At 34.5% G+C, this 144,179-nt stretch overlaps 11 protein-coding genes and 1 pseudogene across 15 annotated transcripts in view; 7 read left to right on the forward strand and 5 right to left on the reverse strand.

The window, feature by feature from the left end:
* LOC131647513 (nucleobase-ascorbate transporter 1-like) overlaps positions 1-2,368 on the reverse strand; it is a 2,753-nt gene extending 385 nt beyond the window's left edge. The window contains exons 1-7 of one of the 3 annotated variants that reach the window (XR_009297849.1): positions 2,077-2,368; positions 1,620-1,751; positions 1,395-1,497; positions 1,170-1,299; positions 946-1,046; positions 123-854; positions 1-32 (exon numbers count right to left, since the gene is read on the reverse strand). The exon at positions 1-32 is cut by the window's left edge and continues 27 nt beyond it. Coding sequence is in view for 1 of the 3 variants with exons in the window: in XM_058917406.1 (XP_058773389.1) it covers positions 1-32; positions 123-269 (179 nt within the window). In the remaining 2 variants the exon portion in view is untranslated. The other 2 variants (XR_009297848.1, XM_058917406.1) reach the window with 2 other exon arrangements.
* Positions 2,369-2,632: 264 nt separating this feature from the next.
* LOC131647515 (co-chaperone protein p23-1-like) lies at positions 2,633-4,860 on the forward strand. The gene is made up of 6 exons (XM_058917407.1): positions 2,633-2,728; positions 3,575-3,761; positions 3,862-4,030; positions 4,111-4,148; positions 4,232-4,292; positions 4,411-4,860. Exons 1-6 carry the CDS (start codon positions 2,724-2,726, stop codon positions 4,533-4,535), a joined length of 585 nt encoding a protein of 194 aa, XP_058773390.1. The 5' UTR covers positions 2,633-2,723; the 3' UTR covers positions 4,536-4,860.
* A 2,254-nt stretch (positions 4,861-7,114) lies between these two features.
* On the forward strand, positions 7,115-10,647 carry LOC131653075 (MA3 DOMAIN-CONTAINING TRANSLATION REGULATORY FACTOR 2-like). The gene is made up of 4 exons (XM_058923116.1): positions 7,115-7,375; positions 7,669-8,073; positions 8,144-8,238; positions 8,453-10,647. Exons 2-4 carry the CDS (start codon positions 7,857-7,859, stop codon positions 10,274-10,276), a joined length of 2,136 nt encoding a protein of 711 aa, XP_058779099.1. The 5' UTR covers positions 7,115-7,375; positions 7,669-7,856; the 3' UTR covers positions 10,277-10,647.
* Positions 10,648-14,001: 3,354 nt separating this feature from the next.
* On the reverse strand, positions 14,002-15,422 carry LOC131653076 (uncharacterized). The gene is made up of 2 exons (XM_058923117.1): positions 14,670-15,422; positions 14,002-14,359 (listed from the first exon to the last, which is right to left on the reverse strand). Exons 1-2 carry the CDS (start codon positions 14,978-14,980, stop codon positions 14,095-14,097), a joined length of 576 nt encoding a protein of 191 aa, XP_058779100.1. The 5' UTR covers positions 14,981-15,422; the 3' UTR covers positions 14,002-14,094.
* An 844-nt stretch (positions 15,423-16,266) lies between these two features.
* LOC131653077 (uncharacterized) lies at positions 16,267-18,866 on the reverse strand. The gene is made up of 2 exons (XM_058923118.1): positions 18,404-18,866; positions 16,267-16,823 (listed from the first exon to the last, which is right to left on the reverse strand). The coding sequence occupies exons 1-2, from the start codon at positions 18,749-18,751 to the stop codon at positions 16,611-16,613; spliced, it is 561 nt and encodes a 186-aa protein (XP_058779101.1). The 5' UTR covers positions 18,752-18,866; the 3' UTR covers positions 16,267-16,610.
* A 12,212-nt stretch (positions 18,867-31,078) lies between these two features.
* Positions 31,079-40,383, forward strand: LOC131653078 (ras-related protein Rab7). The gene is made up of 7 exons (XM_058923119.1): positions 31,079-31,372; positions 31,456-31,482; positions 32,456-32,555; positions 32,663-32,809; positions 38,631-38,711; positions 38,782-38,927; positions 40,037-40,383. Exons 1-7 carry the CDS (start codon positions 31,320-31,322, stop codon positions 40,104-40,106), a joined length of 624 nt encoding a protein of 207 aa, XP_058779102.1. The 5' UTR covers positions 31,079-31,319; the 3' UTR covers positions 40,107-40,383.
* A 1,309-nt stretch (positions 40,384-41,692) lies between these two features.
* Positions 41,693-43,921, forward strand: LOC131647516 (2-methylene-furan-3-one reductase-like; annotated as a pseudogene).
* A 2,005-nt stretch (positions 43,922-45,926) lies between these two features.
* On the forward strand, positions 45,927-50,360 carry LOC131647517 (phosphoribosylaminoimidazole-succinocarboxamide synthase, chloroplastic-like). 2 transcript variants are annotated; one of them, XM_058917408.1, is made up of 13 exons: positions 45,927-46,055; positions 46,260-46,621; positions 46,703-46,804; positions 47,261-47,390; positions 47,482-47,574; positions 47,648-47,736; positions 47,831-47,911; positions 47,991-48,080; positions 48,177-48,266; positions 48,706-48,756; positions 48,838-48,884; positions 49,632-49,689; positions 49,768-50,360. In XM_058917408.1, exons 2-13 carry the CDS (start codon positions 46,316-46,318, stop codon positions 49,825-49,827), a joined length of 1,197 nt encoding a protein of 398 aa, XP_058773391.1. In that variant the 5' UTR covers positions 45,927-46,055; positions 46,260-46,315; the 3' UTR covers positions 49,828-50,360. The 2 variants fall into 2 exon arrangements, with proteins under 2 accessions (XP_058773391.1, XP_058773392.1); XM_058917409.1 differs by lacking the exon at positions 45,927-46,055 and adding an exon at positions 46,080-46,148.
* A 17,403-nt stretch (positions 50,361-67,763) lies between these two features.
* LOC131647518 (polyadenylate-binding protein 3-like) lies at positions 67,764-74,667 on the forward strand. 2 transcript variants are annotated; one of them, XR_009297850.1, is made up of 10 exons: positions 67,764-67,918; positions 68,001-68,262; positions 70,503-71,278; positions 71,497-71,574; positions 71,670-71,759; positions 72,165-72,461; positions 72,554-72,760; positions 72,977-73,195; positions 73,808-73,902; positions 74,262-74,667. XR_009297850.1 is itself a non-coding variant. In XM_058917411.1 (8 exons), the coding sequence occupies exons 2-8, from the start codon at positions 68,019-68,021 to the stop codon at positions 73,187-73,189; spliced, it is 1,905 nt and encodes a 634-aa protein (XP_058773394.1). In that variant the 5' UTR covers positions 67,764-67,918; positions 68,001-68,018; the 3' UTR covers positions 73,190-73,386. The 2 variants fall into 2 exon arrangements, 1 of the variants encoding a protein (XP_058773394.1); XM_058917411.1 differs by lacking the exons at positions 73,808-73,902; positions 74,262-74,667 and having other exon boundaries at positions 72,977-73,386.
* Positions 74,668-77,153: 2,486 nt separating this feature from the next.
* Positions 77,154-80,415, reverse strand: LOC131647519 (uncharacterized). The gene is made up of 4 exons (XM_058917412.1): positions 80,305-80,415; positions 79,916-80,234; positions 78,220-78,348; positions 77,154-77,664 (listed from the first exon to the last, which is right to left on the reverse strand). The coding sequence occupies exons 1-4, from the start codon at positions 80,365-80,367 to the stop codon at positions 77,366-77,368; spliced, it is 810 nt and encodes a 269-aa protein (XP_058773395.1). The 5' UTR covers positions 80,368-80,415; the 3' UTR covers positions 77,154-77,365.
* Positions 80,416-97,646: 17,231 nt separating this feature from the next.
* Positions 97,647-100,243, forward strand: LOC131647520 (DEAD-box ATP-dependent RNA helicase 39-like). The gene is made up of 5 exons (XM_058917413.1): positions 97,647-98,258; positions 98,825-98,914; positions 99,001-99,177; positions 99,267-99,407; positions 99,716-100,243. Exons 1-5 carry the CDS (start codon positions 97,755-97,757, stop codon positions 99,875-99,877), a joined length of 1,074 nt encoding a protein of 357 aa, XP_058773396.1. The 5' UTR covers positions 97,647-97,754; the 3' UTR covers positions 99,878-100,243.
* Positions 100,244-136,122: 35,879 nt separating this feature from the next.
* LOC131650731 (uncharacterized) overlaps positions 136,123-144,179 on the reverse strand; it is a 20,821-nt gene continuing 12,764 nt past the window's right edge. Inside the window, exon 3 of the mRNA XM_058920431.1 lies at positions 136,123-136,556. Coding sequence (XP_058776414.1) covers positions 136,123-136,556 — 434 coding nt within the window. The remainder of the gene's footprint in view (positions 136,557-144,179) is intronic.

Genomic DNA, 144,179 nt, shown 5'->3' on the forward strand with positions numbered 1-144,179 from the left:
CCATAAAATCCATCAAGCAAGATATTGATCCCCTATGAAAAATTAATAAGATAGGCTCTTAGATACGCAAATAAATATCATTAGTATTAATATCAATGTTATTAGCAATTCGAGTAATTTACCTGCCAACCAATGCCTCGACTCAACACATAAGCAGGAGGTGGAGTGGCAATCGCCAACCGAGATGCTGCCTTATATGCACCAGTCTTCTTTTTGTTAGCTGGATCAAGTTTACCGGCAGTATTATCATCCTTAATGGTGTTCCTCATTGTATAAACTAACTATTCAGACAGATCCGTTTTGGACCGTAAATTTACATATTGTATGAACGTACAATAGCAAGATTAGTTACATATGACAGAATCAATAACAAACTTTCCAAATATAAATAATATGCACAAACTATTAATAGATCAAGCAGAGAGTAAAATAACTAATTGAAGACAGTCTTGATAAGGTTCAAGGCGACCTGATTCTTAGCAGCATCACTGATGAGACGCTCGGAGTCAGTGAAAGCGACGTAAGATGGCGTGGTTCTTTTAGCGACAGTACAAGCACTATGAAAATGTATGCGAGACTTAAGACAGTTGAAAATCCGAGCCAAATTGCAAAAGCCAAAAGATGAGGAATACAAATGGCAAACATTACACACACAAGTCCAGCTATGGCAATAAAATGTGGAAGCTAATCCACTCACTTCTTCTTCCCTGTCAGTAATATGAATAAGACCTTATCCACCCACTTCTTTTACTGCATCAATTTTCTTATAGGTTGAAAGATGATCAGTTATACCATCGCAGAGGAAAATATTTATCTTGATTTTATTTTTATCTAATGAATTAAAGTGACACTGCCTGCATTTCACAATTAATAGTAATTTTTAGTCTTTTGCTTATGATGAATACATTCAAAAAATTTACTGTCAAATAAATTTCGCTTACGTACCTTGCTTCTGCTAAGTCCGCGGTAGTTGCCTTTGCAGCTTCTCTAGTTATCAATGGATATTTGGCGGATTTTGAAAGAGGAGAGAAATTTATAGCTCGACCCTATAAAATAACAATTGCTAAACATGAGCTGTACATCATCAAACATCAAGATAATAACAATTAGCAACAATTTATGGCTCATGTTTAGTAATTATAGATAAGAAATTAAATTGTAGAGATCACCTAACATAGAAAGGAATTCATGTAGAAAGGAATTTATGGCCATGTCACCAATAATGTAGAAAGGAATTGACATTCTCGCGAAGATTTGAGTTTGGCTGAGATCACCTAATGTAGAAAGGAACTCATGTGCCTGCATTTTAAACACATCAGGTCTGTTAGTAGAAAGCCTGAAACAACAATAGAATAAAAAATTAATGACAAGTTCTAAACTCTAGATGTTACAACACAAAGGATGTGGAACACAAATAACCAGACAAACATCTTCAGCATGCCTAGTATATGACAATGATAAATCAATTTTGTTTTTTACTCCCCAAGTGCTTATAACCTGCAACAGAAAAAAATTATACTTCAGAACTTCAAAGAAACTTATAATCCAGGCACAGGCAAGCTGTGCATGTTTGACAATAGTTATCTCACTAAAATATGCAAGTGAAAAGTAGAAATTACCTCCTTGTCTTTCTCAGTGAGGGTAGGCAAATCAATATGAATTTGAGATGCATGCAAGGTAAAGAATGCCCCAGCTAATGTTGCTGAATTTTTAATGGTACAAACAACATCCTGCCCTGTAACTTCAGCTACCTGCATAGTAGTTTCAAGTAGAACTTGTAAGGCATGAAGAACTTGTCAGAGAGTAAAAACTTAATTTCAAATCAGTATTATTCAGATCTACAGAGTAAAAACTTAATTTCTTAGCAAACCCTAAATTGTTTGTTCAAAAACTCAAAAACAAATCACTCCATGGATATGTGAAGAAGACAACAAATCCTAAAACCAAAACATCAAAAGATACAAACAATCAGCGAAGAAAATAAATTCTAAAACCGAAACATCAAAAGATACAAGAACTCCTCAAATTTCTAATAAAAGAGAAAGATAAAAACTTAAGGGGGAAAAAGAGAGCTACCATCGATTGCCACCGCCAGAGGAGATTGGAAGAGTGAAAACGGTGACGGAAGAATGAAGAAGATGGATGGAGATCCACAGTCTCTCTCTTTCTACAACGTGAATGTGATGAAGGAAGAAGGAAGAAGAGTGTGGAGCTTACCGGATCTGATGAGAGTGGGAAAGTATTGGATTTGCTAGGGTTGGGGGAGGGAAAGGGAAACGGGAAGAGAGAGACAAGTACGGTGCTTTCAAAATTCAAAATGAATGGAGGAAATTGTTTGCCCGGTTAAAAGCCCAAAATGTGAAACCCAAAGGATATTAAGAAACAACCAATATGAATATGAAAAGGGGTGCCACTTGGAGGAATGGATAAATGTGATTGGTGGGAATAAAACTTTGATTTAGCAAATTACAATAAAGGGTTTTTGTAAGAGTAATTAATTTTTTCATTAAGGGTAATTTAAGATATTTGGTGGTATGTTTTATTCTTAGTTAGGTAGTTGACTTTTCATTGCTATTTACCAAACACATGCCAAGGGACAAAATTGGAATTACAAACTCTTGCTTGACCTATAAAACGATAAATTTCGGAGAAAGCCCGTTATTCAACTTAACTCTTGCTTGACTCTAGAAACACTCTGAAGATTTTCTGATAAAATCTTCAATATGAGGTTCGCATTTTTATCACTTCCATTTTCTTTGATAATTTTCCATTGATTGTCGTTTCAGAAAATGCTTGAACAAACAATTTAGAACTACATGCACATAGTTTTGTTTTGTTCATAATTATTTTTTAGTCATAAAACCTAATTAGGGTTTTTAGCATTTTGCTGGATTTTCTATGGAGAAATGCTTTCATGTTGATTTTGATAGCTAATTATTGATCTTAATATTGTTTTTCGTTGCATAGCTATGATTCCATGGTTTCTCTGTGGTTAATTTCATTTGAAAACTAGGTTTACTTTGAATTAGGGTTTGTAATCTGTGACTTATTTTGTTCATATTTGGATAAGATGTAGTGTGGAATTTGGTTTGTCGGTTTGTCCTGATCTAGTTACATTTTAAATTTGATCTCAGAAGTGTGGAATTGGAACTATTCATTGTTCTATGATACACTATTTAGCACAAAGTGTTGTTAAACAGTGTGATGACACGCCGGATCGTAGTAGAATTAGAGAAAATATCTACTTTCCCTCATTGGCAACACTGCTTACCATTCATATCATTAAGATTAGATTTGCGAGCACTTATGAAATCATGTCATACTTTGTTCTTTTGTCATTATGGTATGGAAAATGCTGTTTCTTAAGAAGCACAAACAAACGAAACACAAGAATTACACTTACCACGCCTATGATTCCGTCAAAAGCCACTGTTATATTTTTTTTTCTAAATAGTTACTTTGTCTATCGTACAATTCGTTTCGTACCATATAGCATAACTCTTATGGTATTATATGAAGTGGAAAATTCTGCAATATGTTCGATCTCTGAATTTGTTCGCATCTGGTACTACAGCCGCCATCCAACTGTCAAATGGGCCCAGAGGTCTGATGAAGTGCTCATAACAGTTGAGTTGCCTGATGCTCAGAATGTGAAGCTCAAACTTGAGCCAGAGGGAAAATTTTACTTCTTTGCAACTGCTGGTGCCGACAAGATTCCATATGAAGTCGACATTGATCTGTTCGACAAGATTGATGTAGATGTAAGGGTCACTAGTTTATGATTTTCTGTATATATGCAAATGTTAGTATTATTACTCTCTACGTCTCTAATTATAAGCCTCTTTCTTGAAAAAAAATCAGAATAGCGAATCCAGTGCTAGTTCAAGACAGATCTGCTACTTGGTGAAAAAGGCCGAGAACAAATGGTGGGACAGATTATTGAAGCAGGGAGGGAAATCTCCTTCCTTTTTGAAAGTTGATTGGGATAAATGGATTGATGAAGATGAAGTGAATGAGCAAGATGCCAATCGTTAGTGATTTCAATAGTATCTCTGAATTTTTGGTTTTATTTTTCATTGGCTTGTCTCATTCCTGAATATTGTTTTTCAGCTGTATCTGATATGGACTTCGGCGACGTCGACTTTTCTGTAAGTAGCCTTGCTCAGTCGATAATCTAATAATACATTTCTTTTCTGTTAATTTTTGATACATAAGTTCACTTTCTATGCAGAAGTTGAACATGGGCGGGGGTGACAACAGTTTGGATTTTGATGCTGCAGGCGATGACGATGGTAAGCGCGATGCATCTGATTTTTTTAAACTTTTTTATGGCTTGAATTTCCGTTTTCTTAATTTACTCTGCCATGGCTGTATTTGACTTCGGTGTACTTGATCTGTTTTCTTTACCAGATGACGAGAGTGATTCAGAAGAGGAGGATACAGAGGAAGCAGAGGAAGCATCTTCTGGCATTGAGCTAGATGCAAAAGCCACTGTAAACGGCAACGCAAACGAAGCACCTGACACCAAAGCATAATAAACTTTTTAGATAGCTCTGACTGTAACTTTCAGAATACCCTGCTTACCAAATAACCTTTGAGGGGTTAACTGGTTATGTGGTGTCTGACAAGGTGGTCCTGACATGTGTTTGCTTCCTTTTTGGTGTTTGCCCCTGGATTTTCGTAACACGATTAACATACGAGATGGTTCAGAGCATGTTTTTGTTGGAGTCGATTATGCATTGGTGAAAATTATTTTTGTGTGTATGGATTGCATTGACGTGAGATTAACTATTGTTCTCAATTAGTTTGTGTTTTTGACTAATGAGATTAAATGCAGTGGACAAAGGATTGAAATGCATACTCACAGGTTGTTGTTTTGTGTCAAATCATATAAATCCCAAAATCATTGATCTGATTGTGTAAAGTATATAATGCGGAGAGTTATATTTATCAACACTGATATAGGAATAGAGCAAAATACACAGGATTCTGCGGCGGAAAAAACCTATTCAAGTAACATTTTCAATATAAGTCAAACAGGGTAAGTCATCAACAGAGAGATAATAATTCTCATAAGATTCTAAGTTATTTATTACTATGGATGATGAGTCTTTGATTAATCAAAGACCATTACTTGACCTGAATTTAAGAATTGGTTAGAGCCTATGAAATTTAAATGAATTTAACATCTGTATATTGATCAAATGTGGACTTTGGGAGAGCTGTGTAAAGGGGTTAATCCTTGAGTGTAAGTAAGTCTTAAACTACGAAGAAACTCTATTTACCGGTTGTAATACTTTAATTTGTAAGAAATTTACTTATTGGTGGATATCATGAATATGAAATATGGGACATTAATATTATTGGTGGATATCATGAATATGAAATATGGGACATTAATATATGAATGTCTACATAACACAATTTGAATGGAAGCTTTGAAATTCTAGAGTATACCAAAAAGATACGCAAAGCAATACATGATTGCTTTTCTTAATAGAAATTTATTTGATTATGTGTACATGATACAATTTGAATGGAAGCTTTGACGTTCTAGAGCATACCAAAAAAAGATGAAGCTTGTGTTTACAAGAAGTTTAGTGAGGGAATAATTGAATTTTGTATTATATGTGGATGTCATGTTATTATGTGGATGGCATGTTATTCATAAATGACATCTCTACCTTGCAACAAGTCAACATTTGAATAGGAAATTGCCTTAAGTTAGAGACATATATAGACAATGCACTAAGATGCATGATTTTAAGAAAAATATTCATGTTCATTTTTGTCCAAATTACCATCTCTTCCAAATTAGTATAAGTCACTTTTAAAAAAAAATTGTTCCATATTCTAACTATTAATGATATACTTTTAATATATTTTTTTAATATTCTTTTAATAAAATACTTTTAAAAGAGAATATTCTTTTAATAATTTTGTTCCATAAAAAATATTTTATTCAACATTAATATATTTGTTTCAATATATTCTCTATTATTTATTATTATTTCTTCCTCTAATTCTTTAAATTTCTCTTTCATATGTTATAAATGAACAGTGTTGTAAATTCATACCTATTTCTCTTTCCCACATAAAATTTATTACCTTTCTTAATTTTTATAAAATATCTAAAACGTCTTATAATTAGGATGGAGGAAATAATGTTTATTAATAATCTATAAGATTTTTTTATTTTAAAATAATAAAATCCTTAAAATAGTTAATCTATTTAGTATCCTTTTAAGTGTCATTTTAGTGTCATTTTAGTATAAATCTCTTCAACCAATATAGTGTATTATTAGAATTGTTTTTTCTATTATACCCTCGTTTATTTTCTCTTTCCAAATAAATTCAATAATCACTCTCTTTTTTCAATGACTAATTAAGGAATTTATTGAGAAAGTAAAGGTATAATTCACAAATCATAACATTAAAATATAAAAACGACACTTAAATAAAATAAAAAAATTCATTTAAAACGACACTTAAAAAGAAACGGAGGTAGTATTACATAAGTGAGATTTTGTTAAATATAAGGACAATATTATTAAAATTCATAATCAAAATTTATTGTGAATTAATATAAAATTAATTTGTATAGATTAATAATTATATCTCACAGAACATAAATATGAGATATAAATTTTCTTATATGTGTAAATATAATTATATAACAAAGAATATTTATATTGAATTGACATTATATAATAATACTAATGCAAGTGTTATAAATTATTCTTGTGATATTTATGTATGTTACAATTGGACATAAAACTACTATGATGTTTAAATGAAGAATTGAATATTTAGTTATCACTTAAATATTATTTGTTATTAGATGATTATAAAATCGACTTTATTAAATATTTCACGAATTATATTGATTATATATACATTGAACTTATTTATTATTAAGTGTATTAAAAAAATTTAATATTTAAGTATACAAAAGTACAAAACGTGACACATATTATTTCTTTAAATCCAAAACAATTTTAGATACGTGATAAACTCAAATATAAAAAAGTGGCATAAGATTGCATAAATAATACGCCACATGCACTTGGTCTTTGATGGTTTTTTCCTCTAGCGTCTCTATAGGCAAATGTGTAGGTAGCATTTTAAACGTCACAAACTTGTTCAACATTATTTCCTACCACACATTACAATACAAACTCCTTATACTTTGCAACCACCTTTCAAACACTCTTCATTCTCTCTCTTTGTTTCACTTCCAAACAAAAGAGGGAAAAACAAAAAACAAAATAACTGTTACTCATAACTGCAATAACTTCCATGTAGAATCAATATCATATGTTCATAGTTTCATTCCAAAATCATTGGCCTCTGCATATTTGATGATGTTTTGAAGGTATGTTAGGTTTTGCTTTATTTCTATCTCAATTTATGTCATCAAAATCATTGATGATTTTAGGCCTTTCATCCCTTTGTGTTTTTAAAAAAAAAGCTATGTAGTACCGACATCTCTGAATAAATTGTGTATGGTGTCTGACATGTCTTGTCTGACACCGACAAGATACCGATACTAATGATTACGATAATAATGATTACGTTCAATTTATAAGTGTCTGGGTTTGGTTAGTTTCATTTCATTTGTGTATATGCAAACTCATGCCTATGTTTGTTATGATCATTGTATGACAGAAGAAAAATGGATCAAATTCAATGGAACAATGAAAATCGAAAAGATAAGATAAAAAAGCTGATTAGAGGTTGATGTTTCCTCAGACATGTCATTGAATGATTGTCCTATTTATTATGAATTGATGCTCTTTTTCGAGTATATATTATGGCTTGTGTGAATATACATTAGAAGTTTTGAGACAAGTGTAATGGATTTCAAGGACGGCCATGTGTCGAACGAGCATCGCGAGCTTCATCGATCTGCAGCAGAAAGTGTTGATCCAATATCTGTTTCTCCTTTACAACTTTCTTCTCCTAAGTCACCAAAATCTCCAGGGTCTTCAAATGCGCAAGTTAAGGGAAACACTTTAAGTCCAAAAAATAATCGGCAATCGCATTCTCCAAAAGACGGACGTCCAAAGAAAGGTGAAGGTTTCTTGAATTCCTTCGTTATGCTGAATGCCGATTCGTTCTAACTAATCATTGTGAATTGCAGGTGGTTCAGGTGGGAAAGGCACCTGGGGTGGATTGCTCGAAACCGAAGACATGAATGTTCTTGATCCGAACGATCCAAACTACGACAGCACTGAGGTAGGTTGTTAAGATTTCATCGTTTTCTTAATATTATAGAAACTTATATTATATCGATCAAATCAGTGTTGTCAAATAGAGGCTAATACGTAACGAAGTTTGAACAAACTGATATTTTCTGCGATCTGCTATTGACAACACTGATTCAAATCTTTGGTTACTTATACGGTTTTGTAATATATCGACAACTATGCAAGTATATACGGTTTTGTAGGAAATTGATGATTCAAATGAAAAGAAAAAGAACACGGCGTTGGAAGATTACAAGAAAAAAGCTACAATAATAGTGGAAGAATACTTTACAACCGATGATGTTGTTGCGACAATGAGTGAACTTAGAGAAATCGGTAAACCAGAATACAGTTACTATTTCGTCAAAAAGCTTGTCTCGATGTCGATGGACAGACACGACAAAGAAAAAGAAATGGCTGCCATTCTCTTATCTGCGCTTTATGCGGATATAATTCATCCATCGCAAGTTTACAAAGGATTCACCAAGTTAGTCGAGTCAGCTGATGATTTGATTGTGGATATTCCAGACACGGTGGATATTCTAGCGCTTTTCATAGCTAGAGCTGTTGTTGATGATATCCTTCCACCGGCATTTTTGAAGAAGCAGATAGCGAATTTACCAAATGATTCTAAAGGTGCTGAGGTTTTAATGAAAGCCGAGAAAAGCTATCTGACAGCGCCTTTACACGCTGAAATCATCGAGCGGCGTTGGGGAGGAAGCAAGAATACAACAGTCGATGATGTGAAGGCGAGGATAAACAATTTCTTGAAAGAGTATGTAGTAAGTGGTGACAAGAAAGAAGCTTTTCGATGCATCAAAGATTTGAAAGTTCCGTTTTTCCATCACGAAATAGTGAAAAGAGCTCTTATAATGGCAATGGAAAGGCGACAGGCGGAAACACCGTTGCTAGACCTATTGAAAGAAGCGGCCGAAGAAGGCTTCATCAACACAAGCCAAATGTCAAAAGGATTCAGCAGGCTGATTGAAACTGTCGACGATTTATCGCTTGACATACCGAATGCACGCGGAATACTTCAACAACTGATAGCGAAAGCTGCTTCCGAAGGTTGGTTATGTGTCTCGTCACTAAAATCACTTACAGCCGAGGATGAAAAGAGCACGATACAAGAAAATGTTGCAAGATGTTTCAAGATGAAAACACAATCCATCATTCAAGAGTACTTTTTATCAGGTGATATATTCGAAGTGAATAGTTGTTTAGAACAAGAGAACAAAAAAAACTGCGGCGAACTAAATGCAATCTTTGTTAAGAAACTAATAACTCTAGCAATGGACAGAAAGAATCGTGAGAAAGAAATGGCTTCTGTATTACTCTCATCGCTTTGTTTTCCACCCGATGATGTTGTGAGCGGTTTTGTGATGCTAATTGAATCAGCAGACGATACCGCTTTAGACAATCCTGTCGTTGTTGAAGATCTCGCTATGTTTCTAGCAAGATCAGTAGTTGATGAAGTTTTAGCACCGCAACAGCTCGAAGAAGTTGGAACACAATGTATAAGCCAAGATTCAATTGGAAGCAAAGTACTTTTGATGGCGAAATCATTGCTAAAAGCTAGACTCGCAGGCGAGAGAATCTTGAGGTGTTGGGGAGGGGGTGGAAGTAGCAAACCTGGATGGGAGATCGAAGACGTTAAAGACATGATCGGGAAATTGTTGGAGGAATATGAATCGGGTGGCGATATAAAAGAGGCTTGTAGGTGCATGAAAGAGTTAGGCATGCCATTTTTTCATCATGAAGTTGTTAAGAAAGCTATGGTGAAAACTATTGAAAAGAAGAATGAGAGGTTATGGGGTTTGCTTAAAGAGTGTTCTGAATCAGGGTTAATAACTATGAATCAAATGGTTAAAGGTTTTGGAAGAGTTGAAGAAGCTCTTGATGATTTGGCTTTGGATGTTCCTGATGCTAAAAATCAGTTTGGATTTTATGTTGAAAAAGCTAAGAATGAAGGATGGTTGGACAGTTCATTTTGCTACAACAATGCAATAGAGAATGGCACAAGTTAAGTTTTTCGATTACCACGATATAGGTACGAAACGATGTATCTATTGTCCACATCGTTCATGAGTGATCAGTCTTTGTTAGAAAATTTAGTGGTCTCTTTTTCTTACCGAGTTTTTCCATACACAGAAGTCAGAAATCGAATCTCTGACTACTTGTTTCAGGTGTCTGAGTCTCTTACCGCTTGGACCAACAGGATGTTGCTACATATGATAAAGTTATCTTGCAAAACTTATTTTTGTTTATCTTTGTTTCTAAATTTACACTCACATTAGATGCAAGCATAAAGGCATGCTTTATTGATTCATAACTACTTAACTAGCTTTGTAACAAACTTGAAATTTATTTACACAATATTTTTGTTTCATTTTGTCTATTGATTTGGCCCTTTATCATTGATTACACAATTTCAGTTTTGTTTGATTATAAAACTAATTAATCAAGTGTCAATTAAAATTATAAGAATTTTTACTTGTTATGAAACAAGTGTTACAAAAACTCAGAATTCGATTGAAAGTAATTATGGAACAAGTGCTACAAAATCACAATCAATCTAATTTCAGTTTTGTTGGATTCTAATTTAAATGTAGTCTCTTAATTTCAAAGGTCTTCTACTAAAGAGAATGTTCTTTTTGTTTGATCCAAGAATTTGAATAAAATGAAATAGTTGAGTAATATATGTGAAGTATTTTTGTTCTTTCCATTAAACATCCAAATAAAGAACACAAACTTGTTTTCTTAAATTTGCAACAAATACCTTTTTAAATGATTGACATTGTAAATGTGATATTTATTTTACGATTCCTTCATAAAGCTTACTAATGACCCTCAAAATAATTAAAACCATGCAATCATCATTGTTGGCATACACATTATACTTTATGGTATAAATAAAGAAAAAATGAACTCATTAACAAAGTATATGTACTATTCAAATACAAATGTGTGTTTTTCTTTTGTAAGGATAGAGAAACTCAGAAATTCTAGTAGGTATATTATATACTTCGGTTGAAGGTTAGTTCACGGCGGCGAGTAGTCCTGTACGGTGATTTTTTAGGCTGTTTGGGACCAGCTCACGTGAGGTGAGAGATATGTTGATGGGAGTATGTTGCTCATGTATTTCTTTGAAAGGCGACAACGATTTTTCTTTGGAAATCCAGCTATGAGATTTTCTCGAGGGACGACAAGGATTTTTCTGTAGAAATTTAGCCATGTGATTGCCTCGAGGGGCGACAAGAAATTTCCTAGAGAAATATAGCATATTCATATTGCCTTGATAGGCGACAAGGATCTTTGTTATGAAGTCTAACATATTCATATTTCCTTGATAAGTAGAAATGATATTCGTTTTGAAGTCCAACATATTCATATTGCCTTGATAGGCGGCAAGGATCTTCGTTATAAAGTCCAGCAAGCGATATGTTTCAAAGAGAGGGTCCCCAATTAAACAAAACATTTGAAAGACCGTCAATAATTACACAGGCACAATGTTTACATGAACATTACAATAACTTTAATTATAATAATATCGAAGATGGAGCACGTTTCAAGTCTTGGGTAGAAGAAGTTCTTCGAGTTCTTGATGCTTGTACGCCCCGTGAGGGGGCTTTTGGTATTTGTGATTTAGTCATTCTCAATTGGGATGTAGTTTCCCCTACTGTGCAGGCATGACGACTTCCTTTAAGACTAGGTCTCCTTATTGCATCTCTCTCGGCTTTACCTCAGAGTTGTACCTCCTTGCGACTCTATGCTTGGAGGCAAATTTTTAGACGTATGCGACTTTTCGCAGCTCGTCGATCAGATCCACTGCACAATTCAATCCTATCTCGTTTGCTTCTCCGTTGAAATGGGCTATGCGCCATGATGGTGTCTCGATTTCTACGGGCAGCATCGCGTCCGTCCCATAAACCATGGAAAATGGAGTTTCCTTGGTGTTGGACTGAGGATTGGTGTGGTACAACCATAGCATCTTGTGCAACAGTTTTACCCATAGACATTTGGCTTCGTCTAGCTTCTTTTTAAGTCCTATGAGGATTACTTTGTTTGTAGACTCGACTTGTCCCTTTGTTTGAGGATGCACCACAGACACGAACTTTATTTACAAGCCCAAATCTTTACAGAAGTCAATGACCATGGTGCTTGCAAATTGGGTTCCATTGTCTGGGACAATGGCGTACGGGAAGTTGTATCAGCACGTGATTCTTTGCTACTTGAAGAATTTGATCATTTGTGTCGTGATTTTCGCCACTGCATCCGCCTCTACCCATTTAGTAAAATAGTTCAATCCTACTATCAGGAATTTCAACAGACCTGGCGCCAGAGGGAATGGCCCCAGAATGTTCATGCCTCACTGATAGCATGCTCAAGGAGAGGTCATCGATCTGAGGAACTCTATCGAGGCATGGTGAAGGTCAGCATGTCTCTGGCATTGGTCATATTTTTTGACGAAGGCAATTTTGTCCTTCATTAAGCTGGGCTAGTTCTCTGGATTCCCCCTTAATTAACTTTAAAAAAGGGGTTTCCGGAGAACTGGTATGAGAACTTCAGTCAAATTTTGATAAAATTTGGGCGCGTATGATCAAGAATGCTGGAAAGACTATCACCTTATTTTGCTAATAGGATGCATATCCAAAGTGTTATCAAAAGTTTTGCCATATAGATTAAAGCATGTGATTGATGGGATGATATCATGAAATCAATTTCCGTTCATAGTTGGTTGCCAAATTCTTGATGAAATGGTGGATGAGACTATAAGAAATAATAAAGAATTTTAACTAGTGGATTTTGAAAAATCGTATGATTATGTTATTGGGGTTTTTTGAACTTTGTTACGGAGAAAAGAGAATTTCTTCACCCACCTCCCAACCTTCTTGGCCACCTCCGGTGAATTTACCACAATACCCCTTGTTTCGGAAGTTCATTTCCGAAACTGTACTTTTTTTCTTGAAAAAGGTGTTTTCGGAAATGAACTTCCGAAAACGTGTTCTTTTTAATATAAAATATTGATTTCGGAGATGCATCTCCGAAATAAAGTGACTTTTTCAGAAAATGTGGTGTTTCGGAAGTTCATCTCCGAACGCACCCCCCCTGGGGAATTCGGAAATGAACTTCCGAAAATATGTCTGGACAGAATAAAATGAAAAACAACAACAATTCGCTTTATTTAATCGGGTGAAGATTACAACGATAATATTACATAAAATTAAAGTTACATATTGTTCAACACGGGTAAGTGGGGATGAGAGAGTGGTGGGGAGAAAAAAAGACTTCCAACGAAAATTAAAGTTACAATTCGCTTTATTTAATCGGGTGAAGATTACAACGATAATATTATCATCTTAGTTTTTGGAAGTGGTAACCCGGGCCGGAACATATGACGGAGGAGTTGGATGTCCGGAGGAAGAAGAACCGGAGGTACGTCCACCGCGACACAAAGGAGCCAATCAATGTAAGCTATAGTTTATCATTATCATCAGGGGACGTCATTACAAAAAATTGGGAAAAAAATCTTATTATTTTTAATCTTGATTTTTTAGAAATGACGTCCCCAGATGATAATGATAAACTATAGCTTACATTGATTGGCTCATTTGTCTCGCGGTGGACGTACCTCCGGTTCTTCTTCCTCTGGACATCCACCTCCTCCGTCATATGTTCCAGCCCCGGTTACCACTTCCAAAAACTAAGATGATAAATCCAATACAAAAACATTATTCGATATAATCCGAAATCAGAACAAAACAAGACACGTCAAACAAGACAAAAGCATGTTATTCTGCCCGACGAGCGTTACAAAATACACATCAAACAAAATAAAAACACGTTATTCTTCCCGACGAGCGAACTCCTCCGAATGAAGATAATTATACCAATCCTCATCCCACTCAGTATCAGAACCATCAGCGTTGATCACGCCTGAAGGCTGCGAAGCAGAACCAGTCAAAAGCTTCTTCTTCTCCTTCTTCTCCTTCACCTCCTTCACCTCCTTCACCTCTTTCACCTCTTTCACCTCTTTCACCTCCTTCTTTGAAGAACCCTTTCTTCCCTTAGCGTCAGTCCTGCGTGCTGGTTGGTTGCCTGACATGTTCCTGTAAACAATTGAAATTGATTAATATGAGAGACAAAATAAAAAACAAAAAAATTTGAACTTCTGATACATTTCGGAAGTTCATTTCCGAAAACTGGGATGGAGGTGTTTTCGGAAATGAACTTCCGAAACACCCCTGCGATGGAATTTTCTGCAACTTCCATGGCAGACCCTAAACCAAACTTCAAAACAAATCAAAATGCTTCTAAACAACCTAAATACTACTAACAACCTAACCATGTATCATTTATACAATTAAAACCCTAAATAACATGCATTTGAATAATAGATCTAAAAATTTCAAAACTTACAAAGTGTTAGGATTGAGGGCTTTTGAATGTTGTTTAGCAGTGTGATTGGAGCCTTGATGGAGCTTTGGAATTCTGTTTGCACAAATTTTCGCCTTTGCCACTTTTTGTTTTGATTTAGGGTAAATGATTGGGGGAGGGGGAGTGTTTTGATAAATCTGCAGAAATCGCAGTATTTCGGAAGTGCACTTCCGAAATAATTGTTTCGGAAATGAACTTCCGAAGTAAGTCAATTTTTTTAAAAAAACACGCTTTCGGAAATGAACTTCCGAAGCAGGGGTAGTTTTGATTTTTCGCAGGAGGTGACCACCCATAGGGAGGTGGGTAAAGAAATTTTCCGGAGAAAATGGGATTACACGACAAATAGAAAGAGAGAAAATGGATTAACACTTGCCTTAGCCATGTCCATGTTTCACCTCTGGTGAATGGAAACCTAATACTGAAATTTAAGATGGAAATGGATCTTAGGCTAGGAGACTCCCACTCACCATTTTTATTCTTATTAGTATAAGAGAGTTTTAACATTATTATGTAAAAAGTGGTGAAGATTGGAAGATTCAAATGTTTTAGTTTTTAAAATTGGTGTTGAAATTGTTTGAATTAGTCTTTAGTCTAAAAGTGAGTTTCGACAAGCGCATTCTTGTTGGAATAGATGTTACCAAAGATTGGTTAAGATTGGCGGTTGATTGCTTAAATTACAAAGTTGGTAGCACACCATTTAATTACCTAGGATTACCATTGGTGTAAATCCTTGATGGTTTTCCACTTGGGAACCGATGTTGGATGCAGCCAAAAGGATAATTTTTTAGTGGTCTAGTAAAAACTTATCAACAGGAGATAACCTATGGAGAATCAAAAATGAATCAAATGGATTATATAGTGTAAAGTTTTAATATACAAACATTTGAAAAAAAATTGATGATGAATGAGCTATTAGAAATAAGGGGTGGTCATTGTAATGGAGAAAAACCAATTCTTTGGAGAAACACAAACCAAACACAAGCTTTGGTCCGGAGACTAAAGAAAGTGAACTTGTGCTCGGATTGGAGGTGTTAGTTTTCGGTCATTTTAGCATTGTATCATGCTGCGTAACTTCTTGTGGGGAGTGGATGATATCAGTGTGGAGTTGCGGTCAAGAGCAGATGTCTTTTGTTTTCCATGTTAGTGGTTTAATATAGTAGATTAGTTTGTGAAAGCATCTTGATGCTAGCCGTGAGTCTTGAAGTAAGCAGTTTATCATTTCTGGCTGTCTAGCAGGGAATACAGCTTCAACTCTGCAGTTTATCTTGGTTCATTTAGCTAACAACATGATTATCACTTCAACCACATTTTAAGGTAACTTCACAAGGTCACATGAATTTTAGGTTATATTTGGATGTCTTAAAACAAAAGGAGTAAAAAAGAATGGAACGGTGTGGAATGAAGTAGAACGGATTAAAGAAAATACATATATAACCACAACTAATTCAACTAGCCATATCATTGGAGAGGAGAAAAGTGAATGAAAATCTCCATTTGTTAGAATTATATAAATTATAGCAACATGAATAATACTATAGTTACAATGTAATTGTTGCCTAACAACATGTACATGCTCATCTATGGAGAGAACAAATTGTAATAAAAACCACTCCATTCATAAACAAAATGAAGTCAAAAACATTCCCAATGCAAGCCGGTGACAGTATATGAAATTCTTTTTTCCACTTCAATCCTATGTGCTTCATAGAAGCGACAACAAAATGAAGGAGAAATAATATGCAGAATGAAAGAAACCCTTACTCTTTGAACAACAAGAGCGTGTAGAAGACATGATTATCAAATGTAACATCAACTATTATTAATCTATAAAACTAATTGTCAAAAATATATCAATTTAGACAACCTTAAAGCGCGGAGAGAAAAACATAAAAGCCTACCATAAAAGCAGCAACACGGGTCCATTCACCAACCGCGTTTTGTTAGAAAATCTTTAGTTCTCTTTCTCATGCGGGTGAAGACAATAACTACACAAGCCAAGATCCATGGAGAAAAGTTCCCGGAAGAAAAGTTTAATTTCTTCATCCATTCGGGAGTATCCCTCGAAACTATTACTATCATGAGGGTTATTAGTGCTACCCCGATCAAGATCCTTGTAATTGGTTTAAGTAGCGAGTCCTGCAAAAATATAATGTTTCGGTAAATTAGATGCTTACATCCCACAACAGTTTTAATGACTAGATATTATTATTAATTGAAAATTTGAGAGAAAAAAAAAAGACGATCAAATTACACTTGTTACTGTACAATGATTTTAAACTGGAAATGTAATCCCTCCCAAATCCTGAAAAATGAAAAAGGATAGCTCCGGGCTTTTGAGAAAGCTGATAATTTTTCTTTTATTTAAATTATAACTGTTTATTGAACAATTGTTCATTCCTATACTCCTAATAAGGAATAACATTTGAGACAACTATTGCTTGATAGTTTCCAGAGATAATGTGTTAAGCGTATTAATTTTCTAGAGAATTAAAGAAATGCTCAGTTCATATGAAGCAAACATAAATGTGTCTTCAATTCTTCAATAAACTGACAACAAGCAGAGTTTACAAGAAACTTTTGGTCAACAATGCCTCGAAGAAATTAAAATCTTCAGTTCTTCTCATACTATATAAAGGCATCATAGGCTAACTAGTATTGCAGTGTTGCGCAAATAAATGAACCGGAATAGAAATTAGAAGAAAGGGGAAGAGAGCTAGTGGAGAAGATTCACATCTTGATTAATCAATTACTACACCACGAGAAAGAAGAAAGAAAGTGAAGGCTATGGCTTGAATCACAATTGGGGGGAAAAAAAGAGAGTAAGAAGCTCAAAAAAGATTCATTTTGATTTATCATGTACATTATGTTCCAAACAGTGGGATTCTGGACAGATTTAAATAATCCCCTGAAACTAGATGTGTTAATCCGGGAGGAGACGGCAATCCAGAATGGATCTATCAAATGCTCAAGATGTTGATCGATTCTCACACCGCTCTGCAGTTAGAGGCTAGCCAATTGACTTCCAATGTTTCAGAAGCAATGAAAGAGCTTGCTATTATCAAGAATATGGTTGAGTTGCACTCTAAGAACAAGTTCATTGAAAAAAAGAACGAGGAACAGGAGAAGAGGAATGACGGTAATTGAATATCTTTTTTATCTGTTATACAAAATATAAGCTGATGCTAGGTGTATGTAATTACAATTGTGAGACCGGTAAATAAACCACTACGAACATATCATCTGATTCTAGGCTTATTTCAGCCATTATATATCAACTGAAAACTGAAAGGATAATTATAGACTATGTAGCAATGACACAGTGACACTTGGTATTTACGGTGAGTTTGGTGTACAACATGAGTCGATTTCCAACACCGACTTAGTTAATAATAACATTCAATCATATCGAATTTCTCAAATCATTAACAGTATCTACTTGTCAGTGTCCTATCTTGTGTTCGGGTTAGTGTTTCTTAGCTTACTAAATAAACACAGCAACAACAACAACAACATCAATCAGGTCTTATCCTACTAAGTAGAGTTTGTTACATAGATCAATCCAGAGCCTAATGTTTGCCATATCTTACCAAACACATTTTGTGCAAATGACATTTTGTACACAAACATCATTATACCTAGAAACAAACAAACAAACACAAAGCAACCAAAAAACAACACCAATTAACAACAAAACATGAGCAATTTCAAAAACAAACCTTAGGTTCTCCATCAAGGTAAACAACAGCCCCATCCCTATAAGTCAAAATCGACCTTCCATTCCTAGGGTTAAACCGAACAGGAACACCACGAACGCGACTCTGATGATTAAACGCAAACAAACACTTGAATCCGTGTTTTTCCAGAATATCCCCAACCTCGAGCTGATCCTGTTCCCAACCTCCCAACGGCGATTTGAACACAACGACCGGTCCTTTCCCCTGCCGGAATAAATGGATCTCAACCTCCGGTACCTTTGTACGGACGTGCCTTGCGGTGTCGTTTTGGGGGTCTTGGGTGATTTCCTCCTCGATTTCAGTGAGTAAGGGTGAATTTACATCGACCATGTTTTGATTCGTTTCTTGTTGTTGTTACACTCTGTCACTGTTTGTTATGTTGTGTGGATCGATGAAAACGTCCTTCACTTGTTTCGGTAACTTCAAGTTGCACTCGTATCATATTCTTTTTTAATGACAACATGATAATTTTTTTATTTTACTCGCGAGTGATCTATCTTATCCAACTATATATTAATGCATTAAGTATATTTTTATCGCTATAAATATCTCAAATAAAATTTTTAGTTTCTATTTAAAAAATGAAATATTTTAATTTATATGAAATTTTGATATATGCAATTTTAGTCTTTGTTAATTTTTAAAATTTTAAAAACCGTTTAATTATTTTTAAATTTTTAAATTTTTTAATAATTTTTTCATACGTGTTTAGAATATTATAAAATGTTTTTTTATTTAGAATTTTTTTAAAATGAGAAAAATTAAATATAATTTTTAAAATTTTCAAAAGATAATGATAAAAGTAATGCAAATTTCGACTTAGAAATCAAATTTTAAAAATATGTCATTTTTTTAATAGAGACTAAAAATAAAATTTGAGATATTTATAGGAACCAAAAACATACTTAACCCTATATTAATTTAGATAATTTATATCATCACTAATATAAAATATTCAACTTGAAGAAAAAAAATAAATGTCAATTGTGACATTCATAACTAACCGTGGAGAAAAAAAAATTATGAATGTTATATTATTATAGAAGATTATTTTATGTAAATTAGAAATTTTTTAAAATATTTTTGCACATTTATTTCTAATGGATTCAATCAATCCAACCTAAATCAATCTGTTATTTTTGATTTGGTTCAATTTGGGCTTTATCAAAAGGGTCATGCTAACAAGTACTTTGGGACACTCTTTAAGGTTTCCAAATAAAAAAACATTCTCTACAATAATTAATTATTTTAATTTTCAATGCATATTGTCAATGAAACGAATGTTTTAGTTTCTTAAAAAAAACAAATTATTTCAATTCTTAATTGATTGAATACAAGTATTTTTAAACGAACATAGCTTTTTAAACTCTTAACTAGTGCTCCTAAGACACTCCTTTACATTTTCCTTATAAAAAAAATGCAAATCCAATTCAAACCAATTCATATATTTTTAATTAGTTGGACATCAGATTCTCTCTAATCCAAACCAAAGCGTTCGCAAACACCCATATGTAATGTGGTAAATTAATGATTTTCCAGTATTGTGAAACATGTGTTAAGTCATAAGTTTAGTTTCACCTTTTTTTAAAGGAAATCCAATCATATCGGTTGAAAATAATCATGAAAGTCTCATACACGTTGACGTTGCCTTAGCTACTATGAGAATAATAGGGTTATCGATGGCGCATTGGGCCAACAAATGGGCTTTGCTATTATGGTCTTTACCTATGTGCTTAATGGTGCTACTAGCAAACCAATTTAGAGTTTTCTTAGGAGAATTTCTCATTCCACCTCGTGCCTTTCTAGCGCACCACGTAAAATTCCTTAAATGCCCCATAAAATCGGAAGTATATTTTCGGTGCGCACCAAAAACAGATAAATTATTCTTTGGAACCGCAAATGTATTTTTCAGTTTTGAACCAGAGATATAACTCTGGTTTTGTGCTATACAGAGAAAAAAACATCAATAAATAACATCAATGTCACAAACTCATAACATAAAAACAGGAAATACATTAAGGATTTTAACACAAAGCAAACATTACAAATCAACGTCCACGTGGACATTGCAACATCATGATAATATCATCGATCGATCTTGAAATAGTCGCATATATCTCAATCGGAACTTTCAAATAAAATATAGTATCAGTATTCTAATAAGTGCAAATTGTATCTCTTTTTGTGTATAAGTTTTGTTGCACTTATCTATTCTTTTGACAATATCGTTTGAATAAACGTCGATTTGTTTGTAAATACGTTTACTTTACGAATAATTGAATTTTTGTGTAATTGTGTACCGTTTGATAGTTTTAATGTATTTTTGTAGGTATTCTTGCATATTTGGAGTCTCGAGTAATAAAGTGTCGAAGGCACAACTCCGGATGCGTGTTTTGAAGAAATAAAGAGCCAGAGTTATGTCAAACTCGCTAAGCGCAAATTCTAGCGCGCTATGGCCTGGTTTTTGTTCCTCTGGCAATAACTAAAGCTTCGCAAGCTCGCTTAGCCAGATATATCTCGCGTAGCCAGATATATCTCGCGTAGCCAGATATAGCTCGCTTAGCCAGATCATTTTTTTCGTTTAGTGTAAAATATCTGTGAATAGTGTACGGATTAGTGAAAGCTCATTTAGCGAGATCTGTCTAGCTTAGCGAGGTCTGTGAGTTCAAAATTTTATATATGTTGTAAAATTAGATTTTCTTAGGTTTTATCATCTCTTCTTTGATAAAGTTGAGCTCTGATCCATTTTTGATAGTTTAGAGGCTTAGGCAACAGCATTGGGTGCTACATCATGTGGTTTGCTATGAATTTGTCTCGGTTACCTTGACACGATGAGAGTTTCCGGTTCATCTTCTTTCTTCCCTATGTTTCATTCCAATGGTGGGTTTTGTATGTATATTTCTACTCTTATTGTATGTACATTTGTTGATCTTGGGATCGTTTATATATTTATTTTACAAATCATCATTGGTGTTTCTTGATCTTTTTGCTTAAATGCTTCGGGTTTGTGTTGTTTCAGACATGGACATCATAGATCTTGATTAGGAATGATATCTGTTAGTTTCTAGATTTCAGACATGGATTTAGGGCTAATAATCGTAGTGAATATCGAGTTTAATGCCTCAGTGTTGCTTGTGTCGGTTGGGAAATCGCTGATGTAAATAGCACGGTTGAGCTTTCGTCGGTGTTTCAGACATGGACACTGATATGGCATCTTGAATGATGCCTGGTGATTCTGATGCGTATTGTGAGTGTGTTGCGATAAGATCTTTAGCTTTAAGTATTCGACGGGTAGAATGAAATGCAATTCCATAACTATTTCTCTTAGACTATTAAGATTGTTTAATTGTTTTTATTTACTTTTCCCGCATTTTACTTTCCGCACCCAATCATGAAACCTAGAATGTGAGATAGTCGAATGGCAGTTTTTCTCTACCAATCTCTATGGACTATGATATGATATAACTTATATCACCCAGTAATAAATAATACCTATTACTTTTTGCTTGCCGCTTTACCGCTTCAGCAAAATGGCGCCGTTGCTGGGGATTGGTTTTGAGATTAATCGCATTATGATGGTTTCGCGTTTTAAGTTTCGTAAATATGTTCATATCATATATTTTGTGCATATTCTCATACTTGTGTATTTTTATATATTTATACATTTTTATATTTCCATACTGGTACATGTTCGTGTGTTTGATTTTGTTCCTCTTTACTTTTGCTATTTAGCAAGGTGAAGTTGGCTAAACAAATTGAACTCAGATAGTTCATAAATTTTAAATCTTCACTTTTCAATTTGTTTAGCCAATGAAGGATTTTGTAAATATTGTGTTTAATGAATATTTGTATTTATACGTATACGTGTATATATACTTTTTCTTTTGATTCGTTTGTTAAGTGTTTGGTCAGGGCGCTTTCTTTAGGTTGTGTTAAGGCGAAAGCATTGGCGTTTCGCGAGGAAGTTACTTGCCATTCACGAAACAATAAAAGGCGTCGAGCTAACGACGTAAAATAAGCACTTGAGGGAGGCACCCCTACGTTTTTACTTTGTGTTTTGCTGTTTTATAGGTCAACAAGTGGCGAGGGAGGCTTGGATTGCTTCTGTTTCCTGCTAGAAGAATTTCTGTTGCAGTTAGCTCGCTAAGCGGTAGCAGAGCTCGCTTAGCGTGGTTGCCTGCACCATAATTCTTCCCTCTCTCTCCAAGCCATTATTGCCCAATTCTTTTGTTCCTATTCTTTTATACTTATTCTTTTGTATATGTGTGATACTTTTGTTTATACTTTGTGTTCATTTTTATTGTTTGTTTCTCTACCAATCTCTATGGACTAAGATACGATATAACTTATATCACCCGGTAATAAATAATACTTATTAATTTTTGCTTGCCGCTTTACCGCTTCAGCATATTCCACATAGCCCGCATATATGTGTCGTTCTTCAGCTTAAGATTGATTAACACAAGCTTCTCATCTTTGTCAACAGGTGGCGAGCGGTACTCGATCTTCCCAACTTTGCGATTGTCGTTATAAGGTACAAGTTCCTGCAATATTACACATACTTCTTCAATTGGGGTGTACATGGTGACCTTAAATTCGCGTGATTGTGTGGCGCCGGTAAAGTGGACAACTCCAACATGTTATTCGATGTTCATTTTCATGTTCATTTATTGTTTTAGGTGTTATGTTAAGAAAAAATATAACAAATGAGGTTATTTATAGTAGGTGAATGCAAACATGAACAATACAAATCCTATCCTTCTGTCAGAATGGAAACCGGAAGTGCAACTGCGATTTTAAAAGATTGAAAACCGGAAATATATTTTCGGTTAGTACCCTGAAGCTGATAAAACAGAAATATAACAGAAACAACAACATTAGGAAATACACCTCATGTATTAAAATATTGTATTTTGGCCAAACTACAAAAATGACTATATTTCCATAGCATAATACATGAACAAAATGACATTTACAATAAAATGAGACCTAACTACGTAAATGAGCCAAAAAAAATTATCGTCGGCCAAATCCACCAGATATACCCCCTTTTGACTTTTCTCTATTTTTTTCTATTTCAATTTTGTTCAACTTGTTGTAGTCTTGCATCCTTTCAATGAAATATTGGTCTGGCCAGGTCTCAGACGGGATTGTGAAATGAATCGCCCACTCCGGTGATATAAGTGGTATAGGGCATCCCGATTTCAAATACATTTTAACAAAATGCCGCGGATTTAAAACCCACCCAACACATATGATAAGATCATTGGGATTTGGTGTCAGAGTAGTGCGCAAAGGGAAAAAAGACTCTGAGAAACTGTATCTCGTAAGATTAATACACACCCTCTCATACGCATTTGCTTTTAGATTATCCATATCAGAGAAATGCTTCCGCTTATCCTCCGACGCGATTCCACTTACGCTTGATACAAAAGCGTTGTATATTTCTTCAACTTTCTCTTTACTCCCGAACACACGTGTTTATAAATCTTTATTGCCCCTCAACTCTTTTACCAGGGTGTGTCGAACAATAATGTAATCCTCTTCCCCTTTACCGAGCGAACCATAAATAGCTCGAAAACCACAGTTACAGTCACCCCCCACATTGACCATCTGTTCAATATACTTGTGCATAAAAACTGGTATGTGATCGATTAATGGTATTTTTGGTGGAGTCGGTGTTGTAGGTGGTTTGCTAATACGAACACCTTTGAAAGCACTTTTCTGATATTTCGGAGTAGGTGAATCGGAAAAAACTTTGTCAACATGTTCAAAATATGATGGACTCCTCGTAGTTGAACTGTCGCCCGGTGTCGGTTTCACGTCCTTAGGTGCTCCTTTAGTTTTTATCGATTGAGATGGTGGTTTCAAGTATGTGGTCTCCGGGAACGCAATCTTCCTCAATTTCTATTTGATGTGGAGTTTGGCGGCGCCATCGGCTTTCAAAAATCTTTCTTGTATCGCTTCCCATTCAGTCAAGATGGAAATAATTGATTTTTCGTCATTTTTTTTACTATCATCTTCAAAACTGAGTCTCTTCCAATGACTAGAGACCTCGTCCACACGTATCAGGCAAACAACTTTCATCTTCTCAGATATGACAAAAGCACAAGGGAGACCATTTGTCTTCACAATTGTACAACCACCCTTTGAGCTACCGGAATCGACATTAGAAGCACGTTTCGCTTCATGAAAAATATAATTCAGAGTTACCAGAGACAAATTACCGACCAACTAAGAATATAAGGTGGTGTCTTTGAACCTGTGTTCCAACACTGTGATACTACGATAAAATGATGTCTATATCTCTCTATGATGGTTTAGTATCATCTGGTTCACGTTATCCCAACCCGTAAGTAAATCACCTTTGTTATTTCCCAGCCAATTTTTCAGACAAGCATGAGCAGGCTCAACTCGGTTTGTTGATGTATTTCCGAGACGCATAACCTTATTAGTCCAAGCACAAGTATTGTGTTTTCGACATATTTCACTAGATCGGGATATTTCACGCAAACATTCCCGAATTGTAAAACAACATCAGCGTATAGCTCTTTTGTAGATGCATTTACTATAACATTCCATGCATCCAAAATTTTCTCCACAATAACGTCCGACTTGACCAGTTTTCCATCTTCACCTGCAATCTGTTTTGTCCTTACCGCGGGTTTAACGCGACTTCTCACATTTTTAGTAATATGGTACCTACAAAGTAAGGTGTAAGAAGTAGGAAATACAGTTGCAACCGAATTCATTAATGATATATCTCGGTCGACGGTCGGTAACAATGACTTTTGGCACATCTTCTTGATCCTTCAACATTGACCTAAAAACCTACAAAGCCCATGCAAAGTTGTCATCTTTTTGGCACTCTAGAAATACAAAACCAACATAATATGTCTTCTCAATCGACGTAACATCAACTATTTCCAACAATGGAAGCTTGTACTTATTGGTCTTATACATTGAATTAATTATGAGCACGGTAGGAAATGTATTGAACAATTTAATTGAGTCGAGATGAGTACAATAAATATCTTTTACTATAATCCCATCATGACTTCGTCAGTGCCTACAAATATAATTGTTTTCATCTAGAAGTTTCGTGAGCCGTTGCATCTCAATTTGATCCCCCAAGCACTAATTTGGATTGATAGCGCCTATTGTAAACTTGATTGATATTTGATGTATTCCTAGGTCTTTTGCGCTTCAAGGTTGCAAGTATGTTTTTGGGTGGTAATATGCTCAAAGTCATGTCAGAAACACATGTCTTTTCATCAGGAAGAAGCCGACATGCAATTGAAGGACCGACCAACTTTTGACTTAAATCATGGTTGTGTAAACTACATATCACATTAAATCTCCATTTGTTATTTGCCAAAAGATAACCACGCAACTTAAATAGGCATTCACATTTTCTTGAACCGGTGTCGCCGTGTTTCAATTTTTGGATACGAAGAATATATTTCCCACTTCTTTCGTATGTCAAAGTCACAAATGCATTTTTTATAGCCGTACCATTATCGTACCTTCCAATCACAACACCAAATCCTAGTTTCGTAGCCTCTGTACAAATCCACTGCAACATGTCGTCACGTAATTCAAACTCTTCTCCATTTTCAAAATGCTCGCGAATATCTACCACCTTTGTTATGATAGGAGATACGAGTGGTGAAACAACTTGAGATACATTAGGTTTAGAAATATTATCGGGATGTGCCATACCTAATGTAATAGACAACATAAAGTTTATTAACACTTACTTATTATCAATTCTGCTGCAAAAATAAACACAGATAGAAATCGGAAATGTGCCTCTGGTTTTGTTCAACTACAAATCGGAAATATACATCTGATTCTCGCGTGACTTGTTTCCAAATTCAAAAACAACATAATGTATGGAATAGGGATTGAATAGAATAAACTTTACCTTAAATTCCACTTCCTTGAGCTCCTTTTGATATGATGAACCACAAAAATGAAGATTTAGAGTGAAAAATGGATTGAGTATGGAAGGGTTTTTGAGAGGTTTCATGCAAAGATGAAGAAATGGTGTGATCAAAAGGTGACCATGTTGGTTACTGTTTTAACCTATATGTAGCTGCCATAATACCGGAAGTATACTTCTAGTTCTATATGAAATGACAATGTGGTAGAAAATGTCAATCTTCCCGCTCTACTAACCAGAGTTATATTTCCAGTTCTAAACCGTGGATATATCTCTGGTATGGTTTTTAACATTTTGAGGGCCTAGACCATATTTCGCCTATTTGTGACAGATGTGGTGCAGACCGAAAATATATTTCGGGTCTTTAGAGGGGCAAAAAAGGAATTAAAAAGGGTCTTTTTGGACCATGGGATGGAATAAGAATTTCCAATGGACATTTGATACTCCATATGAGTCCTACTATTCTCTTCCTCGCTGCTAGTCTTGTTGTCTACAACCTTATGAACAACTAGTGGAATACTCGTATATCCGCATGAGTACTGGTGTTGGTTGGGCCAGGTATTCCAGATAGATGGCTCATTTCATCTAAAAAGTTTTAAAAAAAATTATTGTTGAAAAAATGAAGTAAATTAAAAATCTAAAATAATGATATTATAAAAAAAAAGTACACATGGGTAACATTTTATAATTAGTTTAGAGGATTAATTTAAGATAAATATGAGCATTTAATTGCTTCGTCATAGTTGCAGACCAGAACCCCAGGTCGGTACCAATGGAACGCCACTCCTTCAGGAATAACTTTTTGACCATCGAGCTGAATCCTTCACGTTAAGTGTCATATGGTTGTTGTGGTTAACAAAAGTTTGTTGTTTTCTCCTGATTTCATTCATCATATAAAATTGTGTTGCATGCTTTGTTTAACGCCATTTATTGAAGTAAGAAAAAGTTAGGGGTAAATTTATTGGTGAAAAATATGATGTTTAACCTGATATTTTTTGTGTGCATGTTTTTATGAGTTAGGGTTTGTTGGTGTTGCATGAATGTGTCACATTTAGGCTCATTTACAACCGTATGTACCTTTTGTTTTGCAGTCATAATGTTGTAAAGGACGATATGAATGTTGCTGACAAAAGCATGCGTATTAACAAAGGCAAAATAAAGATAACTGGCGGTGAAAAGGTATTCAGGGAAAAACTAAGGTAGGGAGCACTAGTGAATATGAAGGCGGTAGGGGTAACAAACGCAGGGTAAGGTTGTGGAAGCATCATATGTGGGTTTTATGGAAAACGATGATGATAAACATAGCATAATGTTATCATCAACTGATAGCGAAAGGTAGTATTGATTTGATTCAAATGTTACTTATTAGAAAGTTAGGAATGTATAACATGTTGGAAACGAAAGCATTTTGTTTGAGTAATATCATTGGTTTTGGTTTTACATTGCAGGGAATTCACTCTCATACATGAGGAAGTTGATGAAGAAAATTGGAGTAGGACCGTTACTGATCTTAAGAAGATGCGTTCAAAAGTGCTTTATATTGCTAAGAATAGAAATATTTATCAATCCTATTAATGCTAATACTGTATTTTTACATCTGCAGCAAATTCCCAGAGGTGTAATCCTGAAATGCTTTCGACGATGAATAACAACAATCTGCCTTTTTGACTCCGACAAAGAAGTTCCATATTTTTTCAAGGTGAAAAGAGAAAAGAGAGTGTGGAGAGGTATCTTTAGGTATTTGGTATGACTTTGCATGAGACATGCATTTGAAGGAAGGTGACAAATTTCACTTTTGCATCCGTGGAGCGTGGCAATGCAAGACGAGTTTGGCGTTGATTGTATGTCTATGTGGTTGTTGATGGAACAAAGTTTGAAGATTGTAGGTTGATTTTGTGGCTAGATGTTTTGGAAGTGGCACTTTGGAAGTAACATGTTTTGCAATTAGAACGACGGTAATATCACACTAATCCCTATGGAAACGATAAAGAAAATACTCACCCTTTTAACACACACGTTTTGCAAGTCAAACCAACTCAGTATCATGGACAAAATTAGATTCAGATTGGATGTAAAATATTAAAGGCGCGATAAAATTTGGATATTTAGTTAGTTTAGTAAGATAATATATTATGAAGTAACAACTGTATTACAATATGTATATTACAAGTACATATTTAGTTAGTTTAGTAATATATTACAATATGTATATTACATATTGTGGATTGCTGAACACACTCAAATACCAAGTCAGAAGGAAAAATAGATTACAGACTATTATATAGGATGAATTGCATCTTTTTTAATGGTGATGTGACCTGTTTGAGTTTGACTTGTTTAAAGGAAGCAAAGTGGAAGTATATTGACATAATGTAATTTTTTATCATTAATAATATAAATGACAGGTTCAGATAAAGTATAGGAGTTGTGAGGGTTTTATCCAAAGGGTAAACATTGATTTTGAATATATCACTAATGGTATGTTTGGTTTAGAAAAGAAGTTGAGAAGAGAGAATAAGGTGAGAAAGAGTATGAGAAGAGAGAAATAAGTGAGAAATATAGTAGATTTATGATATTGTTTGATTGAAGAGAAAGAGAAGAGAAATAGAAGAGAGAGAAATGTATTTTATTTTGGAAAAGACAAAAGTATCCTTATATTAAATATTAAATTAATGTTATTTAAATATAATATAATTATTATTATTTTTTATTATTCTAGTTATTAATTAAATTAATTTTTTACATTTTATTGATTTGTTAATTAAATATAGTAATAAATTTGTTATTTAAAATAATCAAACACACTTGAATATACTTTTTTATTTTATTTGAATGAATAATTATAAAAGAATTTATATCATTATTTAAATTGAATGAAGAGGACAAAACAGTAAATTATGCAGTATTTAGACACTTCCTTGCCTTTCTTTGCTACAATGGAGAGAACAATAAAAATGTGGGCCCCATGCTATTTTTGTCTCTCTACTTAACTTCTCTCCTCTGCCAAGCAAAAGAAATGCCTTCTTTCTTTTTAAAATCTCTCTTTTCTTTTTCTCTCGCCGCTATTTCTATTGTTCCAAGCACACCCTAAATGACAGTAAATAACGTTTGGTTTTATTATCACAATGGATCCTCTCCTTTCCTCCACCCCTCTCCTTCAACCAAAACACATATAATTGCATAGAAAGAATTAAGAAAAAATGATAAATAAAATAAGAGAGAGAAAATAATAGAGAGAGAAAGAGACATAAATGTGAAGGAGATAGTTGGAGAGAAAATTGTGAAGGAGAGGATCCAAACCCTTTTATTATGTATTGTACTATGTATACTTTTAACTTCTAAGAATTGATATTTCTATATTACACATGCATTTTATATTTTGTTCATTATGTTTTCAAGGTCAGTTTAAGAGTTGATCAGTTTGTATGTAGTAGTTTATATACAAATAGAGTGTGCCATTATGTTTAAGTAGAACATAAAGTGTAGTTTCACAGAAAATAAAGACAAAAGTTTGTAGATTTAAGTTATAAATTTCATGTTTATGGGAAAAGAACCCCCTTTACAATAAAACCTTACATATACTGCATGTAAATGCAAAAACAAAATGACAAATAGTTATAAGATAGTTCATACAAAGACCCAACCACGATGGTTCTGTTGAAATGATTGAGTTAGCAAAAACATTAAGCATTTGCGATGCATTGAAGTGTTGTTGTTCACATCATTGGAATCAATATACAAAATTTTTGTTGTGTAGATGCACATCAAAAGGTCTAAACTGTTGATTTCCCCCCCGTTTTGTAACCTTCTTCACTTTAGTAGATGACAGCCCCCCTTCCATGAAAGTTTTCAATGAAGATTCAATTGAGTCGTCGGGAGACATCCTCTTAACACTTCTCGTTGGTGTGATAAGGTCAGGAACGTGTGCCAAAGAGATTTCACCTTCCTGTTAGACGGTTAACACATAGGATTAGAAGTGCGGCTACTTTAGCGTGAAACCAAATGTTACACTTAACATTAGATGCAATTGCCATATACAGTTATAGATGTTAGTTTCTCTAAGGGGACGTCCTCGCCGACACTTTTCATTTTCTGGAGCAAATTATATATAAGATGACTTATATTGTTTTAAGAGTAAGTTTAAAGATTTGCTCCAAATCTTAACCATATATTTTCTTTTGATCTAACAATTTTAATTGATAATTTATATTTTCAAGTGAACAAAGTATTTCTAAAAGATAATTATACAAATATAATCAACGTCGTATAAATTTCAACTTTTAATTTTTATTTTATTTTATATTTTTATTTAAAAAATATTTATAAATTTAAAATGTCAAATATATAAAAAGAATAGACTTTAAATAATGACTTTTAAGTCCGTGTAGCAAACGAGTTGAATATAATGAGATGAATCTAACGAGTGGAACCGAATTGTCTGTGAACTTCTAACGAGTGGAACCAAATTATCTGTGAACTTCTAATGAGTGAAATTTGAATTAAGAAAATTTGTGACGAACTCAAACCAATATTTAAACTGAACCAATTCTTAACGAGTCGAGACAAATTCGACTCGACTTGACTCATTTCCAACCCTACCTAACGCATAACTTAGCATTCCCAAATTTTATTATAAATTATTTTAATGAATTAATTAATTAATCAGGTCGGCAATTTAATGAATCATTTTGCAAAACCTAAAAAAAAGAAAAAGAATGATAGGACGTTGAAAGCGATGCAAGTGTGTAACAGCGAAACAGAAACAGTGCACAGCATTTGCAGGGGACAAAAAAACGAATCGATCTAAATTGGCGCCCCTTTTCCCTTTTCTCTCTCCCATCTCTCTCAATACTCAAACCTCGATCCAAATTCAATTCAATTCAATTCCACAACTATAAATACATATTCAAATCCCTTAATCCTCACTTATCCCTAATAATCCACAATCAATCAATGGCATTACGCAGACGGACTTTGCTCAAAGTCATTGTTCTTGGAGACAGTGGGTAAGTCTACCCTAACCGCAACCCTTTTTAGGGTTTCTATTCCCTTTCCCTTTTTGATTTTCTAACTTCTTTCTTTTTGTTAGGGTTGGAAAAACTTCATTGATGAATCAGTATCCTGTGCCGTTACTTTATTGCTTTATTTGATTCTCAACTGATTTCTTTCTTTTAATTTAAATTTGGGATTTTTTTTATAAGAGAGTGGGGGTGTTGAATTATAACTGTGGGGGTTGAAGTTAAGTACTTTATATGATTTGTTAACCACGTTTAATTTCTCAATCAATTAATTACCACAATACTCCAATATTTTAATTTATCATGTTAGGATGCAACTATCGTTCGCGTTTTAAATCATAGTTATGGTTGTGTAGTTTGTTACGATTTTTGATATTATGGAGAATTGAGGTTTAATGCAGTCTCAATTGCGGTTGTGGAAAATATTGTGAAAAATAGGGTTAGGTGGTTTGGTTTGGGCATGTAGAGAGAATACTCGTAGATTCTGTGGTAATGAGAGTAGATCAGGAGTCAAACAGCTGGAGGTGAAGGAAGACCTAGAAAAACTATAGGAGAAATTATTGAGAAAGATTTCGAGATTAATGATTTGGATAAAAGTATGGTCCTGGATAAAACATTATGATGGAAGTTGATCTATATAGCCGACCCCGCATGGTGGGATAAGGCTTTTATTAAAAACTGTGTCTCACTTCAGAGCAGCTGAATCTATCATGAGCCATTAATATTAGAGATAATATATGGAAAATACTTTTGATATAATCAATGAATTGACATGCTTAGTGACTATTGGAGGTAGGTAGGAATGTTCCTTACTATTTTCTGTTATTCCAACTATCATCCTTAATCATTGGTAAATTATGGCTTTTTAACACTACCCTAAAATGTGTTGTTATTAGCATTGAATGTGATTTAACACATAATTAGGCTGATACCTATATAATGCTGCTGAGTTTCTTTAAATATAATGCTTCTGTAAAATATATCATTGTTTGGCTTAGATCAATTTAAGGTTATTGGAAGACTTTATCCTTTTGTGAAATTTGTTTTTGTGGGCCTTTACTACTTGTTTAGATACGTGCACAAGAAGTTTAGTCAGCAATATAAAGCTACAATTGGTGCTGATTTTGTCACTAAAGAACTGCAGATTGATGACAGACTTGTTACTCTACAAGTGGGTTTTCTAGTTCATTGGTATTTTATTATTCTTTCTTTTTTGTGTTTAGGTTTAGCATTATCTAGGTTGTGTATATTTAAATGCTTTTTGTGTCTGGGCTGTAGATATGGGACACTGCAGGGCAAGAGAGATTTCAAAGTCTTGGTGTTGCATTTTATAGAGGAGCAGATTGCTGTGTTCTAGTCTATGATGTTAATGTCATGAAGTCATTTGATACACTTGAGAACTGGCACGAAGAGTTTCTCAAACAGGTTTTGCTATATCTTCTCTACTTTTCTGATTTTATTACTTTGGGTGATTTGCATGATAGCCTTGGTCATCTTACACTCTTTCAAATGTTAAGTTGAAATAAATTATAGGCTATAACTCTTAATAAAAAGATTCCTTTATGGTTTGGAGAACCTCTTTCCTTCATGTGTAGGGTTCCTAATTAGATCTGAATATGGGTTTTAAACTTCATATTTTTAATTGCAGCAGTGCCAGTGATTGATTTAAATTATTTCATACAGCTTTGTTATTATTTTTATTATTTCATATATTCTTGTGAGGTTAAACAACAGTGAAAATGTAGCTTATTTATTATTATTAATTTTTTTATGTCTGGGACCAGTATAAGTATTACCATCCTAGGAGACTGATTATACCTTTCCTACCTTAATTAGTCTTCCTTTACAAGAGCATATGGCATAATGTAATTCATGCATAGCTTGTTTGTCTTCTTTTGATTTTCAAACATGTTCCATGATAGGAGATAGTTTTTGCATGCTCATATTTGTTTGGTGTTGGATAGGAACTAACTAAGAAATAAGGGAAGAACACTAAAAATTGATTTTTTTTATTAAAATAAACAGAGGATGTGTCCTCTTACAATGTTTAGGAATGAAATAGTAAAGAAAACAACAAAGGAAACTGAAATGGATGAATAACCGAACAAACGAAAATGGAAAACAGAGGTGAACCAGAGAGAAGGGTCAGCTTCTTACTCTCTAGACAGCCCAAGAAACCTACTTGCCTACCTCCCCAAATTGTTGCCCTTCTCTAAACAAGGGATTATGTTATTTCCTCCCCTCACATTAATAACGAGCCTATCAACACTCCCCCTAACAAGTTTCACATTGTCCTCAAGGTGAAGGATGAATAAACCCAATATGCTAGCATGGTCCCACTGTTTGAGATGGACTTGGCCTACTATTGTTTCACCAAAGAATGCCTTTTTCTTTTGGGCTGAACCAAAAACTCCCCTCCTGCAGCACAATACAGAACAATCTCCCTTTCCAGCATTCCGAATATCTGTGCTAAACTGGACCTGGCCCATTAGTACTATAGTGTCACTTCGCGGACTGCTTTTACTTCCTCCACACACAATTTTATTGAACTAGTTATCAGTCTCATTCCGCATTTCTCAGAGCATTAAATCTTCTCATTATTGGTGGTTTTGGCCCATTTCCTTTGGAAGAGGGTCCTGTTGGTACACATCACATTTTACCATTGCAACTATTTTCCATCCTTCACTTGTTGTCTTAGTCAGTTTCCCTTTCTTTGTTCTCCAAACTAGACCTCTATGATACCTTATTAATGATAAGAAAAAAAGGAAGAAAAATGATAGAATTAGAATTTTCATGTATTTATTGATTCTCAAAATTGGACTTGATTGTTCAGATTACAGGCATCTGTACATTAGCTTATCCTTAACCTTTACTTACTCTAACTAACTCTGAGACAGTTAATAACTGTCAGAAACTAACCTATGTCACACAACATGTTACATGCTTTTAAGGCTTAACTGCCTGGTGCCAATGCGACACTGAACAGGCTGTCACTGCTTTAAGACAGCAGAACCTTAGATGACTTTCTTCTTTACTTGCACATACTTGGTTCACTATATTAAGATACATGTTATTACATTCATGGATTCCAATAATCAGAGTTTGATGCTAGTTTGATAGAGACCCAAATATGAGGGATAAGGAAGGAAAGGATTATTATGTAATAAAAAAGTATTTGTGAGGTTATATATGGTAAAGAGAGTGAGTTAGGTACCTTATATGGATTTATAGGCCCAAACTGTCTGGAGGCCCACTTGGAGGGGAAAGTTAGTTACGAGAGAGAGAGAGAGAGAGTGAGTTGTAATATAGGGTGGAGGATAGAATAGTGAGGGATCTTTTGATCATGGTTCAGTTAGAACCTTAGGGTTGGGCAAATGGGGAATTCCTTCTTCATTTGAGGAGCTTTGCTCTGGGATTATAGGGATTCAATCTCTGTAATAGTTTCTTTTAATCATTAATAATACTTTTGTTTTATCTCTTAATTTTGGGTTCCTATCAATGGTCCGACCTACCGGATTATCGACGGAGAGCCAGTGTTGGAGGGAGACGGAGGAGTCATACGATTTCGTCAATGAAGGGCTGCCAGAATTTGTGGGTGAAGACCCCATGGGGTGGATCGTTACAGCAGAAAGATTCTTTTATGAGCAGGAAATTTATCCCGCCGACAAGGTGCAGTGGGCATTCATGAGAATGGAAGGGGTATCTATGTTGTGGTTCCAGTCATGGTGTTTGGAGAACCTAGATGCAGATTGGGAAACATTTGCCATAGCTTTGGTGAGCAGATTCGGAAAGAGGAACTATGGTGGCGGTGCTATTGAGGAACAACTAACAGAAGAAGGTGAGGTCATCGCACCTGAGAAGAAGAGAAACGGAGTAGATCCAGAGGGAGAGGGTAATGGGTTTGAAGATCAAACTCTCTATTCTGATTTGAAGTGTGCGATAGAGATTTCGGAGAAGCAATCGCATAACCTTCCACTTTCGCCAAAGCCACTGCTGGTCACTTCACCGAGAACTATTTCCCCCGAGCCGGAACCACCAGTCAAGAATTCGTTCCTCCGTTTACCGCTTCCGAGACCGCCAGACACTGGACCACTCACATCAACACGTTCACGGCCGGTCCCACCATCAAAACCGCCAGATGCGTCACCATTGATTGGAGATCCGCAGGCGACTGTCCCTCCTCAACCAGAACCGTCGTGGACCACCTTAGGTGTGGTTGTCGGAGAGCCACATATAGCACATAAGCCGGTTGCAGCTACACCTCCGTCGGACGTTAAGGTTGAGCCTCCAGACTTTGGGCAACCTGTTAAAGGACTTCCACGGCGAGCTATGGTTTTTCCACCGCCACCAAAACCACAGGACACGATGGGGAACAATCGAATCTCAACGGCGTCGTATGATACTAAACAGGGACGTCTCGTTGTTGTTGTTGGGAAGATGCTAGAGAAAATAGGGGCAAAATGGACAATCTCTAATATGGGTGTGATTTTAGACCAAATGGGTCAAGGTCAAATTAATGTTAGTTTATTGGGTAAGGCTTCTAGAAGTTGGAGTGGATTTAATGAGGTGGGCCTGTTGTTAATTTTGGGTATAATGGGTCAGACCCAAATCACTAAAGTGAGTGCAGTATGGGTAAACTATGTGGCGGATTTATTAACTCTGCAACCAATTGGCAAAGCCCAAAATGACTATAGTTTGTTGAGGGAAGTTTTTAACACTTGGGCTAGAATATATGATCTACAAGAAGTAGCCCCAAAAGAGAGAGGTAAAGGGACGCAAAGCTTGATTACTATGTGGGTCAAACAGATTCACCACGTGACTATTAAAGTAAATTGCTCTATTACTACTTTTGGGGGAGTCACGTGTGATGTGCGAAGATTGCAACATAAGCAGCGGCGTCATATTTGTTGCTCGACCAGGTTCCCACCGCCACCGGCAAAGCCGCCAGATACGGGGCCACCAACCCTTCCAAACTCTGGGGAGTCCCATTTAAATTTTCATCAACAAGAGAGGTATGTGGAAGCTTTTGACTACTTAGTAAAAATGCAATATGATGACTCACCTGTGTTACTAAATGAAAATGTGACACATGGATGTGTTGTGAAGATTTGTGTTGATGTTTTTAAATGCTTTAAGAGTATGAGGTTGCTGGTGCCACTGTGTTTAAGATATTTTGTTGATAGAAATGATATGTGTGCAACTGCTTTGGTTGGGCCGTTTATGCACATCGAGCATGTTTCTTGGACACACTGTTTCTTTGCTCAAATTTTTGCAAAACTAGATGATCTTGCATTTTGGAAGGCACTGATGGAGACCGAGTCTGCTTTTGGAATGATTTTTTGGCATTCATTAATTGTGATTAAGCATTGGGACCCAGGGGAATCCATTCCTATTGAGGTTAGTGTTCATGAATGTTGTGGGATTCATTTCCCCACATTATACAGTCAGCTGAATTTGGTTTTTGATAGAGGAAAGACTTGGATAATTCGAATTGATGCTAGATACCACAAGTTGGACACTACAACAGGACCATCACAAGTAAGCAAGCAAATGTTAATTCTTGAGCTAATAATCCACATCTGTACCTTTCAACAAAAGAACTGCAATTGGAGTATAGAAAATGATATTTGGTCTTCAAGCATGTTGGTGCAGCTGCTGCTCAGTTTCAGCATCCGAGACATGTCAGCTCCTATTTGGTTCCAAATCAAATTTATGTTTCTTATTTACAGGGGGAGTTTTCCTACAGTGGTTGTGATTGATGACATGTTAAATCCTCTACATTGGGAAGAAAATGACTACAAATGTAAAATTGTTTATCTGGCTTGGTTGTTTGGAAGTAGCTTCTCTAGCTTCAAGCAATGGGATCCTGGGGACAAGGATTTAATTCTTAACTACTATTGCACCAAGAGGGTTCTTATGCAAATTGTTGCAAGGGCTGTTTTACTTGTGATCACATTTCTTGGGATGGAAAAGGGCCATGCTACCTCTAACGCTATGATGTTTGCAACTACAACATTAAATTCATCAACAATGGGAAGACTATGGGACACAGAGAAATTCAATGCTTTTAGGACTAGAGTTGATTATCAATACTGCTTGAGAAATCCTCTTTCAATCTATGATTTGCTTAATTTTGTATATGACAGAGGGAAGATTTGGCTCAAAAGCATTTGGGTGCTGCTTATGTTGGTATATGATAGAGGGAAGTTTTGGTCCTCAAGCATTTGGATCCAATTGATGTATGGCCTCAGCGTCTTCAATGGCTTGATTCCTATGTGTTCCTCAAGAGAACTGAAGGGTCTCCTAGCAGCAAGAAGAGTAATTGACACTCCCAACCTTGAGGACAAGGTTGTTTTGAAGGGGGGAGTATTGATAGAGACCCAAATATGAGGGATAAGGAAGGAAAGGATTATTATGTAATAAAAAAGTATTTGTGAGGTTATATATGGTAAAGAGAGTGAGTTAGGTACCTTATATGGATTTATAGGCCCAAACTGTCTGGAGGCCCACTTGGAGGGGAAAGTTAGTTACGAGAGAGAGAGAGAGAGAGTGAGTTGTAATATAGGGTGGAGGATAGAATAGTGAGGGATCTTTTGATCATGGTTCAGTTAGAACCTTAGGGTTGGGCAAATGGGGAATTCCTTCTTCATTTGAGGAGCTTTGCTCTGGGATTATAGGGATTCAATCTCTGTAATAGTTTCTTTTAATCATTAATAATACTTTTGTTTTATCTCTTAATTTTGGGTTCCTATCATAGTTTTTGCCTTTTTGTTTTATTAATTTGATATTGTCTTTTTGCTGTTATTTAGCAAGTCTGGATGTCCTTTTCTCGTCTTTGAATTTCTGTGAAGTAGTTTGTAAAACTTGGAGCATGATTTTTTCTGGATGAACGAAACATTCAAATTCTTATTGAATCAAATATACCACACACATCATGATTTGCTATGTAATTGTACTGCTCTGGGTAGAATTTTTTGCTTGAAAAGATTTGAGCCCTCTGGATGTTGAAGTTCGTTGAGCTGACAAACTTATTATAATTTTTCCAGCGAGGATGCATCATTTTCTGGGTCATTAATTATCGTTTTATTTTGGTTTAGATGGCTAGCTCGAGTCTCTACATTCTTTGATTTCCCTATGAACATTCATATTCCTTTTCAAAATATTACACAGCCTTTACTTTTGGATTTTCCGTTTTCTTTTATCGTTGCAGATAGGCTTTGGTTATGACTAATGTTTTCTGACACAGGCAAATCCTTCTGATCCAAGGACTTTTCCATTTATATTGCTTGGAAACAAAATTGATATTGATGGCGGGAATAGTCGAGTGGTAAGAAAATGCTATTGCACTTATAAATTTCTTCGTCTCCTGCTCAGGGGTCTAATTATTTTCTATACAGGTTTCTGAAAAGAAAGCTAAAGACTGGTGTGCTTCAAAAGGTAATATACCTTACTTTGAGACATCAGCAAAAGAGGACTACAATGTTGATGCCGCATTCCTATGTATTGCCAAGACTGCTTTAGCCAATGAGCGTGACCAGGACATGTAAGATTTGCTTTTGATTTGCATGCTGATACACAATGTCACATATCACACACACAAACACATGATTTTAATTGTTTTTAATTTAGATTTTTTCCCAATTATGTTTACTTCCTAGACATTTTCCTTTGAGTTTAATTACAACCTAGTTACTATAATATTAAGGAATCCTTAGCTAGTAAGCAACACAGTTAAGTCTTCCAATCCTCCTGCAAATTAGAAAAAGTGTTAAGAAATGTACAAAATCGGCATTTAGGGTGAGGATTGCCCCCACTTATAAACACTTGCTCAGGTCATATATTGTCCGGTGTGGAACTCTTAACAAAAAGCAAACCCTCACATCTCAAAATCCATTTTCTGAGATTGGGTAACTTTGGAATAAGAGAACCAACCCAAACAAAATGAATGATACATATATTCATCCTAAAAATTATGCTTCTCTCAAACGTGTGACGCAAACTTGCTGCTCTTATGAGTATGAAATTGAATGCCAAGATATGTTTTCCTATCCTTGCTTTTCTTGTATAATAGCAATAATAGTTAGAGCTGGCCTTAGTGTAGTGTATAAAGTATAAACCAGAAAACTGTACTTCAGTTTGTAGTTATCTTACCATACTTATAGCATTTATAAGCAAATTACAATAGGTTGACAGCATGTTGATAACTAGACATATTAAAACTAATCAACTTGATAATATAGGGATAAAGTCAATGTGGCTAAACTTTTCCAGGTATTCATTGAAAATTGAAATGGTCTTGCAATAACCATGTGTATTTTAAGTTTTCTCGTTTAGCTTCTCCATAAACATTTACAAACTTATAAGCAGTATTGTCAAATAACAGCGATAGCAACGGTGTAATGCTAAGCATAACAGATTTTGATAAATCTGCTACGAATACTGCGAGGCTATCCTAGTTTCTTTATTAAGGCAATAGCAGCCACTATTCCAGTTTCTATTAGCGGATGTAATGACAATAGGAGAAAAGAGAGTCTTAGGACTTCTGAAAATAATAAAACTGATGAGTCTGCATATGTTGCAATCAAGATAAGAGAGTTGAACAGATGGTTGCTTAACTGATTTCTGAATTCAATATTTCATTATCCTTTGCAGATATTTTCAACCTATTCCAGAGGCTGCTGCTACTCCCGAGAATGAGCAGAGGGGTGGATGTGCATGTTGATAAGAACTTTTCAACGATCTTGCGAATTTGTCTCTAAATTTGTTGAAACAAATTCTTCATATTCTTTTTTAGTCTCATTAGGTCCCTCCTTTTGTAGTACACTCCAGATGAGATGCTCGAGTAATTTGTGTTTTGCCGCTGTAATTCTCTTGACTTGTGGTTGGTTCAGCTTTAGAATGTTGCACTTGTAGGAAAACAAATGTTAAATTGGTTTTGTTGTTAGACAAATATTATAATTTTTGAAATTTACATCAGGACACTGTTCCATTTGATGGCATTTTTCTCCTATATTATAAAATTGAATTATACGGTTCAGCTGTACTCAGGTAATTGAACCAAACTAAATTGACCCATAACAAAAATTAAAAAAAATCAAAACAAACTATTACCTAAATTTTTAATTTTAAATTAATCTTTATTATTATATCTAATTTCTTAAATAATCTGATAGTCTAAATTAGTTGGTAGGAAAGATACAAATCTTTGACATCTAAATTTATTTTGCTATCAATATTATTGAGTTGCCAGCATAGTCTTCTACTGGATGTATCTTGCACAAAAAACAAATACTAGAGTGGACAAAGAACGGTCAACACTCCACAATTATAAAAAAGCATTAAAATATTTATAATAATAATAAAAAAAATAATATTATTAAAATGCAGTGGGTTAATAATACAGCATTGAAAATTGGGTAGAGGAGGAGTACTTTAGAAAAGTATTTTTTTCTCTCTTGGCTGATGTATGTTTAATCTTAATTTTAATTATTTCTACTACTTTTTCTTAAAAGACTTCTGATATTAATTTTTTTAAATAGCAAATTATCAATTTTCGACCAGGACTCTAATATTTACGTAATAATCTTTCTAAATTATAAAAAATAAAATAATAAGTTAAGTAGTAATAATTTTCTATAATTCAATAAAATAAATTAATCATTAAATAAAAATACATATAAAATAAATCAATAGTTTTATATGACAATAAATAATACTCATCCGTCTCAAAATAATTATCAAAAAACTATTTGTCCTAAAATACTTGAGACTTTATATCATCAATACAATTTTATTTTTTAATTCTTCAATTGTACTTTATGATAAATACTTTTACTTGTTTTCTCATTTAACATTAATACTAATTTAATTTAAATTAATAGTTGATAAAAATAATTTAATAAAATTACAATTCTATCTCTTTCATTTATTATAAATTTTTATTCAGTGTAAAAGTGTTTTATTATAACAATTAGTTTAGGACAAAGGGAGTATACTATACCAATTTATTTTACTGTCTATTTGCATATATTTGTTTCCGATGGCTTGCAAGATCCATGAAAAAAATTTAGTAGGTGAAACCTCACCCCAATCGATAACACATAATTCCAGTCACTAACCCATACTATTCTTAAATTTAATGGAATGACAAATTATTTGAGACGCCAAATCTCATAATGACGATTTTATTTGTTCACATTATATAAAATTCAACAAACACTATTTCAAATATTTTCTCATCCACACATTCAAATTATTTTCCTATTCATTTACCGACTTAACTTAAATGCACATTCACCCTTCTTATCGAAACATGTAATCCAATAATGCCTATATTAATAACCTTGAAATGAGAGTCTATAAAATTGTCAATAATCATACTCCATCTCCATCACTCATACCTACTAAGCCACTCTATTTCCTCTTTCACTCTTCCAAATATGGCAACAGAGGCTTCAAGCACTGATCCTACTAATATCACTGATCCTACTAATATTACTATCCCAACTCATACAAAAGCTTGGTTCTACTCAGAACATGGAAAACCATCACATATTCTAAAATTACATCCTAATTGGTCTATACCTCAACTCAAACATGATCAACTTCTCATTAAGGTTGTTGCTGCTTCCCTTAATCCTGTTGATTACAAGAGAATGCATGCCTTGTTCAAGGACAATGACCCTCATCTTCCTGTATGTTCATTTTCTCTTTTATTCAAATTATTCAAGAATTTGTATTACTTCTTTAACACCGATATCTCTTAAAAATGGCATGACCATGTTACTGTCAGTATCGTGTCTATTATCTGTGTCTGCGTCCATGTTTCATAGTTACTTTTTTATGTTTTGTTTTTTATGAATTATTTTGTTCTTGTGTGAGAAGATTGTACCAGGCTATGATGTTGCTGGCGTAGTGATTAAAGTGGGAAGTGAAGTGGTAAATTTAAGGTTGGAGATGAAGTATATGGTGACATCAATGAAGAAGGACTTTCAAACCTAAAGATTCTTGGAACTTTGTCTGAGTATACAATAGCTGAAGAGAGATTATTGGCTCATAAGCCAAAGAATCTAAGCTTCATTGAAGCTGCTAGTGTTCCTTTAGCTATGGAGACTGCTTATGAAGGACTAGAGAGAGCTGAGTTTTCTGCTGGCAAATCTATTCTTGTTCTGGGAGGTGCTGGTGGAGTTGGAAGTTTTGCTATTCAGGTATGTGAAGATTGAGTCAAAGTCTAACTATAAAAAATTGATACAGACACGGAAACTGAACACAGAAACCATATTGACACATCAACATCGATAATAATCACGCGTGAGTTAGAGTCAAACACTGACACGTATCAAGCACTGACACGTATCAGTATCAGATATTGACATGTACACGTATCAGATACTCACATATACTCACATGTATCAGATATCAAACATTGTGTGTTTGTGTTAGACTCTAACATGTATCAGACATCAGAGACTAACATGTGTGTTGGTGTCAGACACCGACACGTATCAGACATTAGAGACTAATATGTGTTGGTGTCAGACACTGACACGTATCAGACACCGGACACATTTTTTGTTCAAAGATGATAGATTTTAGCGAGAGTCTAATATAAAGTGTGGAATATATAATGTTTTTTTTAAAGGATTAAAATCTAACATGACCATAAATTAAGAGACTAATAGTAATTATATGTTTGGGTGCAGCTTGCCAAGCATGTTTATGGTGCATCTAAGATAGCAGCAACTTCTAGCACAGGAAAACTCCAACTTTTGAGGTGTTTGGGTGTTGATTTGCCTATTGATTATACAAAGGAGAACTTTGAAGATCTTCCAGAAAAGTTTGATGTAATTTATGATTTAGTAGGTAAGTCCTTTTAATCAAATTGTTTTCTATATACATATTTCTACAAACACATATCCGTGAGATTCACGGTTAGAACTCGTTATTCAGAGTTAGAACTCTGATGTTGATTTTTAAAACCATTGATACTTTGTAACTGTGATGCAGGGCAAGTTGATAGAGCTTTGAAGGCAATTAAGGAAGGTGGAAAAATTGTGTCAATAGTACCTCCTGGATTTCCACCAGCTATTTTCTTTGTGCTTACTTCTAAAGGATCTATCTTAGAGAAGTTAAGACCTTACTTTGAAAGTGGTCAATTGAAGCCAATTCTTGACCCTAAAACTCCAGTGCCATTTTCTGATGTCATTGAAGCTTTTTCCTACTTGGAAACCTCAAGAGCAGTTGGAAAAATTGTCATTCATCCCATACCCTAATATGGTTTAGTATGCATCAAAAAATGTTAGCAACACTCACTTCAACCAAAAATGAAAGTGTCCAAAAAAAATGTTAGAGTGAATAATGTTAGCATTTTTTTTTTATCTATCAATGGACAAGCTTCTGAAAGAAATAAGGTTGAAATAAAACATCATAAGAACTTGTTATCCTCAAGTTATCATCTTTTTGTTTCAACTAGTAAGATGAAGACCATTTTTATATCTGTGAACTTTTTCATATCTAATGTGAACTTGTTTTGACTTACTTGCATTTGAGTGTGTGTGAGATATATGTTATGTATTAGTATTGAGAATGCATCCAACACACTACAAGAAAACTAAGTGAACAATTTATGTCATTATAATTTATAACTATTGTTTAAGTGGTCAAGTAGCAACAATGTTACAAGGTTGGTTTTTATTGAGACCTACGACTTAATGCAATTGAAAATTAAAATTTTTAAATTAAAATGGAACTGAATTTTACAGCCCATCAATACTAATAAAGAATATTTGACTATCTTCTACTGAGATATAATATAGTGTTTCCAACTAGACCCTCATCCTATTCAAATATTTCTATTATATAGTACCAAGAATTAATAAAGATTTTGTTGAATAGATGACAATCAAAGAAATAATTGTGGAAACAAAACTAAGCAATCAAACATATAAAGATTAAACCAAGACGAATCTAGAACACATGTACAAATTAAAGTTCAAACAATCAAACCAAAGAAAGAGATATAAAGAGTATAGGAATAACATTGATTTGTTGACATAATTCAGTCCAAAACGATTCCCACAAATGCGATAGAGAGCAAATTTATGATTCACTATCAATGAGTCTTTACCAGAGATACAAAAAAGACTACCAAAAATTAACTCTTATTCATTAAGATGAAAAAACCCTAATTTATCTTCTTTTTTCTCAACTCACGTTGAATGAATTTGGGATTCTGTGTGTTGTGCAGTTTATGATTTTACTATCTATGATTTTAATGATGATAAAAAAACAAAACTAAATTAATCATGAACATGATTAATGTAGAAAAAGATTGAAATTATCATAAATCGAAGCTAACGAAAATTTTAATGTTTGAGCAAAGATAGTCAAATATAAAGATTAACATCAAAATGAATCGATCAGTAGTTATTTTGGGTACTATTGCCTGTAACGTAACGGTTCTCGAACCATCAATGATTAGGGAACCCGCGGATCCGTTTGCAACTCCTTTGGAAATCTTGCCCGAATGGTATCTTTTTCCCGTATTTCAAATACTTCGTACCCTACCCAGTAAATTATTGGACGTTCTTTTAATGGTTTCAGTACCTGCAGGATTATTAACAGTACCTTTTTTGGAGAATGTTAATAAGTTCCAAAATCCATTTCGGCGTCCAGTAGCAACAACTGTCTTTTTGATTGGTACCGCCGTGGCTCTTTGGTTGTGTATTGGAGCAATTGTGAAAACTCGCCTAATCTAGTGCTTTAGTTTATATTTATCTTTTTTGGACCAATATTGTATAAATTAAGCAAGAGTGTCTCCCAAGGTACTAAGACAATGCACTAACACACGCACACACACAAAAATGATTTGCAAAATTTCATCTATTTCAAAATCTTTCTTAAAAACGTTTATGACTACTAACTGATTAATTAGGAAGCGCCATAACCATCACCTTGCTTTTGCTTACTTCAATGGAGCAAAACCGCCACTTCAATTTAGGTTCTCCAAGAATACCCCGCTCGCCGAGTTGATTACCATACTCAATCTCTCCTATAATATCCAGAAAATCGGAAGATAGTCAAGCTCGAGAATCGTTCACCATCACTCGACATTGAAGAAAATGTGCAGTTCACCCAGTTTAAACTAAAGACAGATGACGATTTAAAGGTTATGTAGAATACTTTTCGCCGACATTTCGCTAAGGGTTGGTTGAAGTCGATGCGAAGGTTTAGAGATTTGGAGAAAATGTCATTAAAATGTTGTCACGTCCTCAGCTACCTGTTTATAATAATATGTAATGTTAAATTTCTGTTTCATTATCTACGTAATTTAGAACATTTATGTTAAATTGTTCTAGTTTTTTGATTTTGTTTTTGAAAATCATTATTTCGGAGATGTAACTCCGAAATTCATTAATGGGTGTATTCGAAGATACATATCTAAAAACACCTCTAAAAATATAATATATAGTCCGTTCAGAGATGTATCTCTCGAATTCTAAAATAAGTAATTTTTTTTTGCTAAAGACCCCTAAATAAAAGTTAGAAATTCTCCTTTTTCTTGTCTCCCAACAAAATGTGTCACCTTTTCATTTCAAATATTCCAACACGCACTTACATATTTAATTGAAGGTTGAAGGAAGCATACAAATCAACATCTGCTTCAATCTAGGTAAATACCGAATACATTCTTCTTCTTTTTTCCTCTTTCATTTGTTGTTGATGATGCTCTTTCTGGATTTTACGTCAATTATCTTCTTCATATGTATGCTCGATTTTACTTTGAGTATTAATAGTATAAATCTTTATTAAATTGTTATGAATCAAATCATTGTCATAAAGTTATGAAAAACATCAATTTGTTATTGTTTTGTAGGTTTGGTAGCACTTTCTGTTTAAACATTGTGTTTGTGCTGTGTTATTGGCCATAAAATGATTGATTCTATGGTTTCCTTAAACCCTCCCAAAACCCTCCACACAAAAATCCCACTTTCCCCATCAGTGATTACCTCTACAACCAGAATCACTTACAGACCAAACAAATTCAGAATCACAACCATTCGCGCTTCATCAATGCGAAAAGAAAGCGAACAACAACCTTCTTTCGGAGACACTCTCCTCAACAGCACTCGCAAACACCAAGTTCTTGATGCTGTCACAACTTCCCTCTCAAATTGCCTCTCTGAAACTAACCTGCATTTGACAGTTCCTGCTCTCAAATCCAAAACTCGCGGCAAAGTAAGTATATCATATTTCAATCATTATCTATATCATTATATGTACTTGGGATTCAGAAGTAGCATAATGTAATGTTGGCAGGTTCGAGATATTTATGATACCGAGGATTATCTTGTATTAGTGACCACTGATCGCCAGAGTGCTTTTGATAGGGTTCTTGCTTCTATTCCTTTCAAAGGCCAGGTTTGTGATTCTTTCATGTTCTGTTTATTTACTTGGAAAATGGTTTGTAAGGAAATGATGATGATCCAAATCATTTGCATAATTGTCTGTCATGGAAAGCCAACCAGATAGTATAAGAAATTGTAGGAGTAACCACCCTTTACTCTATATTGTTGGTAGTTTAAGGTTCTTGCACATAGATGAAGGTAATCAAATCACTAGATGCAAAGCTGTGTATAGACTGGCCTAACACAGAGATTGTTAGCACCTAGCGGAGGTTTCGAACTTGAGACTTTGAGAGAAGCATACTCTCAAGATTGAGACCCAGACCTTCTACCGTCTTCTATTTAAATTGGTGTTTTATCATTGATTCGTAATTCAATACTATTACCTTCTATTTAAATCAGTGATCTTTGAAACACCTTGTGGAGTAATGGTTACTAAGCAATGTTGCATTCAATAATCTGATTGTTGCAGGTTCTTAATGAAACAAGTCTGTGGTGGTTTGAGAGAACTAAGCACATAGTTTCTAATGCGGTTGTGTCAGCTCCCGATAAAAACGTTACAATAGCAAAGAAATGTTCAGTTTTCCCTGTTGAGTTTGTTGGTGAGTTATTTACTGATACAAAGAGTTGTTATTTGCCCGTTTTATGATTGATTCTAGCCCCCATCCATTGACACATGTTGCAAGTTTGTAGCTAGAGGATTTGTCACCGGAAGTACCGATACATCTTTATGGACAGTCTACAATAAAGGCAACCGTAACTACTGTGGAAATGTCTTGCCAGAGGGTGAGATTTCAAATTCTTCTCTAATTTGTAATTTTTCTCTCTCCTTTTGTGATGGGATAGTAACATATGACAGGGATGGTCAAAAATCAAAAGTTGCCTAAGAATATACTCACCCCGACTACCAAGGCTGCGGATCATGATGTTCCAGTCACTCCAGATGAGGTATGATGCCTAGTTTTGTCATTTTGTGCTTGTTATTGCGCTATGATTGCAGTAGAGCTTGATTTTCTCCAAAACTTTTACTTTTGTGTTGCAGATTATAGAAAAGGGACTGATGCCTCGAGCTGATTATGTAGAAGCGAGTGAAAAAGCATTAAGCCTTTTTGAATACGGACAGGTAATAAAGCTTATTTGGCTGAGGCATTTCTAAAATGCATTTCCTTATGGTTGACTTTACCATTTGTTTGACTTTGCAGCAAGTGGCTTTAGAACATGGACTTATATTGGTAGATACTAAGTATGAATTCGGGAAGGCAAATGATGGATCAATTCTGCTGATTGATGAGGTCGAATGCTATCTTTGATACATATTGATTTCTCACATGCACTCACATATTAAAAATATAAATGTGATTGGGTTTCTTTTCTGTTCCCAACTTCAGGTCCATACTCCTGATTCGAGTAGATATTGGATCGCCAATTCTTACTTGGAGCGCATTCAAAATGGTCTTGAGCCTGAAAATGTTGATAAGGTGTTTCTTATGTGCATCTTTGCTTACTTCATAGACGAGTAAACCGTCATTTTTATTTTTGAATGTGTCAAGCCCTATCATTATAGTCCTTGAATATTACAAACTTATAAAAACATCCCCAAATATGTCATACCTTAGTAAGTTCTGTTTTTGAATGTGTCTTCGTCAGTTTAGTCTATTAAATTCTACTAACAAAGACAAACTCAATGATGTTTTTGTAATTTCAATACATTTAGGGACTATCATGATTGCCACACACATTTAAGGACCAAAATGATGATTTAATCAATCATAGATTGAATACTGCAAATGTAATGTTTCTTCAATACATTTCGGGACTATAATGATTGCGACACACATTTTAGCGACCGAAATGATGATTTAATCCTTTATAGATTAAGCACATTGGTTTCCATATATTAATGCTATGTTTCTTTAGGAGTTCTTAAGGCTGTGGTTCAAAAGTCACTGCAACCCTTATGAAGATGAGGTAATTTACATTTTCTACTGGCAATGAATCAGCTTTTATCCTTGAACTATGCATTTTACAACATGAGTGGCTTTTTTTTAGGTCCTTCCCGATGCTCCTGAAGATCTTGTTTGTGAATTGGCTTGGCGGTATGTCTACTGCTCTTCCTTTTATACTTGATATATATTTCGCTTTGAAACTTATTTTTGGTGTATATTTGGTTTAGTTTTTGAAAGAGACAAAAGCAAAATTCTAAAGGTGTAGAATTGATTTTGAAATGATTTTGAGGTGTTTGGTTTTTTTAAAGAAGAATTGATTCTGCCTTCAAAATTGATTCTATTTGAAGTTAGAATTTGTAACTTTTGAGTTTAAACGTAATTTTTATATTGAAATTTAATGATCTACTCAATTTTGTATAAAATTATCCAAACATAAATCATTTTACATTCAACTCACTTTTAACCAGAATCAATTAACTCAAAATCGAACTTTTTCACCGCAAAACCAAACATTACGCATAGTGAAATTGACTCAGAAGAGTGTGCTGTTTTCTTTTGGACTTGCTAGATATATAATAGTTATATCATGATTTTCTGTTGTAAGAACCTTCTAAAAGCTATGAGAATTGATCCAGCAAATTTGTATCTGTTGTATGTTTAGTCAGAATGAGGAAAAGGAAGATTACAAAGTAACTGAAAAACATTAATCCCCTCTCTGTTTTGCTTTCTTTTTCTGCCACATTATGTTGTCACATAAGGCGGAAAGATAAGGCATGTTTACTTTCAATGTTTCATGTTTTTTATTTTGACTTCAAATAATAAACATACGAGTATAAATCCAATATATTCCTCCCAACATTTTCATATAGATGAGAATCATACTATTTTTCTTGGCAGATACATTTTCTTATACGAGACTATAACAAAATCAAAGTTTGAGATGCAATTGACACAGGTAATCCATATACAATTTCTAATGCAATTCATTTTAATATAACATTTTATTGTCAAAATATAAACTGTGTTCTTGCAGGAGCCAATACATGATCGAATATCGCAAAATGTTGCATCTGCACTAGCATCCTTAAAGTAACCACCCACACAAAACGTTTGTTGTTATGGCCAAGGATTTTGATTCTGTCTTGTAATCTTTCTGTCAAATTGGACTTCAACCAATAATTCGGAAAAAGTCTGAAATTCTACTTGAAAGTATTCATCATCCCTATGACTAGGGTAGGGTGTCTTTGTGCATGTTTAGATTCACAGTGAGATTGACCATCTCGATGAGCTATTTCGATTTTGCTAAAAGTTATACTTAGAAGCTTCAACAAAATCACAGTTCAACCATGAATTTTGTCAAACTCGAATACAAATATGCACTTAAATGATTTACCTTAACAAAATGACTTACCTTGAATGGTGTTGCAGGAGTCTCAAATTGAAACCAAGAGATGTGAATGTAATATCAGCATACTACCTAAATTGTTAAATTGAACCTTACAAGCTTGGCTGAATTCTAACTAACATGGATGCCAAGTTGGTTCATTAGCATTTCACTAAGAAATTCTTTGCAAATATCCTCCAAACCCTCACTAGAACTGTAAGAGATTTTTTTCCACCAACTTATTTATGTTTGATATGGTTTTGTAAAATAATTTTTTAGTTTTTAAAACTTATAAATAATAAGTTTAATTTTAGAAAATTATTTTTTACTTGAAAGTTAAAAAAAAAAAAAAAAACTAAAGTTTTAATTTTTAATTTTTAATTTTGAAAATTGGTAAGAGGAAAAAAACAAGAAAAAATGACACACCTTTATTAATGAAACTAGTTGCACGGGTCGCTGAAGATTATTAAGTATTATATGGATAGATAATAATTCTGAACTAATTAATTTATAATTTATAGATTAGACCATTCTCAAAATACATCAAAATTTGAAAATAATTTAAGACACTTAATAGAAAAAAGCAGAGAATTTGGAGATTGTACAACAACTTCCTCAAAATTACACATAACAAAATCATGTTGAATGTAGCCATTGAGCAAGGAACATGGACATCAGATAAGAAAATAAACTACCATCTTCTTCTTGATGCAATTAACAAATAGATAAGTACGTACACACATGAGTCCATGTAACGTTGCACATTTGTGATTAAATATTTATTAAATATATAATTCATAAATTATTGATACAAATTCATGATATAATTTCAATAATAAAACTAACAACAATAAAAAAATAGATTGAGATAAGTGGATCATTTTCCAATATCATATTAAAATAATATTAAGTAATTAGTATTCTATACAACTTGTTATGAATGGCAAAACGATCTGACCCCGTCAAATATGTTTGTTTTGTCTGCATTTTTCACGGGGCGAGCACATGTTTTAGGGTGCAGTGTTTGTTTGCCCCATCAAAATTTTAGGCTTTAGGGAGCAGTGTCTATCTGTCCCGCCTCGTTCCACACTCATTTTTTGGCAAGGAAGACAAATTTTGTAGGCCTATACTATCTACTATGTTGGCTCCGCCCCCCTTCCCCCAATTTTTGCAGGCTTTTGTTAGGCAGACTTAAATGCGCCGAGTATGCCCATTTGCAACTCCTATAAATTGTTGTAAGAATACTTTGTTAATCAATTTTTAGGTGACTCAAATTTCTATGGTATTTGAGTTAGTTGTGTACTTTTTCGTGTATTTAATTACATAATGAAACAAATTTATTCATTTATTAATTTAATTGTAGAAGTTTTAATTAGTGACATACATTTTATTGTTAACACGCTTACTATATAATTTGTTGTTGTTGTTGTTCTTCTTCTTCTATTGCATTTTTATATTATATGTAACGCATGACCATGAGTTCGAATCTTGTTGTTGTTGTACTGGTGCATTTTTATATTTTATTAAAAAACCTATAACAACGGTTGTTTAATACAATTATTGTTATATATGTACCATATTTATTGATTTTCTTCACCGTCCTTAAACACATCTTGGTCGTTCATTTAGTGATTATCAACGCTCAAGACACTACCATTAGTGATCCGCGTGAAACCTAAAACTTAGACGAACTTCCAACTTAGACGAACTTCATCTTCTACCTCCAAACGTCATCTTTCATCTACGAAATACTATTTCTTAACTAATTCAAGCTTGAAAATATCATTTTTTTCATAAACAAAACTCGAAAATATCATATATTTCATTAACAAATTTCAGAACTCCATCGTATCTTCTCCAACTTGAATGAGACAAGAAAAATATGGATTCAAGTTAGCAACATTAGTTGTTGTTGTTCTTGTTTTTATTTTGTGTTGTTGTTGTTGTTGTTGTTGTTGTTGTTGTTGTTGTTGTTGTTGTTGTTGTTGTTGTTGTTGTTATTGTTATTGTTATTGTTGTACTTCTTGTTTTTGTTCTTCTTCTTGTTCTTCTATTGTTGCATTTTTTATTTTATTAAAAGACATACAACAACAATTGTTTAAAATAATCATGGTTGTATGTAGCGCGTTATCCGGTTTACTACCATTGACCATAGACCGTGATTATAAATAATCCACTTACAACCACACCCTACCTAATAACGGTTGTTCAATCGTTATTTTAGATATTTTGCAACCGTTGTTATATGTGTTTTTGGCAGTAGTGATATTTAGTGGAAGCTTAGATTACGTAACACATTCATTCAACAATTTATCTAATAACCATAACATGATGGAAAGGTCACTAGGGTTTTTATTAAAATATGGTTTTAGTAATTGTTTATAAAACTTCCTATAAAATAGTAATATATATTTGAGCTCTAATATTATTTAATGGAAATAACATAAATGATCTGCTTCCGATATAGAGATCGTAATCATTTCATTATATACTCTTAATATTTTTGAAAGCTTCAAAATACAATGTTCTCTTTGAATGAAAATAATAAGTATATTGTACTAGTGTTTATTATTTATGGTTAGAATATACTAGTAGATTTTCTAGACAGCAATCACAACCATCAAAGTTTGTTTGATACAGATTTATGTTTTTGGATTCCTTTTGGATGAATATTAAATATTATTAAAGAGGTGTATTAGAAGAGTTTTAACTTAGTCTAATTAGTTTGAGTGTTATAGTGAATAATGCCTCCAAGACATGTTTCCATCATTACTGGAACTTTTGAAGATGGAATGGTTTTGATGGTTTTGTTGCTACTGTTGTGGAGGTATGGGACAATATGTTGATCAGTATACTGCCAAGGATAGGCTGTTATAATGGTAACAAATCAGCCTTTACTGTGTTTAATCAAATAGTCCAAACATAACATGGGATGAATTATATTATTTTAAAATTTTCTCACAAAGAAGATTTTTATTCAATTCAAGATGCACTTACTCTTTATGTTAGCGGACCTGCACTGTTTTCAAAATGGATGTGCTTTCTTGAAATTGGTCATCTTATAACAAGTGCATATGACAGAGTGTGTATCGATCTAACAAGATATGGTTTCTCAGAGACATCTTTTCCACTTCAGAGTGGTCCACCTAAAGATCCTCCAGGACGCATTATATACTTAGGGTGACTTTCAAAGTCGCTACATTTTTGTGAGGTTTATTTGAAACTGGGGTGTCCTATACCAAGTACATTGTTGGAGTCGACGACACATTCAACAAAAGAGCAAGAAACTTGCCTTGATCAATTTTTGGAGAGAATGAAAGAGTTCACCAAAATGAGTGAGCTTGAAAGAGAATCAAATAAGGGAATGTCAAAGGAAGAACCAGTCGTAGATTTATATGGTGATGCATCTCTTGATGCATTTTACATTGTAATAGATACACTTTTTGAATGTATTGTCGTCAACGATGTAATCTTGATACAATTTAATGCATAAGTAATATATATTCACTAATTATGGCGTAAATGTTGACCGTTTTTGTTTACTCATTTTATCGTTTACAACTTCTATTTATATTTTTGAAGTTTCTGGTTTTGGTTCATGGGTTTATTTCGGATATGCATATCCGGATAGACTGCATTTCAATTTAAAAAAAACACCAAGAAGCTTTTCGGACGTGCATGTCTGAATAAACCCTTTTTTTCATAAAATAGTAGGGTTTATCCGGATATGTATATCCAAAAAGTGCTCTGATGACATGATAGGGTTTCTAAGGTCCAAATAGATCTAAACTTTGTATAAATAGGGCGTCTCTCATATCATTTTTCTTACAAAACACCCAATATCAGAAAATGAATACATATCTCTACCTTGCATTTGTGTATTTCAATGGTGAGAAGCCTTCGCTTCATTTTAGGATTTGTGAGGACATAACTTGCACTGACCTGATATCCAAATTGAATACGCTCCTGCGATATCTAGAAAATCGACGAGTTGTCAAGCTTGAGTATCATTCACCCTCGTTTGACACCAACGGGAAGATACAACTCACCATCTTTTTTTTGATAGAAAAACAAGCTTCATTAATATCCAATCAAGCAAGAGTTACAAATGTTAGGACACAATTGAAATGGAACATACTCCATACATAGCCTAAAAACACTTATAACATAAAACACTACATAGTCATAAGAGACATTATACATATAATTTTCAAAAGCTAAGGCACAACCAAACCAAATCCAACGACATATCAACGAGCAATCCACTCTCTTGCAAACACCATCAATGGCAATGTAGAAGCGAGAATCCATAGTCTTTTTCCAAATCGAATTAAGGATGATTTCTTTGACTTGTGTTTGCACATTTCGACTTTCTTTAGTCTCAAAATTGCCCCAATTTTTTGAGTGTTCACAAATTAATAGATGACTAGAGATAGTTATGGAATAGATGTTGAACTCATAAGCTTCCTCAATCATTATGAAATGCCAATAGACACACCTAAACATGCGATAAGACACAAAACTCTTTTGAGGCATTTTGTCAAACACCAAGAGTGCATCATTTACCACTAAAATACAAAAACATAAAACATAAATTAATAAACCGAAGTTAAGCATCCCTGTTAGAATTTGCATACTGTATAACCATGGCGGCTTCGGTGGTGGACGACAAATTTCGGACAACGGAGTTGTATGAGCAGCTCCTTGAAGGAGAGGAGCATCCATTGTTGTTGTGTTTGAGGTGTGTAGAAAAATCACAACTAACTTGTCGTTTCTTCTTGGCGGTGGTGGTTCCGGTGGCGGCCTTAAAAGAAGAGAAGAAAACTTGGCGGTTGGTAGTGGTTGAGAGAGGGAGATTCCGGTGAAAAGTTTGGCTATGGTGAGGGAATGAGAAGGAAGAGGGATGGAGAAGAAAGTTCTCTCAAAAGAGAGGGAGGATGCCACCATAGAGGTGGAAGGAGAGGACCACCATGGAGGTGGAGAAGAGCCACCAAACCCTAAAGGGTTGGGGAAAAATTTTCTAGAGAGAAGGAGGAGCATCTCTCTCTAGAAATTTGCCTATAATTACAGCTCACCATCTTTGAATTGAAGACAAATGTAGATTTAGAGGTAATGTGGAGTAATTTTCATTGATATGAAACAAAGGGTCTGATTGAAGTAGATGCGGAGATTTCAAGATTCGTCGAAGATATTATCATCATGTTGCAACATTCGGAACTATCCGTTTATAACGGTCTGCAATGTTAATTTCCTGATTATCTATTATCTATTATCTATGTAATGTTGTGTGTTCTAATGTAATGTCAAGTTGTTATGATTATCAATTATAAATTTTTCCATAATGTCTTTATTTCTGTTTTTCATTTGAAGAGTCAAACATATTTTCGAATATAGATCTCCAAAGCATATCAGATATAAATTCGGAGATATATCTCCGAACTAAAATTATAAAGAAAATTTCTTTACCCACCTCCCTATGGGGGTCACCCCCAGCGAAAACCCCACTTTACCCCTGCTTCGGAAATGCATTTCCGAAATATTTTTTTTTCTAAATCTTTCCAGACTTCGGAAGTGCATTTCCGAAAAAATCCCAAAAATTGAGATTTTGATTAATTCGGAGATGCATCTCCGAAAAAACAAAAAAAAATCTAAAAATCCCAAAAATTAATTTTAAGATATTTGTTAATTCATATATCATAAATTTGATATAATTTATGGGTAATGAATAATAATAATTATATATTTTGATATAATTTATGAGTTATAAATAATAATTATTATATATTTCTATTCTGATTCATATTTTAAAATTTAAAATAATTTTAATTAAAAAACCTAAAATAATTTTATTTATAAAATGAGTTATAATTTTTTATTTATATATTTATAATAATTATTATGTATTTACAAAAAAAATTAAAAAAATGAGTGTTTTAATTAATATATTAATATATTTATATAATAATTATAATAAATATTACATATTTATAAAAATTATTATATATTTATATATTTATATAATAATTATTATATATTAATTATAAATATATTTATATATTTATATAATAATTATAAAAATTAAAAAAATGAGTGTTTTAATTTATAATAATTATTATATATTTATATATTTATATATTAATTATTATATATTTATATATTATATATTTATATATTTGACTTACAAAATTAATAATTATTATTATATATTTATATATTTCTATTCTGATTCATAATTAAAAATGAGTTATAATTTTTTATTTAGTTTAAAAAAATTAAAAAAAGATTTTGTCTTAATTTTATTTAATGAATAAATTTTATATTTAATTCTATATAATTCAAAATTTACTTATGGAATTAAAATGTTTTTGATTTATATAAGTTAGTAAAATAATTTTTAGCTTTAAAATTGTTTAGGAAATTTTGATTCAGCTTGATTTTATTGATTCACCTTCATTTTATTGATTCACCTTGATTTTATACCTATTAATTGTATTAATTCACCTTGATTTTAATTTTTTAATAATTATTGAATTCTTTCAGAAGTGTATATCCGAAACATTCCAAGACCAATTTGGTCTTGGAATATTTCGGATATGCATCTCCGAAGACACCCCTTCAAAAAAATGGTGTTTTCGGAAATGCATCTCCGAAAACTCAAAAAAGGGGGTGTTTTCGGAAATGCATCTCCGAAAACACCTTTTTTTCGTGTTTTCGGAAGTGCATTTCTGAAATAAGACAAATTTTGAAAAAAAAAACGTTTCGGAAATGCATTTATGAAGTGAGAGTATTTTGGGTTTTTCACCAGAGGTGACCAAGAAGATAGGGAGGTGGGTAAAGAAATTATTAAGAAATTCATCTCCAAAAATAGAAGCCAATTTTTATTTTTCGTCAAAAATTTAGAAGAAAATATTAGATTGGAAAAAAAATTGCCAAAGTTATATTCTTCTATGCCCACCAATTGTTGTCATCCTGATTTGCATAAAAATTTGCTTTAATAAAACCAAAAAGTGTATGGAGGCACTACAGTCTAGAGCATTGTGGAGAAGAGACACATCCTTTGAACCACAACTAGTATAGAAAGCAGAAATATTCATATTACAATGGTGCAAAATAATCATGATTGCATAAAGTCGTACGAATAATTATTATTTAATTGTTGATTAAAAACCAATAAACAATTAAAGATATTATTATAAATAAATTTATTAATTTTGTTGAAAATTTAAATAAAATTCATAAAAACCAATACAAATTTAAAGATATTATTTAATTTTTTTTCTCTTTATGGTCATCTACATCTTATCTCTCTTATAAACTTTCACTCTTTTTTTCACTTTTTCCTTTTTTTTTCTTTTTTTTAATTTAATAATAAAAGATATAAAAGTGTAGAAAATTCAAATAAAAAGAATTTACTTTTATTAATGTAATAAATGCACAACTTTTTTTATATAAAGTTTCTTCTCTTCTTAAAAAAAGGTTTGTTTATGTAATAAAAAAAAAGGTTAAATAAGTTTTTGGTTCCTATAAATATTGCAGCTATATGCCTTCAGGCATCGGTTTTTATAAAAGAACCGTTGCCAAAACTAGTTAAAACCATTGTCAAAACTTTGGAGGACTAAAAATGAAACTGCAATATTTATAGGACCAAAAACTTATTTAACCCATAAAAAAATATTTATTTTAAATTTCCAATCAATGCTATTCAATCAACACTTTATTATGTTTTTTTTCTGTATAATTTAAGGCAATATTTCGAGTCCAAAAAATCATAATAAAAATATATACTCTTATTAATAAATAAAATTCTGGCACTTTCAAATAGATGTTGAGACTCATGTCACAACATCAAAACACAATGTTAAGACAGATGTCAAGACATTATCTAACTAACAGAATAATATTACCAAACAATAAATTATGCAGAAATAAATTATAGAGGGTAAAAGACACAATCAATTATTAACACAGTTTGGTGGAATTCACTTACTATGAGGGTATAAAGTCAGGAAAGAAATTCACTATGATAGTATTAGTTCAAAGCTACACAATTATAGTTTATAACTTATCATCTAATCACTATCTTATGCAACTTATACCTAAGAACCTCCTAGATATGAGAACCCACTCTCACTTCCCTCAGTCACACACATGTGATTGTCAACAACAATAACAATTGACGGAAGAAATACTTCCTAATTAAACAAATTACATTATTTCTTAAAAGCTCATGAGTGAATCACACTGAACAAATAACAATCAGTCCAACTCAGTATCAAAATGATACATGAGAGGATCACAAAGAATAGACAAAACTCTTAAAGATACTAATCCTTATTCCCAACTTTGTAATCTTTTTAGGTTTAGACTCCTCTTTTTATATGCCGGTGTAGACTCCTCGTTAAGACCTTCTGTAAATCAAATCAGATCCAATCATATATAATCTTCAAATGCAAGGCAAAAGATTCTGACATCCAATTAAGCAAATCAGATATTTTATTATCTCTTCAACTTTAAAACAAATCTTCATAGAATCCAATCTTTAATGCATTTTTTATCCACAAATGACAAAACAAATCTTCTGGAATAATAGAAACAGATCTTCCAGAAATAGAAACAACACAAGCTGCAATTTTGTAGCAACATGTCACAACATATTGTCCAACATCTTGCTGAACTTATTGTTTTACCAAAATGCAGCTAACAAATCAAAACCTAACATTCTCCCAATTTGGCAATATTTTGGCTAAAACGATATTTGCACAAAACATCCAAAAAAAAACTAGGAGAGATACACAATCAACATTATTTCAAAGACTCATCTTCATAATATTGCACAAAAAAATAATCAAATTTATACACAGCAAACCAATACATAGAGACCCAACCTTACACACATAGATAGAACTGATACTCTCACATAAGTCAGAATACCACAAGAGATCAGATGTCATGACATCATGTTTGACATCACAAAACCACCAACACAATAAAAGACATAAACACAACTGAGAAATATTAACCTCACCACACAAGCACTATGGTCCCCTTGTCACAATACTCCCCCTGCCTCATGGAATCAAAACTCTCCCTCAAGGGTACACACCAAAAACAACTATTTCTCCCTCTTTTTAGCCATAATTTTGGCTAAACCATCAAGTTGGACTATGCTTGTTATTGTCATAATACACTATAAAGGGAAAATCAAAATCAGAAGAACAAATTCTCATATTTTCCAAAACCAACAATATTTCTTATCAACCTAGATACCTCAATTAGATCTATCACTCTTTTAAAGTCTGGAGCACATTTTACAAATTTCATTTTTCTAAGTCAATCTCTTTTGATACAAATACTTGCATGTTAGAACATCTGGTATAACATCATACACATATATAAGCAGTAGTAGCATAAGTAAGACAATTTCATTAAACACCAACAACAAACATGACAGACACTCATGCTCCCCCTAAACAGTTGCATATATGGCCAGCAACCAAAGACTACTTTCCCTAAGCAGTAGTAAATTCTTACCAAAGTGTCAATCAATATGTCAAGACATTTGACATGACATTAGAAAAAACTAGCTCCCAAGCTAACATTCTAACACTTTACTCCCTCTTTTTAGTCAAATCTTGACAAAAAATAGAGTAAATGTACAATAAAATTGGAAGCATGCATACATTTGTGGAAACAAACAATATCAGATGGAAACACATAATCATTAGTGGAAGCACAAAGAAACAATCACTAATTATAAACCATAGCAGTCACAAGAACAGTGTACCAGATCAACTAAAATATTATAAACCACAACACAGATAGCGCACAAGATATTATAGGCGTAAGCCCTTATACATAGTAAAAAAATAATTACACAGAAGAAACCAAGAAGAACACAAATCCTTAAGCACCAGTGCTGCTAGGTGTCTCTTCTTCTTCATCACCCTTTTCATTTGCATCCTTCTCTTTTTCCCTTCTTGTCCTTCTTCACCTCTATCAGCCAGATCCTTTTCTTCAACCAAAGAACTTGTCAAATTTTCAAGCCTAATTTTTCTTTTAGTACAGGTCTTTATAGTATTATCTAAAGCTCTGCATGTGCCCTTTAGTTCAGAAATCAGAACTGCCTTTGAGGTTGACTTACCAACTTCCTTTTCAGATCTTAAAATAATGACTGGGACATGTTTCCATGTAAACAACCTCTAATGCAAAGAAAGAGATGGTTCTCTCTTGCAGACAACATCTATACCGATCACAATATTAGGGTGTTGATTCAGAATCATCCCATAAATTAAGGAAGGAAATGCAATAGGAATTTTCACAATAAAGGCATCATCATGCTTCATGGTTTGATCAAACGCATATGTACCATAGTCAAATTTGGTTTTGGTCCCTACAATATAAATGAACTTACCCAACCTTGTAGAAATGTTTGAAGCATGATTGGTTAGAATCCAATTGGTTGCTCCAATTATGTGAATTATACTTCACACTTAAGCATTATACTGACAACTTCCCTTTTCGTGGCTATTCCTTAACTTGAATTGCATTGATTTCCCTGCAAATGATATTATCAGATACCTCCAATTCAGCTTGTTGTTGTTCACTTCTACCCAAAAATATTTAATGATTTCTGGAGAAAAATCCACACATTTTCCTCTAACATAAACCTTTATGTACTCCTTACTCCTTTTGTTGTCACAATCCTCAGAGAGACTCACAAGAATTTCTTTGACAAACATCTCATAACATTTGCCAAAACCAGTCACGCTCTTTATTAACCTAGCTTCTTCAATTAAAGCCAATACTTATTTGCACTCAAAGGCATCCTGCCAAGTTCTCTTTCCAATGCCAGCCTTCTTCGATAGACAAACTTCCACTTCTCAACATTCTTCACAGAGTGGGAAGAAATGTTGTTAATTGGAACTTCAGGAACATTAGCTGAAATCTTCTTCCCATAGCCTTTCTTGCTTTCTGACAGTATTATGTCTTAAACATCAAGTTTGACATCATAGTCAGAATTATCATACTTAGAGGAAACTTTCTTCCTTTTTAAGGACTTTTTCTTGACAACAGAAGTTACAACTTTACTCCACTTCTTAAGAGGTCCAATAGCTGGACTCTTTTTGGAAGTCTTTTGAAGGTTGTTTGTGGATTCAACAACCTTTCCTTTTCCTACTATTCAATCTTTTAGCTATCACAGGAGTTAGTCTCTTAGCAATTAGCTCATCATAAGTGTCCAATTCATCAAAACAACAATATCAGTATTTTGATCATTGTTCACAGTAATGTTTTCTTCTTCCTTGTCAGAACAACCTTTTTCTCTTTCCACATACATATGATCTACAACATCCTTTACAACTTTTTCCTCTTGAGGTTTTTCAGAATCCTCAATGGAACCAATTCTTTTGTCAGGTTCTTGTGTGGGATGATCTGGTTGGGCCAGGGATGTTGTAACATTTGGTACATCATTAGGATAAATTTCAGGTGTCAAGACATTATGGCGCCTGCTCTTATGCCAATTAAAATTTTGGCACTTTCAAATAGATGTTGAGACAGATGTCACAATACCAAAACACAATGTCAAGACATCTTCTGACTAACAGAATAGTATTACCAAATAATAAGTTATGTAGAAGTAAATTGCAGAAGGTAAAAGACACAATCAATTATTAACCAATTCGGTGTAACTCTCCTACTCTGGGGGCATCCAAGCCAAGAAGAAAATCCGTTATGATAGTATTAGTTCAAAGCTAAACAAACCTAGTTTACAACTTATCACCTAATCACTACCTTATGCAATTTCTACCTAGGAACTGCTAGATATGAGAACCCCCCTCACTTTCCTCAATCATACACATGTGATTGTGAGCAACAATAACAATTGATAGAAGAAATACTTTATAATTAAACAGATTACACTCTTGCTTAAAAGCTCATGAGTGAATCACAATGAATAAGGGTGGAAAAGCGGGCACCCGCCCCACCATATGCCCGCCAAAAAAAAGAGCGGGGGCGGACAATCCCACCAAATTGAAATGGACATAGAAATCTAGCACTCCCCGTCAAGGTGACGGCTTGGCGGACAGCGGGCTTGCCCGTCTATTTTTTTATTTCATTTTTTAATAGATTAATAGAATTTTTATATTTTAATTAGATTTTTCACATAGTTTTAAGAATAATTTTTTATAAAGTATTTTTTAAATAATTTTACTTTAAAAAATTGCTTTTATTCACAAATAAATGTATAAAATAAAACCATCAATAATTAAAATTAGTAGAATTAACTAAAAAAGAGCGGATTTTGACGGAGCGAAGGGCTTTGGTGGGACGGGCGGCGGGCCTAAAATCGCAACCTAACCTGCCATTTTTGGCGGGTGCGCGGGTCATGGCCTGTTTTGCCACCCCTAAGAATGAACAAATAACAACCAGTCCAACTCAGTATCAAATTGATAGATAAGAGGACAACATGTGGAGCTCTAAAAGATACTAATCCTTATTACCAACTTTGTAATCTTCCTAGGGTTTAGACTCCTCTTTTTACATGTCAGTGCAATACTTGAATATTAAATCTGGCTACAACCTTCTATAAATTAAATCATATCTAATCAAATCTTCAAGTGCAAGACAAAAGGTTTTGACATCTAATCAAGAAAATCACATACTTTGTTATCTCTTCAACTTTGGAACAAATCTTCAGAGAATCCAATCTTCAATGTGTTGCTTGATCCACAAATGACAAAATAAATCTTTTGGAACAATAGAATAACACAAGTTGCAATGTCGTAGCAACATGTCACGACATCTTGTCCAACATCTTGCTTAACTTATTGTTTTACCAAAATGTAGCCAATAAACCAAAACCAACAATAAATGTAATTAAAATCAAATCGGACATCAATCTGGTGTAAAGGGGTGGTAAAACGAGTCGTGGTCCATCCCGCCAAAGTCTGATGTCCGCCAAAGTCCACCCTGCCTGTTCGGTTAGCTCGTCCCGCCTTAATCCCGTCTTTTTATAGTTAATTTTATTAATTCTAATTCTTGATGGTTTTATTTTATACATTTATTTGTGAATACATGCAATATTTTTTTAAGTAAAATTTGTTAAGTAGATGCTTTAAAAATTTTGTTCTAAAAAATAAGTGAAAAATCTAATTGAAGTGTAAAAAAAAACTTTAACCTATTAAAAAATAAAAAAAATAAAAAATATGTCGGCTTGCTCGCCACCTTGACGGGGCGGACTAGATTATTATGTCCATTTTTATTTGGCGTGCTTGTCCGTTCCACTTTTTTTTATGGAATTAATGTGGGGCGGGACGGACAATTTGTTTTGTCATCCCTACGAATTAAGGTTTTTTGGTTAGATTAGATTGGATCCCAATTTAACCACTTATAAATAAATTAATATTTTTTATTCAAATATAAGAATAATAATGCATAATTATATTTCTATTTTTTTTATAATTTCATAATAACTAACACTTAATAATTTATTTAATTTTTAATAGTTTTATTTTTAATGCTTTATAGTAATTTATTTCAAAATATTTAACAAACATAAATAAACAAAGTAACACAAAAGCATGTAAAATGTCTTGATCAAATAATCTTATTTTTTACAAAGAAAAAGAAAAGCGAGGAGTTAACATATAGATTTTGTATAGAAATATAACTATACTTTTTATGTATAAATACATGCAATCTTGATTTTATATATTTTAAAGTAAATCAATAATATTGATTATAATTTATATTTAAAGGCAAATATTTTTTTAACAGATTACTCCATCCATTTCAAATTATAATTTTTTTTAATATTTCATACAAATTAATAAACATTGTTAATTTTGAATGGAAAAGATAAATTATGTATTTTATAATATTGTTATTATATAAAAAATAAAAATTAAAAGAAAAAAATATTAAATAATAAAAGATATATTAGAAAAAAAATTATTAAGATAAGATTAAAATGGTAGAGTAGTTTATAATTTGAGACAATTTTGTCTTGCAAAACCACTTATAATTTAATTGTTGGTTAAAAACCACTTATAATTTAATTGTTTAAAAAATTATTAACGTAACATTAAAATGGTGCAAAATAATAAAGATTGCATTAAGTATGCATTAAGTCTTATACGAATAATAATTATTTAATTGTTGATTAAAAACCAATAAACAATTGAAAGTATAGATTTAATACAAATACACCGACAATGTAAAATAGTTTTACACGTTAATAAAATCATAATAGTTAATTTTTATAGAGGTTTGACCTTTTTATTAAATCACATAAAGTATTTTTTTTTTAATAACTATAATGCACTACCTTTAAGCTTTTAAAGGTATTAATCATAATCGTTAATTTTTATAAAAGTTTGATTTTTTCTTTAAAGCACATATAAAATATTTTTTAAGGGTTGTGATGCAGGCACTAACCATGTGAAATATTTTACACTGACAATGTACTATCTTTAACCTCTTAAACGTATGGATTTAATGGAAATACACCGATAGTATAGAGCATTACACTTTCAATGAAATCATAACTATTAATTTTGGTAGAAGTTTGACTTTTTCTTTAAATCACATATAAAGTATATTTTTAAGGGTTGTGGTGCACTGATTGTGTAAAATATTTTACACTGATAGTGCATTATCTTTAAACTCTTAAAAGTATGGATTAAATAGAAATACACCGACACCGACAGTGTAATTTTAAATCACATATAAATATTTCTTTTTAAGGATTATGATAGGTAAAATATTTCACTGCACTATTTTTATCTTTAGACTTTAAAGGTATTACCATAAATAAATTTGTTAATTTTGTTGAAAATTTAAAAAGATATTAATAAAAATTAACAAAGTTATTACTTTTTCTCTTTATGATTATTTACACTTCTTATCTTTCTTATAAATTTTCACTCTTTTTTAACTTTTTACTTTCTCCTTTTTATTTTTCAATATTTTTAATAAAAGATATAAAAAGTGTAAATAATTCAAATCTCAAAACTTCTACTTTTATTAATATAATAAATGCACAACTTTTTTCATACAAAGTTTCTTCTTTTCTTAAAAAATGTTTTTTTTGTAATTTTCAGTCAATGCTATTCCATCTAGACTTTATATTAATAAGATGTTTTTTAATGCAATTTAAAGCAATATTTCGAGTCCAAAAGACCACAATAAAAATTTATACTCTTAATAATATTTTTAAATGATATAAAAAATTTACTGATAATTTTATAATAACTGACTCTTAATAGTTTTTTTAAATTTATTTTCTATAGTTTTATGTTTTTTAAATTTATATTTAATTATTTTAAAAAAATCAATAAAAAATATTTAAAATATCTTGAATCTCTGTTTTTAGTGTTAAAAAATAAGCTTACTCTATGATAAATTAATTTAATTTAATTTTTACCGAAGAAGATAAGCGAAATTTTAAAACTACAAGTAATGAGATAATATATTATGTAGGCTTTCATTCTAATATAATTATAACAATAAATTAATAACTTATTGAGTATTTTGTATTGTTATACAAAATACACTTTTATTTAACAAATGAATACAGAATAAATATAATAAGAACAATTTTTATTTTTATTTTTTTTATTTCTCTATGTTAATGTGTATTAGAGTGATTGAAGAAAAAAAAGAAGTAAAAAGTTAAATCAAATAATATTTTAATTTAAAATAAAATTTTTTATTATATTTTTATAAATTAAAAGTAAGAAAAAGTTAATTATGAAAGACGCGCATTTAATATGTTGAACTTTAAATGTGATTTTATTATATTTAATTATATTTAATTTTTTTTAATTATAGTATTTTTAACATGTGTCTTTAGGGCACATGTTAGCATGATCCTTAAAAGTATTATTCAGTCCAACTTTAAAAATAATTAAAACTTCCATTTTTTTCAATTTCTAACTAATTTTCGATCGATTTTTCATTTTGATCTTGATTCTTCTTCAAAGTTCAAATCAATTAGTAAGTCCAAACAAACCAATTAGAAATCTAGTTTTCTGTTTGATCGGTTGAATCGACCGATTCAGTTGAATTTTGATTACCACACTCTTAACTATAGCATACATTATATATTTCTTTTTTTTACAAAGAAAAACCAGTATCGTAGCTAACATATAAATTTTATATAAAAATGTAACTATTTTTTTATGTATAAATATATGTAATATTGATTTTATATATTTTAAAGTAACTCAATAATAATGATTATAATATTATAATATATATTTAAAGACAAATATTTTTTAATAAGCAATTTGTACAAAATACACTTTTATTTAACAAATGAATAGAGAATAAATATAATTAGAACAATTTTTATTTTGATTTTTTTTTATTTCTCTATGTTAATGTGTATTAGAGTGATTGAAGAAAGAAAGAAGTAAAAAGTTAAATCAAATAATATTTTAATTTAAAATAAAATCTTTATTATATTTTTATAAATTAAAAGTAGGAAAAAGTTAATCATGAAAGACGCGCATTTAATGTGTGGAACTTTAGATGTAATTTTATTATATTTAATTATATTTAATTTTTTCTAATTATAATATTTTTAACATGTGTCTTAAAGACACATGTTAGCATGACCTTTAAAAGTATTATTCAGTCCAACTTTAAAAATAATTAAAACTTCCATTTTTTTTCAATTTCTAACTAATTTTCAATCGATTTTTCATTTTGAATCTTGATTCTTCTTCAAAGTTCAAACCAATTAGTAAGTCCAAACAAACCAATTAGAATTCTAGTTTTCTGTTTGATCGGTTGAATCGACCGATTCAGTTGGATTTTGATTACCACACTCTTAACTATAGCATATATTATATATTTCTTTTTTTTTTACAAAGAAAAACCAGTATCGTAGCTAACATATAAATTTTATATAAAAATGTAACTATTTTTTATCTATAAATATATGTAATATTGATTTTATATATTTTAAAGTAAGTCAATAATACTGATTATAATATATATTTAAAGACAAATATTTTTTAATAGATTACTCCATTAATCTCAACTTAAAAGTTATTTTCAGTCTTTCACACAAATTAATAAACTTAGTAAATTTAGAATAGAAAAGAGAAATAATGGATTTTATAATATCATCTTTTATTAGTTATATAAAAAAGAAAAGTCAAAAGATTAAAAAGAAAAAAGAAAAAAAAATAAAAAATATATTAGAAAAAATATTATTAAGATAACACTAAAATATGGTAGAGTAGTTTATAATTTGAGACAGTTTTATCTTGCAAAACCACTTATAATTTAAAACAATAAGAGTAATATTTATGTATTTAATCAAATCATATCAAATATAAATATCTATACTTTAAATATTTTTTACAATTTATTTTGACTAATTGTACTAATATCGAGTAAATTTTTAAAATAGACCCTATTTACTGATTCAGAACAATTCCTAGCCATAAAATAATCATCAGTCAAAGTACTGAAACGGTACTTACGGCTGACAAGACCAAAAATCCACGTGACATACCTTTGTGGTGTGTGATACAGCTTCTCATTCGGGTAAACAAAAACAAACTATAAGGAAAAAAAATTACTATAAAAACTGTCACTCTCAGCCGGTTTTTTTCACTCTCTCCGCAGAAACACCTTGTGTCTCTGTTTCGGAGACATCAAAAGGAGAAACAAAAAAATTCTCAAAAAATAAAAAAAAAATAATACTCTCCCAATTTTTTCACATATATAAGGAAAAAAACCCTAATTGTAATCACAATCACAACCAGCACTAATCTCTTTTGATACGGTGAGTTTTTTCTTCTCATTTTCTCTCTCTCTCTCTCTTATCGTTTTTCTCTATTTTTTTACTTATTGAGTTTTTTTTTCAGACTCTTTTTCTTGAACAAATGGCTGCGATTTCATCATCACCTAAGAATGTGGTTCCGGTGGCGTTTAACGGTGGTCTCGGGGTTGGGAGATTCGAGAATGCGTCTCTGTATGTGGGAGATCTTGATGGGAATGTGAATGAGGGTCAGCTTTATGAACTGTTCAGTCAGATTGCTCAGGTGGTTTCCATTAGGGTTTGTAGGGATCAGACCAAGAGATCGTCGCTGGGATATGCTTATGTCAACTTCTCCAATGCTCATGATGGTTTGTGTTTTCATTCCCTTGTTACTGGTTTTTGAATAATGATCTCTTGTTGATGGCATGCATTGTTGTTACGTAAATACTTTGTTGAATGCTTGTTTTTTTGCCTGATTAATGACTGTCTTAACTAAATCAGTGTCATACTGCTGTCGGTCAATACTGCTGTCTAACTGTTTGTATCTCGTCAACTGTTTGTGTCATGTCCCATGTCTGGTAGAAGTGTTTCTGTCGTGTGCATGATAACTTTTTTTTTTGGGTTTTTGGGTGATATGATATGTATAGATCAACATAACATATTTTGTGGGAGATATGATAGGTATAGATCAATAATTTCTGTGGTTGATCCACATTTTTTGAGGGTGATATCTATAGATCAACAGTTTTTGTGAGAGGGAATATATAGATCAACAGTTTTTGTGGGTAAATATATGATATCTATAGATCAACATTTTTATCAGTGAATATATGATACGTATATATCAACAACTTTTGTAGGTAGGTGATGGGTGATACGATATTTATAGATTAAACATTTTTTTGTGGGTGATACGATATTTATAGATCAACATTTTTTATGGGTGATATTTATCGGTCAACATTGATATAGACTAAATACGACTAAATACGGTAGAAGTGGCCCCATTGATATAGACAATGAAAACATATATCATGATTACAAGTGTTTTCGCGGGCTTTTTAGAAAAACCCTTTTTGAAATGTTGTTAATATAACTTTCGTTGCATATTAAAAACTTAGTCATTTATAACGATGTGGTTGCAATTGTAGAAATATCATGAACTTTATCGACGCGACTACAATTAGCGCGTTGTTTAAAACCCTTTTCTAAATGTCGTTTTTCATTTTGGTCGAGTTACTATCATCTGTACTTTAAAAGCCTTAGCCATGATTGTTGGCGCGTGTTGTTTTTTAAAACCCTTTTCAAAATGTCGTTATTCATTGTGGTGTGCTGCAATCATTTGGACGTTAAAAAACTTAGTCATGATTGATCCGTGGAGTTTTTCAAAACACTTTTCAAAATATCGTTAATCATTGCGGCCATGTTACGATCATTTGTACGTTAAAAAACTTAATCACACTTGCTGACACATGCTCTTTTTAAATTCTATTTGACATATCATTCTTCATTAAAATCATGATTGTGATCCTCGATATTTGTAGAAAGTTGTTGTTAAATATGACTGACGTGGCTGTAATTATGGTAACTATGTAATTGTGGAAATATTATAATCTTCGGCGACGCGACAACAATTGGAGCGTGAGCCCTTCTTTACCTTAGTATTTAATTTGTTATTCTACTATTTAATATGGTTGAAGTTTCCCTATTTGTATAGACATTAAACTACTGTGATATCATGGTTACTATTGTTTCTGTGGGCTTTGTTTTTAAAACCCTTTTCAAAATGTATTAGTCACTTTGGTTGTGTTAGGATCATTTGAACATTATTGCTGACGTGTGTTGTTTTCTAAATACCTTTAGCAAATCATTCATCATTTAAATCATGGTAGCATAATTGCAGTTCTCAAATTTGTCAAAGCTGCATTAATCAAATTTGTTAAATTAAAGTGTTTGCAATTGTTGCAGTGATTTAACAGTAGAAATATTATAAATCATGGTTACAATTGTTTTTGTGACCTTTATTTCTAAGACCCTTTTCAAAATTGCAGTCGTGTTATGATGATTTGGACGTTAAAAACTTAGTTACAATGTATTTTCTCTCTAATTATATTGGGTAGTTATGTCATGTGCATTTCCTTATATTCGGTCATACTGTATGTAAACAGAATGAAAAGAACAAAAACTCACAACTAAATAAACATGACATGTGCCAATATTGATGTATCTTTATTTTCTTAGTTTTATTTTCTTAGTTTTGCTAACAGAATTTTGAAGGCAAGTCTTATAGTATTTTTATGTTAAGTATTTGCATGTGATTTTAGTGTTTCTACTAGGCCACTTCATCCGCCTTTATTGCAGGTACAACACCTTAATTGGGTTAGGTTAAGGAGGTGAGTTTAGTTCAATATTGCCTTTGAAATTTTTATAAGCTTGAGGTAGTATTAAGCTATTTTTATGAGGATGAGTTGCATTCGAAATTGAAAAAACATCTTATAAGACAATGTATTCGTATAATAAAAGAAAAATTGTTCAATTTATTGACTAAACTTTTGAATGTATTGTTTAATTTATATTTGCTTCTCATAACTCAAATTTTATATTGTAGCTGTTAATGCAATGGAACATCTAAACTTCACTCCTCTGAATGAGAAGCCAATTCGTATTATGTTTTCACATCGGGATCCAAGCATTCGGAAAAGTGGATTTGCAAACGTGTTCATTAAGAATTTAGACACATCAATAGATAACAAGGCATTGCATGATACCTTTGCTGCCTTTGGACCTGTACTCTCTTGTAAGGTGGCTATTGACGATATTGGCCAATCAAGAGGATATGGTTTTGTTCAATTTGACAATGACGAGTCTGCAAAGAATGCCATTGAAAAATTGGATGGTATGTTGATAAACGACAAAAAGGTTTACGTAGGATATTTCATTCGGCGTCAGGAAAGGTCAGGAAATGGATCACCTAAGTTCACTAATGTTTATGTGAAAAACCTTTCTGAAACATACACGGATGAGGACCTTAAACAGCTCTTCAACCCTTATGGTGTAATAACAAGTGTTGTGGTCATGAAAGATGAGAATGGGAAATCGAGAGGTTTTGGTTTTGTGAATTTCCAAAACCCAGAATCAGCCGCATCTGCAGTTGAAAGTCTGAATGGGACCGCAACAAATGATGGAAAGTTTTTATTTGTGGGGAGGGCTCAGAGAAAATCAGAAAGAGAGGCAGAGTTAAAAGCCAAATTTGAGCAAGAAAAGATAAAAAGGTATGAGAAATTACAGGGTGCTAATTTGTACCTGAAAAACCTTGATGACAATCTTAATGAAGAAAAGTTGAAGGAGCTATTTTCTGAGTTTGGAACAATAACATCTTGCAAGGTATATCAAAATTTATATTTGAATATTTCTATCTTATCTGTTTTACTTTATTCTTCTAATGCATGAGAGTGAATACATTGTTGTGTGTATGTGCATGTGGGTGGATGCTCCATGGTTGCGTGTGGATACTCCGCCTACATGCATTTGAGTCATTACTCACTTCATCATAATTATTTAGTTATTTTGCGAGTATAATTGCAATTAATATGTTGCTTCAGGTAATGTATGATGTTCATGGTCATAGCAAGGGCTCTGGTTTTATTGCCTTTTCGACACCTGAGGAAGCTAGTAAAGCTGTATGTCATTTGTTCTTTTATTCATAAAGCTTTTCTCAACTAACTATATCCTTTCTCACTACATGGTTAAGTTGTATTATGTTTTTTTCCTTCAGATAAATGAAATGAATGGAAAGATAATAGGACATAAGCCCCTATATGTTGCTGTGGCCCAGCGCAAAGAAGAAAGGAAAGCTCGTTTGCAGGTGATGCCTTACTTTTATCTTGTATATGTATTGTCTAAATTTTAATCAACCTTAGAATGAAATTATGGATAAATCAATTATTTCCATGGTATTGCTTTAGCCTTGAAGTGGGTGTGTAAGCCCCTTTTCCTCAAATATTTAACTTTTTATTTGTGAATTAATGGATATACATTATGATCTGTCAACTTCACTTGTTTTTTTTTTTAGTTTCCCTTTGTAGCATTGAGTTAGACAAAAAGAAATTCAATATGTTGTTTATGTCCTTTCAAAAATTTGTTCATATGATTGCCTCGTAGTAGTTGTCTACTTTCATTTTATTGTTTTCATACAAACAAATTTAGTTTTGCTTACTTTGTATTTTGGTATAAACTCAATTGTTAGATTCATAAACTTGCGTACTTGCAGGCTCAATTTTCTCAAATTCAAGCACCGGGTGGAATCACAACTTTGCCTGGAAGAATTGCTGGATATCATCCAAGTGCACAAAGAATTGCTCCACAACAAATGTATTTTGGTCAAGGTGCACCTGGTCTCATTCCGCCTCAGCCAAATGGATACGGTTTCCAGCAACAGCTCATGCCAACTATGCGATCTGGCGTTGCTCCTAATTTCATCATGCCATACCACCTTCAGAGGCAAGGTCATCCTGGACCTAGAATGGTGCGTCGAGTTGGTAATTTCCAACCAGTGCAACAAAACCAGGTATTTATTTCTTAAGTCTAAAGCTTTATTGTTTTGAAAATAGTATTACTAATTAAGTCAACCCATTTGAAACATCTTAATTTTGAATTCAGTTGCCCAACCGTAATTCCAACCAAGGGTTTAGATATAATGTTCGGAATGGCGTGGATCCAGTAGATCCTGAAGGTCTCACAGGTCAAATGATGGATACATCTGCAGTTGCTGTTGCATCTCCGGTTAACAATCAACGTCATAGTGGATTATCTAATAATTCACTCACATCGGCTTTGGCTTCTGCCACCCCTGAAAATCAACGCTTGGTATGTAAACATTTTATTTTGAGTTTTATGTTATAGTTTAATTGGTTATTTATAGTTGCAACATTGTGTGCATATATTTATTAAGTTTTGTGGTACATAAAAGTTTATTTTTTAGTTATATATGTGATCTTTGAATTTTCTATTTAGAGTTTTAACATTGTGTGCATCTATTATAATTTAAATTTTTTCAATATCATGATTTTTATGGTTAAACAGATGTTGGGTGAGCATTTATATCCACTGGTGGGTCGTCTTACCTCAAACCATCAGACAGCGAAGGTTACTGGAATGTTATTAGAAATGGATCAGTCAGAGGTTATACATTTGATTGACTCTCCTGAAGAACTGAAGATAAAGGTGTCTGAGGCAATGCAAGTCCTCCGGGAAGCTTCATCTGGTTCTGAAGTTGATGGTTCGTTGAAGGAATGAAATAATGTTAGTCGTAGTGGTAGATTTACTGAGTATTTGAGCAACTGTGTTTTGGAGTTTTTGGCCTCTTTCATTTTAAGTTTTTCAGTATTGCTTTTTTGAAGTTTTGATCGAGATTTTTGAGTTTTGAACCAATTGATATGGTAATAAGGATTTTTATTTGGATTAGTTGACACTAATAATTTTGAAAAGGGATTTTGGAGGACATTTATCCCTTTTTTTAGACATTATTTCGAATTGAAATTTTGGCAAGTTTCCTTTCTTTGATTGGAAAAGATATGTTTTTTTTTCCAGCAAGTGCATATAATCTGGATTGCACCTTGATTGGAAGATATGTTTTTTTCCGCAAGTGCATCTAATTTGGATTGCGTCTTGATTGGAATTAATTTTTCTTTCTGCAAGTGCACCTAATTTGGATTGGGAAATTCAATCCGAAGATGCTAGCACTCAAATTCTGTGGGTGGAAATTCACCCATTTTTATAGCTAGCTTTCTAATTGATGACATTTTTCTATATTCTTATTTATTTTTGAGTTTATTGTTATGTTGTTGGCCAATAACTGTTTTTAGGTGTGGCTTTGATTGAATAATGTGTTTTATGATTAATGAAAACATGCAGCATATGTCTGCCATTCCAATCAAAGACATGTCATTTCAATAAGTATCTTCAGGCATTCCAGTAAAGAATGATTCGAGTCAACATTGATTACAAAGGTGCATAATAGGTTTTTTAGTGCTTCGCATGAAAATGATTTTGCTTTTAAAACTGATAGTGATTCTAAGTTGAAGTTAGAAACTTTTGTTACTATTGATTTTTATTCTTGAGTTTTTCTTTAGTCCATTTTTATGAAACTTTTGTCATGAAATTTCATTATTGAATTCTTATTTAGTGCATTTTTCTATGAACGTATACAAACATAAACTGTTTTCTATTCAATCTAAACTAGTTACAAAATTCTATCTGTGAAAATTGAATTTGGTCACTCCAAAACATAAAATTAGCTCTAGTGAAGCAGATAGCTTCCATGGATTTTTCTTCAAAACTTGCAAATGACCTCATCTCCAAGTTGCAGTTGCACTTTTGATTGGGGCAGTCCTGTAACGCACAAAACAGAGTCTCGCAACACCAGCCTGATGTTACTTATCCATTGGCAACAGCTCTCAAGATGGCTACAATGCAGCCATGATTTTGTATACGTTGGAATGTGCTTATGCAATGAGGATTATGTTAAATCCAAAACCATCCCGCCTTAAACCAAGCTACAAGTGTATGTGGCGAAGGGTGTGTATCATGGGCTCAAGTGAATCCGAGGTAGATGGGTTTAATAGTCTCATGCACGACATGTTTGGATTTGGCAATATCATCAAAGTTGTATTAACTTTAGATTTTGTCTTTTGTCCATACAAATAAAGTTCTTTAGAAGACTAATTTGGCAAAAGGCGTGTACCATAGGTTCAAATAAATTCGAGGTAGATAGGTTTAATAGCCTCATGTCCGACAGGTCTGAATTTGGCAATATCATCAAAATTGTATTAACTTTAGATTTTGTTTTTCGTCCATACTCTTAAGTAGAGTTCTCTAAAAGACAGGCTAATTCAGCAAAGTGCGTGTACCATGGACTCAAATAAATTCGAAGTAGATAGATAAATTTAATAGCCTCATACGCAACCGGTCTGAATTTGGCAATATTATCAAAATTATATTAACTTTAGAGTGACTATATATACCATCACTCCATCAGTGTTTCAAATAGAAGAAACTTAGGTGCTGGTGATGCCGACGTGCCGTTCTCCACTAATAGTATAACACCAGGACAATTTAACACCATAAACTTTCAGGTGTGTGTGTAAATTGTGGAGCTTGGGTAATTTGTAGACTAAATGTCTCAAAGTTAGTAATGTTTTGGCTGAATATTATTGGTTTCAAAATGAGTTTTGGTCACTGTGTTCATCATGTTTTTAAAATCTTTTTGCAAAACAATACTAACGATATGGTGTTAATCGCTTTATATTTATTTTAAACAATACTAATTAATACTTTAGAATTCTCTGGGTGCTATAGTATTAGTGGGAGAACAACGCCACCACTATATACACACATGCACCTAAGTTTTCTCCTTTTAAAAACTTCGTTGGGTTTGAACCGATCAAGTTGGAAAATGAATGAGTTATACGATAAAATCATCCACTTTATTCCGATTTCATTCCCTGTTGCTCAAGTGTTTGGTTGCTTTTTGAAGGCAAGAAGTGGAAGGCTTACAGTTGGCTTGGAATTTATATTTTTCTTCTATTGTTTGCTTCTGCGGATTCTGATGATGTTTGTGCAAGATCTGTTATAGTGCTTGTTCCACTAGCTTGTATTGGTTGCTTGCAAGTGATGTGTTTTGGGCTAGTCCTTTGTTTAGTTTTGGTTGAGGTTCTTTTCTTCTTGTTGCTCTTCTTGAAACTGTTTGGCCCTTTTGTTTGTAATAGTTAGAATGCCCTCGTGCTCTCCTTATATTCAATTTGCTTATAAAAAACACATTAGCATTATATATAGAGTATAAGAGAAATTTTTTTTTTTATTTGTTGGTGTGATTTGAAATTTTTTAAATTTAATTTGAATAAAATATTTTATAAATTTATTTTATTTTAATAACTTTTATATTTTTTATTTAAACAATAAATTTTAATCAAGTAATTTTAAATTCTCTCAAAAAGTTATTTTCTCTTATTAAAATATTTCATCCAAATACACTCTAATGGCTCAAAGATAAATACTTATGAGATTGTTGAGTTACAATGTCAGACTAGTAGTAAAAGAATATACTCAAGAATTTGATATCGATTATGATGAGACCTTTTTTAATGACAAAGATAAATATTATTCTGGTATTATTATTTTTTACTGCTCGCTTTAATGGGGAAATACGATAATTTGATGTAAAAAATGTTCTCTTTCTTAGATAAGAAGAAAGTTTTGATACTAATGTTGAGAAAATAGTCCAAAAGGGTTTAAAAAATGAGAGTGAAAGTAAACATCCTATGGTGGTTGAGAAAATAGTCCAAAAGGGTTTAAAAAATGAGAGTGAAAGTAAACATCCTATGGTGGTTGAGAAAATAGTCCAAAAGGGTTTAAAAAATGAGAGTGAAAGTAAACATCCTATGATGGTTGCTAACTTTAAGGAGTTGGGTTTGAGCGAGATTCTTGTTGAATATTATGTTTGGTTTCAATTATAGAAGGGGTAAAAGCACTTTTAGAGTGGAGAATTGATTCTCCAATGATTTTAACATGTTAGGTTCGGTTAAAGTAAAATTGGTTCTCCCTCCAAATTTATTTCTACTTGAAGTTAGAATTTGTATTTCTGCCGCCCTAATTGATTCTAGACGATTTTTACACTGAAATTTATTGTTCAACTTATTTTTACATAAATGTATTCAAACATAAATCAATTCTACTAAACTCTCAATTTTGTTAAAACCTATCCACCACCAATTCAAACACATGCAAAGTTGCGTACCTTTTAAAATCATATTATTATTTCACTATTAAATATCAACAGCAAGTATCTTTCATCAAAAAAAAAAAATATATCAACAGCAAGTATGCAGAAAAATCACATTTAAGATTTAGTACATAAAAATTAGAAAACAGAACAGAAAGAAGAAATTTTACACACAAGTTGATATTCAGTCTTTTCAATTTTCTTAGAATTGATCGGGACAAATTATGAGGAAGTAATTCATCGGTGACAATTCATGCAAGTATATATATATATATATATATATATATATATATATATATATATATATACTTGCATGAATTGTCAACGATGAAACACTTCCTCATATATATATATATATATATATATATATATATATATATATATATATATATATATATATATATATATATATCCAATTTTAATAGGAGTATAATATCCTATCCAAACCTCTATCATTGCAATTCCATTTAAATGACAGCAGAAGACAAATCTTGATTAGAACAATCTTGGTGAAAATATATTTATCTATCAGATGAACTCCGAATTACCGGCACTTTCTAACCCGGAAAAACGGATGGTTAAGACTTAAGAACAAAAAACTGACAGCAGAAGAAACATGTGCGGAGTTGTAATATTATTTGTACACTTACACGCCATCAAACACTTTTATGTAAAACCTGATTTTGTACAAGTCACATAAAATCAGGGTGGATATCATCTTCTACTCTTTGCTCACAAGTTATAGCCTCTAAGATATCGTTGTAGTTCGACGAACCTGAAGTGTCCTTGAAGTTAAAGCCTCTCTTGCATCCAAATTCTAACTTGTCATTGTCCTCAATTAAGTAGTCATTCCATTTGGAAGCTGAACTGTTGATTGTTTGTTTGCATTTCTGAGTCCTCTGATTAGTTGTTGTCACTTTATTATTTCTCTCTGAATTGGTTTCAGTCAATGATGTGATTCTTTGCTGATCTTTTACTGGCTTCTCCGAATCTGTGTGAATCAAGATACTGTTAATGCAAATCAACTTCCGAAGCTTGAAAGAAGTTCAAAAATAGGAACTTAACTCGTAAGGATCATGAAATTGCACTTTCAATACAATTTGTTTAACAGTTTCTCTATTAGAAATTTTGATATAATCTTCGAATATTTTGAAACGAGTTTGAGTTGTTTAAATGGTTTAAGGGAGAAGAATATGATAGAAACTCGTACCAAATAGAGTTTAGTTGAATAATACGAAGGTTTTATTGATAATAATTCTGGGAATTGGTTCAAAGCCAGAATGTTACACACATGAACGATACAGTAGTTACTGAAAAGTTACAAGAGAATAAGGAAAAAACACAGTTCATTTTGTCTCATTTTGTTGGTCAAATTGCATAACAAATTAACAAGGCAGTGATTATACTCTCATTTTGGCTCGCTCTTCAACTAAAACTCCAATCGGTTAAATATGTTGTTTTCTATTTTTAGCATCATCAAAACAAGTTGAATAATTTGTATTAATGATTACCACCACACAGACCTAAGCAATGAAGGAATATTTACCTTGAGAGTTTCGGAATAGTGGACTTTCAAAATGCCTGCCTTTTCTTGAAGTTGAATTACCCGCCAATTTGCGCTTCTTGAACATGTCCTTGGGCAACTCAGTCACTACCAATGGCTCAAAATCATCTTCTGTTCAATTCAATGCATCCAAGATACATCAAAATCAGCACAACTAATCAAAACCAAGTCAACTTCTACAACTGTGAAAATGAACTAATTCTGTAATATGCTACAAAATCAAGCGTTACCTTTTTCATACAATGATTATAATTACTCTGTATTAGTAAACTAAAGTCTGGGACTATTCTATATCCATTTAATTATAACAGTCCATTTATATGCTATACACTACATATTTTCTGCACATTAATTTGCTCCAGTCAAAGAATAACACAATCACTTTATTTCATAAATCAAAACAATTTGATTAAATCAGGTGATTGACATTCCCAACACAATTTAAAATGCAAGCTTTCTGATCTTTGTCCAAAAGCTTTGTTTGCTATATTAGTTTTGAGCTTAGAAAATCAAGGTCGTAAATGCTCTTTCAATTCTAAAGTATATTGTATAATCAATCCTAAAATTAAATTATCATGTTCTCATTCAACTGGCATAAGACAATAGCTAATACCCAATCAATCTACTATTGTCCAGATAATATAAACTACATAATTATGTTATAACAATTGGCATTATACCTATGTTGAATCGACACTACATATTGAAAGTGTGTATGGTAGTGTCCGACTCTAACACATGTCAATGTCTGAATATGACACGACACTAATGCACGTGATTATATTCAATAACTTCAACGTTAACAAATTATTATCAATGTCTACATGCTAATGTTTCTGCTGTGCTAGGTGTTTGTTAGGTTGCACTGACACGACAACTTGAAGGTGTATCTAGTGTCCAACTATCTATCTCACTGTATAATCATCTTATAACAATTGACGACACGAAAACTTGAAGGTGTGTCTGGTGTCCAACTATCTATGTCATTATATAATCATCTTATAACAATTGACGAGTACATATGTTGCATCAATACTGCATATTGAGAGTGTGTATGGTGACTTACTCTGACACATGTCAATGTCTGACAATGACACGACACTAATGCACATGATTATATTCAATCACTTCAATTTTAACAAATTATTATCAATGTCTAGATGTTAATGTTAATGTCGTGTTCGGTGTTAGTTATGTTGCACTGACACGACAACTTGAAGGTGTATCTAGTGTATAACTATGACATGTGTTAGTGTCCAACAATGACTCGTGATTATACTCAATTACTTCAAAGTTTATAAAATATTACAACTATCTGTGTGCCAGTATTAGTGTCATGTTGTGTCTATATCTTCGTCGGTGCTCACTTCATCAAGGTTTTAAAAAACAGTCTAATACTGCGAAAACGACCGAGACAAAACGGTATCGAAAGATGCCGATACCTATAATGCTATTCACTGTTTTTATGACAAAGAACAAATTATGGTTAATTCACACCACGACGACCGCTAACAGTGTTGCAACACTGTACCGACCGAAATAGCGAAAGCCTTTGTGCGAAGGCATTGCCCTCATATGTGTATACTATAAAGCTTACTTTAGTTTAATGATCACCAAACACTAAAATTCTATAACAGCATATCATAAAATTGAAATAAAATAAAAAATAGGAGGTAACCGTGTTGCTCTTGTTCGGCTCTCTTGACGGCCTGATGATCGTCGTTGTCGAGATACACGGTCCAATCGGTACACTTCTTATGATTCAGCTCGTTTGGAAATTCAGCTTCTCCCTCGGCATGTTCCTGTGTGGGAGTTAGGGTTCCGGCAAGGAGCCACTGCTGGTCATCTTCAAGTGATTTGCGAGACATGTTGAAGGTTTGAACGAACGTGCGAACGTCCTTGGCTTTGTATCCCTGTGCGAAGACTTTGCGAACCGATTGCTTCTCGTTGCATACCGCGCAATTCCACTTGTTGCTGCATTTCTTCTTTTGTTTTACCTGAAAGTAACAGTCAGAGAAATTGATCGGAAATCGAAATTTGTTAGAGAGAGAAAGAGAGGGGAAGTGCCTGCATGGTGGAGCATTGGAAGCATTGGAGAGCGATGAAGAGTGTTGAGGAAGACGATGACATTGTTGCGGTTTCGGGGAAGATGGGAATTTTTTGGGGAAAGGTTTTTATGTTTGGCGCTTAATTTTTTAAATAGATATAACTATAAAAAAATATTTGTACATTTACAACAATAATAAAGTTTTTTTTTGGTACATTGCAAGAAGAAAAAGGAAAAAATAAAGTTGGAAATTATTTAGAAAATAAAATTTCACTAGCATCAGCATAAGAATGATGATTCTAATAGGAGGTTATGCAAACGATCGGTACGCCGCATTATTATCTGTTCCATGTTTTGCTAGTTAGTCAACACAAGTATTTCCATTTTTAATAGAATAAAATATTTGAACTTGTCATTCTCTAGAGAGAAGTTCTTTAATATTGTGAAGAATCGGGACATAGTGATGTCAAGCATTAACAGATTCTGAGATAAGCTTGACAATACAGTTGGAGTCAAAATAACACATCAGGTATTTGATGTTAAGTTCTCAGACCGTACACAAACCATGATATAGCGTTACCAGTTCAGCATGAAGGATGTTAGAATAGTCAATATTACTCGCAAAATTGTGGACCTAAGTGTCATCAATATTTCGAATCAATCTAGCAAAACCCGATACAGCAGGATTACCTAGGCTACTGCCACTAATATTCAAAATCATATCACTACCTTTGTGTGCATTCCACATGATCGTTCTTGTTGGACGTGACATATTATACTTGAGAAAATATTTAGCTAACAATAATTAAATTTGGTGTAACTAAACTCATCTAGAATTTTTATTTAATAACTTGTTTTATTTTATATCGTCAATTCACTTGTCACTTATCGTAAAGAACCAATCTCCATCATATGTCCCACACCGTATTAAATACGATTGTGGTTTATTATTTTTTTTCTTTTTAAATAATAACTTTTAAAAGGAAAGAAACTTGTGTGAATGTGTATTTGCATATGGTGTTCAATTTTTGCATGTTTAAATATCATGTCTCCAAAAAATATTTGACATTTTTAAAATATGGAACAGAATCATGGAGGCTTTGATTGGGACTTTGAGGGATACTTTGATGTTTCCAGCTCTTATGCTGACTTTGTGACTTAGAATCCTCCTCCTTCTTTGCCCTGATCAGATCGGAGACGACATGAGTACTTCTTGATATAGCCTCCTAGATAGTGTTCTCACGTAGAGGAGAATTATTGGGGCTTTCTTCAAGGCATAGGAACCTTTCTTCGAACATAATCGAGTTCTATTGTCGAACAATATGGTACATGATGTTACTCCAAGGTTAGCTCGCAAAAATTGGAAACTATGCAATACTTTTGGTTGTGCAACTAGAGGTGGAATTAGATGTCCAACTAGAGGTAATTGGATATTGGAGGAGTTTGAACTAAGTCTAAACGAAACAGAAGTACCACTTCTGGATTCACAACGTTTTGCTGAGAAGGTGGAGGTAGAGTTGGTTTATTGGTTGTAGCTAGAGCAGTAGCAGTAGTAGCTTCACGCGCGGCAATGGATCGAGTAGATTTGGATCCATCTATCCCTTGAAGTCACAAGAACTACGGATCTAGAAATTCGAGTAAATCAAAGTTGAAACGATGCTTGAATGGATCAAATGCGAAAGATCTCCATGTTCAAATATAAATGCTCTTGATTTGGTGATCTGAGGAGGTCATGAACTAATGAATCGGGAATCAACTGTGAGATCATAAAAATCACATGAATCAGGAGTTGATTCCCACATATGATGTCATTGTTCCATTTTGGAACCCTAAATAGAGCGATGATAGAAAGTGAGCGGATATGAGCTTCTGGTACAGTTGAAAAGGGGGCCTTCAAGTTTAGCAATCAAACGCTCGAGTCAGTATGTGAGGAAGAATAGTAAATTCTAATTGTGTTTAAAAATCTGTCACCCGATTTGGCGCATTCTCAATATATAGTATATATGGAATAACATACTCCTTGTTTGTTAGGAGTGAATTACAGAAAGTCGTTGGATGCGCTTGCAATTGAGATCCTTATTAGAGTCATGAGGAGAATTCTTGTGTGCTAAGAATATTCTATAAGGATTACTATCCCCTCGGGGTGGTCGGTCGGGGTCGATATGGTTGGCTGAGAACATACCTTAGGCCACGTGGAATGGATTTGAGGTGATTTGGGCCTCAACTATTTGAGCCTTTGGTCGGTCCAAAATAGTTGCCACCAAGACTTTGTCGGTTATTGAGGGAGTCGAAGAAACCTTTAGTGATTTTGGCCGGCCTCCAAGGATGTTATCTGATGCGAGATAGAACAAAAACTATTGGAGTCAGTTAAGAAAGTAGCGGAGAACAAGCGCAGTAAATGTATTTTCATCATTTAAATGTTTCATTGCCTTCCTCTGACACGTGTGCTAATGCTACAAGTTAGGGATTGGTGTGGCTTATAGTGTACTTGAGTGCATTCGAGTTTACGTGTATTCCTAATGGGAGCTTCAAGCGTCGATTACATCTCCCTTTCCTTCGTAAATATAGATCGTTCAAACATCTTTGCTTATAAATAGGTGGGAGTTGAGAGCTAAAAATCTTTTTGCAATCTTGGGCATTCAAACTTGTTCACATTCACTTCATTATCAAACACCTTCTTCTCTTCTTTCTTGAGAGGAATAGTCAGGACGATTGCAATTATTTGATCAAAATCTCTCACTTTCTTCATTTACTCTAATTTATTAATCTCACATATCTAGGTACCTTTCCCAACTCAATCTTTTTGTTCAACATTTTTTCGATTTTCTATTCAGGATGAATGATAACATTATGAACCTAGTGAGTGACTCTGAGAGTGATACCCCCTCTACTGTGAGAATGGGGGTTTACCTTAATTATATTACCCTTTCATGGCTCATGATTGCATGGACCCAAAAGTTATACATTTATCTGACGATTTTGACTCAAAAAGGGTATTTGGGAACTCCCTTGAGAGAAAAGCTTTTTAACTTGATTCATTTGAAGCCCTATTGTCGAATGACGGTGATGAGGGGAATTGCAGTGAAGTCTCAATGTCCTCTTATCAAGTGGATGAGGGAACATGCTAATGATTTCGTTTAACTCTTCCCGAGAACCAATAACCATGAACCCAACAATGTTGAGGTGTATGCCCGACGAACATTCTAAAATTGACCACCTGGCTCGAAAGGGCGTCACATTAATGGATCCAGTCGATGCAGTAAAGTATGGCTGGGTGGAGGTAGAGGTGGTAGGCACCCTGTCTACCCTGAATATTAAAGTAGCAATAGAGGTAGGAGTATTTTTGGTTTTTTGCTGGAGGTTCTCCTCATAGGGGGGTCTACAAAGAAATTCTCTTCCGCTTCTCTCTAATAAACTAGGGGGAAGAGTCAGGTGCATCTCTCTCTCATCAGGCTGGGGAGAAAGTGGAAGTTCTCCGTGTACCGTAGGCACCTTGGTTGGAGTTGAATCGGAAATGGATACATGATGACCTTGTAAAGCTTTCCCGCGCACAATTCTATTATAGGGAGGAGCGGTATGTGTGTTTTATTCCAATTTTATAATACACCCAGTCAAGAGTTAGGAATTTTGTTATTGCATCATTTTGTACATGCTATTTATCAAACCTATCGCTCCTTGTACGCCTAAGTTTGTCTGGAAAAGTTGGAGACTATGTAACTGTTGGACAGGTGACTCCAAACACAATAGGATAGAGGGTGAATTATGTTGCGTTGAAAAACGATGTCCAATTAAAAATATCTTGGGAAAGCAATTTTTAAAATAATTTTTGAAATTAGTAAGCAACCGAAAGAATAAATAGATTAAAATCAAAGTTAAAAACATATTTGAACACGGCGAAAATAAGCAAGCAATGGAAATAAATAGAGGTAATGGATAATTCAAATAATACACCAGATATTTATTGAGGTTATACCTAACTACTTGGCCTACGTCCTCTCCGGAAGAATTTCTTCTACAGAGTTCCATTAATGAATGAGCTTTTTACAAGTTATGCCCACGAACCTTCTTACAAATAAACTTGGAATTTTACAATGGAAATCTTCCAAACCAAACACTTGGAATTTATATTAGGTCGATCTCGAACCAAAAGAGAGCTTTTACACCAGGCGCAGTTTACGAACCAAGTGGAGATTTTGACGGACAGTCTCACAAACCAGTGAGAGCTTTTAACATCGGGATAAACTCATGGGCAAAACGAAGATTTTGAAGGACAATCTCTCAAAAAAAATAGCCTTTTTAATTGAGTTTAGTTCATAACCAAACAACAAAGTCTCGCAAGAGATATTACAAAAAATCCCAAAACTATAACCAAACACCTCAAAGATAAATTTTACTCTTAAAACACTGGGGCAGAAATAAAGAAGAAATAAAGAGAGAAAAGAAAGTGGAGAGTGAAAAAATGTATTCAAAATATATTTGCTAGTGTGAATAAAATGACAAAATAGCTCTCTATTTATGGAACAAATTATGACGCAAAATTGGAAATGATACATGGGCTTTTTAATGCTCATAATTGATTATGCATATCACAAAATTGATTATGAATATCACAAAATTGAAAAGTTTTTAAATGGCGTCGTCACTAATCAATTATGGATTACTCTAATTTATTATGAGTGTTACAAAAATGATGATTGATTAATGGTCTAATCGATTATGCATTGTAAAAAACCTCTTAATTGATTAGAATGAGTCCATAATCCTTTAGATAGGTAAAAACAGGTTTTATGATAGTTTTAACAAAGTTAGATAGGCTTTTCGATCATTCGAAAGTGTGTGTGATTTGCCTTAGTAATTCATAAGCTAATATTTTTCTTTACAAACACATAACACTTGACACAGACAAGACGAGCTTTCACACTTCCTCTTTTTCATAACTTTGAAGAACCAAGATCCCTTTATTGATACATCGATGATTCAACACTTCATTTGAGACTTGACTTCTTCTATTTAACGAGGCCTGATATGACTTCTTGATAGATACCATCATCGGGTAGATTGCTTGAATGAGATCATCATGGATTCCACTAAACGCTGCTTGACATTAAGTGTTTTTCCTTCTTCAGAGATTAACTTTGACATCTTGATCTCAAAGCATAACAACTCGATCAACACTTATGATAAAGACTTCACCCCACAGTGTTGTCATTATCAAAACAATAAAGGTCAATCGATTGCTGCATTCATTAAACCTGCAAGCACATAGATCCACTATAACATCCTTGGTGCAACCATCAAAGGTTGAGGTAGATGTTGATTAGACAGTTTGGCCAAGCCAAGCAGTTGATTAGGCTAGAAAACTAGGAGAGGTTTGAAGGATAGAAAAACACTTAGAAAGGGGGGGTTTGAATAAGTGTAGTCTAAAAACTTGAACGATAAAAACAATATGCACAGTTATTTTTATCCTGGTTCGTTGTTAACTAAACTACTCCAGTCCACCCCCACGGAATGATTTACCTCACCTGAGGATTTAATCCACTAATCGCAACAGATTATAATGGTTTTCCACTTAGTCCGCGACTAAGTCTTCTAGAGTATCCTGATCACAACCTGATCACTCCAAGAACAAATGCTTAGACACAAGCTAAGACTTTCTTAGAGTATCCTGACCACCACGTGATCACTCTAATTACAACTGCTTAGACACAAGCTAAGACTTCCTAGAGTATCCTGATCAACACTTGATCACTCTAGTTACTTACAAATTAATGTAATCAATTCTAAGAGTATTACAAATGCTTCTGAAAAGCTATAATCACAACAGTGATATTTCTCTTAACGTTTAAGCTTAATCTCACTAATATATTACAACAGCAATGTAGTGAGCTTTGATGAAGATGAAGTTTCTGAGCTTTGAATTTGAACAGCGTTTCAGCAAGTCTTTCAGAATAATTTCGTTCAGAATTGGTAACCTTGCTTCTCATCAGAACTTCATATTTATAGGCGCTTGAGAAGATGACCGTTGGGTGCATTTAATGCTTTGCGTATTCCGTACAGCATTGCATTTAATGTTTCACGCTTTTGTCAACTACCTCGAGCCTTGTTCACGCTGTGTCTACTGACGTTGCCTTTAATAGCTTCCAACGTTCCTTTTGCCAGTAAGCGTAGCCTGCCACCTGTACTTTCTTCTGATCTGATGTTTGTGAATATAATATTTGAATATCATCAGAGTCAAACAGCTTGGTGCAAAGCATCTTCTTGTCTTCTGACCTTGAAGTGCTTTTGAGCGTGATACCATGAGAACTTCAGTGCTTCTTCTTCTGATCTCAAGTTCTTCTGATGCTTTCATAGACCCATGTTCTGATTCTGCCTTGACCATCTTCTGATGTCTTGCCAGACCATGTTCTGATGTTGCATGCTGAACCTTCTGAGACAAAGCTTTTGAGCGCTGATTTGTGCATACTCTTTATATATATTTCCTGAAAGGGAAATTGCAATGTATTAGAGTACCACATTATCTCACACAAAATTCATATCCTTGTTATCATCAAAACTAGGAATATTGATCAGAACAAATCTTGTTCTAACAATCTCCCCCTTTTTGATGATGACAAAAACATATATAAATGATATGAATTTGCGATCGGAAAGAGCAGACGGCTAAAGACAAATTACACAGCTATAGCATAAGCATGTGAATATGTCTCCCCCTGAGATTAACAATCTCCCCCTGAGATGAATAATCTCCCCCTGAAATAAATACTCGAAGAACTTTAATAATAAAAGACTTCCCTGATTATTTCGGTAGAGACGATCACATAAGCTTTTGTCTTCTGATAATTCATAGCTTCTGACTTCTGCTTCCATTGGACAGCTTCAGAACTTGAATTTCTTTAGATCCCTAGAACACTCACAGCTTCTGATTCCTGCTTCCATTTAAGACAGCTTCAGAACTTGAATTTCTTTGATCTTCAGAACATTCACAGCTTCTGATTCCTGCTTCCATTTAGGACAGCTTCAGAACTTGAATTTCTTTGATCTTCAGAACATTCACAGCTTCTGATTCATGCTTCCATTTAGGACAGCTTCAGAACTTGAGTTTTCTGGATCTTTAGAACATTCACAGCTTCTGATTTCTGCTTCCCTCGGATAGCTTCAGAGCTTTGAATTTCTTCTTACATCACTTCATGCTAGATTGTATCAGAACATTGTTGAATGTACCAGAGCATCATCAGAGCATCTCTACATCCTGAAATGTTACAGAACAAAACTAAACGACAAAAGTCAGCATGAATGAGTTAGAACATAAAATGTGTATCAGAACACAAAATATGTATCAGAGCCATATAAGCCATATAGAATATATCAGATCCAATAGACAATGTATCAGAGCAAATAGACAATGATTTGGATCATATTCTATTATCAGAATTTCTGATCATTCTTCCTTCTTGCTTCTGATTCTGAAGCTTCCTAGCACTCAGCTTGCTTCAAGAATCCAAGAGCTATTTCTGATCATTCTTCCTTCTTGCTTCTGATTCTGAAGCTTCCTAGCACTAAGCTTGCTTCAAGAATCCAAGAGCTTGATTCATTTTGTTGCTTCTTATGTTGATCTTGAATCTTTGATTCCTGCAACAACACAACTTAAAAACATAGAACTTTGCAAGTTCTGTTAGTAAATGTGGAGCCTTTTTACTCGGTAACTGATAATATTAATCAGATCATTTATCATATATTTTCTCCCCCTTTTTGTCATATCATCAAAAAACAGAAAAGATTCAGATACAAACAAAAAAGAAACACACGGAGGAAAAAGGATGATTTCATTGAAGTTCAAACAACAGGTACAAAAGTACACAAAGAGAAGGAAGACAAGATGCACAAAAACAGATGCAGCAAAAGCAAAAAAGCAAAAAACAACATAGACTCAATCTAAGACGCCCCTAGCCTTGACAAGATCTTGGCCAGCATCTCTTGAACCCCATTGTTGTGCTCATTCTGCTTCTCTATGAAAGCTCTAAACTCAGCATTGACTGAGCTTTGCTCATCCTGTTTCTTCTGAATATCTTCCAGAGTCCTTGCAAGACGAGAAGATTCATCAGAAGAAGCTTCACCGCTTCTAACCACAGGAATAACATTGTGATCTGTAGCTTCCATAGATAGATCATTTGCAGGGATTTCCTCAACAGGAACTGATTCAGCAACATGATCTTCTACATCTGCTTCTTGCATAGAAGCATCTCCATATTCTGCAGCTGGAATCTCAGAATCTCCATTCTCAAGTGCCTGAAGAATGACAGCTAGATTCCTGGGAGCAGAAGGACCTTCAACTTCTGGTGGGTCAACAACTTCTAGAATGACCAAGCTTGGGTCTTCCTTAGAAGGGTTTTCCCTCAGAAAGTCAAAGAGGGTCTTGAAAACCCCGAGCAGAACTGGATAAATGTTGATAACAGCATTGAAGAAGAGATCTGTCTTGAAAGAGACTTGGAGAGTCATCCCAAGATATGCTTCACATCCTGTAACTGATTAACCCTTCCATCCGTTCTCATTGAGTTGAAATGATTCATGATGAACGCTAGGTTGAGGATGAATGAACTAGGGTTTATGCCAAAGAAAAACTTTGTTGGACAAGAGAGAAAAAGAAAGAGAAAGAGAGCCAAAACTTATTGAAAAAATGCAACGAAATGAAGGAATAAATAGAGGGAAAAAGAAGAGGGAAACGTTCGAGGAATATAAAAAAGAAAAGAAGGACAATAAAAGAAATGATGAGTGGCATTTAATGTAACATGACGTGAGGAGAGATAATAATGACAAAAGACGAGATTTGCACAGTTACCTAAGTAGACGTCCCCTCAACTGCACGCACGCTTGTCCAGAAATAGTGAACACGTGTTTACCATCTGGATAGCCAGTTACAGCTGTTTTGCTTTTAAAAAGATTCTGAATCAACTTAGACAATGAAACGTTAGTAATAACTGAATCACAATTTCTAATTGATTTCAATCAGAACTTCTTATAAAAAATCCAATTTCATTTCAGAAGATACTCATACATAAGATCTTCTCATCTTCTCATTCTGGGCATAAATCCATACTGATATTCTTCAGAATGAACTTAAACCTATCTTCAGCAAGGGGTTTTGTAAAGATATCAGCCCATTGATGGTCTGTATCCACAAAGTTTAAAGATATAACACCCTTCTGAACATAGTCCCTTATGAAATGATGTTTAATCTCAATATGTTTAGCTTTTGAATGTAAAATAGGATTCTTAGATAAACATATAGCAGAAGTATTATCACAGAAAATAGGAATGTTACTCTCATATATCTGATAATCTTCCAGCTGACTTCTCATCCAGAGCATTTGTGTGCTACAACCAGCAGCAGCAACATATTATGCTTCTGTTGTTGAGAGGGCAATAGTAGCTTGCTTCTTGCTGTACCATGAGATCAGATGACTTCCAAGAAATTGACAACTTCCAGAAGTGCTCTTTCTTTCTATTCTATCTCCAGCATAGTCAGCATCACAGAATCCTACTAAGTTGTAATCTTTAGATCTTCTGTAAACTAAACCAACATTAGTAGTACCTTTCAGATACCTTAGAATTCTCTTAACCGCTGTTAAATGAGATTCTCTTGGATCTGATTGGAATTGAGCACACAAACAAACACTAAAGAGAATGTCAGGTCTAGAAGCAGTTAGATATAGAAGAGATCCAATCATACCTCTGTACAACTTCTGATCTACCTTCTTACTTACCTCATCCTTACCCAGTACACAAGTTGGATGCATAGGAGTTTTGGCTTCTTTGCTTTCAGAAAGATTAAACTTCTTCAAAAGTTCTTTCACATACTTCGTTTGATGAACATAGGTTCCATCGGAAGTTTGGTTGATTTGAATCCCAAGGAAATACTTGAGTTCTCCCATCATGCTCATTTCAAATTCAGCCTGCATAGACTCAGCAAACTCCTTTCCAAGTGTAGCATTAGATGTTCCAAAGATAATATCATCAACATATATTTGACAAATTAAAATATCCTTTTTAAATGTTTTACAAAAGAGAGTAGTGTCCACTTTTCCTCTAGTGAAATCATTTTCCAGAAGGAAAGAACTCAAACGTTCATACCAAGATCTGGGAGCTTGTTTCAATCCGTATAATGATTTCTTTAATTTGAAAACATGATTTAGAGACATGGAGTCTTCAAAACCAGGAGGTTGGTGAACATAAACTTCTTCATCTATATAACCATTTAAGAAGGCACTCTTGACATCCATCTGATAAAGAGTGATGTTGTGTTGAGTGGCAAAAGAAATTAATAGACGAATAGATTCTAACCTGGCCACTGGTGCAAAGGTTTCTGTATAATCAATCCCTTCTTGCTGACTATAACCCTGAGCAACCAGTCTGGCTTTGTTTCTTACCACTTCACCTTTCTCACTTAGCTTGTTTCTGAAAACCCACTTAGTACCGATGATGTTAAATCCTTTTGGTCTAGGAACCAAGTCCCATACATCATTCCTTGTAAACTGATTTAGTTCTTCTTGCATGGCAATTATCCAGTCTGGATCTTCTAGAGCTTGATCAACAGAAGTTGGCTCGATCAAAGAAACAAGACCTAATTGACATTCTGTATTGTTCTTAAGGAATGCCCTTGTTCTGATGGGATCATCTTTCTTTCCAAGGATCACATCTTCTGAATGAGCTGAGGCAAGTCTAGGTGATCTTCTGATAGTTGGTTCTTCAGAAATCCTAAGATTCTCTAAAGATGCAGCAACTTGATCTTCTGATCCATTGCTTCTGAGACTGCCAGCTTCTGCAGCTTTGCTTCTTGATTCTTCAACTTCTGATATATCAATATCAAAATCTGCAAAATTCTCAAACTGCTTTGGTTTTTCAAGACCAAGCTTATCATCAAACCTGATATTGATTGATTCTTCTACAATTAATGTTTCAGTATTGTATACTCTGTAGCCTTTAGAGCGTTCAGAATATCCAAGAAGGAAACATTTTTGTGCTTTGGAATCAAACTTACCAAGATGATCTTTAGTATTCAGAATAAAACATACACATCCAAAAGGATGGAAATATGAAATGTTGGGCTTTTTGTTCTTCCACAATTCATAAGGAGTCTTATTTAGAATAGGTCTGATAGAGATTCTATTCTGAATATAGCATGCAGTGTTAATTGCTTCTGCCCAGAAATGCTTAGCCATATTGGTTTCATTGATCATGGTTCTGGCCATTTCTTGTAGAGTCCTATTCTTTCGCTCTACAACTCCATTTTGCTGTGGAGTTCTAGGACAAGAGAAATCATGGGCAATACCATTTTCTTTGAAGAACTCCTCAAAGAATTTGTTCTCAAATTCACCACCATGATCACTTCTGACCTTTATGATCTTGCACTCCTTCTCAGATTGGATCTGAGTGTAGAATTCAAAGAACACTGAATGAGACTCATCCTTGTGTTTCAAGAACTTTACCCATGTCCAGCAGCTATAATCATCAACGATGACTAATCCATATTTCTTCCCTCTGACAGATGTTGTTTTAACTGGGCCAAACAGATCAATGAGCAAGAGTTCTAACGGCCTTGAGGTAGAAACAACATTCTTAGACTTGAATGCAGGTCTGGAGAACTTGCCCTTCTGACATGCTTCACAAAGAGCATCTGATTTGTATTTCAGATTTGGGAGTCCTCTGACTAGATTTAGTTTGTTAATCTGAGAAATCTTTCTCAAACTAGCATGTCCTAATCTTCTGTGCCAGACCCATTACTCTTCAGAAACAAACATAAGACAAGTCACCTTCTGCTTCTCAAGATCAGAAAGATCAATCTTATAAATGTTGTTCTTCCTCTTGCCTGTAAATAGGATTGAGCCATCCTTCTGACTTACAGCCTTGCAAGACTTTTGATTGAAGATTATATCATAACCATTGTCACTTAATTGACTAATGGACAATAAGTTATGCGTTAATCCTTCTACAAGAAGTACATTAGTTATGGAAGGAGAGTTACCAAGACTTATGGTTCCAGAGCCAATGATTTTGCCCTTCTGATCTCCTCCAAACTTGACTTCTCCACCTGGTTTAAGCACCAGGTCTTGGAATGTAGACCTTCTTCCCGTCATGTGTCGCGAGCACCCAGAGTCCAGGTACCATGACATTTTGCTTTCTGTCCTCTTTGCCGCCAAGGATATCTGCAACAGAAATTATCTTCTCCTTAGGTACCCACAATTTCTTGGGTCCTTTCTTGTTAGTTCTCCTCAAGTTCTGATTGAACTTGGGTTTAGCAAAATATTTAACAGGAGGAACAGCATGATATTCTTTAGGTTTGTCAGCATGATATTTCTTAGGATGTGTCACATGCTTCTTGGTGTGTGTTATGTGAAAACTTTGTGCATGTGATGTGTGCTTAATATCATGGGAGTGACCAAATTTAAATTGGTTATACAGAGGCTTGTATGATATTTTCATATCATCCACAGATTCAAGCTTGTATGGGATTTCACCCTCATAACCAATGCCAACTCTCTTGTTCCCAGACACAGCATATATCATAGAAGCTAGCTGACTTCTGCCAATACTTCTAGATAAGAACTTCCTAAAACTTAAATCATATTCTTTCAGAATATGATTCAGACTGGGAGTGGATTTTTCTGAATCAGAAGGAGATCCAACATTATTGGATAATTTTAAAACTTTTTCTTTTAATTCAGAATTTTCCAACTCAAGCTTCTTAGTTTCAAATTCAAATTGCTTTTTCAGCTTTTTGTATTTGATACTAAGATGAGCTTTTAATTCAAGAAGCTCTGTTAGACTGGAAACTAACTCTTCTCTAGATAGTTCAGAAAATACCTCTTCAGAATCTGATTCTGATGTAGATTCTGATCCATCATCTTCTGTCGCCATCAGCGTAAAGTTTGCCTGCTCTCCTTCAGAGTCTAATCCTGATTCTGATTCAGAATCATCCCATGTTGCCATAAGACCTTTCTTCTTATGAAACTTCTTCTTGGGATTCTCCTTCTGAAGTTTCGGACACTCATTCTTGTAATGTCCAGGCTCATTGCACTCATAGCAGGCAGCCTTCTTCTTGTCAGATCTTCTGTCACCAGAAGATTCTCCTCGTTCAAATTTCTTTGAACTTCTGAAGCCTCTGAACTTCCTTTGCTTGCTCTTCCAGAGTTGGTTTACCCTTCTGGAGATCATGGACAGTTCATCTTCTTCTTCAGATTCTGATTCTTCAGGATCTTCTTCTCTAGCCTGAAAAGCGTTAGTGCATTTTTTAACATTAGATTTTAAAGCAATAGACTTACCTTTCTTCTGAGGTTCATTAGCGTCAAGTTCAATCTCATGACTCCTCAGGGCACTGATCAGCTCTTCCAAAGAAACTTCATTCAGATTCTTCGCAATCTTGAATGCAGTCACCATTGGGCCCCATCTTCTGGGCAAACTTCTGATGATCTTCTTTACATGATCAGCCTTGGTGTAGCCTTTATCCAGAACTCTCAATCCAGCAGTTAGAGTTTGAAATCTTGAGAACATCTTCTCAATATCTTCATCATCCTCCATCTTGAAGGCTTCATATTTCTAGATTAAAGCAAGAGCTTTAGTCTCCTTGACTTGAGCATTTCCTTCATGAGTCATTTTCAAGGACTCATATATGTCATGGGCCGTTTCCCTGTTAGATATCTTCTCATACTCATCATGAGAGATAGCATTCAGCAAAACAGTCCTACATTTGTGATGATTTTTGAAATCTTTCTTTTGATCATCAGTCATTTCGCTTCTCGTGAGCCTTACACCAGTAGCTTTAACAGGATGTTTGTAACCATCCAACAGAAGATCCCATAGATCAGCATCCAGACCAAGAAAGTAACTTTCCAGTTTATCTTTCCAATATTCAAAGTTTTCACCATCGAATATTGGTGGTCTAGTATAACCATTGTTACCATTGTATTGCTCAGCAGAGCCAGATGTAGATACAGTTGGATTTGATTGAGATTCACCAGCCATCTTTTACTGAAGCGTTTTTCTCTTCCTGAATCTTTTCTAAACACGGTTAAGTGCTTGCACCTTAGAACCGGCGCTCTGATGCCAATTGAAGGATAGAAAAACACTTAGAAAGGGGGGGGGGGTTTGAATAAGTGTAGTCTAAAAACTTGAACGATAAAAACAATATGCACAGTTATTTTTATCCTGGTTCGTTGTTAACTAAACTACTCCAGTCCACCCCCACGGAGTGATTTACCTCACATGAGGATTTAATCAACTAATCGCAACAGATTACAATGGTTTTCCACTTAGTCCGCGACTAAGTCTTCTAGAGTATCCTGATCACAACCTGATCACTCCAGGAACAAATGCTTAGACACAAGCTAAGACTTTCTTAGAGTATCCTGACCACCACGTGATCACTCTAATTACAACTGCTTAGACACAAGCTAAGACTTCCTAGAGTATCCTGATCAACACTTGATCACTCTAGTTACTTACAAATTAATGTAATCAATTCTAAGAGTATTACAAATGCTTCTGAAAAGCTATAATCACAACAGTGATATTTCTCTTGACGTTTAAGCTTAATCTCACTAATATATTACAACAGCAATGTAGTGAGCTTTGATGAAGATGAAGTTTTTGAGCTTTGAATTTGAACAGCGTTTCAGCAAGTCTTTCAGAATAATTTCGTTCAGAATTGGTAACCTTGCTTCTCATCAGAACTTCATATTTATAGGCGCTTGAGAAGATGACCGTTGGGTGCATTTAATGCTATGCATATTCCGTACAGCATTGCATTTAATGTTTCACGCTTTTGTCAACTACCTCGAGCCTTGTTCACGCTGTGTCTACTGACGTTGCCTTTAATAGCTTCCAACGTTCCTTTTGTCAGTCAACGTAGCCTGCCCCTTGTACTTTCTTCTGATCTGATGTTTGTGAATATAATATTTGAATATCATCAGAGTCAAACAGCTTGGTGCAAAGCATCTTCTTGTCTTCTGACCTTGAAGTGCTTCTGAGCGTGATACCACGAGAACTTCAGTGCTTCTGCTTCTGATCTCAAGTTCTTCTGATGCTTTCATAGACCCATGTTCTGATTCTGCCTTGACCATCTTCTGATGTCTTGCCAGAGCATGTTCTGATGTTGCATGCTGAACCTTCTGAGACAAAGCTTCTGAGCGCTGATTTGTGCATACTCTTTATATATATTTCCTGAAAGGGAAATTGCAATGTATTAGAGTACCACATTATCTCACACAAAATTCATATCCTTGTTATCATCAAAACTAGGAATATTGATCAGAACAAATCTTGTTATAACAAGGTTGATATATTCCTTGATTGACTCTTTGAGGAATCTCGTTTAAGTCAATTGGATCTGATGGTGAAGTCGCCAACATAGAATCATCTGATCTTGGAGGAGGAGTTTTGATTACTTCCGTTGCGACAACAATGGTGGTTGCGACCTTATCAGATCTAGTAGTCTTGTAATCGACCATAGTAAGAGTTGTTGAATTTCAGATTTCAGGTGAGGAGATCAATAAATCGATGATCAAATATGTGAGATTTGAGTCTTCGATGTAATAACAAATGTTTCTTGCTAATGTTCATAGGAATCGTCGACGACATCACTTCAACGTCCAAGTCAGTGAGAGAATTAGAAATAGTGAATAGTAAAGATGAATTTGAATAAACTGTAAAATGGAGCATTCTTCTCTTTATATAACAAAGTAGGTTATAAGCGTTTCATGTGAAATGCAGTGTATAATGCTTGAGACTGTGTGGTTAATATGGATGGTGTGTGATGAACTAGGGGATGAGATCGTATATACTTGAGAGTACGAATGTCCTCATTTCTATTGTGTAATTATCAATAACGCTCAATATTGGGTATCCCTGATTGGGCCTTATGGGTGGTCCAGACCAAAAATCACGAGGTCTCTTGGGCCAACGTCTAGGTTTAAGCCTGACTTTTCTCTAATCTTCCATTATGTGTTGTGGGGCATCCGAAAATCCAAAAACGAGTTCATTTTTTTTGGGTTTATACATACCAAAAATGAAGGATAAGATAAAGTGATTCATCGATCTTGAAATGTTTGCTTGCTAAAATCTCTCGTGTTTCTCGCACCTTCTCAAAGTGGAAGCTAAATTTCCATTTTGTAAATGTATCAATAGTTGATCTTTGAGGGATTGATGTTCCATTTTTGTGCTTGTGTCCAAAGCCTTTTGGTATTTTTTTTCTTTTTGTCTCTAGTTTTTTGTTTGGTATTTTTTTTCTTTCTGTCTTTAGTTTTTTGTTGCTAGGGTTTAATTTTTAGTATGGATCGTCTCCTGTTTTTCTGTCTTCAGCTTCAGTGCTGCTCCAAATCTAACGATGGATATGCAATGAAGGAATAATCATCTGGCTGGTAAATAAATATAGAACATAATCTAAAGGATAAAAGTGAAGCTAAATACAAGCAGCATAGAATAAGACGCAGACGATCCAGATCCTTTAATTTTGTCCTTCTTTTGCTGGAGGTTGATATCTTTGGCTTTTTATTTGTAATTGTTTTGCTGTTTTTATAGTCACTAAAACACTTTTAATTTACTCGCAATTAAAAAAGTTTAAAAAAAAAGTTGGGTGTTAATAAAGTAATTTCCTTGAAATTCTATTTGGGTCAAAACTAGAGCTGTCAAAATGGAATAGCCATATGGGCCGGCCGGTCAGGCCCAAAAAATGAAAGGGCTTGGGCTTTAAAATTAGAGTCCATATTTTTCAGGGCCTTTTTAGCCCAGCCCTGAAAAACCCGCTACCCATACGGGCTGTGGGTAGCCCATTAGGCCCACATTGCTATAAATTTTAAAAAAATTATATTAATTCTTATATTATGTTACTCCAAAATAACACATTAATTTCTCTCACTTCACTAAATTTTATCTATATCCTATTCAATTTTTCTCTTTTAAATATTATACATTAATATAATCAACAATCTTTCCTTGTATTCTATTACTTTCTCTTATGTTAAATATTTTGAGTATTATTTTATACAATTTAGACATGTATATAAAAACACATTATAATATTTATAAAAGATAATATAATACTTAAAAATGTATTATATTTAAAATAATAAAATTTTTTATTTTACTTATAGTCAAGAGATTTTTTTATTTTAATTTTTTTATTAAAAGAAGCCCGTTTAGGGCCGGGCTCAGGTAGTAATTTCGAGACCCATATTATAATAGGTTTTTTTGACCCACTCCTATAAAGCCCAGACCCATAAGGGCCGGCCCTAAATGGGCCGGGTAGTCCATTTTGATAGCTCTAATCAAGATTAGTGCAATTTTTCCAACCAAACAATTAAACAAACCCGAATCAAACTTCTGAGGAAAAAAAACCTTGGCAGCACCGAAACAAATTTCTGTTCCTTCTTTCTTCTCTCTATTCGAACAAGACTCAGAACAATAACCACAAAGAGAAGCCATGAAAAGAAGAATCAAAGAACTTCTACGCCTCTCATTTTCATCTCCACACTCTAAAATTCACCACCAACCACTCTCAAGATCATTACAACCCACTTCTTCTTCTCAATGTTCAACATCTTTCTCAACCTTTTCAAAATCCCAAAGGGATTCACTGATTTTCCAACAGTTCAAAGAAAGGAAACTCAAAGGGTCATCAAAAGACTCAATTTTTAATCCAAGAGTTTCAAATTCCGTTCCAGAAAGTTTTGATACTAACGTCGAGAAAACAGTCCAAAAGGGTTTGAAAAATGAGAGTGAAAATGAAGATTCTATGGTGGTTGCTAACTTTAAGGAGTTAGGTTTGAGTGAAGTTCTTGTTGAGGTTATGGAAGAGATTGGTGATTTTTTACCAACTGAGATACAGTGTGTTGTTATTCCAACTATTTTGGAGGGGAAGAGTTTGTTGTTGAGTTCACCTTCTCAGCCTGATAGGACATTGGCCTACTTGTTGCCCCTTATTCAGGTTCATTCTATTACCTTCCTAGGGTTTTGATCCTTTGTATTTTTTTTGTTATTAATTTGAAATATGCAACCGCAAGTCTAAACTATGACATACATTGGTTGCATTTGTCATTGATGACCATGGTTTTAAATTGTGGCCGCAGTTGCGGTTATGGGTGTTGTGATTGTGGTTATGAAGACCATGGTATTAAATTGCGGTCGCCGGTGCAGTTGTGGATGTCACGGTTGTGGTTGGTGCGATGAACATTATTGTTAAAGATTTTTTTTACAACAGAAGTAAATTGAGTTTTTCGATTATGAAATTTTGAATTTTGATGAAAATGCTTAGAGAAACATGGCGAACTTGTCCGATACGGTTTCTGATGCGTTTGCTGAGACTACCACATCAACAACATTGCGTCCGCAAATGCGGTTGCGGGCTGCAATTTAAAACCATGGTGATAACTGCAACTGTTGCCATGACCGCTATTTAAGATTGTGTTGTAGTTTTCACTTTAATTAAGGATGATGTTAAATTAAAATGGTTCATGATTTGATTGAATTGAATAAATCCGTTTAACTTTATAGCTGCTAAGACGAGATAGTGAGTTGCATGGTTCGAATTCAAAGCATCCTCGAGCTGTTGTGCTTTGTGCTTCTGAAGAGAAAGTTGAACAGGTCACTACTCTATTATCTCCTTGTCTGATTAGGTCTGTAGTGTAGAGTGCGCATCTTGAGTCTTTGAATTGGTTTTGCCATTGCAGTGCTTTAATGCAGCAAGATATATCATCCATAATGCAGAATTGAAGTCTGCGAAGAATCGTGCTTCATCGGATAACAAAAAGTCAAATTCCTCAATTGGCTTAATGATTGGAACTCCTTGTGAGATTCTGCAATACATTGATGAAGGGATTGTTGTTCTTGCAGAATTAAAATACTTGGTTAGTGTTAATAATGACTAGTATTTTGTATCGGTTCTTGCAAGCTCCAAACATTGATCGCCATAGTATTATTCATTTTCATAAAGTAGGTATTGGATGAAGCCGATTCTATGCTTGGTAACCACCTTGGTCCTGAAATCCATAAAATTATCCGACCATTACAAAATCATGACTCAAAATCCGATGTCAAAAGATTGCAGACAATTTTGGCAATTTCAACTATAGCTGAGGTATGATGAGTTAATAACCATGTTTTTGACTTTTTGTATTTGAACTTTTGCATGAAAGTACGATGAGACAACTTTTAATGCAGTCACGTATTCGGGACATCAGTGACCATTTGATCAAAACCAAATGGTGCAGATTCAAGTTTTCTTTTTTGAAGTAAAGCAATTTAAAACCTGCACTTTTAGGACTGTGCGATCTTGATCCAACAGTCACGGATGTCTGGAATGCGTGAGTGTGGAGTATCTTAAGTGCATGCAATGCGGAATCCTCATACATGTATGTTTCTGAATTAATCCTTTTCTTATGGCAGGTTTTGGGCGAAAAGTCGCCCATTGTAGAACGTCTTGAGCGCGATCATGCTGGAAATGTTTCTGCATTGTCGATAGAAATGGAGGAAGCAGAAGTTTTTCATTTGACAAAGTCTCTGGACGCTCTTAGGAAAAAATTGGAGGAGGCCATGAATTCCCTTTAGAAATGACAGCAACATTTTGGTATGCAATTTCTACGGCATATTATTACAAAAGAGGATTTATGATCTTTGTGACAACAACATAGGGGAAGTTCAATAGTCATTCCCATTTTTAAGTTGTTGTGTATATGTGCATATTTACAGACAAGAATTCAGTTCATGTAAGAGATGGAATCTCTAATTAATTTAATGACGTTTTTAGTGACGTTTTTTTCCTTCTATTTTTCACATGTGAGGATTCATCCCTTCACACATTGAATGCTGATACGACTTTTGAGTGCTTTGGTCGCATTAATTTTGGTTAGTTGTGATAGTTGCATTGAAACAATGTCTTAAGCTTGTTATATTGAAAAAGGATGATGTTTGGCTCTTCTTTGTTTTCGATTTTAACTTTAAAACTAACACGAGGGTTCTTTTTCTGCAAAATTTCTCCACCCTTTAAGTCTCTTTCAGAGTGATTCTTTCCTTCCATAAAGAGTATGAGCTATTGTTGAAAATCCTATCATATGATCATGATTATCTCTTAGACGTTTGAAGTGATTTTGATGATGAGGAGTCTGGTTAATGGTTATTGTCATTTTGATGGGGTGGACTATTCAATCCCTATGTTTCCCCTTTCTTGCCATGTGATCTTTTTATTCCAGGTTATCATACAGAGGACTACCATGGTTGTGTGGAAATCATTATTGATCCCTTACTTATTGATAAGATGCATAAGGGTTTGGTAGGGTTGTGAACAATTCTACGAAGATGGAGTAATGGGCGATATTCACAAAGAAAAATAGGTTTAAACTCTCTTCCTTTGTTGTGGACAAGGACTCTATGGGGGAGAAGAAGAGTTGTCGTGTAACCGACGAGTGTCGGTTACCCCTTAACATTGAAAACTACCCTTGGGTGTTTGAGGAAGTGCTACAAGTCCATTTTAGACATTGTGCATCATAATTTTTTGAAGGTGACCAAGCACACTACTTGAGGAATAATGGGAAGTGTTCTTAGGGACGACCCAACCTGTTCATTCAAAGGCTTAAATCAAATTTTAAAATATATTTAAAAAAAATAATTTTGTAGTTTCTAAGAGTTGAACTCAAAATCAAAAGAAAAAGAGGCCTACATTTTATCAACTCAACTATGATATTATATATAACTAATGTGTCATTAAATATTTTTATAACTAAATAAAAAAATTATGAGAACTTTTTTAAGCCCAAAATTTTAAGGCTTAAAGCCCTAGCCTAGGTTGCTTGGCCTTTGGGCTGGCCCAAAATGTTCTTCCTTGAGTGTAATGCCCAGACTTGCAATCAAGGTGGTGGAATTATATTTATGATAGATAATTTCTTAATACACTCTTATAGGGGTGAAATAAACCTCTGAAATTTTTCAAAATGTCATTTGAAAATGCATCTTCGAACGCACTCAATATTTTATTTTTAGGTTGTTTTCGAATATGCATATCCGAAATAACCTAATATTTTATTTTCAGGGGGTTTTGAGATATGAATATCAGAATTAATGGAATGTTAAGAATCAATTAGAATCAAGGTGTATTAATTGTATTACCTTATTATATTCAATTTATATGAATATAAATATACACTAACGTGTCTCATTAAACACATATTATAATACATAAAATATTCGTTCGGATATGCATATCCGAAAATCCCCTGAATATGAAATATTGGGTTCGTTCGACTATGCATATCCGAAGTCCCCTGAATATGAAATATTAGGTTCGTTGGATATGTATATCAGAATGTTGGGGGTATTTTTGAATTTTCGTCAAGGACCTCTAAAAAGGTATAAAGGTGTATTAAGAAATTCTTTTTATAATATATGATGTAGTTCTTTTTAAGATGAATTTTGTTTAAATAACATATCAAAGTGTCTGGAACTTAAATTTCGGAATAACACATTTATAAATATTTAAAAAGTACAAGAAAAAGGGTTTGTCTAAAACTTCAATTGTTAGTTGGTTTAGTGGTGATTGACGCTGGATTTGCTAGGGAGAACCACAGTTCGATCTCCCGCAATTGCTATCGGGAGAGGGCTGAAACCACTTGATGCCAAAACTAACCTCCGAACCGAATTAGTCGGTTCAATGGCCCGAATATTGATGGGAAACAGTGAGTTGATTAAATTATAGACAAATATGGGGTGTGGAGATCTGCTTCAGCTTGCTTTAGGGAATCCTACAGATTTTGATTCCTTGTTGACCATAGTTTATGATTCTTTGAGGTTTGTAGTTTTACTCTTTATAGGAAGTTGGATTTCTCTAATGCTACAGGTTTTATTCTGGTTTCGATTCAGAATCGTATTAGGAATTGTCACATTTCTTTTGATCTTCGACCAAACAAGCGGATTTAGAATCATTATGTTTCGGGTGATCTCTCTCTTAAAGAGGCTTGTGAGTTTAAGCGTATTTTGGGCATTCACTTGGATTGGTGGAGTTGGATTTCGGTGAAATTTATTCTATTGTCTAACTCCTTTATGGTTTGGAGGATGCTTTTGAATAACCTAGTCATTGACGATCAACTTAAGAGGATAAATATTTCTTTTCCCTCAATATGTAGCTTGTGTTGTGCTGAAGAAGAGAGTTCTTCTCATTTATTTTTTGCTTGTCCCTTTGCCGCTCATCTTTGGAATTGACTTCTTTCTTCCTTGCACATCAATTCTAGGATTCTTTGTTGGGAAGATATCCAATGCATTTGCAAGAGGCCCTGATCGAATCAGTGCAAATTGATTTTCAATGTTGCGGCTAATCAAATTTTTGATTCGGTCTCGTTAGCTCGTAATTGTAGAAGATTCAAGGATAAAAGAACCACCCCTTCCTCAGTTATTTTTGAAATTATCTCGGTTTGTTGTCTGACGGGTAATCAATTCTGTAGAAAAAATTATCACTATAATTAAGAAGAGTTTCAATTTTGTGTAAGGTTCGTGTTAACTATTTCATGTTGCTGTTGTACTTTTTATATTTTTGCTGCGGGTTTCGGTGGAAAAATCTGAATCCTACGAGTGTGGGCCTGAATGTTATTTTGCCCCGAATAGCCTTTGGGTTTGAGTTCGGGTGGTGATTTTGGATGCAGATTTGGGTAGTGTGAAACCCACATCCGACCCGTTGCCATCCCTAATTGAGTTCGCTCATGAGAAGGGTTGAAGGAATATTTGGTTAGAAACTGATTATGTAGTTGTGGTTCGTGCTTTTTCTCCTCCTTTCAAAGTGTCTTGGCAAATTCGTACTAGAGGGATTAATTATGTCAACATTATGAATAATACGTCCTATATTACAACTCATATTTTCAGAAAAGAAAACGGACTCTCTGGCTAATATAGAACTAATAGTTCTTGATTCCACTGACTTTAATACGATTCATAATTTTTTGAGAATTGATTTTGTAAAAATCAAGTTAGGTTTGGATTTTATTCTCTCTAGTTGGGTTGTGTAATCCCCCACTCTTATTTTAACATTTTATTTAGATGTTATATAATCTTATTAAAAAAAAATTATGTTTTAGTTTGTTTATTTTGGATATGTGTGAACCTTTGTTTTCACTCTTGTGTTTGAGTGAATTATCATTCTTTTAATATATATTTATTTGGTATTTTAAAATTAATATAGGAACACCGATAATAGATACTCTTACTAACTTAAAAAGATTTTATCTCTCCCATACATTCTCCCATACATAAGAGATGTAGAGCTGTTAAAATGGGCTAGTCCATATGGGTCGGCCCGCCAGACCCGGAAAATTATAGGGTTTGGGCCTTAAAATTAGAGCCCATATTTTTCAGGGCCTTTTTAGCCCAACCCTGAAAAGCCCGCTACCCATTAGGACTAGCCCATATGGGCCGTGGGTAGCCCATCAGGACCGCATATTTATAAATTTTAAAAAAAATATATTAATATTTATATTATCTTACTCCAAAATAGCATATTGACTTTTTTCACTTCACTAAATTTTATCTCTATTTTATTCAATCTTTCTCTTTTAAATATTATACACTAATTTAATCAACATTTTTTCATCATATTATATTTATTTTCATTTATAATAAATATTCAAGTATTATTTTATACAATTTAGACATATATTATATTTAGAAACACATTATAGTATTTATAAGAGATAATATAGTACTTAAAAATGTATTATATTTAAAATAACATAATTTTTTAATTTTATTTATGATAAATGTTATAGAGTTTTTATTTTAATTTTTTTAAATAAAAAAACTCATTTAGGGCCGGGTAGGCCGAAACCCATGTAGGGTCGGGCTCGGGTAGTAAATCCCGAGCCCATATTATACAGGGCCTTCTTGGCCCAGCCCTAAAAAGTCCATGACCCGTTAGAGCCGGCCCTTTTAGGGCCGAGTAGTCCATATTGACAGCTCTACATAAGAGTATACAAAATTGGTTTTGGTTTTATTCAGTGAAAAAAAAATTAAAATAACAAGGTTTAATAAAAAAGTTACAGAAAAAACCAAGTTTTCGGGGTATTTACCAAAATGTCTAGGTTTGGGACAGACTAGAAGAGAATGCGCCAAATGAAATGGCGCATGCATGGTCTACACGCCAAACCATTTGGCGCAAATGTATTAAAATTAGGGCAAAAATTTTGTTGCCATTTGAAATGGCGCATAAGGCCAAGCCATGACACATAGGCGCCAAACCATTTGGCTCCTATGTGTGTGCCTTTTTTTTTTTTTCAAAATTAACCCGTTTCGGGTATTTTCGCGCACCGTTTTTTATTCCGGTCTTTTATTTTCGTAAAAACGTCTGATAAATCGAGTTCGTAAAATTATCACTAACCCTAACTAACGTTTGCGTTATCGATATCGGTTTTTCACTAAAGCACAATTTATTGATGAGAGACCGATGAACGGTTACAAGAGTTGGTAAGGGAAACTGATACATTGTCGTAAAAAAAATACAGATTATATTCAACTTGCGACGAGGTCGCGCCACGATTAGGGCATCTTTTTTTATTGTGCCCCACCTGACGACAAATGCTGCATTTTCGTTCCATTTTGTCGTGGACGTCCATTTCGGTTCTAATCCGTGTACTATTGGGCCGACCCTTTTTCTTTCGCCGCATTGCATCGTTATGCCAAACTACCTCTCCATCATACTCAGGCCAGTAATCCTCCTTGGCTACCACTGGAAACGCTGCACTGTAAACTCTGAGTAATGTCTGGGTCTTGTAAATCGGAGACAGTAGTGATTTAGCGTCGCGGTGCGCATACGCACATGCAGCTATGACGTGCGAGCAAGGCATACAAAAAGCTTGAAGCCTTCCACGGTCGCACCAATCTTCGTCCAGAAGAACCCTATATTGTTGTCTTGGCAATCCCTCATTGTGGTCAATTGTCTCCCGCATACTGAACGTGCGATTGAATCGGTCGAAAGAAGTTACTTGATGAGTGTTCGCTTTTGCCGATTGCTGTTGCATAAATTTCATGCAACTATCACTTAATAGTTGACCAGATTGCCTCACATCACCCCATTTTCTGCCTCTCGTTGAGAAGAGTGAAGCCATCCTAAAGTATGTAGCCTCCACTAGTGTTGTGATTGGAAGGTTACGAATGCCTTTGAAAACGCCATTCATGGATTCCACGAGATTTGTCGTCATATGGCCCCATTGCACGCCCTTGTTGTAAGCCCTTGTCCATTTCTCCCTACAAAGGTTATCTACCCAACTACCTGCCTCTGGATTTGTCATTACAATCTCACTCCGATAATGCTGGAATGTGGGTTGGGTCAATGCATAACCAGCATTGACCAAGGCCTTTCTTAGATGTCTGTCCTTGATCTCCTGCATGAAGTTCTGGGCGATGTGGCGAATACAATAGACGTGTTTTGAAGGGGGGTCATGCCATCCGTTTGCTGGATTATTATAAGCACTCTCTATGGAAGCGTGCCTATCAGAGTTTAAACATATGTCAGGCTGAGGAGCAACATGTTCTCGGAGGTTCCTTAGAAAGAAACTTCAAGCCGCCGCAGTTTCACCTTCGATGATTGCAAACGCCACTGGAAATATGTTGCTGTTCCTGTCTTGTGCAACCGCCATGAGCATGGTTCCTTTGTATTTTCCGTATAACCATGTCCCATCAATTTGAAGTATGGGTTTACAATGTGCAAATCCCCGTACGCAAGGTTTGAACGCCCAAAAAAGCCGATGGAATATTCCATTTCCTTGGACAGGGTTTCCATCCGGGGCATGCGCGGGCAGTGTCTCTAGAATAGTAACAGTGCCAGGTGCGTAACTGTGTAGCGCATTGAGGTATCGGGGAAGAATTTTGTATGACTTCTCCCAGTTGCCGTAGACTGTCTCTATTGCCTTTGTTTTTGCAACCCACGCCTTTCTGTAAGATGGAGTGTAGTTGAAGGTTGTAACGATATGCAAGATAATATTTTTGACCTTCAGAGACGGATCAGTGCTTATTAGAGGCAAGATCTCCTGACATATGAGATCGGCACTGAGTTTCGTATGATCCTGGGAAATGTTAGGGTTTACACACGTGTGTTGCTGCGTAATCGACCATATTTTCCATGCATTACTTCTCTTCCTATAAGAAGCCAACAGTCTGAAGCCACACTCTAGATTCTTACAAGTGATTACATACCGTTCCAGGTTTGAACGATCTACTTCAAAATCAACGCTGTGCGCCATGTGCCATTTTTTTATTGTTCTAAGACAAGTCTCCTTAGAGGGAAACTTGTCTCCTTCATTTAATTCATCATAAGTTTGGATGTACGGTGTGAAGAAGATGTCGGATGATGGTTCGTCACCTTCTAGGTTCAGGTTACTCATATGTGTTGGAGGTGCGTACACATGAGCTGGAGGCACCAACGTTTGTTGCTCGTCGTCGGATTCCTCGTTGACCATGTCGTCAAATTCAGTTTCCAGATCTTCTTCTTCCTCGTCTATGACATCAACTTCTTCTTGCTCGTTGACTAGTGGGTCTATAACTTGTGACTGGACAATCTGAGTTTCTTGTGTCCCAACCTGTAGAGTAACGTACAACTCGATGGAATCCAAGCCAGAGTATTCGTGGGTTGTAAACATATCTTACAGGTCTTCGTTAGTGGCAATCTCCATCTCATAAAACTTGACGGTGTTGTCGTCATTGAAAGAGGGACATTGGTAAAAAAACGTTTGCAATAGGACCCATTGCAATCTTAGCGTATAGTCGCTGAATGAAGTACGAAAAGTTTGCTCTTTTGCTTAGCAAAAATGGAACAACCTGAGTGTTTCTCATCACAAAACCGGCTATTACATGAGAGTAAGTCTCACCGTTTAGATGGGCATGCACAAGTGTGGACCTCCGTTTTTTTGGGCCATACCTCTGAGCGGGAGAGATACGTGAACTGACTCTTTTTTATCGCTTATGCTTTCGCATTTTTGAAAATTCACAGAGTCGCCACCGACCTTTTATTTTATCCAATTAAGGAAAGGTTTATAAAAGAAACAGAAAAAAGACCTTTAAGAAATTCTGGGTAAGGGGGTAGGTTATACAAAGGGAAGGTGTTAGCACCCTTTGTATCCATGGTTATCCATGGGCTCTTAAGTTTGCTTAGCTCACTTGTTTTTCGATTACTTTTCAATTGCTTTAGAATGCTCATATGTGGTTTCAAATACCTTTGTAAATTGAATTTGTAATGATCCTTGTGCGGATGTATACAAAATGTTTGTTTATCTTTCGAAAGATGTTTTGAAAAGAACGTTAACTTTGTAATGATCCGTGTTTGGATGTATACAAAATATTGTCTTTTTGGAAAGTTTTGAAAAACAACAGTGTATGAGAATTTTGTTTGTTTTGATTTGAGCAAGCAAACTAGGAGGTCTACCCTGAGTTGTAAGGTCTTTATCCTATTTCCTTTAAAAATCTATCCTTTCACCGGATACAAACAAAAGGTTCGATTTTGTACTCGAAACAGTAGAATTTTTACTTTGATTTTGAAAAGAATGAGAAGGGATTACCTTAAGAGGTGCAAGTGTGATTGTGTTTGTATTCAAATATTTTATCTTTGAAGTTAGTGATCTAACGGTTCAATTTTATCTTTGACATGCACGCAGTTTATATTTGCTGGAAATTAAAATGCGGAAATGTAAAGTGGGGAAAGTAAATCTACGCTATTACATCGATTGTGCAGGAAATGTAAATTAGCCTATTTACATGAATTTGACATCCTATACATTTATCTAGGAATTTAAATTGCAAGAAAAATAAAAGGCATGTTTTTGGATTTTTTTTTATGATTGATTTTAATTATAATTAATGCATGATTAATTAAATTAAAATGAAGAAAAAAGATGAAAATAGATTTAAACCTATAAATTAAGTTTAAAATATGTACAAAATATTTGTCAAGTAATTTTAAAACAAAACTAATTTTTTTGGAATTTTTTGAAATTGATTTGAAATTGATTAAGTTAATTAACACATAATTATGCAAATAATTATACAAATAATTAAAACTTAAAGAGAAAATTATTCAAAATATGTGCAAAATTAGTCTATAATATATAGACAATATTTAATATAAAGAACAATTTTTTTATGATTTTTTTGATTGGTTAGAATAATTAAAAAGCAAATATATAAATATATACCAATTAATTATGCAAAATATTTAAATTATGAAGAAAAATAAAATATTTTTATATCAGAAAATAATATATTATTTTAGAAACTTAAAAATATTTTTTGTGTATTTTTTGGATTTTTAAAACTATTTTTAATTAATTTTGCAAAGAAATTAAAATAAAATAGAAAATAAAAGGAAACTAATCAGATGTGGAAATTCATGAGGGAACATGGTAAGGATGAGCGTTTTGGAACGTTGGATGAGCTGGCAGGTGGATCAGAAGGTGATTAGAGTGAGGGACCATAGCACGTGGAACACCTGCAAAACACTGAATCCAAGGTCAGTTTAAAAGATCACGCGCGCGCCCTCCAGCCAATCAGAGAACGCCACGCATCATCTTCTTCCTCAGGATGGGTCTTTTACACCTCTCAATTGCAGGTGGTGTAAAAACTCCAACCTTTTACACCTGTTGAAAATAACGAATGCAAGCAAACGTTAATATAAATTTGGCGCAATGCCATGGTTCAATTCGTCTTGCTCACGCGAGTTTAATGGTACTACTTAGAGTTCATAATTTTGCATGGATCGTAAAACCCTAAATTCAAAGGTAAGAACCCTAAAATGGTGGTTCTTCGTATGAGTGTCCAAACTTCAATTAAGTTTCCAGAAATGATCTACATATCAAACTAAACTCAAATATATGTCTACAACTTGTTAAACATGCATGAATGACCAGATACGAGTTGATTTAGATTTGAATAAATTGTGACCTGTGTAGCTCGATTTAGTGAGTTTCAAGGCTTGCAATTGATTGGGATATGTTTAATGATACTTGAGGATTGTATTTGAGTGTTTAATTTGAACTGAAACAAGCTAGAAATTAAAATTCGAATTTTGAATTTCTTTGAAAAGTTTCAAGTGATTACAAGTGTGTTACAAGCAAGGCTTTGTTTCTGAACTTGTCTCTCCTCATTACTGAAGTATGCTAGCCTATATATAAGCATTGAAGTGCTTAAAATCTAAGCTAGAAAGCAATAAGTGCTTTGTTGAATTTTTGACTTTTTCCACATGTGTAGCTTGGCATTTAAGCCACTATGGCTGGATTTTCTTCTCTCCATCTGCTGTACTTTGGCTTGGGACAGAGTTGAATGATTCTCTTGATGAGTCATGCTTGGAATTCAAGCTACATATTATCCTTCCATTTTCCTTTTTAAATTTAATCTTATATGTGATAAAATTAAATCAAAAATGGATAAAAATGATGTGGGCTTTGTCTTAGTCGTGGGAGGCCCATTATATTATGGAAATGATGTTTGAACCATGAAAACTTGGCCCCATTTGGAAAAAATACATTTTTGAGCAATGTTGATTTCATGCATTTTCCCAAAATTTAGCCAACTTCAACAAGGTGTAAATCCCTCAATTTTTGTCATATGAAGGAGATCTTGCACTTTTTGGAAACCTCAAAGAGTCCTCTAACCAATTTCTTTGGTCTCATGTCAAAATGATTTTTGATGCTCCTTGTGTGTCCTTTTGAAAAAAGTGTCTTTTTGTTGACTTTGAAAATGACCTGTAATGTCTTTGGTCATATTTTTCAAATGGTGAATGCAATGACCATGGGATCAATTGCATTTGAAAGATAATTGAATTTACTTCAAAATGAGCTTTGGTTTGAATTTTTTGGATGAAGGATGAGAGAGTTATGACCAGCCAAAGTTGAGTTGACTTTTCAGGCAAAAACCCTAATTTTGAATCTTAGGGTTTTGTTGATTTTTGATCTTTCCTTGATGAATTATGATCATCCAATGATCAAATGATGAATCCTTTGACAAAATATGGACTTTGACAAAAAAATTCATTTTTGACTGTCTGTTGACTTTTTGGTTAAACGGGTCGTCTGTTGACTGTTTGAGCTGCTGACGGTGCGTCTGAGTGAATTGAAGTTTGAAAATTTGTATGATGGTACTTTGAGATATATGGATGTGCATGAAATCCATTTGAGGTCTCAAAAGCTTGTTTCTCCTGTAAAAACAAGAAAACCCTAGTCAGGGACTGTCTGTGTAGGAGACAGTTAAGCGTACCTGATTTTTGTGCAGTGTTGAGTCTCTGCTAATCGCGTGATATTCAGAAGACTTCTAGAACAAAAATCTTGGAATTTTGAATTGTAAAAGATTGATTTGATTGATGGTACAAAACACTGAGAATTGTACTGCCCGCAGTTTGGCTGTCAACTGACTGTTCAGATATTGACGTAGCAGTTAGAGTGAAAAATCAACAGTCAAAGTTAATTTTCTTTTTTTTGTTGTTTTTGTTTTTGTTTTATGTGAAAAATGAAATTTTATTTACATGACTTGTTAAAAAAAACACAGACATAATAAATAACTAATATTTACTGTATGCGGGCAAAATTACCGATAATAACCCTGAAAATCATTTAATGCACAGAAAAATGAATGTTTGACTGGCAGAAAACACACAAAATATTATCTGAGTAATTAAGCAACATTATGACAAATAGTACAACATTTAATACTGACAGTACAAATATTACATACTATATTGAACAGTACGAATAAACGGTACATTTAAGAAATAAGAAATACGGCAAATTTTAAGAATGACGATTGATAACCCATGCTACAAATAGTAACATGTAGATGATTGGGAGCATAAGCATCCCAGGTCCACAGTGTTCCGGGCTATGTAGACAGAAGAAAGACATGATCACCGTATCAATGGTGATGACCATAAGAAAACACGTTTCCCACTGCTTCGCCATTTTGTCGGGGAAGAAGAAAGGATGGATTATGAAGTAGAAATTTGAGAGATGAATTAGAATTTGATGTGAGATTTTTATGAAAGAATGAGAGGTATTTAAAGAGTGGAAAGAAGGATAGGGACGTTGGGGAATGATGTGATTCCGTACAAAAGGAAAATTTGAGTGGAAATAAGATTTGAAAGAAAATGTATGATAGTGTTGGGAAAAAGAGAGATGTAGAGAATAAAGTTAGGATTTGATTTTTGAAAAAGAGATTTGAAAAGATTTTTGAAAATAATGGAATATAGTACCAAAATTAGTGGGAAACAAAAGATAATAATAATCTACTTGTTACCAGTACAGTCTGAGTTTCCTGATTCTGCGCCTGCAAAAAGATTTAACTCTGTACCAATTGTGTCAGTACCATTTATCTGTAAATAAATAAATAGCATGTGTGAAGTAATAAACAGTATTTGGCGTTTGCGTAAGAATAAATTCAACTGAAAACCAAATTACTGTATAAGAAAAATTCTAAAAACTAAGTATTTCATATGTCAGGATATTTGTTGAAATAAATCCATGATTATATGAGACTCTTAATTTTCAGATTGGAGTTTTCTTGAAAAAAGATGCGGGCAAATTTTGGGGTATAACAGTTGCCCCTATTCAATCTTCTTAAACCTGAAGAGATTGTCTGGAATCTGAAGGTAGAAGATGATTGAATATTTAGATGCCCTGAAAATTTGCACTTACCTTGATCAGAAGAGATGTTGGAAGTTGCATTTGAATGTCGTCTGCGAAATGTTGTTGGCAGATTGAAACATTACCTGAGATGGGCTTTCAGATGCCACCTGGGAAATGTGTTGAGGGTTTGTTCATCAGAATGAATCCATTGATTATATCTTGATGAAGGATTTGAAAGTATTTGTGTTGACTGTTTTGGAACCGTCCAAGGTTACCGCTTTAAGTCTTGGAGGATGATTGTTACGGAATTTGTCCAAAGTTTTTTCCGCTTTAGATTTTGAAAGTTGATCATTGTGGAACCGTCTGAGGTATCAGCTTTAGATCTTTGATGTTAGATCATTCTTGAACCGTCTGAGGTATCAGCTTTAGATCTTTGATGTTAGATCATTCTTGAACCGTCTGAGGTATCGACTTTAGATCTTCAATGTTAGATCGTTCTGGAACCGTCTGAGGTATCAACTTTAGATCTGCAATGTTAGATCGTTCTGAAACCGTCTGAGGTATCAACTTAGATTTGTGATGTTAGATCGTTCTGGAACCGTCTGAGGTATCGACTTTAGATCTTCGATGTTAGATCGTTCTGGAACCGTCTGAGGTATCGACTTAGATCTGCGATGTTAGATCATTCTTGAACCGTCTGAGGTATCGACTTTAGATCTTCAATGTTAGATCGTTATGGAACCGTCTGAGGTATCAACTTTAGATCTGCAATGTTAGATCGTTCTGGAACCGTCTGAGGTATCAACTTTAGATCTGCAATGTTAGATCGTTCTGGAACCGTCTGAGGTATCAACTTTAGATCTGCGATGTTAGATCGTTCTGGAACCGTCTGAGGTATCAACTTTAGATCTGCGATGTTAGATCGTTCTTGAACCGTCTGAGGTATCGACTTAGATCTGCGATGCTTGTTTTTGAGTTGATAAGTGATCAGAATGAATCTTCGGCTTGATTATATCTGAGAGAACCATTCATGGAATTCAGGTGAACACTGCATGTGATTGAGAACATCTTTGTTGAAGATATCCGTCTGCCTGAAAAATCAAGTTAGTGATATGCAATGTTTATGATGCATGTAATGTAAGATATTCCCAGAGAAATATGCATGTGATGTTGTGTATGAATATGCGTATGATGTATGAATATGATGTATGATGTATGAATATGATGCGTGTCAAGCTTCTAGTTGGAAAAATAAATTCCCACTAGTCATCTGGACATGAATGTATTGTGATTGTTGATGATCTTTTGTCTTGTTTGAGTACCCTCGACTGGGGAAATTCTTTGAGAACCATGGTACTCTGTTGAAGGATCTTTGACTACCGCTTGGGAATGAAAGGTAGTTGGAAGTTTTGATGCCCTTTCAAATGGGAATGAGGAAGATGCATAATCCTCCGATGCACTATCTGACTAAGTCCGGGTGCGGGGATCACACCTTCTGAAGATAGTAATCTGGAACAACCCTGCTGGGGGATAAGACTTCTTTTGGAGAGAAAATCTTATTGAGGAATTGGCTGAGAAATGTGTTTCTCTTGGGGATTTTTCTTCTGATGATGTCCAGATGGTTGGGACATTACCTGAATGCTATTCCTGTTTTTCCTGGTAAACATCAATCATATTCAAATGCACATGTTCATTCAAAATTATCATTGGGACGTTTACGTATTCAAAACAGAAAAAGTGAAAATGTTGATTTTTGAGTCTAAGCTGCATTGATTTTTGAAAAAGAGCCATGATAGGCTGATTAGCACAGGGAGACAACAATCCTAGAAGTAGGAAATTGTCAGAAAGTTTTGGAAAATATTTATAAAGATAAATAGCTATGTGAAAACAATCTAGTCAAGTTTCAATTCTGCTATTGCCAATCTGTCTTCGAGCATCTCATCCCTCACTTGTTGGAAGAAAGTGATTGGACTGATCGGTGTTTTTGAGGTGTTGAATCTTGATGGTGAGTAGGCAGCTGAACGGAACATAGTTGTATGCTTCATTCCCTAACTTTTGCCTAGGCTGCCCTTTCAGGTTTTCAGCCTACCGGGATAGTATTTGTTTAGTCTCTAATTTTTGCCTGGACCGCCCTTTCGGGTTTTCAATCCACCGAGACGCTCATTTTTTTTGCCTAAGTTGCCCTTTCAGGTTTTCAACTTAGCGAGCTGCTTTTTTTCTTTTTAAGCGAAGTATTTTTTGACTATGTCAGCATTCACCGGGTGTGGGAAATCCTCGCCATCCATGGTGGTAAGCAACATGGCGCCGCCGGAGAATATTTTCTTGATTATGAATGGTCCCTCGTAGGTGGGAGTCCATTTGCCTCTGGGATCACCTTGTGGTAAGATGATGCGTTTGACAACCAAGCCACCAGTTTGCGGGCAAAATTACCGATAATAACCCTGAAAATCATTTAATGCACAGAAAAATGAATGTTTGACTGGCAGAAAACACACAAAATATTATCTGAGTAATTAAGCAACATTATGACAAATAGTACAACTTTTAATACTGACAGTACAAATATTACATACTATATTGAACAGTACGAATAAACGGTACATTTAAGAAATAAGAAATACGGCAAATTTTAAGAATGACGATTGATAACCCATGCTACAAATAGTAACATGTAGATGATTGGGAGCATAAGCATCCCAGGTCCACAGTGTTCCGGGCTATGTAGACAGAAGAAAGACATGATCACCGTAGCAATGGTGATGACCATAAGAAAACACGTTTCCCACTGCTTCGCCATTTTGTCGGGGAAGAAGAAAGGATGGATTATGAAGTAGAAATTTGAGAGATGAATTAGAATTTGATGTGAGATTTTTATGAAAGAATGAGAGGTATTTAAAGAGTGGAAAGAAGGATAGGGACGTTGGGGAATGATGTGATTCCGTACAAAAGGAAAATTTGAGTGGAAATAAGATTTGAAAGAAAGTGTATGATAGTGTTGGGAAAAAGAGAGATGTAGAGAATAAAGTTAGGATTTGATTTTTGAAAAAGAGATTTGAAAAGATTTTTGAAAATAATGGAATATAGTACCAAAATTAGTGGGAAACAAAAGATAATAATAATCTACTTGTTACCAGTACAGTCTGAGTTTCCTGATTATGCGCCTGCAAAAAGATTTAACTCTGTACCAATTGTGTCAGTACCATTTATCTGTAAATAAATAAATAGCATGTGTGAAGTAATAAACAGTATTTGGCGTTTGCGTAAAAATAAATTCAACTGCAAACCAAATTATTGTATAAGAAAAATTCTAAAAACTAAGTATTTCATATGTCAGGATATTTGTTGAAATAAATCCATGATTATATGAGACTCTTAATTTTCAGATTGGAGTTTTCTTGAAAAAAGATGCGGGCAAATTTTGGGGTATAACAACAAGGTACTGGGTAGATGAAGTCATTTTGACGGGGAAGTGTGTGGGTGTTTTAAGATGAAGTCAGATTAGGCAAAATTGCTAGTGTGAGTTGTAATCTTACGAAAACATTGGGTGTCTTATATATGGTGGTTCTTACAGCTTTGCATTGTATCAACACACGGACACGCTGATCAAGGTCTGCCACAAGATTCCGAATTGATTATAAAAGACAGACACACTGATCTAGGTCTGCCACAAGGTTCCGAATTGATTATAAAAGACAGACACACATATCTAAGTCTGCCACAAGGTTCCGAATTGATTATAAAAGACATACACACTGATCTAGGTCTGCCACAAGATTCCAAATTGATTATAAAAGACAGACACACTGATCTAGGTCTGTATATATATATATATATATATATATATATATATATATATATATATATATATATATATATATATATATATATATATATATAAACATATTTTGATAATTATATATATATATATATATATATTAATTAATAATTATATATATTTGAATTAATAATTATATTTTACTGCATATATAAATTCAATTATGTATATAATTAATAATTATGTATATATATTATTAATTATATATATTATCTGTTATACATATAATTAATAATTATGTAGATATATTTTAATTAATAAATATATATATTTTTTAATTAATAATTATATGTATTTTAATTAATGCACATATTCGTTACGGTAATTGATGTTCAGACGACAACAACTAACACAACAACACATTTAATTTAATTCAATGATTCGGCGTTGACAACACAAAAGACAGACACACTGATCTAGGTCTGCCACAAGATTCCGAATTGATTATAAAAGACAGACACGTTGATCTAGGTCTGCCACAAGATTCCGAATTGATTATAAAAGACAGACACAGTGATCTAGGTCTGCCACAAGATTCCAAATTGATTATAAAAGACAGACACACTGATCTAGGTCTGTATATATATATATATATATATATATATATATATATATATATATATATAGGGGTGGCAAAGCGGGCAGCCCGCCCCGTTTAGGCCCGCCCCATTTAAGACCGTCTAAAAGCAGGGTGGGGCGGGGCGGGCCTTCTTAGGTGTCCGAGCTCAAAAGTCATGCCCGCCCCGTTAACTAAAGAGTTGGCGGGCCGGCCCCCCAATTTTTATTTATTTATTTATTTTACAATTTGATTTACCACATAATGTACAAAACGATTAATTATAACAAAAAAGGTCGATAAAATATTTTTTTTGAAAACTAACAATAGAACTTCAATATATCTTAAGTCCAAACAATTCAAAAATTAAAACAAATAAAGATCAGTTATAACAAAACAAAAATAACGAAATAAACTCAACCACAATAAAAAAGCGTATCAAAATAAATAAATAATACATATCACTTTAATCCTATTTAAAAACTAACTACTAAAAAACCCAATTAAGAATTTATATAAAATAGATTAGACAATGATAACAATTACACCGCATAATACATCACGGTGTATAAAATATTAGTGCATAAAATATCAACACCTAACTTTCTCATTAATTACTTCATATAAACTTTTATATTAAGCGATTCCTTAATAGTTAAATCCAAAATTTGTCACACTTATAGACTCATTAAATCCCTCTTTTTCTTAAAATCAACATCTATTTCTAAAGAAAACATGTGAGCTAATGTATTAACAACTTAATAATTATGCATGTTATACAACTGTTCTTTTATTTCAAGCTTTTCCAATCAACACATGTATTAGAAAGTTATAGAAAGAACTTTACAATTATAATTCAATTTGTATGTATAATAATTTAAAATACAATTCAATCAATATAATTCTAAGAGAAGAGTGTTGTTTTTATGGTTAAAGTTATTTTAATTTTAAATAATAAATATTTTTTTTAACAAAAAGCCCGCAGGCAAAACCCGCCCCGCCCCGTCTCGGCCCGGTTTTTTAAGTGGGTTAGGCGGGGCGGGCCAACTTAAGGTACCGAGCCGAAAACCTCAGCCCAACCCGCCCAAAATGGCAGGTCAAACGGGCCGACCCGGCGGGCCTGGCCCGTTTTGCCACCCCTATATATATATATAATTATTAAAATATGTTTATATATATATATATATATATATATATATATATATATATATATTCATAATTATATTTTACTGTATATATAAATTCAATTATGTATATAATTAATAATTAAGTATATATATTATTAATTATATATATTATCTGTTATATATATAATTACTAATTATGTATATATATTTTAATTAATAAATATATATATTTTAATTAATAATTATATGTATTTTAATTAATGCACATACCCGTTACGGTAATTGATGTTCAGACGACAACAACCACATTTAATTTAATTCAATGATCCGGCGTTGACAACACAAAACAACCGGTAAATCACGATATTACATTGCAAAAAAAGAAAATAACACAGAACAACTGGTAGTACACGCTCACTCATTGCAACAAATAAAACAACACTTAATCTAAACTACTCAAGTATCACTGCAAGAACGAGGGGATTTTCAACGCCTCGGTTAACTTCTCCACTGTGTGTCCAAAACATTAGATCCACGTCCACATCGTCTTTCACACGATCCCAATAATACATGTACGTACCTTCAGGGTTATTATCCGTCAACGTAATGTATGGACATCAGTAGTCTATCTGTTTAACTTTCCTGGTTGGACCATCTAGCTGACGAAACCCAGTGTTGATGGCTCTAACAATTCTTTGGAAATTCCAATGGGGGTTAAGGCAAACCCGCATGTGACTACCTTCCTCAAAGAAGACCACAACCCAAACTGAGTTCATTTTTTGGTGTTTGCAGTAAGAATGAAATAAGAGTTAGTACTTCAACTCCACACACACACCTCTATTTATAGCGAGTGAAATACGGAAGGAAAAAATTTTGTTAATTATTAATAACTTAAATAATAATTGGAAACCTTGTAACAATAAAAAATCATTTCATTGAAATATGCTAAGAGCATTTAATTGAACGGTACAGAAGTTTCTGAAATGATAAAGAAACTGCGGTGTCTAGGATATTACAACGGTTAAAACAATGTCTTCTCTGTCCTCCATCATTCGAGTGCACTGGATGTCGTCTTCCATAGTCTCCCACCAACACTGTCTTTCTAGAAAAACACTACCCCTTGTTCTAAGTCTCTTGATAGATCTGATTTGTTCACCTAGACTGTACTCCCCGTCCAAAAACCTAAGGATGGTTCTCTTAAGCTGGTCCATGGAATGGATATTCCAAAACATTACCTACATGGGAGGTTTGACGGCAGAGAAAATAACGTATCCGTTCCTTCGACGAAAGTCTGGTTGATAGTCCAAACGCCTCACAGGTGGTGGAGGCTCAGAAGTCCGATGCGTGCTATCTGGCCTTATTCGAGATCTCATTTTTTTGTGTGTGTACTAATGCACACAAGAAACCCTAATTTATAGAGGGACGGATGCCTTGCCTTAGGTCTGTATCACAATTAGGGTTCCATCTAGGGTTTCATCTAGAAGACAAAAACGTAAACCCTAATTTTGAAAAAAAAATGTTTCTACTAATGCGCCAGATGAAATGGCGCATTAGTGCTTTGGTCTAAGAGGAAGGCGCCAAATGATTTGGCGCATAAGAAGGAATTTAAAAAAAAAAAGCCAAATCATTTGGCGCATATGTATTATATGTGGACCCCTCCTGGCCCCACATGGTCCCCACCTGCATGCGTCCGAAACGAGTTACTGTAACCTAGCATGCGTCTGAAACATTTTCTGAACCGATTCCTGATAAGATTCCTGGCACGATTCCTCCTACTACTGCATGCATGCTACCCGAGCTGTCACCTAGTTCTGAGCTGCATGCATGTCACCATGTCTTGTCACCGAAAGTTAGCCTACATGCATGCCAACAATTTCTGCAGAAGCAACACCTAGCAACTATGGATGTGTTGGCATGTCCAGCATGCAGCTTGTTACCGTTTTTGCCTCATGAGTATATAAACCACTTAGAACTCTGCAGAATTCGCACCACTTTCACCCATCTACTCTCACAACAATCCTATTGCAATCAACTTCCAAATTTTCATCCTTCAACCATGTCTCTCCTAACAATGGGTGATACACACAGAGGAACCCCTAAGAACATCGCTACCTTTGTAAGTATTTTAGTATTACGTTAATAACATGCAACTGTCCGTGATTAACTAACTGATTTTTTTTGGCATACATACTATTTTCAGAATGCTCAACGTTTTCGCACTCGTAGTCACTCGACCATCGCTCCGGACGACCGCATTAGACCATACTTAGACGTTGCTGGTTTCGAACTGATTAGCAGAATCGCCGAGTCTTCTATAGACCATAAATTTGTTCTTGCGTTGCTAGAACGCTGGAGGCCGGAGACACACACCTTCCATCTTCCAACAGGGGAGTGCACCATCACCCTGGAGGATGTTCATATGTTACTAGGCCTTCCAGTTGACGGTAAGGCAATTAATGGTTGTGTAATGCAGGCGAATTCCTTATGCTTTCAGGCAATTGGCATAAACTTGATAGAGGGAGCAGTTGGTGCTAGGGGGCAAGATGTTAACCTTAAGAGGTTAAGGCTGTATTATGATCAGTTTCACTTGGATGATGCGTCTCCCTTAGAGACCATACTTCAAAAAACTAGGTGCTACCTACTCTTGCTAATTGGAAACGTTTTGTTCCCAGATAGCACTGGTAACACTGTTAACTTTATGTATCTTCGTCTACTAATGGATTTTACTAGGGTTGGTCTATATAGCTGGGGGTCTGCAGTGCTGGCTACGGTGTACCAATCCCTGTGCAAGAACTCAAGAGCTGATTCTTGCACATTCTATGGATGCGCCCTGTTGGTTGTTAAGTGCCAAATTGTAGTTATTTTGTGTATGTAAATTGTGGCACTTATCAATGCTTTTTGTTAATACCGTTTGAATAATTCTCCGTTTTATGTGTAAATACGTATACTTTGTGAATAGATGTATTTTCATACACTTTTATACCGTTTGATAGTTTTGTTGTATTTTTGTAGGTATTCTTGCGTTTTCGGAGCCTTGAGGAATAAAGTGTCGAAGACACGGCTGCGAGAGCCTTTAGGAAATAATTCTGTTGTTCTGGTGCAGGGCGCTTCGCGCGCTGTAAGGCGCGTCGCGCCCTCTTTGAGTTTGAAGAGCTTAAACTGGCAGAAGTTTGGGCGCGTCGCGCTGGATTAGGGCGCGTCGCGCTCTAGGGCGGTTTGGTAAATTTATACAGGGCGCGTCGCACCGAAATAGGGCGCGTCGCGCCCACTGCGAAACTCAGTTTTGTATAAATAGTTAATAACAGATTTTTTAGGTTTTTTATCACCTCTTCTTGACAAGTTGAGCTCTGATCCTTTTTTGGTAGTTTAGAGGCTTAGGAAACACCGTTGGGTGCGACGTCAAGTGGATTGATCATGGATCTGACTCGATTTCATTGTACCGGTGAGATCTTTCCGGTTCATCTTCTCTCTTCCCTTTGTTTCATTCCAATGGTGGGTGTTGTATGTATATTTCTACTCTTATTTTATGTACATTTGTGGATCTTGGGATCGTTTATATATTCGCTTTACAAATCATCATTGTTGTTGTTCTTGATCTTTTTGCTTAAATGCTCTGGATTTGTGTTGTTGCAGACATGGACACCATAGATCTTGATTAGGAATGATAACTGTTAGTTTCTGGGTTGCAGACATGGATTTAGGACTAACAATCTTAGTGGGTATCGAGTATAATGCCTCTGTGTTGTTTGTGTCGGTGGAGAAATCGCTGATGTGAATAGTACGGTTGAGCCTTCGTCGGTGTTGCAGACATGGACACCGATGTGGCATCTCGAGTGATGCCCGGTGATGTTGATGCGTATTGTGAGTGTAGAGCGATAGATCTTCAGATTTAAGTATTCGACGGGTAGAACGAAATGCAATTCCATAACTATTTCTCTTAGACTATTGAGATTGTTTATCTGCTTTTATTTACTTTTCCCGCATTTACTTTCCGCACCCAAATCATGAAACTTAGAACGCGAGATAGTCGAACGACAGTTCTTCTCACCAATCTCTGTGGACACGATAAATCCCGGATGAATACTTCCAAATCTTTTGTTGCTTGCCGCTTTACCGCTTCAACAAAATGGCGCCGTTGCCGGGGATTGGTTGAGATTAATCGCATTGCGATGGTTTTATGTTTTAAGTTTCGTATATATGTCCATAGCGTATATTTTGTGTATAGACTCATACTTGTATTTTCTTGTATAGTTATACTTGTTTCGTTTTGTTTGGTAAACTGACTAAACAAGTTGAACTCGGATTAGCTCTTAAATTACATATCTTCACTTTTCAACTTGTTTAGTCAATTTCACCATTCATTTGTAATTTGGTGTTTTTACACATACTTGTATATACTTTTGCTTTTAATTTGTTTGTTAAGTGTTTGGGCAGGACGTTTTCTTTAGGTTGCGTTTGAGGCGAAAGCATTGGCGTACCGCGAGGAAGTTTCTTACCATTCGCGAAACAATAAAGGCGTCGAGCTAACGACGTTAAACGAGCGCTTGTTGGGAGGCACCCCAACGGTTTTATTTTTCTGTTTTTCTGTAATTGAGTTGTGTAGGTGTTAAGTGGTGGCTCATTGGAAATTCTGGTATTTTTAGACTGGTCTGGTTTTTCTGGTGTAGCGCGCGTCGCGCGCTCATGGGTGCGTCGCGCGCTGGGTTTCTTTTGGCCAATGAACTATTTTTAATGGTTCACTTGGCTAGCCTTTTTCCCACTTACACCAAGGCTTTATAGTATAGTATTTTATAGTTTTATTTTTTAATTCTTTTGTTGTTGTTTAGACTCAAATTTTGGCCCGATTACTTGGAGTCGCATTTGGTAATTCTCCGATTGTGATAGATTCAACATGCCGGTTGTGCGGTAATGATTGTTCAAATTTGTACGTAGCAAGGTACTCGTTTATCGCTTTCTATAGCATAGCATGTTTATGAGACTTTTCATTTGTACAATTTTCATACTATTCATTCTTTTTGCATAACTTGCTCCTGACTTGAATCACAAATTAGTTTCCCTTTTTACCATAAATGTGAGGTGGCTTTCCATTGTATATATATGCGAGAGACCGACAATTCTTGTTTTAACTGGATATTATTATGTTTAATCTTTCGTTTGTATTGTTTTTTGTGAATGCACGAAAGTGATCAAGGCACTTGTTTGATTTTGAGCACAACTACCATAGCCAAATATTCAATTCACCTTGTGAGTGTGTGATCATTAGTATCCCTTTTGAGCCTTTTTGTCATTGTCCATTTTGTTTTTGAACTTGAGACATAGTTCACCCTTTTTGATGGATTTTGATTATCTTTGTTTTCTTGACCTTAACTATGATGTTTAGTTGTATTTTTACCTTGCCTTAGAAAGTAGGGAGTATTCACTTTATGTTATGGTTGAATTCAAGTTGGGGAGAAGGTGTTTTCCTCTTTATGATGTGATTGATATGAGGTAGTGGAAAGAAAAGAAAAAGAAAAAAAAAGTGAGAAAGAAAAAGAAAGAAAAAAGAGAAAAAGTTTGAAAAAGAAAAATAACAAAAAGAGTATGAATAAGAGTGTGCTAATAAGTTTTGTGTTTGGTGTGAAATTTGTGATAAAGAGAAAAGTTGGATTGAAATTATATTGTTTGAAACTTTGTGGAAGTAATTACTCCCTTAGGTTTAGGCAAGTTTTTGTTTCGATTAGCTTTAGGACTTATCATTTGTTTGTTAACCGAGCCACATTACAACCTTGAAAGCCCTTGTGATTCGTGTCGTTGCATTTTCGATACTATTTTTGGATGAATGCATAATTTTGTCTATTGTTTGCAAGATTGTTGGATGAGTGTTCAAAGTCCTCACCTTTCGGTGTTTTTCATCTACCGATGCGTTTTTGCTAGGCGTGATTCATTATTGAGCTTGTTTTGTTTTAGGAAGTTTTGTATGAATTTTTGTACTTAGGAATCGTTTCATTTTCATGTTGTCGTTGTAGGATAGTGGTAAGTGTTTACTTTGTTCGTACGTTTTTGTTTGAACCGTACAATTGTTTCGTTTTTCTAAACTTTGTTGATTCTTGATTCTTTGGGTTTTTAATTTTGCGATTTGAGTGTTTGGCCCTGTTTGAGGACAAACAGATTCTAGTTGGGGAGAGTTGTTAAGTGCCAAATTGTAGTTATTTTGTGTATGTAAATTGTGGCACTTATCAATGCTTTTTGTTAATACCGTTTGAATAATTCTCCGTTTTTTGTGTAAATACGTATACTTTGTGAATAGATGTATTTTCATACACTTTTATACCGTTTGATAGTTTTGTTGTATTTTTGTAGGTATTCTTGCGTTTTCGGAGCCTTGAGGAATAAAGTGTCGAAGACACGGCTGCGAGAGCCTTAAGGAAATAATTCTGTTGTTCTGGTGCAGGGCGCTTCGCGCGCTGTAAGGCGCGTCGCGCCCTCTTTGAGTTTGAAGAGCTTAAACTGGCAGAAGTTTGGGCGCGTCGCGCTGGATTAGGGCGCGTCGCGCTCTAGGGCGGTTTGGTAAATTTATACAGGGCGCGTCGCACAGAAATAGGGCGCGTCGCGCCCACTGCGAAACTCAGTTTTGTATAAATAGTTAATAACAGATTTTTTAGGTTTTTTATCACCTCCTCTTGACAAGTTGAGCTCTGATCCTTTTTTGGTAGTTTAGAGGCTTAGGAAACACCGTTGGGTGCGACGTCAAGTGGATTGATCATGGATCTGACTCGATTTCATTGTACCGGTGAGATCTTTCCGGTTCATCTTCTCTCTTCCCTTTGTTTCATTCCAATGGTGGGTGTTGTATGTATATTTCTACTCTTATTTTATGTACATTTGTGGATCTTGGGATCGTTTATATATTCGCTTTACAAATCATCATTGTTGTTGTTCTTGATCTTTTTGCTTAAATGCTCTGGATTTGTGTTGTTGCAGACATGGACACCATAGATCTTGATTAGGAATGATAACTGTTAGTTTCTGGGTTGCAGACATGGATTTAGGACTAACAATCTTAGTGGGTATCGAGTATAATGCCTCTGTGTTGTTTGTGTCGGTGGAGAAATCGCTGATGTGAATAGTACGGTTGAGCCTTCGTCGGTGTTGCAGACATGGACACCGATGTGGCATCTCGAGTGATGCCCGATGATGTTGATGTGTATTGTGAGTGTAGAGCGATAGATCTTCAGATTTAAGTATTCGACGGGTAGAACGAAATGCAATTCCATAACTATTTCTCTTAGACTATTGAGACTGTTTATCTGCTTTTATTTACTTTTCCCGCATTTACTTTCCGCACCCAAATCATGAAACTTAGAACGCGAGATAGTCGAACGGCAGTTCTTCTCACCAATCTCTGTGGACACGATAAATCCCGGATGAATACTTCCAAATCTTTTGTTGCTTGCCGCTTTACCGTTTCAACATTGGTGCAGGTGTGGGGGCGGTGGAGGACGCCCATACTGGCCCCGGTTAACAATGGCATTTGGACCTTTCCGTATGCACTGAGGTAAGTTTTTAGTATACCATTTTTTTCGTACACATTCTACTCCATTCTAACTAAATCTTAATATTTTCGTTGTAGATTTTGTGTGAAAAAAATGGACTTCACACTAAATCCGCGGTCAAATATTACAATGTACCGCACGGTAATTGATCACCTAGGACCCCATCAAGTATTATCTCTAATCCTTTTCTTTTTTTATTAGAGTATTTTTTATAAATATTTTTTCCCGAAATAATGTATAACTCTCATGCATGCAGTTCATATGGCGACCGTATCTCGAATGCGAGTATGAGCCTAGAGCTCAGGATGCAGAAATTTGGACGACAAAGTGTTTCCTAATCCGGTACAACATCATAGAAATGCATCAAAGTGACCGGGTCATGCTACAGTTCGGAATGCGTCAACGTATACCCGACCCTCCAGTTGACTTGGGAGTGTGGCACCTCAGAAGAGTTAACCATCAATGGACACACCAAAACTGGAAGGATTTTGCACCCGATCACCGCCAGATGTGGAAGGACCGTCGCCAGTATGTCCTGAACTTCCCCGTCAGTGACCATGAAATGAAACCGTCCCCTGAATACATGAGTTGGTATCGTACAGCTACATCCCCTAACTTGTTTATTGCAGCTCCGTTCTATTTAATTGATCCCCGTGCACACAACTACATCTTGCCACAACAACAACAACCGGAAGTGGAACAACAACAACAACAATAACAACTACGGCAACAACAATGACAACAACAACGCCTACAACAACGCCAACAACTACAGCAACAACAACAGCAACAACAACAACTCCAGCAACAACAACAAAATCTTTTCAGTACTCCATCCCGCTCCGCCCGCAACTACCAACAATCAAATATTTTCCAATCCCAGTCTCAACCATTACAAGAATATGAAGACCACCATCATTCCTCGGACCAATATCATACCCAATCACAACCATTGGGATTTGCAGCGTTTGCAGGGTCCACAAGGGCATTCGGCCAAAACCTTACTCCCGGTTCGTCTAGCCTTCATCTAAGTCCCGACGATGGTCCTCATGGTGAATCCTCTCACCGTGGCACCCCCTCCGGCTATGCAACACCGTCAAACCAATTCGGCTTTAATCAGGGTAGTTCTAGTGCTGCTGGATGCTACGAACCTGAAGTCTTTTCCCAACCCACTCCACCACCACGACTTAACACGTTTGAGGGGATGGGTAACCGACTTTACAACAGCGGTTTTCCGGAAATTTATGGGGGAGTCGACGAATTCATAGACAGCGACCCACGAGACATCCCACTTCCCGGCCCAGTGACACAAACCCACCAAGAAGCACAAAGGGGCAGGGGTAGGGGTAGAGCTAGGGAAAGGGGTGGTGCCAATATTCCCAGCAGGATCAACGATCGTGGTAAACGTGTCATAACAAGACGAAATTGCGGAACGGATGACTATCTTGGTGATGGACGCCATTGATCATTTTGTTGTATTTTCTTTAATCAATTGTGTCGATGTATCGTTTTTCTCTAATTATTTGTAATCGATGTTTCGTTTCTTTATTATATTGAAACCGATGTTACATTTTCGGTTTACAAATGTCAATTTAAGTTTTGTGCACTTCATTTTTAAGACTAAAAAAAATATTTTGAAAATTTATTTATATATATATATATCTTAACTAATAAAATAAAAATTGAATTTTAAAAATATATATATTAACAAATCTTAACTAAAAAAAATAAAAAAAAAATGAAAAAAAAAAAAAAGAATAAGCCTTAGGCGCCAAATGAAATGGCTATTAGGGCAAAAAGTAGCCTAATGCGTCATTCCATTTGACGCAAACAATCCCTTTTTTAGGGTTAGCCAAATGGTTTGACGCATGCACTCACTTTTAACACTTATGCGCCATTTGGTTTGGCGCATCCACTTGTCTGGGGTCCCAAACCTAGACAGTTTGGTAAATACCTCGAAAATATGGTTTTTTTGGTATTTTTTTATTAAACATGGTTAATTAATTTTTTTTTCTTATTCACTAGGTGTGTTCTTATCCAATTTTTTTTCAACTTCATATTTGGTTACTACATGTGTAATAAATAACAAACCGATCGCCTCTGCCCTCACATAAAAGTACACTCCTACTAAATATTAATAAATTAAATGATATAAAAAAGGGAAAAGCTATTTGTACACGTACACTACACCGTATAATTTATATTTAATATACTAGTTATATTTTCTTGAATTTTGTGTCACCAACATTTTGCTTTGTTATTTTATACGGTGTGTATACGGTCTATAAAAAATTAGTGTACAAATAGCACTGCTGATAAAAAAACATTTATCTCTCTTTCTCACTCTTTTTAAGAATTTTTCAATGCACCCCATGATTTGTTCGGCCACCTGACGAATTTTCATTTACGTCTTTTGCTTTCATACATGTATATTTGAAAATATATTTTTTTTATAAAAAATTTAGTTTTTTCAGTAGATACATCTATGAAAGTGTAAAAAATCATAATAAATGGTGAAAAATACATTGAATTTCAATTCAGTAATTCTTCCGTAGGTACATCTACGGAACGTGTTCAAAAAGAGTATTTCATAGTTGTACCTACGGAAGAATTGCTGATATATTTTAAAAACTTTTTATAGAATCGAGTTCAGGGTGAAATTTCACTTCTAATGGTGTATTCATTTGCTTGAAACACTTAAAAATCATTATTTTTCCATAGTATTTCATAGTAGTGTAATGTAAATATAATGATATATATAGTACACGAAAAGAAAACATTTTATAAATTTTACAAATAGTGTCAAACATAATAAAAATAAAATTACACCAATCTATTAAAAATACAGACATCAAAAGTGTCTTAAACTGAGACCGATGAGACTAGTAGTTCTAATCCATATTCAAACAAAAAAAGTCCGAAAAAAATCTAGCTAATATCAACAATAAAACATAATTCCGTTGACGTTATCCAAGATAACTGAACTCTTCCGAAGCATAATCAACCAACACATTACCATGTATTGTATGATGAAAATATATTTAGTGCACATCAACTACAAAGTTTTAGTTATTTTAAATTACGTTTAGCATAAGTTATTAGTAAAACTTTTGATGTTACGACTTTGTACTCGAATATATATATATATATATATATATATATATATATATATATATATATATATATATATATATATATTATTTGCCTTAAAAAACTACTAGTGTCTTACCCGTGCGTTCGCACGGGTACCCGTTGATCAGTGCATATTTATGCACATTCTTCTATATTTTTACTTAGGCATTTCTTTACTTTACCTTGGTTATTTTTCTATTTTAATGTGTTTTTATAAATTAGTTTAATTTTGCACTTAATTGATTTTCGTACTCTATTTTCAGCATTAGCAGTCTGCACTAAATTGATCATAACTGGAGCTTCGGGAATTGGATCGACGCGTTCTAATAATCGCCGGAAAGCTAAGAGAAAGAGCTACATCTTTCATGTTGGAGTCAAAGGCAAATTCGAAATGCATAGTTCCCAGAATTTCGTTGAAGTTTCAGTCATTAGAATAATTTGTTTTTGGGTCATTAGTTTATGGGCTTGGGTTATGTTTTAGACCCAGTTTGAGTTAGTAGAGAAGAAAACCTTATTTTGTTTTATAAGGGTTGGCAGCCGCTAGAATACGGGAGACCTTTTTTGCCACAAATTTTACTTTTGGTTTCATGATTAGAATGAAGAACTAATTCCCGGAGGCAAATCCTGCTGCTTATGGGTTCCATTGCTTTGAGGTTATTCTAATACTAATTTAAATTCGATTTCTGTTCAATTCTTTTCTATGAAATCATTTGCTTAATTTGATTACAATTGTTTGCTTAATTCGATTGTTGTTCATAGGATAGAATTGATTAAATTCGATTGTATGCATGTTCCTAAATTTAATTGCGTGTTATCGTTTGCTTAATTCATTAACTCGCCATATTCTTAACCGTTTGCTTAATTCGGTAAACAGAAACATAACTCGTATTATTTTGATAAGCGCTTGTCTGATTAATCTCATAATCGAATAGGATCGAAGCCATTTAGGGATTGGTGTTATTATAACCGATGATAAGTCGGAACCCGAATCAGTAGAATTAACCGTTTAGCTTATTTTGATAATCACTTATTTTACTCTATTTTATAAATTGATTATAAAACCATAAACCCCCAATTTCATTTATATTAGTTAGTAACGAAACAAGAATCCTTGTGAGAACGATATCCGAGTTGTCGTTACCGTTACACTACATTTTCAAAATACTCAAATTTGATCCGCGCGCGACAGTGGATCAAATTGGCGCCGTTGCCGGGGATTCTTATTGTTATTAACTAATATTAGGCATAGTGTTGTTGCTAGTATTTTTGTGTGTGTTGTGTTTGTTGATTTTCAGGGTTGCAATTCTGGTTGCAGTACAATGATAAGTTTTCCAACCTATCAGGTAAGTTCGAAAGCTACTGTTTCGAATCGTTCCGAATTTTTTCCACAAAGTCAGAAAAAAATCGACGAACAGTACTCCTTTAGAATAAAATTCTAAAAGAATTTGACCCTCAAAATCGCAAATTCGTTGTTTTTCTATTTTTTATGAATTATTTACTGTTTTCATAGTGTCAAAAAATTCCAAAAAAATTCTCAAAATTTTTATTTGTCTTCATTAGATTAAATTTCGTGCTTTTATATTTTTTTGAATTTATTTTAATCATATTTGTTTTTTTCGTGTCAAAAAAAAATGGGAGACTCATTGGATCAGTTGGCTTATCTTATTAATTTGATGGAAGCAAGAGAACATCAATCGTGCTATCAAAATCATATTCCACTTGCGATTTGCAATATTTGTTCTTCAAATTTTCATGGTAATGATGCATGTCCTATGTTGTTAGATACTAATTTTTATGGTGAGGCCCAAATGGTAGGTGATCTTCAAGGACAATACTCATACATTGAAGAGCACCCTATTTGGCCATATCAACAATTTCAACAAAATGCATCATTGAAAGCTGACACACAATCATATTTGGAAGAAATTATCAAGCAAATGGCTGAAAATAATAAGCGAATGACTGAAAATAATTTGCAATTTCAACAACATATGCAATCTATGTTTCCAGTTAAAAAAGTCCAAGGTGAACAAATAATCTCAAGTGTCCATCAAATTCAAGAGAACGTGATGTTTCATGATGATGTACAACCTGTTGCATCATTAGAGTTAACACGATGTGATACCATTATATTATTGATGAATTTCCAGGTGAGCCCATTAAAACCGTGTTTGTTTCATATGATGAACTCATAGTAAGAAACAAAAATTCAAGTGAATGCATGAAAGAGATTATGCCACAAAATTTCTTGAAATCTAATTTGGATGAATTATATACTTCTCTTGAAGTGGATAACTCTCTTGAAATTTTTGCTTGTGAATGTGGTGTTTGTAATGTTTGTCTTGAGATCAGTGCAGCCATTTTAGGTGAAGATAGTTTGGTGCTGACAACCACTTGTGCAGAAATTCTAGCAAATTCAACAACTCTTGAATTTGACAAAAAAATATGGATTTTTGTCATAAGCAACCATTGTCCATAGCAGAATTTTTTTGGGTGGAAACTCTAATTAAGCCAAACAACATGGAGTTATCTTTCACCATTTGTGCATCTCTTCCACCTATTTTATCTGACTCACAAGCTAAATTTGGATTTTCTATTTTTCATACTTTTGTTATTGTAGGTTTACGATATGTGCAGACTATTCTTCCTAAGCCACCAAATTTTTTACTAATATCCAAGTTCACTTGCTATTTACTTTTTCCTATTTCATGTGTTCGTAGTGCAGAAAGGCCTCCACCAAAACCACCAGACATGAAAGCTACATTCCACCTTAACCCCTCGGGTGTGTTCTTTCCTTTCTCTCACTCTTATTTTATATTTATGTTCTTTCATTGAGGACAATGCATGTTTTAAGTGTGGGGGAGGGAATAATTTATTTTCTTTGTTTTTGTTTTTTTCCTTTGTTTTCGTTCTTAAAAAAAAATGGCATCTTTTTGAAAGTTTTGGGCTATAGACTGATTTGAGTCGAGTTTGCGGAGACTTGGGAAAAATTCACAAGATCGGTATCGTTTTAACACCGTGAGTCTCTTGCATATGGAAATTGATTTGAATTTTTTATTATGTTTTAGCCTTAAATTCTCATTCTCTGACAGCTCTTGAGTAGTTTATTCAGCAGTCAGCACCATCTTTCACACACTTTACGCGGGGAAGCCGATGAATATAAGTGAGTGTTCCGGAAAAAAAAAGAAGAAGAAAAAGGGAATGCACCTTCTAAGTTTGGTGACCCTCACCCGGTCACTTAACCCAACGGTTGTGGAACCTTCAAAAAAAAGTTGAAAATAAGACTCTTTGTTAGTTGGTTCAGTGGTTTCTGGTGCTGAACTTGGTAAGGCGGATCACGGTCCGATCCCCCGCAACTAAAACTGAGTAAGCAAAGGGTTATGCCATGTAAGTACTAGAACCCCGTGCAGAAAAGGATCAGAGTCACTAACCGGTCGTCTTGCTATAAGTGTGTGGAGATAACGGGCTTAATGTGATTGCGCCTGAATGAAAAAAAGCAAAAAGGATGAGTAAGTTAGGCTATGGTATAATAATATGATTTGAATTGGTTTGTGTATTTAGGAGGCTTATGTCTGCATAACTGTGGTTAGTGTTCTTACGATATCCTTAGTGTGCAAGATTAGTACCTGTCGATGCAAACTTACTCGAAGAAGATTTGTAGTCTAGGATGAGTAACTGTTGATGTATTTGTGCTTTCTTTGTTTTGTTTTTCATTTTGCTCGAAGTGCAAAAGTTCAAGTGTGGGGGAATTTGATCAGTGCATATTTATGCACATTCTTCTATATTTTTACTTAGGCATTTCTTTACTTTACCTTGGTTATTTTTCTATTTTAATGTGTTTTTATAAATTAGTTTATTTTTGCACTTAATTGATTTTCGTACTCTATTTTCAGCATTAGCAGTCTGCACTAAATTGATCATAACTGGAGCTTCGGGAATTGGATCGACGCATTCTAATAATCGCCGGAAAGCTAAGAGAAAGAGCTACATCTTTCATGTTGGAGTCAAAGGCAAATTCGAAATGCATAGTTCCCAGAATTTCGTTGAAGTTTCAGTCATTAGAATAATTTGTTTTTGGGTCATTAGTTTATGGGCTTGGGTTATGTTTTTGACCCAGTTTGAGTTAGTAGAGAAGAAAACCTTATTTTGTTTTATAAGGGTTGGCAGCCGCTAGAATACGGGAGACCTTTTTTGCCACAAATTTTACTTTTGGTTTCATGATTAGAATGAAGAACTAATTCCCGGAGGCAAATCCTGCTGCTTATGGGTTCCATTGCTTTGAGGTTATTCTAATACTAATTTAAATTCGATTTCTGTTCAATTCTTTTCTATGAAATCATTTGCTTAATTTGATTACAATTGTTTGCTTAATTCGATTGTTGTTCATAGGATAGAATTGATTAAATTCGATTGTATGCATGTTCCTAAATTTAATTGCGTGTTATCGTTTGCTTAATTCGTTAACTCGTCATATTCTTAACCGTTTGCTTAATTCGGTAAACAGAAACATAACTCGTATTATTTTGATAAGCGCTTGTCTGATTAATCTCATAATCGAATAGGATCAAAGCCATTTAGGGATTGGTGTTATTATAACCGATGATAAGTCGGAACCCGAATCAGTAGGATTAACCGTTTAGCTTATTTTGATAATCACTTATTTTACTCTATTTTATAAATTGATTCTAAAACCATAAACCCTCAATTTCATTTATATTAGTTAGTAACGAAACAAGAATCCTTGTGAGAACGATATCCGAGTTGTCGTTACCGTTACACTATATTTTCAAAATACTCGAATTTGATCCGCGCGCGACAGTGGATCACCCGTCGATCTTGCGCATTGGGTTTTAGGGCACTTTAATAAGATATGGAAAATGAATATATATGTGTAAGTTCATATAATAAGGTAAAATATTTTAAATAGGTTAAAAATACATGTTGGGCCTTATAGTTGGTTAATATATGTAAGTTAATAGGACATTAAAGTTTATTGGGCGTTAGATGGTTAGCCTTGGTGCAGAAAACCTAATTTTATTGTTAGACCTAAAATGTTAATAGACCCACAAAAGAATCCTATTATTGTTATTGTTACATAACGTTGGCATTTAAAATTAAAGAAACGTTGGATTCATAACTCTTCAACGTGTTGGCAATCAAAGGTTGTGTCTTCCTAAGTCTGTCTTTGGCATTGTTGCTGGAAGAAACGCAGGGTTCGGTGATAAGTCTGAAGAACAAAATGTCGCAGCCAAGAAGGTGTCCTCTCCGAATGAGGTATGTGCATGTGTTACTGTTTATGTTGTTTGTAGAGTTTATTATAAGATATTCATCCATTTAGAGGCCGCAATGTTGTTTTGATTCCAGTTCACCCGATCGGTTGGAGTTGCAAACACCATGGAAGCGACTCACAGTTGAGAGGATACTGAGTGGGTCACATGAGAATGAGGATGTTATGGAGGAATGGAAGAAACAACATGAAAGATTGAATCGTGTCGAAGATGCTGGTAAAGTTTCTGTAGAGGCTGCCAGTGTTGTCGAAAATAAAGGGTAATCTTATAGTTTAATTTTTTTTTTTGCATTGAATTCCATTTAACCTCCACAAAATTGAATGTGTTTCCGGAATAATGTGTTACAACTTAGTTTAATAAATAGTTTGTATGTTATTATGTTGAATGGATGATGGAGATGGGATAGGAAGTTCTAAGGGATTATGAGATACTGCTGATTTGAATGAATACATAATGATATCTTCTGATAGTGAGAGGTAAAGTTTATTTATAAGTGATAGGGAATATATTATAGTTATAGGTATATTGATGCTGTTGTGTTGGCATTGTGCTGTAAATGTGGTGTTAATTTAAGGAAAATGAGTCCTATACAGGAGGAGCTGGAAGAAGCGTACTGGACTCGTGAAGTTCATAATGTAAAGAAGTTTTGCTCAAATGTTATGGTAAGCAGTGTTCAAAGTCTATAGTTGTTGGCACAATGGTGTTATACACAGAAGTAATGTAACTGATATTGTATGTCAATGAGTGCAGCATATTCCTGCAGAAATAGTAGAGAAATGTGGACTTGCTGGAATGTCAGAGATTACCCTCAATGATGTGGACAACGGGTACCCATATGAGTGCAATGTGAAGAAGAGGCCAAAAAAAAATGAAACATATTTGTATGGAGAATGGTTTGACTATGTAAGGGCAGCTGAATTGAAAGAAGGAGATAAAGTGCACTTTGTGATTTATTTCCCGCCAGTGTTAGATATTATGGTAACAGTGGAGCGCCGTGGTGATCGTTGATAGAGTTGTTGGTTAGGCAATGTTTGTGGTGGATGTATAGGGCCGTTTTTTGGCAGTTTGGTTTGTATGAGAATTATCGTTTTGTTTTTTTGTTGTAATGGTGGATGTGAACAAAGATTAACAATTATGGCACTATGTATGGTTTTAAATTAAATATTATCAACTTTGGTTGTAAGTTTCATCGAATGTGCCAAATCTGCCATGGTTTTATATGCAAAATGGATTACCAATCTGTTTTTAAATTAAGTATTGTTTATTATAAGTATTGAACAGGATATCTATCAAAATTGATCAGAATAGGGTGCCTAATTTCATTATTGTTGGTATAAGTAGGGGTATGGGTCCTGTAAATGGTAGGCTATTAAATCTAAATGGTGAACATACAACAATGGACTTATGAATAGTTGAAAATTCAATTTAATAGTATATGTTAAAGAGTAGTACGATAATATTAAATGGTTATAAAATAGTTGTAATGTGTTATATTTTATTGGGATGTGAAAGATCAATTGGGTTATGGGCAGTTAATGTTTTTCGTGAGGAATATAAATAAAACGAAAACTGTTTTGAAGTGATGTAAATGCAAAGAAGACTAATTGAACAATTGCATTGAATTCTATTGGACGGTGGAAAAGTTGCAGGTATGTGAAGAGTCCATTTAGAGTGTTATATAAGTAATGTGTAGGAAGTTTGAAAGCACTAAAAACTGAAGCATTCATCATTACTCTGCAACCAATAGTGTAAGCTGCGAACTTGTGAAAAGATGGAAGGAAGAGTTGATCAAGCAATGAGAGGTAAAGGTAAACATATCATTTGAAAGGTTGCTCTGTTACATTTTGAATTTAAAATTTATATATGGTTGCATGCAGGCGAAGAAAACTCGGTGAACCAAATGGCTGTGGGGAAAGCTGTCACTTCTGATAACTCTGTGTATGTTTGAATTAGCTTATGTTGAGTATACGTTTCTATGCTTGAATTTAGAATGTTTGATAACACATTTATTTATTGACCATGTTGTTTGTTTGTATTATGTTTCAGATGCCATGAACCGGATGGTGAGGATGTTAGTTGCCATGCAGAACAACTTGCTAAGTTACAATATTGTATCTGGAAGCAAGATGTGGCCAATGGGAAGATGGCTCAGTCATGTCTTCTTGTAAGTTATTATTCGTTTTAAGCTTATTGTCTTTCCCTATCAGTTAATGGGATAATCTAATGTTGTTTTATATTAATATTGTAGGAAATTCCTGAGCATGTTGTGGCAAGTCGCTGGCTCCATGGAGCAAGGTTTGTAGATTTGGTTGACTGGGAAAGAGAAGTCAGGTATGAATGTGAAGTTCATCATACCGAAAAGGGTCAGATGTTCTTAGGGCGTGGTTGGTACAAATTTGCCAAGGAAAGGTGTCTGCTTGATGGAGACTCTATGGGTTTCAGCGTTAAGGATCCCGTCAGCAAGGAGATACTTGTAACAATGTTGAAAAATTGAAAATGATGTAAAAGTTTGTTATAAGTATCTATCTCTTTAACATTTTGTAATTCTCTGGTGGACTTAGGTCCACCTTTATATTAATATATATGATTTTGGTATTTAGATGTTATGCTATAAATATATTATTTCTGTTACTTGCATTGCTAATATGTTGTTAGTAATATATATTACTGTTGTTACTTGCAATACTAATATGCCGTTAGTAATATATATTACCGCTGTTACAGATTTACTGTGATTAATTTTTAAAACTTAGACATTGTTAAAAACTTCTTTATACACAACATTTGTAATTTTCCCCCTGAATTTCTTTTCTTCGTCATGTATCAGCATTTTGATTCCCTTTTTTGGTGTTACTCTTGACAATGCGACATAAATCTGGCCATGTGTGAATACATCTTTTGGTAAGTACAAAACAATGTTATCCAATGACTGTCCCTGTGATTTGTTGATTGTCATAAAATAGGAAACTATAATAGGGAACTGTCTCCTATTCAGTTTGAATGGCCATGGTGATTGGGATGGTGACATGTCCATTCGAGGTATGTAAACCAAATTTCCCAAACCTTTACCACCCATTATTGAAGCCTCGAGTACATGGGCTGCCATCTTTGTTATACACAGCCTTGTGCCGTTACACAAACCTTCAGATTGATCTATATTTCTCATGAGCATTATAGGTGTCCCTGAAGGATAGAAAAACACTTAGAAAAGGGGGGTTTGAATAAGTGTAGCTTTAAAAACTTGACAGATAAAAATAAATTGCACAGTTATTTTTATCCTGGTTCGTTGTTAACTAAACTACTCCAGTCCACCCCCGCAGAGATGATTTACCTCAACTGAGGATTTAATCCACTAATCGCACGGATTACAATGGTTTTCCACTTAGTCAGCAACTAAGTCTTCCAGAGTCTTCTGATCACACACTGATCACTCCAGGAACACTGCTTAGATACCCTCTAAGACTTTTCTAGAGTCTACTGATCCACACGATCACTCTAGTTACAATCTGCTTAGTTCACTCCTAAGACTTCCTAGAGTATTCTGATCCACACGATCACTCTAGTTCCTTACAACTTAATGTAATCAATTCTAAGAGTATTACAAATGCTTCTTAAAAGCTATAATCACAAACTGTGATATTTCTCTTAACGTTTAAGCTTAATCTCACTAATATATTACAAAAGCAATGTAGTGAGCTTTGATGAAGATGAAGATTCTGAGTTTAGATTTGAACAGAGTTTCAGCAAGTTTGATATAAGTTGTTTTCGTGCAGAATCGTTAACCTTGCTTCTCATCAGAACTTCATATTTATAGGCGTTGGAGAAGATGACCGTTGAGTGCATTTAATGCTTTGCGTGTTCCGTACAGCATCGCATTTAATGTTATACGCTTTTGTCAACTACCTCGAGCCTTGTTCACGCTGTGTCTACTGACGTAGCCTTTAGTAGCTTTTAACGTTCCTTTTGTCAGTCAGCGTAGCTTGCCACTTGTACTTTCTTCTGATCTGATGTTTGTGAATACAACGTTTGAATATCATCAGAGTCAAACAGCTTGGTGCATAGCATCTTCTGATCTTCTGACCTTGAAGTGCTTCTGAGCGTGATACCATCAGAACTTCAGTGCTTCTGTTCTCTTGTTCTTCTGATGCTTCCATAGACCCATGTTCTGATTCTGCTTCGACCATCTTCTGATGTCTTGCCAGACCATGTTCTGATGTTGCATGCTGAACCCTTTGAGACAAAGCTTCTGAGCGCTGAATTATGCGTACTCTTTATATATTTCCTGAAAGGGAAATTGCATTGGATTAGAGTACCATATAATCTTAAGCAAAATTCATATTATTGTTATCATCAAAACTAAGATAATTGATCAGAACAAATCTTGTTCTAACAATCTCCCCCTTTTTGATGATGACAAAAACATATATAAATGATATGAATTTGCGATCAGAAAGAACAGACGGCAAAAGACAAATTACACAGCTATAGCATAAGCATATGAATATGTCTCCCCCTGAGATTAACAATCTCCCCCTGAGATAAATAATCTCCCCCTGAAATAAATACTCGAAGAACTTTAATAAAAGACTTCCCTGATTATTTCGGTAGAGACGATCATATAAGCTTCTGTCTTTAGAGAATTCATAGCTTCTGACTTCTGCTTCCATAGGACAGCTTCAGAACTAGAATTTCCTTAGATCCCTAGAACACTCACAGCTTCTGATTCCTGCTTCCATCTAGGACAGCTTCAGAACTTGAATTTCTTTGATCTTCTGAACATTCACAGCTTCTGATTTCTGCTTCCATTCAGGACAGCTTCAGAACTTGAATTTCTTTGATCTTCTGAACATTCACAGCTTCTGATTTCTGCTTCCATTTAGGACAGCTTCAGAACTTGAGTTTTCTGGATCTTTAGAACATTCACAGCTTTGAATTTCTGCTTCCCTCGGATAGCTTCAGAGCTTGAATTTCTACCAACATCACTTCATGCTAGATTTGTATCAGAACATTGTTGAATGTACCAGAGCATCATCAGAGCATCTCTACATCCTGAAATGTTACAGAACAAAAACTAAACGACAAAAGTCAGCATGAACGAGTTAGAACATAGAATATATGTTTGAACACTTTATATGTATCAGAGCCATATAGGCTAAAATAATGTATCAGAGCAGATAGAATCTTGTTAAAACAAATAGACAAATATGGATCAAATTCTATTATCAGTGCTTCTGATTCATTCTTCTTTCTTGCTTCTGATCTCTGAAGCTTGACAGCACTCGGCTTGCTTCAGTTTCCATGGTTTTGCTTCTTGTGTTTGCTTTGAAGATTCTCTTCACTTCTTTATACCTGCAAAACACTTAAACCATATAGAACTTGCAGTTCTTGTTAGTAAATGTGTGGGAGCTTTACCCAGCAACTGATAGATTAATCAAATCATTTATCATTTATCTTCTCCCCCTTTTTGTCATAACATCAAAAAGAATATTTCAAAAGATTCAGATGCATAAAACGACAAATAAAATCACTGGAATGTAAAAGCAAAGAAACTTTTCATTGATAATCAAAAGATATTACAAAAGGTTCCTATGTTTAACAAGATGAGAAACATTCCTAGCAAATACATAAAAAGTCATCCCAAGAGGAAATGACTACAAAAATTAAAAACAGCACCCTAGCAGGACACGCTCTGTGTCAACCCATCAAGAATCCCTGTGGACTCTTGTCTTCCAGACTAGAACCTGAAGGATAGAAAAACACTTAGAAAGGGGGGGATTGAATAAGTGTGACTTTAAATCTTGGACGATAAAAATAAATTGCTCAATTATTTTTATCCTGGTTCGCTGTTAACGAAGCTACTCCAGTCCACCCCCGCAGAGATGATTTACCTCAACCTGAGGATTTAATCCACTAATCGCACGGATTACAATGGTTTTCCACTTAGTCCGCAACTAAGTCTTCCAGAGTCTTCTGATCACACACTGATCACTCCAGGAACAACTGCTTAGATACCCTCTAAGACTTTTCTAGAGTCTACTGATCAACACGATCACTCTAGGCTTAGTTCACTCCTAAGACTTCCCTAGAGTATTCTGATCAACACGATCACTCTAGTTACAAACTGCTCAGCCAACTGCTAAGACTTCCTAGAGTATACTGATCACACGATCACTCTAGTTCCTTACAACTTAATGTAATCTATTCAAGAGTTTACAAATGCTTCTTAAAAGCGATAATCACAACTGTGATATTTCTCTTAACGTTTAAGCTTAATCTCACTAAAATATTACAACAGCAATGTAGTGAGTTGATGAAGATGAAGATTCTGAGTTTAGATTTGAACAGCGTTTCAGCAAGTTTGATATAAGTTGTTTTGGTGCAGAATCGTTAACCTTGCTTCTCATCAGAACTTCATATTTATAGGCGTTGAGAAGATGACCGTTGAATGCATTTAATGCTTTGCGTGTTCCGTACAGCATTGCACTTAATGTTATGTGCTTTTGTCAACTACCTCGAGCCTTGTTCACGCTGTGTCTACTGACGTAGCCTTTAGTAGCTTTTAACGTTCCTTTTGTCAGTCAGCGTAGTCTGCCACCTGTACTTCCTTCTGATCTGATGTTTGTGAATACGACGTTTGAATATCATCAGAGTCAAAACAGCTTGGTGCATAGCATCTTCTGATCTTCTGACCTTGAAGTGCTTCTGAGCGTGATACCATCTTCTGATCTTCAGTGCTTCTGATCTCATGTTCTTCTGATGCTTCCATAGACCCATGTTCTGATTCTGCTTCGACCATCTTCTGATGTCTTGCCAGACCATGTTCTGATGTTGCATGCTGAACCATTTGAGATACAACTTCTGAGCGCTGAATTATGCGTACTCTTTATATATATTTCCTGAAAGGGAAATTGCATTGGATTAGAGTACCATATTATCTTAAGCAAAATTCATATTATTGTTATCATCAAAACTAAGATAATTGATAAGAACAAATCTTGTTCTAACAATCTCCCCCTTTTTGATGATGACAAAAACATATATAAATGATATGAATTTGCGATCAGAAAGAGTAGACGGCAAAAGACAAATTACACAGCTATAGCATAAGCATATGAATATGTCTCCCCCTGAGATTAACAATCTCCCCCTGAGATAAATAATCTCCCCCTGAAATAAATACTCGAAGAACTTTGATAAAAGACTTCCCTGATTATTTCGGTAGAGACGATCATATAAGCTTCTGCCTTCAGAGAATTCATAGCTTCTGACTTCTGCTTCCATTGGACAGCTTCAGAACTTGAATTTCTTTAGATCCTTAGAACACTCACAGCTTCTGATTCCTGCTTCCATCATGGACAGCTTCAGAACTTGAATTTCTTTGATCTTCAGAACATTCACAGCTTCTGACTTCTGCTTCCATCATGGACAGCTTCAGAACTTGAATTTCTTTTATCTTCAGAACATTCACAGCTTCTGACTTCTGCTTCCATTCAGGACAGCTTCAGAACTTGAATTTTCTGGATCTTTTAGAACATTCACATCTTCTGATTTCTGCTTCCCTCGGATAGCTTCAGAACTTTGAATGTCTACCAACATCACTTCATGCTAGATTTGTATCAGAACATTGTTGAATGTACCAGAGCATCATCAGAGCATCTCTACATCCTGAAATGTTACAGAACAAAAACTAAACGACAAAAGTCAGCATGAACGAGTTAGAACATAAAATGTATGTTTGAACACATTATATGTATCAGAGCCATATAGGCTGAAATAATGTATCAGAGCAAATAATGTATCAGAGCCATAACATTATATGTATCATAGCAAATAGAATTTTGTCAGAACAGGATAGACAATGATATTCAAATTCTATTATCAGTGCTTCTGATTCATTCTTCTTTCTTGCTTCTGATCTCTGAAGCTTGACAGCACTCAGCTTGCTTCAGTTTCCAAGAGCTTATTCCTTTTACAGAATAACGCTTCTTATGGTTTTGCTTCTAGTGTTTGCTTCTGAAGATTAACTTCACTTCTCTGTTCCTGCAAAACACTTAAACCATGTAGAACTTGCAGTTCTTGTTAGTGAATGTGTGGGAGCCTTTACCCAGCAACTGATAGATTAATCACATCATTTATCATTTATCTTCTCCCCCTTTTTGTCATAACATCAAAAAGAATATTTTAAAAAAAAATTCAGATGCATAAAACGACAAATAAAATGAAATACACGGAGAAAGAAGTTGATTTCATTGAAGTTTCAAACAGCAGGTTCAGAAGTACATGAAGAGAGGAAAGATCAGATGCACAAAGACAGATGCAACAAGAAGAAAGAAACAACACAGACTCAATCTAAGATGGCCCTAGTCTTGACAAGATCTTGGCCAGCATCTCTTTAACATCGTTGTTGTGTCCTTCTTGCCTTTCAATGAAAGCATCATACTTGTCATTGAGTGAGCTTTGCTCATCCTGTCTCCTCTGAATTGCTTCTAGAGTCCTTGCAAGACGAGAAGGTTCATCAGAAGAAGCTTCACGGCTTTCAACTACAGGAATGGCATGTTGATCTGCAGCTTCCATAGATAGATCATTTGCAGGGATTTCCTCAACAGGAATAGTTTTGGCAACATGATCTTCAGCATCTGCTTCTTGCATAGAAGCATCTCCATACTCTGCAGCAGGAATTTCAGAGTCTCCATTCTCTAGTGCCTGAAGAATGGCAGCTAAATTCCTGGGAGCAGAGGGACCTTCAACTTCTGGTGGGTCAACAACTTCTGGAATGACCAAGTTTGGATCTTTCTCAGACGGGTTTTCCCTCAGATAGTCAAAGAGAGTCTTGAAATCTCCGAGCAGAACAGGATAGTCAGGAGTAAAGATAACCATATCCCTGCATGGATTTGCTTCCATTTCAGCAGCCAGTCTTAATATTTCCAATTCATCCACAAAGGGCTTCTCCTCAGCAGCAACACAATTTCTGAGAGGATGGTAGTATATACCATTATCTCCCTCCAGAAGGTAACCAGGGTAACCAGGGGCAGCAGCCACTAGTCTTTTCTGTACTGCTATTGCTTCTACTTGAAAATCCTTGCGAAATCTTCTCCAGAGATTTCTTGTAGAAACATCATCCAGACCATTTAGGAATGCATCCTTCAGAAGGTCTAGACTGCTAATCACCTCAAGTCTGAAAAGTTCCAGGTAGGTATAGGGTTCAGGTTCAGGCGGATTGAAGGTGAATTTGTAGTCAGGATAGAGAAGACAGTAAGGTTCGGAATTTTCGATAGGTAAGGGATGAGATATAGAAGTTGGAGGAAAGGTGGATGAGGAAGAGGGGATATCTGAGAGAATGATTGATGAGGATGGAATATCAGAAATGATGGATTGAGACGAGGATGGAGTGTTTGTAAAGGGAATTGGTGAGAGAGATTTATCAGAAGGAGTTGGGGGAAGAATACTTAAAGGTGTGGGGTTTAGTATGGGAGAGGAGAAAGATGATGGAGAAGGACTTGGTAGGGTGAAGTTTACTTTTGGTTCAGATGGAGGTGATTGGAAAGATGGTTTAGGGACAGAAGGAGGTGGAGTAAAGACCTTTCTGGAGATTTGTACAGAAGAAGAAGAAGATCTGGTTCTGCGAAAGGAATCTCTGATCCTTTTATCTCTTCGTTCTTTAGAGTCCACCTTGTCAGGATCATAGGTGACCCTCAACTTCTTGGCTCTCTTAGCCTCATCTTCTTGTGCCTTTCTTTTTAGCCTTGCCTGACGTTCCTTTTTATCCTTCTTCAGAATATCATCTTTGGATGGAAGTACTCTGCCACGGATCCAAGCAGGATCAACGTCTGATTGCTTCCTCACACAATCTTCCAAGTAAAACTTGACAACTTGATCAAGTTCTTTATGATACAAAGATATGAATCCTTCAACAGCAGTTCTTCTTGACAGAATGTCAGGAAAGCTTGTGCACATAACAGGTACATTCTTAATGACTTCCAGTCCGAACAGATCAACACCATTGAAGATGGGACCTTGAGTTACTCCAAGAAAATGCGAGGCATTACGATTTCTGATGGAGTCCACCACTTTGCTTTCAATCAGAATGTCTGATATCATCCTTCCGAAAGGAATGGTTGTTCTTGGAATATGAGGGTACTTCGCCCTTTCATCTTCTCTTGACTCAAAGATAGAGGTTTTCAGATTCTCAAATAGAATATGAGAGATGTTGATCTCTATCTTTTTGCCAATGCAGAAAAGAGTATACTTGTGAGTCGGACTGATGTAGGAGGAGCAGCGCATCTTTTTTCTATGGTGAAGAGAACCCAGAATAATCTCAGCCCATACTTTATAAAAAGGCTTTAAGTTGCCCGTAAAATGAGAATCAGTTCCAACAACCGTAGAGATTTGTTTTTCAACTAAAATCCAGTCAACTGTATGGGGTTGAAACTCAGACCAACCTTCTTCATCATCAAGATTGTACAGCTTTCTGATGAGTTTCTCAGTGATAGTCACTTCATGCCCTAGCACGAATGAAATGATGGCAGTTGGGGTAACTGTTGCATGTACCCAAAATTCCTTTACAAGTTCAGGATAAATTGGACCAACCAATCTATCAAGATATTTAGACCATCCTTGCTCAAAGATTCTTGCATCACACTGAAAGCCATTTGCTTTAAGGTTGTTGACGTCCACAGCCGATTCACATAGAACTTCCAGTTCTTTCGTGGGTATTAAGCATGTTTTCAATGGAGCATCATTTTTGCTTAAACGGTTCTCTGTGGAAGTGATTCTATCTTTAGAGATTGATGAACGAGAAGATGGATT

Source organism: Vicia villosa, linkage group LG2 (assembly GCF_029867415.1).
Source record: "Vicia villosa cultivar HV-30 ecotype Madison, WI linkage group LG2, Vvil1.0, whole genome shotgun sequence".
Classification (NCBI taxonomy): domain Eukaryota; kingdom Viridiplantae; phylum Streptophyta; class Magnoliopsida; order Fabales; family Fabaceae; genus Vicia; species Vicia villosa.

Bases quoted from the DNA above. Each gene is read 5' to 3' on its own strand.
- LOC131647515 (XM_058917407.1), top strand. The intron at 3,762-3,861 runs GTAAGGGTCACT...AAAAAAAATCAG, and splicing joins TCGACAAGATTGATGTAGAT to AATAGCGAATCCAGTGCTAG. The intron at 4,031-4,110 runs GTTAGTGATTTC...ATTGTTTTTCAG, and splicing joins GAATGAGCAAGATGCCAATC to CTGTATCTGATATGGACTTC.
- LOC131653075 (XM_058923116.1), top strand. From the start codon at position 7,857: ATGGATTTCAAGGACGGCCATGTGTCGAACGAGCATCGCGAGCTTCAT. The intron at 8,074-8,143 runs GTGAAGGTTTCT...TGTGAATTGCAG, and splicing joins AGACGGACGTCCAAAGAAAG to GTGGTTCAGGTGGGAAAGGC. The intron at 8,239-8,452 runs GTAGGTTGTTAA...ACGGTTTTGTAG, and splicing joins CAAACTACGACAGCACTGAG to GAAATTGATGATTCAAATGA.
- LOC131653076 (XM_058923117.1), bottom strand. From the start codon at position 14,980: ATGGGTGGTCACCTCCTGCGAAAAATCAAAACTACCCCTGCTTCGGAA. The intron at 14,360-14,669 runs GTAAGTTTTGAA...AATTGTTTACAG, and splicing joins GCCCTCAATCCTAACACTTT to GAACATGTCAGGCAACCAAC.
- LOC131653077 (XM_058923118.1), bottom strand. From the start codon at position 18,751: ATGGTCGATGTAAATTCACCCTTACTCACTGAAATCGAGGAGGAAATC. The intron at 16,824-18,403 runs GTTTGTTTTTGA...ATATTTTTGCAG, and splicing joins ACCTTGATGGAGAACCTAAG to GACTCGCTACTTAAACCAAT.
- LOC131653078 (XM_058923119.1), top strand. From the start codon at position 31,320: ATGGCATTACGCAGACGGACTTTGCTCAAAGTCATTGTTCTTGGAGAC. The intron at 32,556-32,662 runs GTGGGTTTTCTA...TCTGGGCTGTAG, and splicing joins ACAGACTTGTTACTCTACAA to ATATGGGACACTGCAGGGCA. The intron at 32,810-38,630 runs GTTTTGCTATAT...TTTCTGACACAG, and splicing joins ACGAAGAGTTTCTCAAACAG to GCAAATCCTTCTGATCCAAG.
- LOC131647517 (XM_058917408.1), top strand. From the start codon at position 46,316: ATGATTGATTCTATGGTTTCCTTAAACCCTCCCAAAACCCTCCACACA. The intron at 47,391-47,481 runs GTGAGTTATTTA...GCAAGTTTGTAG, and splicing joins TTTCCCTGTTGAGTTTGTTG to CTAGAGGATTTGTCACCGGA. The intron at 49,690-49,767 runs GTAATCCATATA...GTGTTCTTGCAG, and splicing joins TTGAGATGCAATTGACACAG to GAGCCAATACATGATCGAAT.
- LOC131647518 (XM_058917411.1), top strand. From the start codon at position 68,019: ATGGCTGCGATTTCATCATCACCTAAGAATGTGGTTCCGGTGGCGTTT. The intron at 71,279-71,496 runs GTATATCAAAAT...ATGTTGCTTCAG, and splicing joins GAACAATAACATCTTGCAAG to GTAATGTATGATGTTCATGG. The intron at 72,761-72,976 runs GTATGTAAACAT...ATGGTTAAACAG, and splicing joins CCCCTGAAAATCAACGCTTG to ATGTTGGGTGAGCATTTATA.
- LOC131647519 (XM_058917412.1), bottom strand. From the start codon at position 80,367: ATGTCATCGTCTTCCTCAACACTCTTCATCGCTCTCCAATGCTTCCAA. The intron at 80,235-80,304 runs GCACTTCCCCTC...TGTTACTTTCAG, and splicing joins TCCAATGCTCCACCATGCAG to GTAAAACAAAAGAAGAAATG. The intron at 77,665-78,219 runs GTAAATATTCCT...TGATTCACACAG, and splicing joins ACTATTCCGAAACTCTCAAG to ATTCGGAGAAGCCAGTAAAA.
- LOC131647520 (XM_058917413.1), top strand. From the start codon at position 97,755: ATGAAAAGAAGAATCAAAGAACTTCTACGCCTCTCATTTTCATCTCCA. The intron at 99,178-99,266 runs GTTAGTGTTAAT...TTCATAAAGTAG, and splicing joins TTGCAGAATTAAAATACTTG to GTATTGGATGAAGCCGATTC. The intron at 99,408-99,715 runs GTATGATGAGTT...TTCTTATGGCAG, and splicing joins CAATTTCAACTATAGCTGAG to GTTTTGGGCGAAAAGTCGCC.